This window comes from Erpetoichthys calabaricus, chromosome 17 (genome assembly GCF_900747795.2).
Source record: "Erpetoichthys calabaricus chromosome 17, fErpCal1.3, whole genome shotgun sequence".
In the NCBI taxonomy this organism is placed as follows: Eukaryota; Metazoa; Chordata; class Cladistia; order Polypteriformes; family Polypteridae; genus Erpetoichthys; species Erpetoichthys calabaricus.
Genome location: NC_041410.2, coordinates 100,752,496 through 100,868,191, shown reverse-complemented (window position 1 = coordinate 100,868,191; position 115,696 = coordinate 100,752,496). Strand labels below are relative to the sequence as shown.

Here is a 115,696-nt window from a genome sequence, read left to right as displayed (position 1 = left end):
TTTGAAACGCCACTTTGAAGTCTCTGGGAAGTGGCAATGTTGATATCAGGGACATATGTCACTTTGGGCACACAAGATGCTCCCCACACATCGCCCCCAGCAGATAGAAAGAGGGTGCATTGCTACTCTGAGAAGCAACAAGGTGAAAATGAATGGCTGCTTCGCCAGTTTTGAATTTGTCAGTTCTAGTGGTAGGTAACCAGTAATCACCCAGATTATGTAAACCCTTGCTGTTGCTAACATGGCGATGTGGCACGTGTGACCACTGCTAGTGGTTCGTTCAAACGTCAGTGGGCTCCTCTCAATGATGCCCAATTTGCTAACATTGTGACTACTGCAGTTACTTCATCTTCCACTGGATGGCAGCAGCGTGTTCCAGTTAATCCTAAAATAACATGGAGTCTTTAAGCTGGCTCGGAGAAGTTAAAAAAGCCAGAAATTCCGGGACCTCTGCTGAATTGAGACTTTGGATCGAAATGTGTTTCCTGGCAACAGGCAAAATGAAACCAGATCACAGGGCCGTGTGTCACACAGAGAGAAATCAGGAATCTTCACCAAAGAAATGCACCAGAAAAACTCCATTAAGTAATTCTGACTTTCAAATCACCAGGCATCCAAACTCTGAAGTGTCTGCTTTCCTCCTAAGGGTCACGTAGAGCCAGAGCCTGCAGCATTGGCCATAAGGAAGGACAGCTGGCCATAGAAGGGCGTACACACACTCACGCAGTATACAACAAACTAAGGAAGAACAGGCAGAATCTGGCAGTTGAACCCATGTTCTGTGGGCTGGACAGCACTAGTGTTAATCAAAATGCCAGCCTGCTTCTATGACACTTCCCCCTGGTCTCTTTAAATATGTCACCTTCCTCGACCATTCATTCTAAGATCTGCTCTGCACCCTCCTCTTCACCCAGCCAGCATTGACCTTCCCGATTTCCAGGGACTTCTGGCCTCAGGGTGGTGGACCAAAGCCTTGGTTAAAGTACCTCTGCGAGTCGCAGAGTAATAATGAAATGAGGAGTAAGTGAGCCCAAACCTACCATGCAAGGACTATGCCATAGAGGACCCAACACTGTTAGGAGTCTCCCAGACCTCACGTCATACTTGATCCACTGGCTGTCACGTTGTGCCCAAATGTTCTCATCTGCCTCACTCTGCTCTCTGGTAAGCCATACTGGCCATAATACAACTCACTCCTGTGTCCTCCTCCTCTTTCTTCAAACCCCAATGTCTATCAACTGTCCTATCCTCTCAAAAAAAGAGGAATGCATCCCAGCTGGCACGCACCCATTTTCCAGAAGACTTCTAAGCCTCATTCTCTGACTCCACCCCAGTAGGGGATTCACACTTTGAACTGGTAGGCTTTGGTGAAAATACAGGATGGTAGTGAGTGTAAATGTAGCCTTTCCCATTTGTACAGACGTAGGGCATATGATGCACTGTAGGTGTTTAACATGGCTCTGCAGACAAAGCTTATGAAATAACATGCTACACATCACTTGATTCTTAGGTAATGGGCAAAAGAGTTAATAAGCCCTCGTTCCAAGCGGCTGACTTACAGGGGCACAGAGTTATTCAACAATGTTTCATGCAAAAAAGAGATAATATGTGCAAAGGAACTGGCACTCAGTGCAATTGCCACCTGCTGTGCCACTGATGCCTGCTCTCCGTGACAGGTAGTCTGTCCCCCTGGTAATGAAGTCTGCCAATGCATTGTCGACCCTAAGCAACCTGAGAAGTAATTGACACTGCAGTTGTGCAAGTCATGAGCTACACAGAACAAATCCTTCAGCTAAAGCCATGAACTGCCCTGACCTCTCACCTCCCTGGAATTTGCTTCTTTTCTTATCATTCATGGAGCCCTGGCACTCAGCTAGTTCCCACCTGCAGCATGGCAGCTGCTTTCACTTGCCTGCTGATTTGAAATTTTGGCGTACTGGAACTGTCCTCATGAAGCTGCTTGCTTTACTCTGTCACACCTGAAGCTTGCTTGTTATCCACCTGCTTCATCTTTGCTCGTTGAGTTTTGGATGTCGAAGATCATTTTTATAGTGAAAGCTCTCTGTGTCCAGGTGGCTCAGTGGTTTGCACTTTCTCTTTGTGTTACTCCTAAAGACGTTGAGAGTTGCACCGTGTTAGCCATAGATTGATACAGGGGAAAGTAGGGAGAATGGACACCTTTTATTGGCTAACTAATGAGATTACAAACGCAAGCTTTCGAGGCAGCTAAGGCCCCTTCATCAGGCGAGGTGTAACTCTCGAAAGCTTGCATTTGTCATCTATTTAGTACGCCAATAAAAGGTGTCATTTCACACTGCTTTCTCCTAAAGAAGTTGAAATGAATCATTATGTGGGGATCAGTGTGCAATACAATGGACAGGTTTGATATCCAAGGTTAGCTATTTTTTAATCATTTTGCAATGGAATAAAGCTCAGGCAGCAAACCTACCCCATTACAAAAGGGGGGCTTTCTGTAGCGCTCATGCGGTGTGACCTAAACAATCCTCCAGCCCAATTACACAGAACACCTCAGCCAACCCCTAACGAAATGTAACCCTGCTACAATTCAAAGAATATTGTACCTTCACGTTTCCAGGGATCAAATGCCATTAGTGTCACTAAGTGCCCTACGCTGTCTACTTCGCTCACAAAAGGACAGCTAAGTCCTGAACCATTCATTTCATCTGCCGAGGCTCAAGGTGTAGAAAGTATGCGGTCCTCGAGATCGGCGAACTTCTCCAAATGTACGAAATTGCACGAAGTGCATGTGCCCTGTGGGTTCAATGAAAAGGAGCCGCAGGAGCTCTCTAGGAATGAGCGATCCCTCAGCAGCGTCCTAGGCGGTCAGCACTAGGACCAAGCGGAGCTGACAAGGCTCGTGTTTCTCCGTGAAGCCAAACGTAGCGATCAGGAGGAGAACAGAGACTTTAGGCATCGAGGCTGTCCTTACAATGACATATTTACAACATGCCTCTCCAGGAAGGGTCCAGTTACACTGAAGGACTGGGCGAGCGAGCGCCGCGAGAGGAGGCGAAGCAGCCAAGTGAGGCCAGCGAATCAGGATTGTGCGGATGTCGTGGGACAAAGAGAGCGGGCGTTTGTGAGCATCGCGCGTGAGTGTGGCAAAAAAGCGATCGAGTGTGCAAGAAAGTAAGCGTGTGTGTGGAACGGAGTAAGTGATCGAGTTGCAAAAGAAAGGTGGGCAATCTAGTGAAAACTTTAATGAGAGCTAAAGTGAGTTTGGAACGAAGTTTGTGCGGGGCTGGCGGATTATCCGAGAAAGTGCGCACTCATGTGTAAACAAGTAAGCGAGCGTGTGCGTGACTGGCTGCGTGAGATTGTGGCTGCCTGAGGTAGCTGGGTCGCTGGTCCACGGGAATTCGGCACAGTGTTCGTTACCGCAGCTCCGAGGCTATCACCTGAGCCCACGAAGATGGGCACGAGTAACCCAGCCTGGACTCTGCGCTTGCTGCTTGGACTATGCTGGATTTTACTTTGTAAGGCTCAAGGAGAGGCGTCGGATAACAATCGGAGACAAATGATCCGCTGGGAGAACAACGGCCGGGTGTACAGCCTCTTAAACAGCGGTCCCGAGTACCTGCCCGCGGGGCAGGAACAGCAGGGCAGAACTCCCTGGGTGATCCTTGCTGACTCCGCTTCTCGGAGGACACCGGGAAACACGCGCAGGCAGGCACCTTCTTCCCCCAGAGAAACCGTTCGCGGGCAAACTCGACATCCTTTTGGGTTCGGCCAGGTTCCGGATAACTGGAGACAAGGAGCGGCGGAGGACAGCAGCAGCATCAGTTCAAACCGATTTCAGCCGTCTTCGTCTGGCCGAGCGCGACAAGGCTGGTCATCGTCGTCGTTTTCTTCTTCATCTTCACTGTACCCGCCTGTCAACGTGCCATCGTACCCACAGTACCCTTTACCGCGGCAGCCTCAGTATAATTTTCCTTACAATTCCAATCCTTTCCCTCTTCCGGAACAGGATGAAAGCTACTATGACCCTTATTCCACAGGGAACGGCTATCGCGCAGGTGAAGCTTTCTTTGGAGGGGAGGACCGCGCCAGACAATCCTTTGGGCATCGGAGCGAGCAACAGCCCTACTATCCGGCTCCTGTCCGACCTTATGTGCCAAATTCACCGGCAGAGTTGCCTCCAGAGCCGCAAGCGCCGATTTCCGACGCCCTGGACCACAGGTACACGCACAACCTGTACAACGTGGATACGGCTCGAAGGGCCGAAGCGAGCTCCGCTACTGCTCGAAGTCCGCCCCACCGGCCCTCCTCGGGAGCTGATGTACCTCAGGTTCCGCCCGCACGACGCCCGGACCTCCCTGCAGCGGGAGCGGAGGAGTGGTCGCCTGCGCAGCCCAGGAGCGGCAGTGTCGGGAACGTGTACAGGAGTGAGCAGAGAGGTGAGCACAGCCTGGCTGAAATGTTTTGATTGCATTTGCAGTAAAAGGAAGCTTTAATAGTCGAGTTGACCAGAATGGCTAAAGGGGGAAAGATGACCGAGCCAGGTGGCACGGTGGTGCAGTGGCCCGGGCTGCTCCTGTAAGGGTTAGCATGGCAGTTCTGGTCATGATCCTCCCACCATGGCCCTTTATGTTTGTGTGTGTTTGATTTATTACTATTATTTTTTATGTGTGGTGTGAGGGATTGGAATCTCGGCAAAGGATGGATCCTGTCTTGTGTTCACTAATAACAGATCAGTTCTTTCACACATGTTGATCCAGTAATAGAATAAACAGATTCGGGAAATGGAAGAATGGATTTGTGCTGACCAGTTTGAGATCAGTCATACAGTTAGTATTATCCCTTTCTATTTCCCATTGGACCCAACTAGGCACTGCCTATTGAAATACAGCAGAAATGCCCATTTGACAGGGATCAATGAGAACGGATGATGCTCATTCTGTCTTTAATGCTAAATCCATCCACCCATTTCTGACGTCAGCCTTACTTAAGGAAAGGGGCGTCCAAAGCCGTTCCTGGTAGTATTGCACAAAGGCGAGAACCTACACTGGAATAATGCCAGTCCAATGCAGGGCATCTACACCGACATAGCTGACCAGCTTTCACTCATTTATAGTAAATCTACATGTAGACTGAAATGGTGGCCCATTATACGGGGGTCAATAAAAAGTAACAGGGGTCACTTTTTTGTCAAATAGCCTGTACACCACTGAAATGATGTTGGTTATTTATCTGACTTCACAGTATTCATGAAGGAAGGCTGTTGAGACCTTTCAGGCAGCTGTGTGAGGTCCGCTGAAGTGGATATGGCACAGAGAGCAACTCAAGGGAGAGCAGTGTCCACATAACCATTAATGTAACTTCTCGGCCGCCTTCTGTCCAGCATCCTTAACAGTCTTAAAATATTCACCTATTGACTCTTTTTAATGTGCCCAGTTTAGTTGAATTTGGTTTACATACCCTTAGCCATTAGCATGGCGGTGTGATCTGCTGGCCCACAGTCACGTCCTTGAGAAAGTGGCCTTTCCATAAAAGCCTGTCATGGTGAAGTGACAGGTGCCATGTTCAGTTCCTTCACAGCCCTCTTCATGAAGTACAGGCCCAGTTGGTTACTAAATTGTGCAACCCCAGAGAAAATAATTTTCTAGTCAGGCAGAGCAGGCAAAGTCACAGTCCTGACGCCTCAGGTCACTCTGCAACTTGGGAAGTGTGTGCCAAAATCCACAACAGGAAAATCTGAAGCCACTTGATTCCAAGGCTTCCAGTATCTCAGATGTAACAATCCATGGCCTGGGGTGGAGGCACAAAACGAAACAAAATGGAGTAGGGTCTCTAACAGCTTGTAATAAATAGCAGCACAGAAACCGTTGCAGTAACAGTCAGCAGCTCTAATCGGGGTCACTCGACTAAAGCACTGAGTCTTCTACTCAGAGACCCATGGGACGGACCTTTTTACAGCCTCCCACCTGTGTTTTATTTTTCCATGGATTCATCTGGAGATCAAAATGACGGTGTGCATTGGTACCTTCTGATTAGTAAGTAGAGCCTTGGCCATTAAAAGCTTACGTGCAAGACGGAGGATTTGGAAATTAGCCTTAAGCTTACATGGAAGCCGGTAGAAGGACTCAAGGTCAAGGGTTATGAAGCTTGACTTTCTCATTCTTGCTTTAACTGAATGCTATAAATGAAATGATCTGAGTAGCCTGAGGGAGTCTATTCCACTAGAACCATGGCAAGTCCTCTCTGCATTCTTCATAGTATTGCACCAGAATGTTTTAACTGGAAAGAAGTAGGCTTTATATGAACCTATGTTGTGCAAAACTCATGCTTAGGTCTACGTCATTCCTACTAATCAATACGGTTTCTGTTTTTCTGCTTTCAAACACAAGTCACTCACCCAGTCTTGTGAATTACTCACACAAAAGACAAGACATTGTTTGGTCTGAAGGAAAGTTACTTCCAAATGTCCCACACTGGCAAGGGAGCATAAGCGTTGTTTGTAATAACATCTCTAGGCGGCATTTAAAGTGAGAACAGCAATGATCCAAGTGTGGACACAAAACAGTTAAGCAGAAATGGCGAGCAGCTAGCAGACGTTCGCATCCTTCACATGGTTATCATTTGATGGTATCAGGAATATTTTACTACTGTGTGGCAGGGTATGGCCAAATTCCCCAAACAGAAACGGTTCATTAAACACTAACAGGTGACGAATGGGCCCTTGTCACATTCTCCAGGTCATTCATAGAGTGCCTTTCAGAAAACACTCAGCTCTGGCATTGTCTGCTCTCGGGTTCTTGGCTGCTCACACCCTGAACCTCATGCCAGACACTTTGGTTAGCAGTGGAATTTTCACATCTGCTGGGCAAATGAACACAATGAGCACCTTAGGTATGGCCCTGTAAGCTTAATCATGTCCTAATTCTTAACTCTGCTGACCGTCTTGGTGTCCACATTATAGCCTGCTTGCTCCATTGGCAAACATTGAGCTCCTCAGAGTCATCGTTATTTATTTAAAGTGATGTCTCTGTTCACCAGGTGCCACTATTTGAACTTTTCAACTTGCACAATGTTGTTCTGAACATCTCCAACAAAGTGCCAGTGCACAGTCTGGCCAAGATCAGCAGTAGACAACATGCCAAGCTAGGCTGGCATTAGAGGGCTCTCAAGACTTTTAGAGAATGGCAGATGGGAGCGAAATTAAGCTAAGAGTTAGACAGGGCTTCAGTTAGGGAGACAGAGTTGCCATATGTGGAAGACTCAGCCACTGTCATCATAAATTGCGCTTAAACCTGACTTTGACCTCAATACTGGATGAAAAGCTTCAGCATACATGATGAGGGGTGAGGAACTAAATCAGTCCAGTATGGTATCTGCTGTTTATGGTGCGCAGTCAAGGTGCTAGACATGGCTCGTGAGTTTTTAATTTGGGTTCAAACTGCAAGTTCTCTGCCTTCCGTCCAGGAATGCAGGTGATGGACGCAGTATTATGTCAATTCAGAAATTCCCTTTGGCTTTGTGTGTAAGCTGACTGCTTCTCTTTACAGGCCTGCCAGACCTGACGCCTGACCCAAACTACGTGCAGGCCTCCACCTACATCCAACGAGCCCATCTGTACTCTCTTCGCTGTGCCTCTGAGGAGAAATGTCTCGCCAGGTATGAGGCGCTTGAAATCCTGCTTGTAAGCACATGTCTCGGCCTGCTTGGATTCCACAGAGAAATAGTGGGTTATGGGTGCTGGCGCCATTTCCACATGATGTTGAAGAGAAGAATGTGTGTGCTCTGCACTGCCAGCACTCAACTCCATTCTTGTTTTATTCTACAGCTCTGCCTACGGGCCTGACGTCTCTGATTACGACATCAGGATTCTCCTCCGTTTCCCCCAGAGGGTCAAGAACCAAGGAGGTGCTGACTTCCTGCCCAACAGGCCGCACCACGCTTGGGAATGGCACAGCTGTCATCAGTAAGTGTTTCGGTCATATGGGGGCAACCTGCAAGTGTGGCTCCGCCTCTCACTTAGAAACCTTGCTATGTGCCATGGGTACAAGTCAGCCATCAAGCCCGCACTTGCCTGTCTTGTCTACCCAGCAGCTGTAGAGGTGACGTATTCGTGTTTGCACTTGTCCGCCATCCTCAGGCTTGTTTGTCTCCCGCTGTGACTGCACTCTGAGTGCACAAGGAGGCTGCAGTCTTCTTCCATATTTAGCTCTCCTCCTCCTCCTCCTTTCCCTTGTTATGCTTGAATTGAACCAAATTTTCTTCTATGCTCCACCTGTGAATTACACGCCTCCCTATCGGATTTGACGCTCAGTGAGATCTTGGCCTCTTTGACTGCTGTTTTCCAGCATTTTGAAAATTCACTCAGTTCGAATGAAAGTGAAAGCAATCGATGCTGCCATGGTACACCAGCCTCTAACACTAACCCTGTCTGGTCGTAGTCAGTTTATGGGCCTGTTTGAGACCCGCGGCTTAGTGAGGCTTAGTGCGGTGCGTGGCACATGATGTCGGGCTCAGCGTGCTGCTTCAGTACCTTTGAGCCCAGGGCTCTATTGTTAGTCCTGTGAATAGCCCACCTCTGATGATGTTTCCAGTGATGACTGCTCAGCCCCAGCTTCCCCCTACTGGCCACACTGGGAAATGCAAGAATCCCCTTTGACGGCCTTGAGGCAGTTAGTGGCTCTTGTTAAATATTCATCTAGTGGGGGCGCCAGGTTTGCTTCAGTGATAGGAATTTCCAGACTGAAAGATGCCTTGTTATTTACTAGTTATGCGATTAACATGTTCTTCACAGCCACCGTGCCAACATGTTTGTCCCACTATCTGTCCCAGTTGTGTCCACATGAGCATCAAGCTCCTGTTTGAGTGTCCATTTAATGGGGGCTAGCATCAGACGAAAAGAAGAACCCTGAAGGGGAAGCCATACACAATTAGGAGTTGCCAATTAAGCGATCATGTGTTTGGAATGACATAAGTAGAACATACGGTTAAAAACCAGACTGCTAATTGAACCCAGATCCCAATGCTGGCTTAGTGCTGTGCCAGTGTTTAGTGTAAGTGTCCCAACAGTGTCACTGACTGGTACAGAACGTGTGAGGCACCCTAAGCCTTTTGTTACAAATGTGACAATGACTGTACCTTGCGTCTGAACTCCTGCCCTGTTTCATTTCACTGGATAATCTGCGTCACGTGGTCATGTTATTGTGAAAGAAGGACTAATGGCTGTCCCAAGGCACAAAGTGGCAAGTGGCACAAAAGGACACTCTGGTGGGGTGTGTGGAGTAAGCTCGAGGAGGATTACAGTGTCAGAGAAGAGGATCGGGACTGGGAAGGGTTACTTTTCCCAAGGCTGCCACAGCTATAGCAGAGGCCTTGTTCTTCTTCCTCTAACTGTATTCCTTTGCTCCTTCCCTACTTTCTTATTACCAGCCTACTCCCAACATGCTGCCTCCTCAGCTCCGTCAATGCCATGTTTAGGAGCTGTGGGGATTCCCAGAGGAATGTCATACCTATTGGTGTAAATGACCAGTTGGCATTCAAGTTGCTGTTGATTAACTACTTGGTTTGCACAAAATGCCATTAAACATGAGCTCTTTCTTTGTGCAAATAAAAGCAAACCAGACACAGTGGTAATTGCAGATGTCCAAATCCACTTTGGCTACAAACATACCACTCCGGTGGATCTGGTTATTATTTCTTTTCTATTACGGCGAGGTGAAAGGTCACATCTCTTCACATTGTGGACAAATCAGGTGCCCATTTTGATGGGGCCTTCACATGAAATCTCCCACTGGGAAGCTTGTATTTCCCTTTTGTACAAACACAGCATAACGCTGTCACCATGTCATCCCACTTTGCCCTGCTCTCCTCCAGCTGGCTGAGAAAGCCACCATCCACTGTGTTCCTTGGTCTGAGTGTCAGTCGGACCCATTAAGTCTGGTGTCCTGCATCATCGCACACCACACTGGTTACCTTTGTATGGTTGGTGGTCTCTTCTTTTCGCTTGTCCTCTTTGACCAGCATGGCCTCCTACTTCATGTGTCCAGCTCTGTAATGAAGGTCAGTGCCATGGATCAGCATACCATCTGGCTGAGTTATCATAGCACTGCTGGGTGATGTCCGCTTGTTTATTTTTGCGCAGTGTTCACCCCATTTGGACAAAGCAAATAACCTTTACTTAACATGGTGCCATTTCTATTTTAGAATTAGGGCTGAGGCAGGATAAATTGGCATCCCTGTGGAACGCAATGCCACCCTGTATCCTCTTTGATACCATCAGCCATCTGGAAGCCTGGTGTGACAGTGGCTGTCACATCTCAGCTTCTTTTAGGAGTTTATGACCATGACCAGGGTCCCGCTTATTTTCTTTAGGTCTTTCTTTCTATATGTGAGTGACCACTACATTTCTCTTTCCGGTCTCTATGGATGAACATTAGGTACGAATGTGGCTTGCCAGGGTGACCCTGCTTGTTGTTCTCTACTTATACCTATATGGCTTTACTCTTCTTTGTTCGAAGTGGCATCTTGTACTTTAACTCAAAAACGATTTTGTGTTGCTGGTCATTGTGAAGTGAATGTTGGTTTATTCTTCAGAACAGTGACATTGCTGTTACAGTGTTGTGAAGGAGGAAGGTGCGCGTCACAAGCAGAGTGAAGGCTCGGGTGTTAATGACAAGTCTCTACCTGGAGGGATGTTGGTTTAACTCAGCAGGCCCAGCCATCAATTCATGTCTAGGACACGGGGAGAATGCTACTTTAGCGCAAAAGGAAGTGACACAGGACCAATGTGCCTTGGAAGACTGGCAGCCTGTCACCCAGAGGCCAGAGCTCACTGTTCTGGCCTGGAATTTAAGGGAAAGCTCAGAACAGGGAAGTCATTTAGCAGAGGCTCCTCTATGGCGGGCCACCAGCAGCTGCTCAAACATTGCTTGAGTGCTTGGAAGCCAAAGGTCAATAATCAGCAGGGCCGGGAACGATAAATGCCCTGCAAAGAAAGGAAAGGCTTGTGCCCTGGAGAAAGTGAGTAATGTCACACACTGTAAAACACAGAGCACAGGTGTCCATTTACCTTCTCAGACTGAGGCCCTTCAAGTGAATGGCGCTGTGGCCTGTGAGCTCAGCTCTTGTGCTTCAGCTCAGTTCTCCTCCTAAGCACAGCAATGCAGGAAATCAGCCTAACGCCCATAATGGTCAACTAGCATACCAGAGCTCTTAGGAAATCCAGAGCGGAAATCCTGTTTGGATTTGCGATAAACTAACAATGCCATGGAGAAATGTCTGTTCCAAATGTGAAAATATGTATGAGCTCAGTGCCGAGGGCATTAATGGGAAACAGCAGGCTGCCCTTTTGAAACCTTCTCGGGAAGAAGTAGCTCTGATTTCAAACAAGCATACAGGTATGGCGACAGAGCATGAGAATGCAGTGCCTTGTAGCCCCCATGTGTTGTGGGCATGGGTACTGGCACTGGAGCACTGGTTCACCCAGCATTTGTCTCTAAAGGCATAGCTTTCCAGCGAGAGAGAGCAGCACCAATTAAAGGACAAAAATAGGGAGCGCCAATTCAGAATGAAAATGTGATCATTTTGGAATGTGCAGGGGCAGTAGCTCAGGCCCCCACAGCAGTGAAAAGAAGGAACTGGCCTTTCATTTCAAGGAGGCGTCATCTGCTCATAGAGTCACAAAATCTTGAAGGTGTCTTCCACTAGGCCTGAAATCATGTGCAAAAAACGTCAAGTGATTTTGGCTGAGGGGAGTACCCCATACCCGGCCACCCAGTCACAAAGACTTTGATGTGCTCATCTTCTAGGGACTCCAGCTGCCCCTATCTGCTGATGTGCCTTACTCTTCTCCTCTATTGTGAGCTGGTCCTGTCTGAATATTTTTGCATGGGTTTATGTGTTGATGTATATCGTCTGCATGTGTCCAATGAGTAGCTATTAGGGCAGACACACAGAAGGGCTGGCCACCTTTGGCCTTCCTCCTGCTTCCTGTTTATTTGGTTTCTTCATCTTCAGACCATAAGTTAATCAAACTGCCTTATAATTCTAACACTAATTGTTCTGATGCATTTGAAGAGAGTGCTAAAGTATTCCTGTGTAACTTTCCAAAAGCCATGCTACACTTACACATGAAGCCAACAGATGCTGTTCTACAAGGTCCCTACACAATTATTTCTTTACTGTAATGTTTATTGAACACACTGTCTAGAGGTGTGAGGAGATGTTTCAAGATGGGTGTGCTGCTGACACAAAGTAAACTTCAGTCAGTCAGTCATTGTCCAACCCGCTATATCCTAACACAGGATCACGGGGGTCTGCTGGAACACAGGGTGCAAGGCAGGAACAAATCCTGGGCAGGGCGCCAGCCCACCGCATGGCACACACACTCACACACCAAGCTGTGACTTCATAAGTTTCTATTTGTGACATATTTTGTTGTAGTAAAACATTGAGACCTCTAGAGGGCACTCAACCAAAACACAAGATCTTTCACTAAGATTTCAATCCCAGGCATAAGAGAAGCTTTTATGAAAACAGGTTTAGTGTGATAGCCCAAATAGATTATAATGCTAAGTAGAGGAAAAAGATTTGGAAGGGCAGTTGCCTAACCTGGGTGAACCAAGAAAACAGCCATTACACTGATGACCCTGAATTTCTGCCTTCTACTAGTGTTCAGTAGTGGGCTTCATAAAGGCACAGTCCTTGAGTTGAAGTTACGCTTTAGAGAATCCTGCGTCCTGATGACCAGAGCAGAGCTCTTCTTTATGACAAACGATACACTTCATGTCGAGCTTTGAAAGATGGAAATAAACGACTCCCTTTCAGAATTTGTTCTTTAATACCTGGCCCGGTCACATGCCCAGAAGTCTTCATCTGCTTTGTGGTTTTGGCCTGATAGGTTTGATCTCTTTTGGTTTTCTTTGGTGTTTGTCCATCTGGTAATGCTTCAGGACCGTCCAGAGGAGAGCAGCTGTCTTTTACTCACACAAATGCCTCGATGCCTTGTTTCACATAAAGCACCTGTAAATGTTTCATTTTGCTATAACTAAACGTGAAGCATTTCTTTATGTGTTTGAATACTTCAAATATGCTGAATCAAGAGTACATGTCAGGGCATGAGATTGCCACGTTAAGGCAAGAAGCAGAACAAGAAATCTCTAGGGCACATCCAATCTTTGTGACCAGGACATGCCACCCCAGACACCTGAGTCCTTGTGATGGATTTGCTGACATGCTGCTTTTATTAAAGCCTGACAGAATGATAAAAACACAGGGCAGATAAACATGGCAGGTGCTCTCGATGTTACCGATACTGACCGTGCAGTTGTCGCTGGCCCCAGGATCTGTAAATAGGCAGCCAAAATGATCAGAAATTGTTTGTAAGGATCTCTCCTGCACATAAAAAGATGTCTGAAAGAGTAAATAGTCTAGGAGAGGGAATTCAATTATTCTCGCCCAGAAGCTGAATGTGGCCAATCAGCATGGAAACTGTGGAGGTGTCTGTGCTGAATGGATTTAGCCTGAAAGAACGATGATTACTTGTGCTCCTTACTGAGAATTGTGCTCCGTTTTATTTTATGAGTCACAGCAGATTTTTAACATATCAGAATGTCAGCAAAACACTTTTGAACCTCAGTATATCATAGAATTGGCAGCTTCAAAGCAGATCCTTGTAAAGAAAGCAGAATATTTATGCCATTTAGTCAGCAGGACCTTTAAAGGACATTGCAACAGCACACATGAATAAATGGCTGACCTTTATTATACAGCATCATTCAATTGCCATCACCACTTCATTTAAGCACATTTCAGTTTAAGTGACCTGCTCAGAGTGAAACAGTAGATCAGAAGATGGCACTGGACTCTTCTTAGCCATTATACTGATCATAAGAGTCAAAATTGAGGTGTCACCTTCACATCTGCAGAGGCTTTACCTTGGCTAGTACCTCTTTGCAAGGACTGAGAAAGTTACTCCATGAAGAGGTGAGACATTTGGAGAGATAAAGAAGGACTGGCGCTGATAAACATCAAGTGTGGATTGGTGAAGGCTCAGGTAGGTGGCCTATGGTTAGGCCAGGGTGTCAGCCTAGCAGAATAGTGAAGCTCTAAGAGAAGAAAGGAACACTGACAGAGGACAAAGATGCTTTGGAAGGGTCCCAGTTACACCAATGACCAGACAATGCAGTGGAACGCCACGGTCTGCTTATCTTGGAGAGTTCATTATTGCTGTCAGAGATGGCATCTATCGTTACTCACCCTGTGCCAGACGCAGCCTGCAGATTGTGAGCCGAGCAGAGACTTGACAGGAAGGTTGTGTTGAACTGCAGGAGGTCGAGATTAGTTGAGGGGTCCTGATCAGTGATGTCTGCCTGCCCTGACCCAGTATTGTCACTTATTAATTTTTAAAACGAGACCTTCTTAAAATATCATCTTCCACCAAAAAAAGTGAAAAGCAGAACATCAGCATTAGGGTGATGCACCTCTGCAATATGCTGACAGTTCTGCCGGTCTTCTTCTCTTTCATGCCCACAGGCACTACCACAGCATGGATGGGTTCAGCCACTATGACCTGCTGGATGCCAACACTGGGCGCAAAGTGGCTGAGGGGCACAAGGCCAGCTTCTGCCTGGAAGACACAACCTGTGACTTTGGCCATCTAAAGCGTTATGCCTGCACATCCCACACTCAGGTAACAAGGATTTTTTTCAATGGGCCAAAGAGTGTCCCGTTGCCTAAAGTACATCCATCTTTAGAAAGCCTAATGAGAACAGTGCATGGAAACTGATGAGCTGGCCGCCTAGTGCCTTGCAGCTTTTCTGCTGTGTAAAAGACAGACGTGAAGCTGGCTGATAGCAAGGGAAGGCTGCACTGTTCCTACCACTCGCCTGCGATTGTGCCTGTGCCAGCGTTCACCATATTCTCCCTCTTGGCTCTGTTTTAGTTCACTCATGGAAATGTGCCATCCTTTGTAAGAGTGGACAGCCTATGCTGCTTCCTTTGTTTTGGGCACCTGAAACACAGTTCTTGATGTGCTCATAAGGTGATTTCTAAAAGTACGAGTAATGGTTTTCCTCTCTTTAAGGGTTTAAGTCCAGGATGTTACGATACTTACAATGCAGACATTGACTGCCAGTGGATTGACATCACAGATGTACCACCAGGAAACTATATACTCAAGGTATAGCGCTGCCCTCGGGTTGCCTTTCTCTTTCATTCTTGTCCTCTCAAGTTCTGTACATTCCCAGAATTTCTGGGACTTTTGTGTGATTCAGCAGGTTTAAAACTCACTGCAGTCCTCCTCATTTTGGATTGAGTGTTAGCTGCGCTTTTGTTCAGTCCTCTATCTTTGTGGTATGTGCTCCTCTTCCTCAAGAAGTGATGGAAGTGAAGTGGCCAGCTCTCTTTGGCTCAGCTCCCAGCACTGCCTGCATCACTTCAAGGGGTGGGGAGGGACAGGAATTGCTGTTACCTGCCTTCTGTTTGTCTTCCTCCAGATACAAGTGAATCCCAAGTACTCTGTGATGGAGTCAGACTTCACCAACAACGTGGTGCGCTGCAACATCCATTACAATGGGCGCTTTGTTTCCACTACAAACTGCAGGATCTCCCAGTAAGCGGAGGCTTTATATTCAGTTTAGCTTCAGTGCGGGGATGTCTGCCTGTTTGTACACGAAGCACCGTGTCCACAGATTAGATTATCTCTCGTCGAGTACCTCTAAGTAATCACCTTTTTTCTTTTTTTCTTTATTTCTTTGTTTCTTTGTTTCTCTGAGGTCCTAGTCGCATGGCTGACTGAACCATCTGCTGCTGTAGGTTGCTCTTTTGTAGGACTCAACACACACGTAATGCACGTCTCACTGGGTCAGCAGCAGTGACCAGCTGGTACTTTGCCCTCGGCTTCATCGGGACAGCAGTGAGACAGCACTTCTTATAAAGGCCGAGAGAAATTCGGGGATCCAGTTAGAGACTAGACATCTGCTTGAAGCATCCATCATCAAGCATGAGTGTGTGAGTGCCTAACCATTAGCTGTAAAAACATTGAACTTGACTTTCTGCTCAATAAATTGTAGCCTGTAGAGTTTGCATGAGTGCTGGTGGCTTGGCTGAACTCTTCCACCTGTGAAAATCACCACTGCTGGAGGAAGAGCAGCCCACTGCTCTTTTTCTGGTATCTTGAGGTTGTGCATTTTCCAGACATCAGTGTGTCTACCAATGATTTTTTTTTTTCCTAAACTGGTCCCACTCTATTCACTGGAACTGCTGTTCTGAAAGTAGTTGTGAAGGGACATGAAAGTTATGGAATTAAAGTAGGCAGAAAACTAATCAGCGATAACAAAAATAAGGAGATCCACTCATCCATGTTTCCATTTATGGACCATTTGTATTCCAGTGTAGAGTCGGGAGGAGTTGAATTTTCTCCTCAAGTATCAGGTGGGAGATGAGTGCCAATCCCGGACAGGATGCCAGTTCATTTTCAGCGAATACATACACAATGTCAATTTAGCATCGTCATTCAATGGACACTCTTATGAATAAGGGGTGCAATTTGGAACCAAAAGGGGTTCTTCCTAGGGGTTCCCATTTTTAGTTCCCAAAAGAACCATCTGTATAAAGATTCCTAAAAGAACCCTTAATTATTTAGATTAATAACAGGCTCCATAATGAACTATGAACAGATATTAAAAGATTTGTGAAATGCCAGTGAGTTCTTGATTTTAATGGGACTCTTACTGTCCCACAGGCTCAGTTCAGGTTTTCTCAGTCTCTTGCTTCTTGCTAGGTCACCTACTGCACATTAAAGATTTCTGCTTGCCCTCATCTTAGGAACCTTTTCAAAGCCCAAAGAACCAGCGTCATACGCAAAGTACCCGTCACAGAATGAAACACTTCTTTGTCAAGCAGTAAAGTGCCGTTAAAGAAACCATTGTTTTTAAGAGTGTAGCAGGAACGTGTCTGAACAGTGAGAGAGAACCAATGAAAACTCACATGGAAATGGGTGGACAGCGAACTGCACACATTGGCTGTGTGGAAGCAGCATTTGGCCATCTGATCTAATAATGATTTCAATTTATCGCGAGCAATGACCAAAAAAAGGGGTGGCAGAGTGTTACAATCACAGCTCTGCTTCTTTGAGAGCAGTTGCTCCCTTCGTGGAGTTTGCATGTTCTCTCTGTGTCCATATGGGTTTCCTTCCACAGTCGAGAGACCTGTCGCTTCTGTGAATTGATGCTGTGAAAGTGGCCATTGTGTGTTGACTGTGCGACGGACCAGCGCCACTCTCCAGGTGGCTGATGATTGCTGGGAGAGGATCCTGGTGCCCTAGATAAGAGGCCTTGGAAATGATTGGATGGACAAAGAAATGTCCGAGAGCCTCCGTCCGGCTGACATCACAGCTCTGCAGCAGCATTTGACCCGTGAAAGGCATTTAATAAAATAAAGCAGACTGGGAGGCAATTGATTTTTTATTTGAATTTTTTTTTAACTCGCTTTTAAGTTATTTTGGATAAATGAGGTGGAGAGGATTGGTGAGTTTGTTAGGCTGAAAGGTCAGTTCTCACCAATATAGTTTTAAAGTTTTTTTGGGGGATCATTCATTTATATTCTTACTTTCTGTGGTGTTAGGTTTGCTTAGGTGGAGTTGGGGGTAAGGAGCTCAGAATACTTGTGAGTCACACATTATTTCTTTACAAATAATAAGTACATAATAAGCATAAAGGCGGCACGGTGGCACAGTGGGTAGCGCTTCTGCCTCACAGTTAGGAGACCCGTCTGGGTTTGCTTCCCGTGTCCTCCCTGCGTGGAGTTTGCATGTTCTTCCCGTGTCTGCGTGGGTTTCCTCCCACAGTCCAGAGACATGCAGGTTAGGTGCATTGGCGATCCTAAATGGTCCCTGGTGTGTGCTTGGTGTGTGTGTGTGTGTGTGTGTGTCCTGCGGTGGGCTGACACCCTGCCCGGGGTTTGTTTCCTGCCTTGCGCCCTGTGTTGGCTGGAATTGGCTCCAGCGACCCCCGTGACCCTGTAGTTAGGATATAGCGGGTTGGATAATGGATGGATAGATAGATAATAAGCATATAAATCCATCAGTTACAACACAGGGCACTTGACACCATCACTCCATTTCCCAGACCTGCCTACCCAGAAAATGTTGGCAATACCAGACAAGGACAGAAGGGCACGGCAGTCCATCAGCGGGCACCCTTCTGCATGGTCTTTCCACGATGATTGGCCAGCTCTGCAGACATACGAAAGAAAGAAAAAAGTGGTTTTAGCAAAGTAAATTACGGGTTGGAAGGAATTTCAGACCCAGAAGAATTTAGAAAGGTACAGGCAGGGGGGAATGAATTTCACAAAAATGAAGGAACTCGACTGGATCAAAAGCCTCCAGGAGCAGGACTGCGTCTTCTTACCTGCTGAATCACGACAGACTCTGTCGGACTGCTAGCTTCCTGGGTGGCCCGTGACGATTCTGTATCACAAACTGGGGCGCCAGTATAACGTGCAGTCATGCAATAATTACACATTTACAGGCACGTCTGCTAGGTCAGATCTGTACTTACTCCAATTCAGCAAAATGATTCAGAATTAATTTTAAATAATAATTAAAGTGAAGGTAAAATACATCAAAGATTGTGGAAAAACATAAGAGCAAGCAGCCCAGTGAAACTCAACATGGTAGAGGTAGACCAGGGCACACAGTGCAGAAGCAGTGCATGCCTGCTGGGCACACATGGATCAGTGGAGGTGCCAGGCATTTGCAGTTCCTCTGAAGGACTTTGTCACTGCCATTTGTTATGTCTCAAGACCCTCAACTGCACTAAGAACAAGAGCGCCCTCTTGAGACAGGTGAGGGTATTGCTGCCTGTTCTAATCGCTTTAATCTTTTAATGACACCCTAGTATTTAAAGCCATTGGGTCACTCTGCCATGAAGAGGAACTGTCCTGCTAAAGTCAACAGTGGGAACAATCAGGTATAGATCAGGCTGTCCAGCTACTGGCACTTTTAGGGGCAACTCTCTTACTGAAAGGACAGGGGGTACATCTGCCAGTGTTCCTGAAACAGGAAATGAAGTGATATCTGGCCTGCCTTTTGTTTTTTATTCGAGCGCTCATCTGTATTGCTCTCCATGTTTCTTTGGTGTAGTTAACAGTTTCATTTTGCCACAGACATCTGTCACGAGAATCTACAGGTTAAGCAACCTTAGACAAAGGGGTGCTAAGTCAAGAGGCACTACACAGAGGACCAGGGTCAAAGTGACAACCTTAAAGTTACAGGGAGGAGGCAAGAAAAGAAACCCCTGCAAGGAAATAAAGGGGCCAGTCTGGACACCCAGGAGCCGTGCCCACATTTTAATGGGGGCCGCAGGGGCCCTTGTGTTATGAGCAGCTGAGGCTGCTAATGGCCGCATACTGAGTGGAGTGGAGAGCAACAAACAGGCTAGGCAAGGATGAGAAGTGGAGGATGAGCAGACTCTGGCGTGCATCTAATAGGGTCCCAGGACATGTCTACCCTATGGATGGACACCATTATTTATTTTCTTTATTCCTCTTTCCCTTTTATTGATATCAACTGAATATCCTCACTTTGTGTCTGGATTCAATTTGAGGCTCAGTGTGTAGATGGCACACTTCTTTGTAGGCCACCCCATATGGTCACTTCCCGGCCAGATGTACAGTACATCATAGTGTTTCTGATGGTCACCATATGGTGAAAAATTCAGTTCCTCAGCACTAAGCCATGACCTTGACTTCTCCACTGTGTTCGCATGAAGCAACACTTTGGCACAGTCGACAACACTTTAACATTTAGCGCCTCAAACTTGACCTTGTTCACTCTCCAGTCTTCAGAGGTGTCTGGCCATCCACCCTCCAATTCACATTTGTAAGTTTCAGAACTTGTGTGGAACCAAAGCCCACTTCAGCAGCACTGGACACAACACAAGAGCAAAAACCGGGATGGGTGGCCCATCATTTACAGACACACATGGCTGAACAATCTGGAGTTGTACCAGCAAGAAACCCACAGGGACATGAAGGAAAACATGTAGATGCCACCCTGATTGTCACCAGGCTGGCATTAAAACCCAGTCCTTTGGAGCTGTAAAGGAGCAATGCCAATCACTGTGCCCGCTGGGCTACTCTGCACAACTATTATCTCAAAATGTGTCACTCATTCCACTCCTTTAAGAAGTGTGAAGTGCGCTGTGGCCGATGCAGCCAGCCCCCCACTTCAAGGAATTTTATTTCTTTGGATGAAATCTACAACAGAGACGTGATGAAGGCAGATATGATCAAACCTAAATTCAGGCAATTAAATTCTGCATTCATAAGACAATTCAGCAGAAAACTAACAAAGGATTTGCTCAAACAGTCACAGCGCCAAGGACGTGGATGGCACACTCGCCTCCACAAGAGCGGTTCGGATTGCAATGGTCGATGCTGATGTTTTTAAGCGCTAGAACCCAGGTGGCCTTAGTGGTTTATAGTCCAATGTCCTTGCCACAATGCCACCCTGCCTGCCACTGCCAACTGGCCCAAGTGCCTTTGAACTCATTTCAATTTCTGCCCTCTGTGCAGGGAGAGGATTTTTTCCATGACCTTCTTTTGTGTATTTTTGTTTTCCTACAAACATGTCATGAGTTCTCTTCTTCTTCTTCTTTCAGCTGCTCCCATTAGGGGTCACCACAGCGGATCATCTCCTTCCATATCTTCCTGTCCTTGTCATCTTGCTCTGTCACACCCATCACCTGCATGTCCTCTCTCACCACATCCATAAACCTCCTCTTAGGCCTTCCTCTTTTCCTCTTCCCTGGCAGCTCTATCCTTAGCATCCTTCTCCCAATATACCCCTCATCTCTCCTCTTCACATGTCCAAACATAACTCAATCTCGCCTCTCTGACTTTGTCTCCCACCCGCCCCACCTGAGCTGACCCTCTAATGTCCTCATTTCTACTCCTGTCACACCCAGTCTTACCATCTTTAACTCTGCCACCTCCAGCTCTGTCTCCTGCTTTCTGGTCACGAGTTCTCTTGATTGCAACAAAATGATTTAGCCTGGCGGTAAGAGGAAAGTCCACTAAAGTACAAGCCACTTATTTGCCAGTCATTAGATTCAACCAGGTGGGCAAACGGAACCAGCCACCAGGCTCCGACGCAAAGAGCTGCCTTACATTTCATAGGTTAGAAGACGCCTTGGTCGTCATGTGCTTGGAGATGAGATGGAGAAGCTGTGCTGGAACACACAAGTGACAAGTGGAGGTAGCGGGTCACAATGACGGCACAGTGTTCTTGTGTTTTGCATTGCTCTTTACAGAGTGGTCTTTACTTCATTAGTCTGCCTTTTTTGTTCAGCTAAAGCTGTGAGAGCTGAACTGAGCATAAATAACAAAGCCGAACAGGTGGCACGAGTACAAGGAGAGGGCATCGAGCTAGTGCGACATGTCCCGCCGGCTACCATCGGATGGCAGTAGAGTCCTAAGCGCTCGGCCATTTGCGCCTCGTCTCGCTGCCACTTTAAGAAGCGCTCGGAGGGTCGGGGCTGCCCGCGCGGACACGTGCCAGGATGACCTACTTGCGAGCACTCCGGCGGCAATGCGCAGCCCGCTATCTCGTCCCTCTGCAGTCGCGTTACGCGCGGGGTGACGGACGACCCCAGCAGGCAAGCAGCTCACGTCTTCGGTAAAGAGAGACGAATGAAGCTGTGAAACAGAGCACTCCACTCTGCGGCACGGCGCGTGCTGTATTTCATTTGACGCACAGGCTACATGACGGCTCGAATCCCAGGCACATGGTTGGGTTGTCTCCCACCTTCCCCAAAGACGCACTGCTTGGCGACTCCAGAGCGCAGGCTGATGTATGAGCAGAGCGGCGTGTTATCGAAGCGGGTTCCTGCGTTGCACCGGATACGGTTTTGAGAAGGTTGTGTTATTTGGGAAAAGTGTCCGCGTGTGCCCCTGGCTCGCTAACCTGCCCAAGAGATGCTAACACTCCTGCAGTGTTGGCGTTACTGTAAACGTGGCCGATGCCTTTGTCCAGGGCGACTTAGAACACCTGGATACGCCGGAATTGCTGACGCACAGCCGGAGCAAAGGTGGGTCAACTGGCTTGTTCAGACCCTTTCGGCGGGTCAGCCCCGTGGTTTGCAGCCATGACACCTGCACAGCACTTGAGGGACTGGGGTCCTCAAGAGGCCAAGACTGAATACTAAGACAGGAGGCGAGCCGGTTTGAGAGTTCGTCTGGTCACGCGATTTCTCAAGTGACCAATGTGATCAAAGAGGCTTGATCTGACTTTCATTTAGGAAGAAGCAGGGGTCAAAGGGACCCCACTCGTCTTGTAACTGAAAAATCCCGCCCCCTCCATTTTGGGCAGTGAAACAGTGGCAATAATCTGATAAACGACCCTGCCCGCCATTTCACGCGACATACAATGTGCCGACTGCATTTAAACGCTACAGGTCAGGTTAGGTCAAGTTGGGGAGCATGCATCAGTACACCACACGATGAAACAGCGCGGCATCCTGGTTGGCAACAACCCAGGTGGACACGCGGTCCAGTGCCACCCTACGGAAATGTCCATCTGTCTGCCACAGACGTGGGCGTCCCCTTGGCCTGGTCCAGCCGCTCGTGTCCTCAACAATGAGCCACATCACCCTCGGGGAATCGCGCCAGAAGCGGGAATAAAAATGGCGGCTTTCGAACTTCTCCAACAACTCTTTATAAAGATTTCTTAACATCCGTGTATCACTTAAGGATGCACAGAATTACCGAAGACGTCAGTCAGTCATTGTCCAACCCACTATATTCTAACTACAGGGTCACAGGGGTTTGCTGGAGGCAATCCCAGCCAGCACAGGGCACAAAGCAGGAAACAAAGCCCGGGCAGGGCGCCAGCCCCCCACAGGGCACACACACCAAGCACACACTAGGGACAATTTAGGACCGCCAATGCACCTAACCTGCATGTCTTTGGACTATGGGAGGAAACCCACGCAGACACGGGGAGAACATGCAAACTCCACGCAGGGAGGACCCGGGAAGCGAACCCAGACGGGTCTCCTTACTGCGAGGCAGCAGCGCTACCTACTGCGCCACCGTGCCATCCTATCTAAGCTGTTATTTTCGTTTTGTGTAGGTGTTGTTTGTTAGGTGGATTGAGCTGCTCAGTTGCAACAATTCGAGGTCTAGCACGTTCACCTTTTGTTACCATTTATTCATATGTTGTCGTTAGGATCGATGAATCTACTAAGGTATAGCTAAATCAAACCATGTTACCTGTTACTAAATTGCAGGTATTGATAGAAAGAGGAAATGTCTATTCTTAAATAATGACTGGTTTTAATAGCGAATATTCATTGTAACTTCACCGTTTATTGGGAGTGAAAGTCAACGTCTAGTTTCGCTAGGGGAGTTGTAACTACTTCTCTCATTTGAAATGTCAGGCGCACCCATTGGATTTTTCCCTTTTGCCCGTTGAGAAATGCGAATGGCACTTCCTTTTTCGATTAGACATACTTTTCTGGAGTGAATATCTTTGGTTGTCTCTCAAGAACGCATGGATACTTGAATATTAATGAGTGCAGTCTTCAGCTATTCTTGTGTTTCAAAGCACAGTCACTGCTTGAATTCACAAAAATTCGTAGGTCTGGTTTTGTTTCAATAAATTCATTAATATCTCAATGCTCAAAGGCATAATTATTATCATATTTAAAATAAATCCTTGCAACAGAAGACAACCATCACAGGTTAATGTACAAGCAGACACTGCGGAGGTTACGGAGAGCAGCGCACGGCCGCTAACCTCTCGGCGACACCAACGTAGAGCGCAGTGTGGCCCCCTAGTGGCAGAGGCTTTGCACAGTTAGGCACAAGACCGATGATTCAACCCGCACCACCGACCGCCTGCCTGCCTGCCTGGGTGAGTCACCAGACCCGTCAGCGCTCACAATGAAGAAGTACAAAATAACAGCTGCGGGTGAGCATATCGTTATGAAACTAAACAAAGTGGCCCGACCCCTGAGCTCAGGTTTAACTTTGGACTGAAACGCTAGTAGTTTGAAAGGTCCCCAGCCTGCAGTGTGGCACCCACTGACTGAGGACTTTCTCTATTCAAAGATGTTTCCCAGCGCAGTTTTTTAATGTACTTATGCTAACTGAGCTCATCACAGACTTGTCACCAGGCACCAAGGGTCCAAGTCAATGACATGACACACTTACTGATACAAGACCACCTTACAACCAGAATTGACCTAACCTACACGTCCAACCTCCACCCAGAGGAGTTGAAAGTGGGACCCTATAACTGTGAGGCAGAAGCCCTGCACATCATATTAAGGTGTAATCTTCTGTTTCAGCTTTTTAGAGCACCCCTCAAATTAGATCGACTCGGAGTGCTTGATATTCAATGCACTTCACGTGTCCATCCATTCCATGCGTGCTCGGTTTTTGAAGTTTTATGGGCGCTGAAGGCTCCACATGGCAGTCATACCAGTAAACAACAAATTGGGGTGAGAGGGAGTTGAAGATGCTTAAAAAAATTCAGGATGGGACAAGGGTGTGTTAGTTAGGACATGGCCTCTCAGTTTAATCGGACAGATTTATCTGTGTATGTCAGGTGTAAATGAACACTTCTTGTCCTCTGCCAGCCCCCACATAATAATAAGTTTAATAACTTTATTTATAGAGCACTTTTCATACATAAAATTAAGCTCAAAGTGCTTTACAAGTTAAATACAAAATCATCAGGGTTATGGTGTGAGGAACCTTCTCAAAATTGGCTGATGTTAAGAGTGGCATTCATATAGAAATGATTGGGATAGAAATATAAATAATAAGTTGGTTAAGATTGCAGATGATACCGAGATAGGTGGACTGGCAGATAATCAAGAATCCATTGAATCCTCACAGATAGACTTGGACAGCAGAGAGACTTGGGCAGATTTGTGGTAGATGAAACTTAATGTCAGTAAATGTAAAGATTACAGTAAAAATTAGATGTTTGAAAACACCGTAGGAGCTCTGAAAATCAATGGTCCACCTAATGAGAAGGATTTAGGAGTTGCTGTGGACTCAACACCATCAGTTGCTAGACGGTGCTCAGAAGCCATCAAGAAGGCTAACAGAATGTCAGGTTATATAGCGCCTTGATGTGTGGAGTACAAGTCACAGGAGGTTCTGCTTTATAACACACTGGTGAGACCTCATCTGGAGATCTGTGTACAGTTTGGGTCTCCAGGCCAAGAAAAGGACATAGCAGGAGTAGAGAAGGTCCAGAGAAGAGCGATTAGGCTGATTATGGGGGTCTACAGGGGATGAGTGATGAGGAAAGATTAAAAGAGCTGAGCCTTTACAGTTAAAGGAAAAGAAGATGAAGAGGAGACCTGACTGAAGCGTGTTAAATTATGAAGGGAATTAGTGCCGTGGATCGAGACTTTTATTTTAAAATAGACAGACAGACAGAGACAGACAGACAGACAGACAGACAGACAGACAGACAGACAGACAGATAGATAGATAGATAGATAGATAGATAGATAGATAGATAGATAGATAGATACTTTATTAATCAAGGGGAAATTCACAATGAGTTCATCAAGAACACAGGAGCACGGAAACGTTTTAATTTCACACAAACATTAGTGAAAAGTCAAGCACAATGACCCCTTTGATTGGCTAACTAAAAAGATTACAATATGCAAGCTTTCGAGGCAACTCAGGCCCCTTCTTCAGGCAAGCTAGCCAATCAAAGGTGTCATTTTGGTTGACTTTTCACTACATTCATAATGGCTAACATGGTACAACATGCACACCCTAGTACTACAGACACACAAGACACCGAAATGAACCGCTACTACATGGAATTGAAGACCCGGTGGAAGAAACTGGCACAAATGGGCAGAGACATCTTCTTCTTCTTAAGGAAATGCAAAAAGGAAAATCTTATCCTGAAAGGCATCATGATAACACAAACATTAGAAAAGTTTGTCAACACACAGCAAACTACAGACACATGGAATAAGTGACCATGTAGTGTGGTGGACAGGAGGACTTTAGGGACCTTCAAAAGTCGCCGTGATGTTATCTTGGAGGAGTTAAGTGGACATGACTGGCGAGCTTAGGTGGGCTGAATGGCCAGCTCTCGTCCATTTGGCTCTAATATTCGAATGGACGGATTTTCATTCCAGTCAACGGCCGCACTTAAGTGTCATTATTCATTGAAATACGTTTGCTGCTGTTTGCCACTTTCTGCCCTTTTTGTGTTAATCCAGAACATTTGAAACGTGATTTTGTTACTTGCTAAGATAAGCAACTTTCGTTTTTTGCAAATGTGCACCTCATTATTTCTAAAATCAACTCAAAGAGAGCGTAGTTAAGGGCGTCGAGCCGTTTTGAACTGAAACCCGCTGGCACGGGAGTGAAGTCGAGGCTTCGTCGCCTCAGGAGTGTTTTTCGACATGCAGCCCTGGCCCTTTCGGTGCCACCCACACCAACGACCCGGCTTTTTCCATTCGATGCGCCCGTCGCTGCGTGTGGGGTGGGCGGTGCCTCACTCTGTGACTGCCCCTCACACCCCCGGGCGATCTGACAATCCTTCCCGGCAGTCCCCGAAAGCGCGGGTGCACCTGAGCCGCCGAGCCGACACACACTAGGATGAGAAGCGCAGATGCCCGCCCGGCTCGACACACGTGAGATGACGGAGGAGGCGCTGCGCATCTCGCCCTCGTCTGGACGCGGCCGCCGCCTTTGATGCGCGTTTGTGAAGCCTTTCTCGCGCTGAGCCGGTGCGATGTAATGGGAGCAGTGGGATTGCCGCCGCCGCCGCCTCAGCAGCAGGAAGGACGCGGGGGGATGGGAAACTGCTAGCCGTCAAACCAGCCAGCCAGCCATCCGGGGGTCTCCGTCACCGGCCACCATGTAGGCAGCCGCGGGGCCGGCGGCGTGCGTTGTGGAGTTGGCGTGCGGCGGGATCTGCAGCGAGGCTCTCGGCACTCTCTCTGTCTTTTCGGCACGGGAGGGACTCGCCGGCTGCCTTGCATGCGGATGTGTGGCCCGCCGACGGACTGACGCCTCTTTCGTGTGCTTCATCTTCTTCTCCTTTTCTTCTTCTTCTTCTTCATCCTTTCGGACTGCGGGGCTTGTGGAGCAGCGCGAGCGACGGGCCAGGGGTTCCTTGATGCCATGGTTTTCTGAATCGGCCTTACGAGCTCTAAAATGTGGAGGTCTCCCTGCGCAACCGGGGCTCCTGTTTGGATGAGAAATGGACCCCTGGACACCCCGCTGGACTGTCCGCGTCGCCTTGTGAAGGATGTCCCTGAGCAGCGCGCAGGCCCAGGACTGCAGTGAGATCCCCAGCCAGAGAGAGCAAATCCGGAGCCGCATGAAAATGGTGATCGAGCAGCTGGAGGGGATCCTCGTGGAGCTCAAGGAGGTGGCCAGGGAGCTCCGAGAGGTGGGTGTCGGGGGCGCCGGTGTGTGTCGGGGCTCGCGGGCCGAGCAGTCAGTCAAGGTGAAATTGGGGCGAGGGAGGGAGCCAGCGCGCTTCAAGGTGACAGCTCCTCCGCTTTTCTTGGGTGCTTTTTGTTTTCTTCTTTTTTTTTTTGTTGTTTTTGATTTGCCCAGCAGGGCCCGAGAACGGGACGCGGTCCTTTAGATGCCATTGGGGTCTCCGAGTTTCTGCGCTGACGGCCCGCTCGGGCTCCGTGCCGCTTCCTCCACAGCCTGACACGTACAAGGCGGTGGCGACCACCCGCTGCACCCCACCGTAGTCAGAGCGTGAGGGGCCGTACGCACTGCTGATGTCTGACGAGCCTAAAAGTGCAGGGCCTCTCAGAAGCTGGGGACACGGGAGTGTAGCGCCTGAAGTCAAATGGGGTGAAGGGTCAAGCGGAGCCAGCCAGCAATGCCCTGTCCCCTGTCATTATGAAGGGACAACCAAGCAGCAGAGTCGAGTGAAGCCCCTGGGACGAAAGAGTGCCTTTGTCATGTTAGGTGACACTTTGGCATCAAGAACAAATCATGGAAAGTGGCCGCTGGTGACAGTGCTAGTGGCGTTTGTGGGAAAGCCCTCCTAGTTGATGGATTGCACTTTGACCCCAAGCGGTGATGTCGCCGTGTGCTGAGCAGGGCGCAGAGCGAGGCGTTGATTTGGATCGTTTAAGGTGCTCATTGTTCAGAGATGCCATTAATGGTGTGCCTTTCTTTGGGATGTTCTTTACTAAGCCTGGCAAGGCAAGCTGATGTTATCATTATTGCTGTTTTCTTCTTTTTCCTTCTCACCTGATGATCTTTGGATTTCCATCCTGGCCCTTCAGAGAAACTCCATCAGCCATCAATGTCCCATCGTAATGTTTGCTGGGCAACTCTGGGTTTTGTCAGCACGGCTCATTCAGAGCAAATTATGAACACGCTTTGAGCAGGAAGGTCCTTCACCCGCGTGCCCAGTGTGTATGGTGGCATAGTGCGGAGCTGCACGAGGTCCTTTGACTCTTGAGCAGATGCTCTGCAGAACGTCCCTAAGTTAGGGTTTGGGCTTCTCCATCATCATCATCATCACAGCTGGAAAGTGGCTATGCCTTGGCGTTGTCTGCAGCCTGGCCTGGTTCTTCCTCCTCTGTCTGTGAGCCCGAGGGACCCCAGCTGGCTACATCCTCGTCGATTTTAGAAGGGTCCCATGTTTTGATACCCTGGGAATGAAGCAGAGTGCGATTGCATTGAGCGAATGTTGTCTCTTTGTGACAAGTGTGACCCATGGTTTCCTTTTTGCCTAGTCTGGACGTTTTATCAACATTTTATGAAAGGTTTGCTCCATTTAAGTCCTCTAAAAAGTAACTTTTAACAAGGAACTCCCGTGGATGTAAATATGAGAGAATGCACAGACCACAGAGCCCAGGTCCGGTGTAAATAGGAAAGGTCTTGAGGCGCAGCACTTCACACCCTTGGCACGCACCTTGCTGGACAGCCGTGAAAGTGGACTCACTGCATGACACAGAAGGCTCCCTTGATTCCCATAGAAGTTCTTTCGCATGACCGCTTGCAGCCTCCGACTGGACCACACAACCCTGTAGCCAAAGGGGTCCAAGGGAGCTGAGGGCAGCACCCATGGACACTGCAGATGTGGTGCCCAATTCCCTGAATTTATGGTGGCTCCCATTACAGGCGTCCCAAAATGTGAAAGAGGTTTGACAACTCTGTGTTAAAATAACTGGAGCAGATACTGCTGGAGTGGAGAAGGCACGCATGGTCATTGTTTTTTAAGTGAGTACATAAATGAGCTGGACACTGGCTAAGGGCAGATGTCACACATAGAGTTGGGCGAGTGCCGTGAAAGCCTGGCAGTAGGCACAAATAAGGGCACCTCAAAAACCTGCAAGGTCAATGTGAAACAAAAAGTTCTGCTGGCCCAAATGGCCCCAGCTGGTCAGAAATGCCGTAATCAGGCCAGGAGAACAGCAGCGTCTCAGCTTTGCTCACTCCGGTCTATTTTGTCTCTTGATTTGCTCTGCAGTGCATCTAAAAAAGCTGTGCCCAAGATATTTCAATTTAGATTTGGAGAGTGTAGTCCAAACAAATTTAGAACTTTCTTTGCCAGTCCAATTAAAGTTTAAATGAATGCCAAGTCAATAATTCAGATGCCTCAGTTAGCCATGGCAAGGAAATCCTGTCTGTGTCGTCGCTAATTTAGCAGCCACCAGGTGGTCTCCCATTTATTAAAGATATGGAGTCCAATGGAGAGCCAACATTTAGGCAGAGAAGCTCTTCTCTGCTGCCCCAAAGATAATCTTCAGCTGTGCCAGCCAACTTTAACCCACGCAGCACGGAGATATCTATGGAAGGGTTGTGACTGCTGGAAGTCTCCATATTGTTAACGTGTTTAGACCTTTGGAGCTTGAATCTGCCAGCCACACACAATTGTAGTCGGATTAGAAACTTTGCTCTGTCTACCCATGAGGTGACCCTGGGCAGGGTGAATGGAGATTCAGGCAGCATCTCCACAGTTAAACCAATAAATCTCCAGGAGTCTGCCATAAATGATCTTTTGGAGCTCTCAATTCAAATGCCAGGATGGGAATGGAACTGCAAACTACTCAGACGTTCAGTATGTGCCAGTCACTCCAGAATTGAACTGTGTTGATGAGTAAAATGCAGCCAAGGCAGAGCAACTTCAGCAAGCAGCCGCATTGCCAGGCCACATGCTCTAGGTATCTTTAAACTCACTCCTAACGCCTTAACAGCAACATTTAGAGCCATGGAGTGAAAATAAAGAACGTTTAAGAATAATAAAGCAAAACAAAGAGCTTCTGTATATGAGCCATACCAGGCAAATCTCTGCAGTGCTGACCCAATGGCTCATGAGAGCGGCAGGTAACAATGAGATTAGGAAAGGCAACAGTCGGTGGAAAACAGGAAAGATGACAACAGAGAATCTGCAGTATTTTTGCAATAGAAGAACCATGAAGGCGTACTGTTGGGGGGGCATTCAAACATACAATCAGGGAAAGTTTTCATGTAAAAAAGTCACCAACCTCAGAGGATGTAGAGAGGGATTTGAAAATTGTGGATGGAAGAGTGCGGCTGGGAAGTCAAATAAGTGGCTGGGACACCCCCCCCCCCCCATTTACAGTATCTAAGGGGGCTAAAAGAGGTCAGTGAGACGGGTAAGGCCTCGTGCACTGAGGACATTCCTGGAGACTGCAGGCCGCTAAACGTTATCCTGTTATTACAAAGGGAGATCGGGCCGATCCGAAAGTTTAATAAGGAGAATAACAGACCGCATGGGCCTTGTGGGACTAATGCGGTGGAAGTTTAGGACAAAGCAACAAACAAACTCAACAAGAGAAGTTACTAGGAGATTTTTTTTTACTGTGGATTAGATTATCTTTTGATGATGACTGACATGAGAGACAAGTCATTAAATGAACAGACGTGGGAACTGAAGGTGCAGTGTATACATGGAGGGGATGGAAAACTGGCTTAAAAACAGGAGAGGGAGTTATGGATTTGGAGCGTATGAAAATGAGGCGACGCTCAAGCTGGTGTCCTGCAAAGGCCAGTGGTGGGTGACACGAGTCTGACGACGATGCCAAACTGGATCAGTGGAGGACAATGTAGACTAGACCACCTGGATTGAATACAAGAATTGTGTGGCAGACAAAATGGAAGTTAAATGTGAGATTCAGATGAGGGATCTGAGATTTGAAACTTCATCTTATGAGAAGGACCTGGCAGTTGTAGCAAACTCGTCATCTGGGCAGGAGACAGAAGCCATTAAGAAGGTAGTAACATGTTAGGCTTTAGAGTGCCCTGATGTGTAGAGTACAAGCCAAGCGAGGTGATCCTCTGGTGAATGACTGGAAGGAAGGAAGGAGCCGAACCTTCACTGTTTGAGCAAACAAGATGAAGAGATGACAGGACTGAAAGGAACACCTTACAGCTCTTACTTCGACAAGAAGACCAGAACGCAGGTGGAACTTGTTAAGGGAAAATGTCATACACATGTTGGGGACACACAAAGGACTGAAGACACGTCATCTGGTGGACAGCAGCACTTTGGGGGTCTTCCAGTCTCGACTTGGTTATGTTAGAAAATGAGTGAATAGAACCGGCAAACGTGTTGGGCTGACTGGTCTGTTCTTGTCTACATTGTTCTGATGTTTTCCTGTTGGAATTGCAGATGGCATGAAGGTGTAAATCAGTGGTGACCACCCATGCCACACTACTGGCATGAAGACTCGTTCTGATCAAGTGCGACAATCCCAGACCACCCCCTGTAACTCAGTGGGAATGCGGCGCTCAGGACTGTGTCGAGTCGGAGTAAATGCCATTCTTGTCACAAGAACTTCTCAATGACACTCGGCAGTAGACGTGCTGGGCCTGTGCTGAGGCTTCTCGTTTGATCTGACTTTAGATGAGGCTGTCTTTGTCAAGTGTGACTTTCATGGTGCGTCCCTGGGGTGGCTCTTGTACGTGCCACCTTGTGTTCATGTGGGTAACTGGGTTGTGTTTGTTGTTAAGCTCTGCTCTCTTCAATGAAAGGAGGACTCAAATACACAAATGCTAAGTTTGTGCCCCCCTCCATTGCTGCCATTGTCAGTGATGCTCAGGAGCGCCCCCTTTTGTCCTGTTCTCTATGAGTCACGTAAGGACCCAGGCCCCCGAATTAATGGGGAGAATGGCCCTTTGCATGGCTTGGCTTGTGCCCATTCTGTTTTTCTGCTTACGGGCATATCTTGCTCATGTTGCCATTCCTGTTCTTCTGCTCCAGCTTCCTCCTACGTCCACAGGTGTGGGCCTCCATCTTATTGTCCTGGTGGTGTCAGTCAGCCCTGTTGCAGGTAGCTGGCATTCCATGAAGGTTTTGTTCCTGCCCACCATAGTCCATTGAACGAGTAAACTGGTGCAGTTAAGGTGTGAGGACAGTGGCTGTCCAAGGATTACAAAGGGCAAAGTCAAGAAGCCTGTCCTGCTGGCAGGAGGCTTGCCAGCAAGAGGTGGCCAATTTAATTTCAGCCATTGCTGAGTCATTTTATTTGATAGATGGAAGCAGACCGAGGAGTTCAATTCCATGGCAGTCCAATTTTGAGAACCCACATAACTTGGTTTGAGTCTGCAGACTCCAAGTCTACATATACCAGGTGCTGTTTGTTTGCTTGATGTTATGTGGGAGGTGTGGCGGCACAGTGGGTAGAGCAGTGTCCTTCACCACTCCAGAGCCCTTGGTCAACGTCCCAGCCCTGTCCCCCTCTGTCTGGATTTTCTCCAAAACTGCGCCCCGTCCCACTAAGTGTCTGCCGTGGAACGGCCATCTTGTCCAGAGTCGATTCCTGACCTGTGCTCGATGCTGCTGGGGTACGTACATCTCATCCTGAGGTGGATTAGGTGGCAGTGATGGGCGCTCAACTATTGGGCAAGTGAGGAAAAAAATATTGGCTGTTGTATAAGGAGAATGTCCTGGGATGTGGTGGTGGAGAGTACCATGTCACTTGCGGGCTTCATCACGTGTTTGTTTCAAGGTGTGAGTACAGTGGAGACCCCTGGCTCACTCCGTCATGGCTCTTGCTGAGTGTTAACATGTTCTCCTTGGAGTGGACAAGTGGCATGACAGTGAAAGAAACTGGCATCACCCACACACCATAGAGTAGTGACCAGGAAGGCCCTGGCTGGGCAGAGGGGCACTCACTTGCCTTCTCCTGCTGACCCCAGTGGTTTTTGAGTCATTCGGTCCAGACTAGAATTTGGCAGCTTGGCACACAGTAGTCAGCAGGCCTTTGCTTTTCCAGACTTTGTTTCCTTTCCGCTGGCACCATATGAGCCTCCAGAGGTTTAACACGGCTCTTGATAATTAGAGATGCCCACCATGTCATGAGCTCTTGAGAGCCCAAGGGCTACTTGTGCCATGTGCTCATTTATCCAGCCAACTCAGTGTAGCCTGGCAGCACTGTGTGAGCCACCGGAGGCTCAAAGTGCCAGGAGGTGCCTCATGGCATTTGAAGTGAAGGAGCCATACCAGCCTAGCAGGAGAGCCATAAAGTGGCCCCATCAAAACTGGTTGCATTTTATTCGACTGGTGTGGGATGTGCGCCAGTAGCTCTGATCTTGATACCAGCCACGTAGATATTGTAGGTCTCAAGGGGTAATGGGCGGGATTGTGTCCCAGGGCAGCTGTGCTTACTGCTGACCAGTCAGCTTTGGGCTTTAGTTACCACCCCTTTGGACGGTTAGTCGGCATTGTTGATTTAGATTTGCCCAAACCACTACAGAGGGCCCAAGGCTCATCAAAACTATTGGGCGAGACCCCAAGATACACCGATTTGCCCCCTTTACAAACGCAGCCTGCAGTGAGGAGCACTCTATACAAGTCGCCTAATGGCCTACTGCTGCGTGTGCGAGGAGAGCCGAGTCTCTGATGTTAGCATCTTGTTGTCTTCCCACTCACTGGTGCACAATATGCTGGCGTGACGGGAGCTGGGGGGACATCATCCGTGTGCGCAGTCTGACTCTCGGCCATGAATCACCCCACTCGTCCCGCCTCAGCGCTCAACTAATTGCTTTGAGTTCTCCAGAGGAATGGAGGAAAAAATCCGCTTTGCTCTGACGCTTTTGCCGCGCTGCATGCGGTCAGATGCTCGGCACGCCACGGTCTCCGTCTCCTAATGAATATTTATTCACATGAGGCATAAATGGAGCTGTGCAGCGCTTTAATGAGGCGCTTGTGACACGTCGCTGCCGAAGCTGGCGCACTGGGGCCAGGGGCACCTCGCAGTACTCCAGGTGGAGGCCAAGAAGTTCAGGCAAGAATGGATGTGAGAACCGAGCCGGGAGTTGAGCGAGGAGACATTGGGCAGGCACAGTCCCGGGGCAAAAGCAAAAACGACAAAACATTGAAATGCCAACCCCAAGACACAGAGACACAAGCAGAAAAATCCCACTAGAACACAGACCACCAATCACCGAGTTTGGAAGGGTTTCATCAACACATGTTGTGACGTCAGTGTCACGGGGTGGCAGCGGGTGCCATTGCCAACAACAGAATGACTGCAAACAAGTCCAAATGGCAGCACCTGTGCTCGAAAACGATACACAAAATGGCAGTGCGACTGCATGCAAAATAAAAACGTGCAAATCTATCGAGTGACCCAAAACTCGCAAACAAGGCAGCAAAGGAGCATAAAACGTCCAAAAACTGGAACAAGAAAGCCCCTTTGTTGTGTCGCTGGGGCATGGCAGGCACCCCTTGCTGGTGTTGGCCATTTCTTGGTAGATCTCTTAAGAGGGTATACAGAGACGCTGGTGACAGTCACCCATCATGTTCTGGGGACAGGAGTGGCACTCTGAGCTTTATTCTGAACTCAAAGAAAAGCGGCAACAGCACAGCATGCAGGAACTTTGCTTGTTTCTGTGCCACCCCAGCTTTGTCATTGTCCCTCCGTCAAGCCCACGGTGCTCCATCCCAGTGGCTGCCAGTGATAAAACTTAAAATGGACGCCGTTTTAGGGTTTTCATTTAGGTCAGCTGTGTCTGTTCTGAGATTTGTGTGCCAAGGATGTCACCAACTCCGTGTCTCAGGTTCTTGCCCTGTGAAGGACGTTTTTCCCAAATGACTTCTCCTTCTGAGAAAGCCATTAACCTGCAGCCCAGCACGTGACGTTTTCCGGCTCGTTTGGTAAACAGGTGGTCTCTGCCAGGCTTCTCTGAATAGCCTTCTTTTCTTTTTTCTTTCTCTCCCTCAGGTGGTCGGACAGATTGACAAGCTGACATCGGACTTTGATTTTGACCTCGAGCCAGATGACTGGACGGTGGCCACAGCAAGCAGCACGTCGAGCAGCGAGAGGGGGCTCGGTGACACCTTTTCAAGGCTGGACTTCCTCACGCCTGACATCCTCTCTGACAGCTGGGAATTCTGCAGCTTCCTAGAGACGCCGGCAGTGATGGCCGCAACCCCTGAGCAGCCCACCTACGAGCAGATGAACGGTAGGGTAGTCCCTAATGGACCTGTGGCGGTCACGCCCGACTCTTCGAGCGAGGAGGCCGTCGGCTCGACTCACACTCACAAAAGCTCATCCAGGACCTCTGGTACGCGGGAGCGAGTGCGCTTTAGTGACAAAGTCCTCTACCACGCCCTGTGTTGTGATGACGATGAGGAGGGGGCGGCTGATGAGGGCGGGCGGTCTCCAGAGGTGGACAGTGACCAAAGCCAGAACGCTCCGTCGGCCAACCCCCTGAACTGTCCGGGTGCTTTGTCTCCGGTCCTGACGGCAGCCAAAAGGGGGCCCAGCACGGGACCCCGGAAGAAAGTGCTCCGCAACAGCAGCACGCAGACCGTCTCGGACAAAAGCACGCAGACTCTGCTGCCCTACGTCCCGGCCAAGCCCAAGGCCAAGGAGCCGAACTGACGAGAGCGACAGCGAGCTGGACGAGTGGAGAGGGGACGTGGCGTGTAGCTAATAAATGGGAAATGGCTTGACTACCTAACATCATTCTGAGGCTCAGGGAATTCAGAAATACTCAAATAATTTTACTCGTGTGAGTGAGTGAGTGTGTGTGTGTGTGTGTGTGTGTGTGTGTGTGTGCGCGTGCGCATGCGTATCCACGTGGGGGCGCCGTCCTTCACGGCAGCACTGGTGAGGCGCTTACCCTCAGAATGGCGTCCTGAAGCCGGTGACAAGTGGTCTGCAGAAATGTGCCGCTGGAGCCTTCGCCCATCACACATTCCTGGACGGTCCTGTTTCCCAGTGGGCAGGCTCCGCACCTTTGCCCATTCTACGCCTGTCTGATTCCGGGATTTGCCTAATTTGATGTGACGTTTGTCTGGGGAGCAGAGTGCTTGCTGGCGAATGCTGGGAAACGAGAAGCACATAAAGCCACATTCCTGGGGCCTGGTGAGCCCAAATCTAGCAGAGCTTCTTACGGAGCGCGTGCCGCCTCTCGGGCACACTGCCGTCCTCCATGTCGATCCAGAATGTGCTGGTGTCGCCTCCCATGTGGCAGCGTGGTGGACGCTATCTTTTCTGTTTGCACGTTTTCTTTCCATTCCTTCACAGGGTGCTTCCATATTGAGTTCCTTCACATAAGCAGTTAATGGGCTGCGTGGAGAGCGGTGGGCCACACACTGGTGGGCAGCTCGTGTCTATTTTCAATAAAAGTTCTTTTCCGTCTCCTGTGCCGCCTGCTCATTGCTCGCTGTCTGCGCCTCGGTGTGCCGTGGCAAGGCTCTTGTGTGGGGATTCTTTGCCACCCTGCTGCCATACTGCCCAGTCACTCGGCCGGCGTTATCATTTCAAGGCAGACAGTGGAACACATTCAGACTGAGCGCTTGGCAGCCTTAAACACGCTTTGGTCTTCATTTAAACAGTTTCCATGGGTGAACTGGACAAAAAAATTGTGACTTTGCAAAAATGTATTGAGTGAAAATGAACAGATGTGCTATTTCCGTCTGTGGTCGAAGTGAGTCCATCCCAGCTCAATCATCTAGCTCGAATAGCTGGTATTGCCCCCTCAAGTAGGCATTTCCTACAATTGTTTAACAGTCTCCGACATCGACTGGCAGAAGGTTCTTCGTCTCCTCCATGCAGAATTCCTGGTCTGTGAGATGTCTGAGGGTCGCCTTTTGTGCATAAATCGCCCACAGCACCTCGATGGCATTCAGACTCGGGCTTTGACTTGGCCTTTTCAGCAATTCCTTGCTTGATGTTGTGGTATGTGATGGGTCCTTGTCATAATGCAAGGTCCAGCAGATGGTCTCCATTATCCTGAAGCACCTTCTGGTACGATGAAGAATTCCTCGAAGAAGCTGAGCTGCCCAGGCCTTCATACAGCAAGGCAGCCTGAAACCACAACATTCAGTTTCTGTCAAGGTGGGGTTTTGGATTTTATTTGCCAAACATCTTCTGGTGCTGTGGCACCATCATCTGCTCATCTGCACACGGCTCCAGAGGCCCTGGTCTTTGCCCAAGTGTTCACGGACAATCTTTAACCCTAACCCTGATTGGCTTTCTGGTTTCCTCTTGGTGCACCTCCCATTTAGGCCTCATTCTAATGGTAGACTGGGGGGTCCCGTGATGAAAGCCTGGGCCTCTTTAAGTCTTCTTCCAGCATCTTGTGTTCTGCACTTGGGCTGAACTTGCCGGCAATTGTTTGAAATCTCCTCAGTTTGTAGAAGATCTTTTGGAAAGTGGAATGGTTGAATTCCAAATGTTTGCAGATGCTCTTGCATCCTTTCCTGAGTCCTGGGCCTCCAGAGTCGCCTTTCTCAAGGCCTCGGCGTCCTTTCAGTCTCGGTGTGGTGGTAACACACACTTCGTCAAGAAGCAGCAAAGCAGACTCCGTGTCTGAGCTTCACATTGGAGCACTGGCTCAGACGAGGTCGTCTCTAATGATCTTCCAGCCATTTGCGCCTGATTCGAAGTTGCGGTTGTAATAAACGGAGGGTTGCGCTTACTTTCTCGACATGAAAAGCCTGTGTTTAGGTGGATTGAAATTGTACGGTGGAGTACAAAATGCAGATGTGGCCAGATGTGTGTTCAATTCCATCACCTTCATATTTATGGACTGACTGCTCAAAGGAAGATCAAATCTTGATATCTCCACATACATTAAAAAAGAACAAACATTTCAGGGGGTGCACTTACTTTTTTTTCACTTGATTGTATTCTTATACCTCAGAGGTTGGGTCCTGTGACTCTTTAGCCTGCTACGCTCTCTGCCAGTCATTATGTAGCGCCTTTCATGACTGGCACCAGCAGAAGAGGATTTTAATTTGGTGATGACGATGACCTCGTGGGGGAGCCCATCATAGAAAGGTGGCTTTGTCTGATTGGACCGTTCAGCTTTTAATGTCAAGTAGGTACAGAACGCGTGGGTGGGCGAGAAGGAAATTACACCATGCCAGTCTGCAGCCAGTGACCCTGAGGTAGAAACCATCAGCCCTAATCACTGAGCCACCCTGCCCGTTGCTTCTTGTAAACTGTGCCCCGTGCATTTGCCCCTTCCCTTTTATAGCGTCATTTCCACAGGGCCATGCAGCGATGCCAATGATGAGGCTTCATTTGATTTTACTTCATTGTTTTTTTTTTTTTTTTTTTTGTCACTGGTCATAACTGGGGACGTCACCAGGATCACAAAATTCTGTCGCATTCTCTCAAAAGTGTGGGGCACCCAGGCTAGTAGGTGTGTGAGTGTAACTTGAAACCCGCTCAGGGCCTCACGATGGCACAGAATCAAATCTGGGTACCCTTTCTCCGGGTATCCTCAGGGCTTCAGGTCAGTTGGTGGCTGTGAATTGGCACAATGCGATGGACTGACAGGCTGGGTAATTCTGAGTTGAATTAAGGGGGTTTCGATAATGGAGGTCTGTACCCTGAGCCTGCCATCTCGATGCACCTCACTCAGTCATGGCTGGTAACGTCTACCACGTCCACTGCTCAGAGCTGAGCTCTGCAAAAGGCAGCTGCTGTGAAATAAGTACATGGAAAGGCGCTTGGACCGTCGATAAATGGGCATCAGATGAGGGGTCACTTGGTGGGATTATATAAGAGCCACCTTTAGCGCAAGTGCCATGAAAACTGTAGGACATTGGACTTTGATTGAGGGGAAGTGAAATCAAGTGTGGAGGAAAGTGGGCGAGCTGGGAGCCATCAGGGCCACAGCCCGTCACATGTGCCTATGATGCCACACCTCATCGAGATGTTCATATGAGGCCCCCTGACACCAGACTGGCACGGAGTTCACTTACTAAATACTCACGGACCTCAAAATCATATGAAGGCTGCAACTCCACCGTGCAGGGTGCCATAAAGTGCCACAGGACATCCGTGGGTAGTCAGCCGTGAATCCAAAATGCCAGCCGTCCACTTCCAAAGCAGGCTGACGACTGTCCGGGCTCAGGGGATGCTTTCTGAGGTATCACGGGGCCTCCTGTAAGGGCTGTGCACTGCCACGCCGTCCCATGCCACTCCTCTGCTGTGCCCTCACCAGAGTGTGCCACTTTTCATGTCCTCCCACCCCAGAACCCACCAAAAACAAAGCAGCCATGTTCTGGCAGTAGAAAAGCATTTATTATAAGAGTCCCAGAAAGTGCAAGGTGAGCAGAGCGTCGTCCTGTGCCACCTGGAAAGTGAGCAGAGAGACAGCGGTGAAGCCCTTTGCACCCGCACGCAGCCACACACTTGTATGCCACACGCACCCGCACGGGCACACTTGTGACTTTCGTCTTCCCATCAAGAGTTTAAAGGCTTCATGGCTGTGGAAGAAGCACAAGAGACACGACGCTTCATAAGTGTCACTGCCATATTGCAGCCAGCTCGTCATGTGGCAGGCAGGACACTGCTCAGGTGACCCCGTGACACACTCTTTATGTGTCACTGGCTATCTGCCACAGTGAAAAAGTCCAAGAGCAGGCAGGGAAGAGACTTGTGGGGTCTCAATGCCGCTTACCTGTTTTGGTCTCGTCCTCCTCCACTTCTTGTGCCTCTTCTGCTGCTGAAACACAAGCAAATGGTGAGGGTGTTAGCTGGCCTGCCCACACTCTGGGGTCCGCTTTGTTTCATTTTGTGCCCTTCACAGTGACCCAGATGAAGCAAGCTGCCTGATCAGGTGGCTTACCTGGGGGTCCCTCCTTACAGCTTTCTGCAATTTTCTTCCGGCACACATATGCCAAAGCGATGAGGAGCCCCACGAGGCAGACTGCCAGGCTGATCGTTACCCACAACGCCACTGGAGGGAAGGTCACTTGCGGCCCTGGCAAAGAAGAAAGAGGCATTAACAGTAAGGCCTTCAGCAGCGCCCAGTGCCATGGACACTCAGTGGCCCCTGTCCCACTTTAGCAGCACCCCGGGGGGCTCACCTGTGATATTGAAGGAGGAGTGCGTCTCCTCGCCGAGGGCCTCGTTCTTCACCCGACAGGTGTAACTGCTGTTGGCCTCCACACTGACCCGCAGGACGCTGTGCACCATGAACAGACCCTTCTCGTTGGCCACTTGAGAGGTGCTGCTTAATGTCGTCAGGTTGTTGCCCCGTCCGTCGAGCCACAGCACGACCGCTTCAGGGTACCCGCCGTGAGACAGACAGGTCATGGTCACCTCGTCCCCTGGCCGCAGGTTGGAGGCCGGCTTCGCCATGATGTGTGGCTTGGAGTAGGACGCTGGAAAGAGAGGAGAGGTCTTTGAAATCTTTCACCCCAGAGCTCAGTCCTCACCTGGCGCAGATGGTGCTGCCACACTCTGTCACCAAGTGTAGATGGCACACAGATGAGGAGGCTTGCTGAAGCTGCTGCCTTCAGATTCAACTCCCCGCCTGCACGGACTTTGCAGTTTCCTTTCCATCATACAGACATGAAGGTTGGGATGCTCTGCAGTGGCCTGGCGTTTCATCTCAGTTGCCACCTACTTTCTTCCCAACCAGCCTTTACTGGAAACTTAGAAGTCAGAATAAAGATGGCGAGACATTTGCGTCACAGCCGTTGTGTCGTGGCAGCAGCTCATAGTCGCTATCCGACTCTGCAGAATGGCTCCTCAGAAGGCTTAGTGCTAACATTTTAACCCGAGCTTCTCCAGCCAATCAATGCCCCTTTACCAGGCTCATAAATCCCTCATCGTGCCGTAGGGCTGCCATGCACAAACAACAAAACCAGTGGACAGGAAAGCGAAACACGATGTCACAGAGCGGTGCCTTTGTGTTCTGAACTCCGTTTTCTATTTTGTCCCAGCCCTGCAGATAAAAATGTCCTACACGCCAAGCGGTGAACATCTCAAAGCCCCTCTGCCCTTGACACCTGCGCCTACAAACTGGCATCTGCGGAGGCTCTTGCACCTCACCAAGGCCCGTCGTCTGGCAACTTACCTCCCACGAGCAGCTGGAGGCTGGCAGAGCCGTAGTCCTCGTAGCTGGCAAAGCAGGTGAAGACGCCTTCGTCTTCTATCTGGACGTTCTGCAGCAGTAGTGACACATCTCCTGTGCTCATTCTACCTGGGAAGAGCTGCGTACGGCCCACAAAGCTCTCTGACTGGCTTCCCAGGTCATCCTGTCCCAGTACAAATCTGTGGACAATCTTCTTGGTGTCTGCCAGTTGCCAGATGATGCTGAGATCTGAGATGTTGACAGCACTGGAGGCTGAGAATGAGCAGTTGAGTACCACATCCTTGCCATACTGTGCCACCAGGGCCCCATCTGGAACCTTAATATCCAGGACAGCTTGAAAAAAAAGACAGGAGAGGTTGGCACATGAGTGGGCAAGGCAGAGGGAGCAGGGCCACATGTACAGCCTTCAGAAGGGTAGGTCAGCTGAGAATAAAGCAGCATTTCATATGCGAAAGCTGGGCAGAGGTGGGCAAAGGTTTTACGGAGACACTCTGCAGCTCTCAGAAGGATGAGATGCCCACTCTGCTCATGGCACACGAGTCGGCAGCACCACAATTTGCAGTCACACCTGGGAATTTCATTTCCAGGATCCGACTGTCACACCCTACATGTGACACCCAGCGCCCAACCAGTTCATCTGTGCCATGTCACTTACCTGCCACTTGGGAGGCATAAAGTACCCAAGCCACAAAGAAGAAAAGGCACATCTCAAGGCTCCCGTTGCACAGCATGGCACCTGGGTGTCCTGTTCTGGAAGTGAAGAAGAGAGAGTCAGATATGTCAGGCAGGAATGCAAGCAGATGGTGCCACGTGGCATTTAGCTGATTGGCATCGAAGCTTGTGACAGAGGGCAAGACATGCATTTGGCAGCAAGGGAAGGCTGGGCTGCCTAAGTCGGCAGATTAGCGTATGAGCTGACCAATCAGGGCATCAATTAATTTTTTGACATGCTTTGTAACGATTCACATTTTCATCTGATTCAGTGTATTTTGGGGCAGCTCTAACAAGATGAGTGCCACCAGCCTGCCAGTGGGCATCAGCCAAGGCCTGTAGCTGAAGAGGGCGAGAGGGGCCTTGTGCCACCTCTAGCATTTGTGTCTGTCTTCTGCACAGGTCCTCGGACATTTAACTGATCTTCTTCATTAAGTCTAATTAGGGCTTTTTGGTGCACTCATTATAATTAAATTGGTCACTCAGAGTGACAGAGAGAGAAAAATGACCACAATAGGCAAAAAGCCCCCCAGATGTATTCTCAAGTACCCAATAAAGCACCTTTCACATACAGTAAAAGGTGCAAAAGACAGTAAATTAATTAAGAGGATGCTTTCTCTTTGAACGATCTGATTTTGAAATCAGCAGATGTTGACAGGAGACAAAGGAGCTGACTGAGCCGCTGCAGCGCACATGAAGCACATCCACAAGGGGGCAGTGTAGAACCCAACCTGAACTGCCACAACCTAACCATCTCAGATGCAGTGGGGCCCAGAACCTTTGACACAAAGTACTAACTAAACCTGGAAGGGGTGCCAATTCATGCATAGACATCTCACACACACACACACAACCATAAGGCCAATTTGGAATTGTCAATACATTTAACTGGCACATCTTCATGACTGTCGAAGGAAAACACATGGGCACGGGGGAAATTGGGAACACTGCACAGAGATGTCCGTTCACAGCTGGTAGTGCCCTTCTTCAAATGTTATTTGGCACTTCAGGCTCACAGCCTTCAAAGCAGTGAGTGCCCTCATGCTTCACACAGTTCACACATGCCCGTCAGCCTGTGCCAAGCCATTCAGTCATGACAGCCTATGCTGTTACTTGGCTTAACGTGGATTTGCACGTAAATTCGATTCATGTGCTCCTTGGAGCGCAAGTTCAGCTACCCCGCCATACATGTCTTGCGCATGTGCAGACGTGGCCCCCAAGTTGCGCTTGCGGGTTTTTTCGAAGCAGCTAAGAATTCTCCCGTTATTCCTCTCATTATTAGCGCTGTAATGAAGTCACGTCCGTACCAAAGACATGAGTACAGGGCGTTTATTCAAACAAAACACGAAAGGATACTCGAAGAAGCGCGGCTCCCTTAAAACTGCATACTTTCATTTACGGGGACCTTTGACGATTTCGTGGAGCTTCACCGCTCTTTGATCTTTTCCCAAACCCAAAGCTTTGGTCATCATAAACACCGTTTGCGCATGTGTACAAGCGCCGCCCTGCCTTCCTCGCGCATGCCCGTCGCCTTCTCTCCGCGGGATTCTCCTAAGCGCCTCGCGTTTGTGCCAAGCGGTCAGGATCTCCCGAAAACGCTTTGCGGATTCCAGCGCTCGGCTGACATGGCATGAAGATCTCACCGCTTACCAACCGGAGACCCGCGGTCCCAGGCCGCCCCACCACCCAAATAAACGGGGCGCTGTACTTACTCCGCCCGGCCGATCAGAAACGCGAGGAGGCGCCGACGCTCTCAAGCCATCCGCCCGCTCTGTCCCCTCCAATGCCGCCCTCGTGTGCCGCTGCTCTTTGTCCGTGTGACGTCACTGAGGGGGTGCAGAAGACGCTCCCCTCCGAAAAGAGCGCCCTGCCCAAATCATTCAGCTCTTTTAACCCTTTAGGTGCCTGGAGGGCGGGCCGGCATACTCCAGGGGGGTCTTTGCAGGCTGCGCTGCGGTGTCCACGCACCAGAGGTGACCGAGTTGGGGGTGGGCGCCTGGGGCAGCAGATTTTTGTCGCAGCGGACGAACTCAATTTCACTAAGCAGGCTGTTATTCCCAATTGTCCACTTTTTACATTTTTGTGAATACATAGGCTACATTAATTACAGGACGGCTAATCTTTGTTGGCATGTAGATATGTGCGCTACGAGTGGAGATTTGGACGAGCTTTTTTATCTCGGCTTTTGAGAATTTGCTCTTTTTTATTTTTCTGGTTATTTACCTGTAATTTTCCAATGGACACTCAAGTATAGGCGACGAAGCTGCGACCATCCTTTAGCGCCCAGTGCCGTTTGCACCGGCGTCTGCTCCTTTTGTCAAATTTTGGATTGAATTATAACGGTGAATTAAAAATGGAGTAAGTAGAGACAAACCACTGGGCGCATATCTTCCTAAAAAATAAGTTTTTGTGAATGCCGAGAACGAGAAGAGAAATAAGGCGAGTGAATTAAACACATGAGAAGGGGAAACTGCCTGAAGAAAAAGGCGTCGCCAATGTGGTCCGTCAGGACTGGTCGCCACCCTTCACCCGGTCGCTCTGATTGGTGACTTCTAGCGACCCCACTGCCCCCAACCTGCAACATCTCTGCCAGTCCGGTCTATAGGGTACTTTAAAATGCCCATTAAGAGCAAATGTCTGTATAAGGGGTTAAGGTTTCACCAGCCGGTCGTCCTTTACGAGTCCAAAGACGACCTCATGAGAGACATAAATGTCACTGGGGTGAGGGGGACACCCCGATGGCCAGCCACGCTTGAGTAAAGTGTGTAGGAACAAAGTGGAAGACGAATGACCGATCAACCCAGCCCACCTGGGACGCCGGTGCACACCCTTATCCTGCCATCTGCCAGCCCCGTGACTGAGCTTCAAAGGCGGCCATCCTGCCGGCGGCACAGTGCTTACCCAGCAGGGCACTGCCTGTGTCTGACCGCAGCTTCCTGCCCGGCTCGGTCCGGCGCTCATTCCGAGTCTGCGCCGTCTGAAGGGAAGGGAAGGGCGGACAGTATGGGGGGGGGGGGGGGGGGGTTTGCTGGGGGGATGATCGGGACCACTGGAGAAGGCGTGCGGGCGTCTCCGAAAACGCTGACACTTTGTCCTTTAGATGTAAGGTGCTATGGCGGGGCGTTTGCATGTTGCGCAGTCGGGGGGCTCCGACTCTGATCTCATTGCTTGACAAATGTAATCAGCTGATTTATATGCGCTGTCTGCATTGGGAGTGCCCTGATGGATGAGCAAATGTTCCACACGATTTATTCAAATGTGAGGGTCTACTTCAGCAGGCTGCAAGCCATTTATTACTTCAGGGCGACACGTTCCCCTTTGTCCCTGTTTCAAAATCTCCGCCGTGCTTGTGCTCCCTGCCTGTCACGAGAAAGCCTGCGTGCTCAGATTAGCAGCTACAGCCGCTCGGATGCGTTTGATTCGATGCGCAGTTTGCCGTTTGTTTGCTCCGTTTTAGTCTCACGTGAGTCTGCCGCTTCCGCCGCCTGCTGCCTGCTGCCCGGAACGCGGGGCTTTCCGAATGACTCAGTAGCCGAAGGAGGTGACTCGGCTGCGGGCTGAGACTTGCTGACGTCACCGGCGAGATTGACGGGAGACTCCGCCTTCCTGCGTCACGCGCGCGATCGGTGACCTTGGGGCTCAGCTGCCTCCTCGGTGGATACGCAGTACCCCCTGGTGAGCGCTGCCGGTACTGCATCCCCAACCATCGGCCCTCCTTGGACTGGCGTTTCAAAGGGCCAGCTTGATGTCTGAGCCTGGGAGGGCATCATCGGCCGAGGACTGAGTGCCATCCTCAAGTGTTTGGATTGTTTACCACGGTTTCATCGAAACGAGCTTATGCCACGTGTAGGGCACTGGGTGCGAGTTGGTCACAGGACGTGCTCGCCCAAAGCCTGCTGCGGGGACACCTCTGGAATTTGAACTCAGGTTTTTCAGACTGTGAGGCACAAGCCGCTGTGCCGCTCCCTCGTTTCCAAACCAAGAAATAGAAAAAGAGGAGACCCGAAATGGCAGTTCTTGGCACAGTTCTGTAGATAGATAGATAGATAGATAGATAGATAGATAGATAGATAGATAGATAGATAGATAGATAGATAGATAGATAGATACTTTATTAATCCCAAGGGGAAATTCACAAATAAAAAAGAGAAAAATCAAAGTAGAAAAATAAAGTCGTACACGGAGCTGCTGAAAAGGCTGCCACTCTCGGCGGCGCCTGAGTCATAATACAGACTCTTCATCTTCAAATCACTCTTGAAGAAATGGCTGAGGCCAGAGGGCAAAGGACACAAGAAGAAGCCATTTGTGATGTTTAACGCTAGGCAGCCACTCAAGCCCTGCTCACGTCACACTGCGGAGACAACTGCCTGGAGGTTAAAATTGACAACCTATGTGCCAATGTACCCAAGCCTACCTGGGCATCCTCAAGCATGCCAGTCTATGACAGAGCACGCCAAATCACAAATAAAAGTCTCACATGTCAATGGTGACAGATGACGACTGGGCCAACACTTGAACTCAGTCCCCTGGGCTCCCTGTTGTTAGAGCTGTAAACGTCTGCTGATGTGAAGAAAGCTGTGCTGTGCTTTCTCTGTTTGTGCCAGGGACTTTCAGATGTATGTTGCACCATGTGTTGTCTGATAAAGAAATAACACTGTGCCCACGCCAAGAACCTGGTATTGGCATTTCAACGAGTGCGTTGTGGTGGCTTAATGTTGGTCCACTGGTGGCAGCTCTGAGGACAAGCAGCAGAGGCACCAGAACAAGGAGCCAGGGTCCGTCCTGAGACGTCACACGGAGACGGCGACTGGACTCGGAGTTCATCTCAGGTCCCTGCAGCTGTGCAGTAAGGCTTGTCTGATTGGCATGGCCTTTTTGGGCTTATTGACTCTTAGGAGTAACGTTAAGAATTCAATCAAACCTGTGGTACCTCGGTTGGTCTTTGGCAAGTGTCAAGTTGTGCCTGTGCCACATCACCTTTTTCAGGGGTCTGACTGTCAAACTGGTCCTGGCATCCCCCAAAGTTGGTCTGCAAATTACATAACATGCCACGATATTGTCCACACTGCTTAATCTGGTTTAGGGAGGCAGGGACAAAGCCTGTCCTGACAGCACTGGCACAAGTCCACACTGCCACCACCTTAGAGTCACCAATGAACTTTATCCACACAACGTTTGAGGTTATGGCAGGAAAACAAGAGTAGTAGATGCCACACAGACAACTGGGCACAGGAGTAAAGCAGAGGACGCTCTGTCCGCAAGGCAGCACAAGCCACTGTGCCACCCACTATGAAAAGCAGAACCTGAGTGCCCACTCCTGTTTTCTGGGTAGCACCTTCTTTGACACCAGTGTTGTTTCTTTGTGTCCTCTTTATTAGAATTGTTGTAGTTTGGTGTGTCAAAGCTGTCCATTGCGTCAGACGCTGAATTTCACTTCCACATCCTTCTCCTTGTCAGTCTTAGTCCTTCGACTCACTTCAACTCCACATGTCATCAAAGTCGTGAGGTTACAGTATCTCCTACCGCCATCTGTTCTTTCATTGCAATGGAGACTTCAGCCATGATGGCTTACAAGGTTCCAGTTTTGTCTCAATCGCCTGGTGTATCCTCTTGGTGGTCAGGTGGGAGAGCAGTGGTGGTCTCCCTGGTGTTCTTCTATTCAGTGCATGTCCTTAGTTCCTGTTGTTCTCTTCTTTATGACTCTTGGGCACTGAACAGTACACTGTTCCCAGACGACCAGAATTGCTGAATGTCCTCCATTTGTCTGCTGTCCACATAACCATCAATTGTTGAAGGTCAAAGTTGTTACAACAAAGTGTGGAACTCTGCCAGTCTTTGTAGGATTTTGGGTGGGGTTTTTGCTGAAGGGTAAAGCACATTTAGGGAGGTGTCTCATACCTGTGAGGGCCTCTTCACCCACCTTCAGATCTTACTTGGCACTTTGGTGTTTCAGGACACATCTCTCTGGACCGTGACCAGGATACCAGCCTATGGTGGCCCTCCCTCAGTGACACACACCTCATCTTTTCATTTCTGGCCCTTGGATTTTGTTTGCTCCGTCCCTCATGCTGTCGTCCTTTACTGGTCAGCCACTTGCGCCTCCTGGCCACCACACAACATACCAGATTGCTGATTGATTTCAGGTACCATTCAATTCAGTCTTTACCTCATACACGGAGACAGGCTGAAGAGTTCTGGAACTCCACACTTGGCAGCACACTCATTCATCCATCCACCCACATAGCTTGATCTTGGGTCAAAGGATGCCAAACCCACGTGTGCAGCAACATGTTGTCTTTTTGCTTGACTTTGTTTAGGAGGTGTGTTGGCACAGAGAGTGGAGCAGTGGCCTCAAAAAATCAAGAGACCTGGATGTGAACTCCAGCCCAGTCCATCTCGGTGTGGAGTCTGCGTGTTGTCCCTGCGTCCTCATTAAGCTTTCAGCGGCTCTCCAAGTTTGTCTCCCTCGTTCCAAAGACTCCCAGCGGCTCTCCCAGTTTGTCTGCCTCGTCCCAAAGACTCCCAGCGGCTCTCCCAGTTTGTCTGCCTCGTCCCAAAGACTCCCAGTGGCTCTCCCAGTTTGTCTGCCTCGTCCCAAAGACTCCCAGCGGCTCTCCCAGTTTGTCTGCCTCGTTCCAAAGACTCCCAGCGGCTCTCCCAGTTTGTTGCAGGAGGCCTGCTTTGCGATGAATGAAGTGCAGATGGAAGTGTAACTGCTGTGTGAAGAGTTGGTGGCCGCCATTTCTCCCCAGTGCTATGGTGACTGACTCTGCTCTCCTGCAAACCAGAACTGGATGAGTGGACTGAATTGTAAAGCGTAAGTTAATGAGGGCAAAGCTGTGTGAGAAATATTGTATATAATAATAACAAGGAAGGCGCTACATTAAAAGCGTCTGATATAAGTGAGTGGAAGTCCTTCGGTAGCCCCTGTCCACACTCAGAATGGGATGTGCAGTCCTGTCCAGTCCAGGCCTGGTTACTCCAGTGGCACCCCAAGACATATGCAGGGGAGGTGAGTGGGTAACTAACAGAAACGACGGACAAGTAGAATTGGCGAGGGGGCAGGGTCTCTCCCAGCAGCACTGGGCACAAGGCAGCAAACAGCCCCGGACAGGAGGTCAGTGTCGATGACAGACATGTCATCTTGTGATATTATTAGGATTATTTTTGTGTCATTCTTTCCCTGGATGTTTTCTGCATTGCTTTGCTGTTGTACCACACTGACCACCATTGACTTTTCTTATGTTTTTCTCTCCACTCTTTATTAAAACATGAGATTACTTTTTTTTTTGGTCACCGCTGCAAAGTACACAATTAACATATAAACAAATAGGACTGTTGGTTGGAGTTTTCCTTTGAGGAACAAGGGAGACACAAGGAGTGGACAGACAAGCCACATGGGGCAGAGGTGCAGTGCGGGGTCACCCTCACCTTTGTCATGCAGGCCAGTGCTTGAAGTGACACAAGAAAGCCCTTTGACGTCAGCTACGTGATCCAATCAAAGAGACAAACTGAAGATCATTGGCACCATGATGCTGTGACTCCATCCCCATCTCGGGTCTCATTCTTCATTGACTGTTTGCTTTCTGAGTCTGTATAAATCATTTCATTCATTCTGTTGTTTGTTTTATTCTGTTTTTATTTTATTTTGTTTTATTCTGTTTAATTAAAGGGTTGCCTGTGTAGTTGTATCAAGTGCTTGGGGCTCAGTCACGCCCCTTGTGTCCACATGTTGTCATCGTTCTTCATTTTATGTGGCACCATCCACAGCTCACACCACTACAAGCTGCTTTACAGCATCAGATATGACGAGCAGAAGAAATGAGAGCAGGAATGAAGGAATGGTGTGTGGCACACCGAGATTTCTATGCCCTTGGTACACACGGCGTCTAAATCATTAGAAGCACAACCTTGGACAGATGAAATCTGAGGATATAAATAAAGAATTAGTCACAGGAAGGGGCACGTTTACATCTAAATACAATGATTTGAAAGTACAGCTTATGACAATGACCCAGCAGTAATAATGGACTGGTCACCATGTCCACCAAGCAGGCTGATGGGATGTTAGGTTATATAGCGCCTTCATGTTTCATGAGCGGAGTACAAGTCATGGCAGCTTATGGATTTAAAACGCACTGGGGAGGCCTCACAATGAGGGCCGTGCGCAGGTCTGCCCTTTATCTATTACAAAAAAGACAAGAGAGAAAACCTAAAGGAAAGCAAAGAGGCTGACTCTGAAGTACGGACAGTGAACTACGAGGAAAGACTGAAGCAGTTGAACATTTTGGATCTTGAGAGGATGATACGTGTTTAAAATTACAGAAGATCCAAAGTGAGGTCTTGAAGAAGCACATGGGGACACGGATAGAAGGGCAGATTTTGCACAACTGTTATAAAGTTTTTCTTCACACAGACAACCAGGGAAACGGTAAATAACTGACTGCGTAAAGTGTTGGACGGCAGGATTTTGCGGATCTTCCAAGCTCAGCTCACTGGCATGTTGGAGAAACTCGAATGCCAGGCTTGTTTCGCTGAATGCTCTGCTCCAAACTTCTAAAGTGTCTTCATGACAAAGGGCTCCGTAGGTCAGGCAGAGGTAGATTTGTCCAGATTGGAAAGTGAATGCCCACCAGTGCTCGGTCTGCTCTTAAGATCCACCGGGATCCCAACCCGTCTTCGATGGTCCGCTTTTTCAGCAATGGCCCCGAAGCCTTACCCTCTCCTGCCCACCTAGCAATACGACGGCAACGTCACTGCAATCGATGACACAATGTCATTCATCATCTCCGTAGCAGTAGAGTGTTGTACCGTTTTAGCCGTAGATTGATACGGGAGAAAGCAGGGTGAAATGACACCTTTAATTGGCTAACTAAATCGATTACAAATGCAAGCTCTCGAGGGTTACGCCATGCCTGATGATGGGGCTTCGAAAGCTTGCGTTTGTAATTGACCAATAAAAGGCGTCATTTCACCCGTCTCCGTAACACGGTGGCGCCAGTCATTCTTCTTTTCTTCAGGATACCAGACCGAGCCGCGTGCTCGCGCAGCGCGTGTCCAACGAGCCCAAGCGCGCTCTTCTATCTTCTCGCGAGGTCGCTTACAGTTGCGCGGAGCCAAGCGGGAGGCGGTCGTCGGTGTCGCTGGGGTTTCCTGTTTGTGGTCGGTAAGGCGGAGGGAGTGTGGCGGGATCTCGCTGAAGACGTACTCCTTTGCGACGACGGGTGGCCGTGCTCTCCTTGTCCCGAGCCGTGAAGGATGCCTGGGTCAGACCTGCTGGCGGTAGTTCTTTTGGGGGTGTGCCTTCTGCAGACTGCCGGTGCCCAGAACGGTAAGAGAATCGACGGGTTCGAGTCCGAGAGGCACGAATGTGCGGAGCCTGGGCGTCTAATCCTTGTGCGCCTGCGCGGATCTGCGGGACCGGGGTACGTAGGTGCAGACCATCCGCATCGTCGGTGTGCACTTTGTTAGAAGTGGAGTCGGCATTGCGGGGCGTAACGCACGGGCCTTTCACGGTTGACCGTGGACGAGTGTTCCCGTTGTCTGATAAAGAACGTGAGAGTAAGCAGCAGTAGCGGCTTTCGTGTTGTTCATTCCCGATTAACGTCGAGTGACCATGTCGGGGGAAAAAAAAAAAAAGTCCTTCATGTTTTCCCACCAAGCACAGGTCTTCGCCACGGTGCACCCGTCTTTCACCGATTAGCAATGTCTTCGGGAACTAGGAAGTTCAAATATGTCAGGATGGATAATAATCGGATTTCCGTCTTTCTGCAGAAGCACTGCATCGGCTGCGGTAGTTTTTTAGGTACTCGCGGTCCGGACACACGGATCTGCATTCGAGCATTCTCCGGAGGAGCCCTTTGCCAAATTACTGTACAACCACTGTTTACCGTACCTGCGTGGAAAGCGTTGGCCCCGTCCGAACAGGAGCTCAGGTTTGAGTTGCTTTTGCTGCCAGGACAGCATCTGCTCAATGTCACCTAAAGGGCAGGTCCAGAACAGCAGGGAACGGGCGCTGACACTGTTTCGTATTCTCACCGTTGTCTGCAAATGTTCACATTCATTTATTTTAGCTTACCGAGGGGCAAATGGTCTGATTGAAGACCGTTTGTAACTTCACCTGCAGAACGCGCATATTTACCCGCGGTATTTATTGGAACATCTGAATAAAAAAGTCACAAAACGGGACCGGTTCGGCGATTTGTTCGTTTACACCTATAATCGGTCTTGTCCTGGCCTGTCGATTGAAACGAAAAGCCTGCACAGCCCCACACCTCAGCAACCTTCCAAGTTGGGACTCCAAGATGTCCAAGTCATCTGAAGTCACTTGGTTGTAGTTTTGGTCTTGGTGGTTGTGAAAGAAATGAAAGGCCTTGATGGCGTCACTACTATTTGTCATTAAATGGCTGGCTCCTTTCAGGGTTTTATCACAGTCTGTGCACCAAATCAGTCCTCACCACCTTGGTCGTGATGTTTCTTGTTAATGAGTTTTGTGTGCTCCTCGCTTGTCTGACCGTCTGTTTACTGTGAGATCTTTCCACACTCACTGAACGTGAGCTACAGTATTCCACATGACTGCAGGTAAAACTGTAGGGAATGTGGCAGACCTGCCTGACCGTCCATGCATCTTCAGGTGAGGCCAGTAAGTCCCATAAACTGCCTTCACACTTCCCACAAGATCTCTCTGCACTGCCGCCCTTTTACACGGACTTGTCGCCTTACCCTGGAGGTGCTCCGGTTCACTCCTGGGGGTCCCGTGTCGCTGCAGGTTTTCTTCCCAGTTTCGACTTTGAATTTTTCTGCTGCCTCAGTTAAACTCACTGGTAGTTCCCAGTTGCTACATTTTTATTTATCTGTGCTAGATGGGCAAGAGTTTATTCTTGTTTTTTCATATTTTATTGATTTTTTAATATTCTGATGTAATTAAGTTATTAATAAGATCAAACTGGGTAGCTACTGCCCTTTAGCATGCCATGTCATTTGTCCCCTGTGTCTGCACTGCTCGTCATTCATTGTCAGTATTTATATACAGTACAATTAAGAAAGCAAATGCCACAGAGAAACAGAATTTAGAAGAAAATGGCAATTAAAATCTGTGGCAAAAACTAGTTTTGAAAATGTATTCTAAATGTTAATCTCAGAGTCCTGCACAAAGAGGAAAAGGTTGGTTAATTAAATCAATGGAATGTTTAAAAAATTGGTTTGACCAACCGTGAAACCAACTGGAAGAAAATCTGCAGCCTTTAGGGGGCTCCAGGACTTGACCCCGACATTCAGACCCTCAATTCATGCGCTTTGAACGGCGTTACGGGACCAGAACAGATCTGTGGGGCAAATGAAAGGAGATTTGTGTCAAACAAGGCAGGGTTTTCTGCCCAACCTACCAGTCCTGTTACTGGGCTCATGATAAAGGACTGGAAGGTGGTGCCACTTGGGCACACGTGCTGTATGGGCAAGTGGTGAGTGCCGCCATCCAACCTGTCAGGAGCTGCAGGGCACAAGCACTCAAGGGTTTGGGAAATATTGTCTGATATTCTTAGCAGCCAAGCCCAGGCCCCCGGGCAGCTGCCTTTGGAAGGCTGAATGCTCTTAACTGCCCCAAGCGCCCTTTCAATATGGTTTACTTTCTGTCACATCTGCTTTATTTCAAAAGCCATCTGTATGAATTCAGCAGCGTTCTGCTTGTCTGGACTTTGGGGGTCCATCAGTAAAGCTCATGTGGTCATCGACATTACAAACTCACAACTGCTGCCATTTCTCAGTGGCGACTCTGCGCTGGTGTCCTACACGTAGTGGCGTTTGTGACCAGATCCCAAATTAACATGACCTTTAGCTTTTGTATGAGCCGTTCTTAATATTTCAGTATCCGATACAGAATTTCACGGGCAATGCTGGACTCTGCAGGTAGCTGAAATGTGCCCTCCTCACCCTGTGATTTTATGGGATTTCGGTTCTTTGGGGCCTTACTTGTGTTTGTCATGTTTATTAATGTTTATGTATTAAATAAAGTTTGCTATGCTTCAGTATCTATTATTTTACATTTTGTTCTTTCTGTTTTATTGGAAACTGCTGATTCACAGAATTAGGCAAAGAGTAAGACATAAAATGAAATTACCAGGTGGTGACCGTGACCTGTTGATCCCATCGTTACTTTAAACGGCTGATTAAAGAAAATGTACCTGCGCTGCTGCAACAACTGATGAACTGCTGCTGATTATTCGTCACTTTTGGCTTTGTGTGCTGGCAGATAAATACGTAATGTGGAACACTGGCGTCAGGTTTGTGTTTCTGAATGTGACGTGAACAAGTGACGATCTTGTTTCTGCCATGAAGTGCTTGTGGACTGTGAGTGTTGAAGACTGTCAAGAGGCCGATAACAGGTAGCCAGTAGCTTGCCCCGGTGCCAGCCTAACCCTAACGCGGTGGTTGTTGTCCAGTGGTAAGGAATGAGGCACCTCGACAGTGCAGCGGTGAACCCTAGCCCTTAAAGTTCAGGCGACCGAGAATGCATTCAGGAAGAAACCGTAAGATAAATATGTTGTGTGTGCGTGCTAGCTGCTAATTGCCATGGTCGCTGTATGCTAAAGCAACCGTCCATTGTTGTCTTCATCAAGAGTTTTGAAAAGTAAAGTTATTCAAGTTTCATTTTGAATCAAGTGTAAAGCTGGCCTCCTAAAGACTGTACGGGTCAAATGCCATACTTGTTTATTTTGTCTTGAGCTCCCGTTGGTGCAGTGGTGGTTGGCAGGGGCACGCACTCCCTCAATGTGTATGTAGGGCTACCGATTGTCGTAAGCTTCTCCCTTGTTCAGTCACTGCTTTCCCTGCTGAGCACCTCCATGATTCTTTCTCCTTGAGGGTTCCAGCCCAGCGCTTGCTGTGTCATCACATCGGGTTCACATCTGAGGAGTCGGACTTCTGTTTGCTTGGTCAGTTGCCAGAGACCCTCTCCTGGATATAATGACCTGACTGTGGATTTGTCATAAACCTTTGTGCTTTCTGACTACATGTGTGTGACCTGCCAAGTCCAACAAGTGTATAAGAACACTGATTTGTACGTTGGTGTTGTCAGAAGCTCCAAATTTCAAGGAGCTCAAGACTTGGCGTGCCTTATGTGTCAGTACATGAAAGTGTATGTTGAAGGTGCCTCCATTTTCTGTAAGTGTGTACTTGTGCTGTCCACACGTCTGTCTGGCTGACTGCTGCTCAGTTTAAAAGATGGAGTTGGTCATTAGCTGTTTGTGCTTCTTTGATTTTGCACAGTCTGGCATGCTTGGCATAGCCATATGAAATATTCCGCTTTTATCGAGCATCCTGAAAGTTTTGTGAGAGAAAGCAAATGTCATTGGCGCATTCGAGATGGTCTAATCAGCAAGTCCGTCTCCCCTGGAGTCCCTGTTTATATGGCTTGCTTTATAGCGTCTACGGCAAGCAAGCAGCAGAAGTGGTGAAAGTCGAGACCCCGTGTTCGCTGGCACAGAATCATTGACATCACCCGTGGGGATCGTGCGGCTGATGGAGTTTTGCTTTTTCTTTATAATCCTAAATAGCTTTTGGGGGGTTGTTATTTCTCTTTACTTTTTTTTTTACTTCAGTTATTTGATATTACAGCATAAATGTGAACAAAGCCCCAAGATGGTTTTATACTACGCCCAAACACAAGGCTGTCTTGCTCTCGGTTCATTTCTTGGACGTAGTTCGGCCCACCATAAGCACTTGTCTTCAGTGTGCTTGCACTTTCTTTGTGCGCCTTAACGTTGTCGTAAGCATAAACTGTAGGTACCACATTGACATTACCGTAAATCGTTTGCCGTGTGGGTCCGTCTTTCCATTTTGAAAGTTGCATTCACATTCCTTGCATGTGTGTGGCATATGGGACATTAGTGGCCGTGTCACAGCAATTCATGCACATGGCCAGCCTTGGTGTGCAGCGTGAGACAAGGACATCCAGCACCCTGAAAATTGCTAAAACTCATGGCAAGAATCGCCTGTTTTTAAAGACGATGTCCGCCAAAGTCAATTATTAGTAACATACGAAACCAAGCATTTGTGGTCATATGCCCTGAAAACCTCAATGAAAATGTCAGCGGTGTGAGTGAGTGCAGCAGTAAGCCTGTCTGTCCTGACACCGCACACACCGAGGTGACACTTCTGTAAATAAGGGATCACGACTTCCAAAGATGTCTGACGACTGGACTACACAGTCATGGAGTCTCCTCACCTGGCGGCCTGTAGGTGCCTGCTGGCTGCTGTTCACAGCTCCCCTCGGGTCACCGGTCGTCATTACTTTTATGTTAGCAGCCTGCCAGACAACTGAGCTCCCGGTGACGTTGCCCTGTTTGTGAAGCTCCATCGGATCTCGTTTCAGGTCTCGCCTCTTTCCTTCCATTTAAATCCTCCTGCATAACACTTTGAACTGATGAAAAAGACAATGGCGCCAGAGACCACTCGAAGGTGACGTTGCTTGCATTGTATTTTATACTGAACTCTTAGCGCCCCTGTGAGTGGTGCTGCACAAAATGTCTACTGCTTCTCATTTTGTGTCACACATCAGCCAGACTTTGCCCCTTGTCAAGTGTAATGTGGTCTTCATCTCACTTCTTCTGTCCAAGAGGCACCAAGGCTCTGTAAGCAACAAAGGGAAGGTATGACGGGGCCGTGGAGTGCTATACTTGATGAATAATGTTGAATTTTTGATGATCTTTAGAAACAATTATACTCCACATGTTCTGATGAACATTAAAACTGATGAAGGCCACATCTTGTACCTCGGGACCGTTGACAGCAGGCTGGCAGAATGCATCACTGCCTGGTATGGAAGTGGCTCAAAAAGGACCAGGCGGCGCTGCAAAGAGTTGTGTGCTCGGTTCAAAACATCATGGAGATGTCTTTAACATCCGTACAGGGCCGTCTGTATTCAAAAAGGGGCAAGGTAGCCAGGACCGTGAAGGACTCCTCCGACGCTTTCTACAGCCAACATTTAGTAGTTAAGATCTGGCAGGCGCCTGCAGAATAAATGGGGAGAAAGAAGGGCAATTAAAATTCCCCAAACAGTTGTCTTGTCAGGCATGCTTCAAAACTGTAAAAATAGTCAATCCATTATTCATATTTAACTATTTTGTAATAATTATGCATCTAATATTTGTGTCTTACAGTTACTTGAGTGTTCTATCTGTGCCTTTTAAAATGTATTTTTGATGTTTACTTTTCACTTGCACAGCCTGAGCTGAACATCACTGTATACCCCGTGTGTGAAATCTAAATCGTAATGGTCTCCAGAACCATCCATGCAGGCCCCAGAGGAGTTAACTCATGGCCAGATACATAGCTGTGTTCTTTACAATAAAAGCCCCGTCCTGATGTCTGCAGTGCTTCGTGTCCCCGCTCCAGTCTTTGAGTTCTGCTCTGGTTGTATGTGTGGACGGACTGCAGTCATATTGTCCACGATGTATCGACCTGCTGTGCCGCAGCGCCATCCCTCGCCACAGGTCTAGACCAGCAGTTTGGTAATTAATGTTTATGGGTTGTCACAAATAAAATTGATTGACACTACAACCACTTGAAACCCTGACCTTAACTTCCATGCTATAACCGCTGGCATGGACCAGCGGTGACGTATGCTGCTCTGGCTCTGCACTTGGATGCTATTGCATTCTCCCATGGCACTCCCTGCTTACCCTGGCACCTCAGACGTGTCTGTTGGGTCACCTGGCCTGCTGGGTGTGTGACTAAGACTTTTTATCTGATGCTGTGTAAACAAGTGGGGGGTCCTGGCAGCTCGCACATAAAAGTAGTGGGTCTCCCAAAATGGACAAAGGTTCCAGTAAACGGGTGGTTTTCCTCCGCATGTGCCAGCCTTCCTCGCTCCAGCCAGGACTTGCACCAAAATGGCCTAATACCAAGGAAGCTCGTTTCCTGTCTGATTTCGCAATGCGGATCAGCTGAGGCAATTTTCTTGTAGACTTGTCATTTCCAGGTTTTGCAGAAGTAACAGCCTAAGCAAAACTTGAACCTTTGGTTTGATTGGATTGTATAAATCACGCTGATGTGGATCCTTCTTTATACCCGTGTCGCTGAGCTCCTTTCTTTTAGATCTGTTTGGGATATATTCTTTACAATATGGAGGTTCTGTATTATTTATCTCTGCCTTATTATTATGAGGCAAAGGTGCCATAAATATGTGAAGAGAAATACACACTGCTGAAATGTGACCAGCAAAACAATACAAATGCGTTACGGAACCTTAACTGCACTTCTGCTGTGGGGCGCGTCGTCAGTTCTCTTCATCCCCTAAAAATCCATCTGAGAAAACTGCTGATGGGAGTTGAGCTGCCAACGTAGAACTTTCTGCTCTGTCCAGACTCTCAAACGAAGCGGTACCAGCGACATGGCAGTGACACACTTGTGCCTTAGGAGGTTACCTGATGCCATTGTACATGTGGATCTGACCTTGTGTTCGTGCTGATATGGCCGGCCTACTGAGCCCAAGTCACCCAAGTCACATGCCAGAACAGCAGAGATTCAGTTTGGTTTTGAATGCACCTAATCTAACGGTAAATGTACAATGGCCATGGTTTAGGTTTTGTGTGCTGGTCACGTGTCTGTATAAAAGAGTAGCAGGCCCTAAAGGGAACTGGGGGGGTTGTTTTGGGCAGTAGGCCTGGGTCCTGCTTTTTGCTTGAGAGGTGCCCAGCAGAGGCTGCGACTTTTCCGTTTTCCTCACTTTTTTCGACAGCTGGTCAGATTCCAGTGGTGAGATTAAGAGGACTTTACGTTGGCACATCATTTTGAGCTGTAAGCCATGGCACCTCTTTCTGTTGTGCTCTTTTGTGTTCCTTGACATGTTTGCTGTGAGGTCACGGCCCTCACTGTTAGTTGTCTGGATATTGTCTTGAATTAAAGCTCACCATTCACGGACTGCTGACGTGCCCTCCAAGTGCGGCAGCACGTCTGGTTCCACGTAGCCCTTGGGGTTCTAAACGCTGTGGTGGCCGTGACTTCTCATTCGTTCAGGTCAGCAATGGTGATGTACAGTACATCTCACCACATAATGAAGTAGCAGCAGCAGCAGCCTGCCATGGACATTGGCTGAACCTTAAAACCCTTGTGTGAAAACATTGACTGACTACTTGATTTAAGCCAGCGGGTTTCAAATTAGGCACTTTTGTTCTGTTGCAGTGCAGAACAGCCTGAGCACACAAATTTCCTTCTGATTAAAAACTTTGATTTCAAGACGTCTCCACCATATACAGTATGACCACTAATACAGTCTTGGACATTTTGCTGATGGTGTTAAAAAACAAGGTTAACCAAGATAAGTATGTGTTCTTCTATCCAGCAAATTACAGTCTTTATTACGTTCGGAGTACATTTTAGTGCTTTATGAACTCAAAGGATCATTTATTAACTGTCTTTTCTTTGTCTCCTGTTAATCATTTCTGTGTGCTTTTTATGAGGATGACTCGTCCCCAGGTGAGCTTTTAGATTGCTGTTGAAGACCTTCGCTTCAAACCCCATGCCTGCCATCTCTCTGCAGTTTCCTCCCAAACAAGTGCCGAATACCTTTTGATCAGCAGATATTTTTTGGTCTTGTACCTAATGCTGCCAGGTTGAGCTCAGCCCTTCCACCACTGGCTTAAGTGTGTCTGAGATGCATATCCCCAAATACTGATATTTGTCACCTGTGTTTAGTAGTTTGGTTTCGCACTTCATTCCACACCATTGCACATGGCCAAAGGAGGCCTCTTTGACGCATTTGAATGCCAACGGGTTTCAGCCGCCGTCCATTCTTCGGCCAGCTCTTGTGGCCCTGCACTTCCCAGGACAGACGTGGAGACGTCGAAGTGCTCGCGTATGAAGAGACTGTTGTCCGCCGAGAGAAGCCGTACATGAGCCTGACTCCCCTTTTGCTGTGTAGAATTCACAACTGTCATGTTTTGGAGCTGGGCAGAGATTCTTAGGTTTGTTGTTGTATTTTATTTATCGCTGAGCTTGTTGCTGAATACAATTTAAGACTAAATTACTGTATGAAAAATGCTTTTGAATGCCTAGAACATTTATTTTTCCTTAACGTAACAAGTCTTTTGCAAGTGTATTATTAGAAAGGCAAAAGAACTAACGATGAACATAAAATGCTGAAGATTTAGGGAAGGCGTCAAACTCAGGAAGGCACACACACCTCTTGTAGTAAATGGCCTTCTGCTATGCCACAAAGGGCACCTTTTTCTGATAATCTTCCTCAAAGATGACCCGCTCTGCCTCCTGTTTGTCTGGATTGACCTACTGACTCCAAGAAAAGCAAAGAAGCTTAAAGAATTACAGACTTTTTACAGCAAGGCTTGTTTCAGATGGCAGCTGATAGCCTGAAGATTTGTAATATTTGCTGCACTTGTTTGTTTTTCCCAGGACTCCTGATCTTCTTCTAGGCATCTCTCAAGAGCTCCTGTCTCATTTGCGCCATTTTGCCTTTGGTGATGTTGGCGGCGTTCAGAGAGCTCCATTCAGACTGCTACTGATTTCTATTTTCATGTCATGTTGAACTTGACCATAGGTGGCTTTCTTAGCTTTGAGTGTTGGAGGAGTTTTTTTTTTTTTTTTTTTACTGAATTTGCGACTTTATATTTAAAAAATCTGTAAACCTTCATCACTATTCTGCAAGTCAAACTTGAGAGCTGCCAATGGTGGTGGCTTGTTTCACTGACTTGGGGTAGATGGCAGCTGTTCATAAGAATCAACGGCTTGAAGCTCTCGGTGGCCCATCTTGTTAATGAGGTGGGCCTTTGCTTGCACCGTGCAGCCGAGTGACGCGAGAGCCGTGTTGTCAAAGCCCAGGGGAGTAATCAGAGCCGCGTCTCACTGGTGCTTTCAGCTGAGCTCCTTTTCCCTTCTGTCGTGTGTGGCTGAAGCACATGACTTTACAACAACAACAACATTTATTTATATAGCACATTTTCATACAAAAAGTAGCTCAAAGTGCTTTACATAATGAAGAAAAGAAGAATAAAAGACAAATAAGAAATTAAAATAAGACAACCTTAGTTAACATAAGAAGGAGTAAGGTCCGATGGCCAGGGTGGACAGAAAAAACAAAAAAAAACTCCAGAAGGCTGGAGAAAAAAATAAAATCTGTAGGGGTTCCAGGCCACGAGACCGCCCAGTCCCCTCTGGGCATTCTACCTAACATAAATGAAATAGTCCTCTTTGTAGTTAGGGTTCTCACGGAGTCACTTGATGCTGATGGTTATACAGACTTCTGGCTTTTAATCCATCCATCATTGTTGGAACATCATGGTGCTTTGGGTAGATGGTGGTGGCACAAGCCACCACCAATAGGACACCGGAAAAGGAAACAGAAGAGAGAGTAGGGGTTAGTACAGATTTTGAATGGTTATTATAATGAATTGGATATACAGAGTGTCAGGATTAAATTACAGTGAAGTTATGAGAAGGCCATGTTAAAGTAATGTGTTTTCAGTAGTTTTTTAAAGTGCTCCACTGTATTAGCCTGGCGAATTCCTACTGGCAGGCTATTCCAGATTTTAGGTGCATAACAGCAGAAGGCCGCCTCACCACTTCTTTTAAGTTTTGCTCTTGGAATTCTAAGGAGACACTCAGTTGAGGATCTGAGGTTGCGATTTGGAATATAAGGTGTCAGACATTCCGATATATAAGACGGGGCGAGATTATTTAAAGCTTTAAAAACCATAAGCAGAATTTTAAAGTCAATTCTGAATGACACAGGTAACCAGTGTAGTGACATCAAAACTGGAGAAATGTGTTCGGATTTTCTTTTCCTGGTAAGGATTCTAGCAGCTGCATTCTGCACTAACTGCAAACGATTGATGTCTTTTTTGGGTAGTCCTGAGAGGAGTGCATTACAGTAATCTAGTCGACTAAAGACAAACGCATGAACTAATTTCTCTGCATCTTTCGATGATATAAGAGGTCTAACTTTTGCTATGTTCCTTAGGTGAAAAAATGCTGTCCTAGTGATTTTATTAATATGCGATTTAAAATTCAGATTACAATCAACGGTTACCCCTAAGCTTTTTACCTCCGATTTGACTTTTAATCCTAATGCATCCAGTTTATTTCTAATAGCCTCACTGTATCCATTATTGCCAATCACTAAGATTTCGGTTTTTTCTTTATTTAATTTGAGAAAGTTACTATTCATCCATTCTGAGATACAGGTTAGACATTGTGTTAGCGAATCAAGAGATTTAGGGTCATCAGGTGCTATTGATACATACAGCTGTGTGTCATCAGCATAGCTGTGGTAGCTCACGTTATGTCCCGAGATAATCTGACCTAATGGAAGCATGTAGATTGAGAAGAGCAGCGGACCCAGGATAGAGCCTTGTGGAACACCATATAGAATATCATGTGTCTTTGAGTTATAATTACCACAACTAACAAAGAATTTTCTCCCTGCCAGGTAGGATTCAAACCAGTTTAAGACACTGCCAGAGAGGCCCACCCATTGACTAAGGCGATTCTTAAGAATATTATGATCAATAGTGTCAAATGCGGCACTCAAATCTAAGAGGATGAGAACAGATAAATGGCCTCTGTCTGCATTTACCCGCTTTAGCATTAGCATGACATGTCCGCAGTCGGTTACATCTGTAAGTGCAATGGGTTTGATGAAGAAATGCAGGGAGATGTCTGTAAGAGTTTGGATTAGTGGTCAGATGTGAAATAAAATGAAAATCGAGACAAGCCGGGCACACATCCGGCTACGGCGGGCACTGCTCAGTAGCTGTTGTTTAAGGTGTTGGTGAAATGTTATGCTGTTGCTTTGATGGCAGATGTCATGTGACTTGTCTTACTTGAGCGTTGACCACTTTGCTGCTTGACATCCACGAGTATGCAGGTGGCAGAGTGTCCTGCGGCCGCTTTCTCTCACATTTCCATTTTGGATAATAGTGTTCAGCAGCACTCGGCTGTCAGACATCATCTCAGATGTGCCAGTTGGCTTTCCTACCTGCTCTTTAAGCTCACGCTGATGAAACGGAAGCGTTATCTCCATCGTTTTTAACTTATAACAATCTTGCATAGGCTTTCGAGACTGCGAGTGCAGCTGCCTCCGTCAAACGTAACTCTTGTGCATTTTCACCTATCAGGAAATTCCATTATTCTGCAAGTAAGGACTGTTGAGTCGCATGCCAGTTAGGATGTTTGTTACTTCATTGTCTACAAGTGTGTTACTACTGGCCTGCTCCGGGCACACCTCCCACAGGTTTACTTTGTGAAGTTTTTGATGTCCTCTCCTCCACTGTCATTATGATGGACTTTGTAGAACCTCAAAGGTGGGTTGTGTGCTCTGCAGTGCCTTTAATGTCACTTGTGTGTTCATGCATGTTAGTGCTATTTGGTTTATCGCTTTCATGCTAAAGCAGCACAGTTTTACTTTTGTGCACCGGCTCTCCCTGTACTTATGAAGTGTGCACAACAAATTTTAAATTTGATGCCAAGAATGCCTGGGCCAAACTACCAATGGCTGAGAACCTTAGGTAGGGCCTCGGGTTTAACACAATTTGAGAGGACTTAGGAGAAAGAGGGTTCTGTATCGATGGGTGTGTGGACCTCTGCGATTTAATTGACATGTCTGTACATATCCCATTTATTCACTTGAAACTGGGTGGGATTCTGCATAAAGCTATGGTGTGTGCCCGTGCTGTTGGTGGGAGGATGTTCCATCAGTGACGGTCTGCAGGACATTGTGACGTTGAGTTCATGTGACCTGAATGCTGTCTGTTAACTAGCTGTTTATCTTCTCAATGAGAGGATTCTTAATAAATGTAAATGTCTCCTTTTATGTCTGTCCAACAGAAATGACTGGCTTAGTCGTGTATCTGAACATTCTTTGTGGCTGTTGTGTTTGTGTAATGTTCCTCCAAATGTTAACATAAGTGCTTGTTGTTATTTCTGGTTTTTATGGATTACTGCTTATGGCTTTACATGATTTTAGCCCATCATCACTTCTGTATGCGGTGGGCTGGTGCCCTGCCTGGGGTTTGTTTCCTGCCTTGTGCCCTGTGTTGGCTGGGATTGGCTCCAGCAGACCCCCATGACCCTGTAGTTAGGATATAGTGGGTTGGATAATGGACAGATCACTTCTGTAAGGGTGCATTAGCACATTTTTATGATATATGTATAATGAAAAGGCTTTCGAAAAGTGTAATGTGGCCTTCAAGAGGTGCATCTCTTACTCACTGATGGCAGAGCTCGCCTGTCCTGTCTGTTCACTGGCTGTTTTATAATTGAATTTATCAATAGACCGGAATCTGGTCTGAGAGTACACAACGGCCTGTGTCAGTACGCTGTCCATGCACAATGCTGGTTGTCAACACATGTACTCTAGGAGCCAACATTCATGTTATGATGCCAACTTGGAGCTACATCGTATTTGCAGGTGGGCCATCTCTGAATCTTGAGCTGCTTTATGTCTGTTTGGTCCGAAGTTTAGAGCTTGGTGTAGCTGCCAACATTCAACTGCTGCTGGGTTAGCAAAACATCCAATGCAAAGGGAGAGAACATTCTGTAACAGATGTGCGCACAGACAGACATGGGCACAAGGTTCCTTTCAAGTGGCATTTCACTTTTAAGCTTGTAATACTCTTTGCGTTTCTTTGTTACGACTTCACCACGTGACCACAAGTGAACTTCTACCCTGCCATGTGCAAGCCAACTGAAGCTCCTTTACTGTAACATTAGAAGTGCAGCAAAGCGACTGGGGCGTTTAATTTCCATTAGCATGTAGGGGTAATCTTTATTAAATTCTACTATGAATGTAATGTTAACGTGAACTTTCTCAGAATGCCTGTTAACTCTTTCCGATTGTCTTTGCAGTCTGTTGCTTCCACCAATTTGTAGCCTTTTTCACTTCCACATGCAGGAGGAATGCACTACCACACTACTGTTTTTAAACGTGAAATAAGTCAAACAAAATCTATGAAATAAGTCAAGAGTCCTTTTTAGGGTTTAAATAATGAAGGGGACTCCTGTTAATACCAGGATAGTAAATCAAAAAGGCAGATTTTACTCGTACCGTAGTGTAGAAAACAGGGCTGTCAAGTTCTTGGGTGACCTGTTAAGTTGTCGGGGGGGCTGCGGAGATTTAAATCGCTTAGTCTTGTTTTAGAAAGTTGGCGTCTGTAGAAATGCCTACTTGTGGATATTTTCTAGTGATTTTATTATTGATGACACACTTGGAGTCGGTTTGTAGCACTGCAAGCACTTCACACGCATACAGAAACGTCAAGAAGAGGCTGATTATGCATACTTTGTAATGATGCAGCATTTAAAATAGGCCACAGTTTTGCCAAATTAAAGCAAAAGCACCTTAAGTAGGATTAAAAAAGAAGCAAAACGAAAGTTTGCGATTGCCTCTGTTTTGGTGGTGTTATTTGGATTTGGTAGATGATCGTAAGAACCACACGCTGGTGCCACTTGTCTCCTCAATTCCCCCCACTTTTCATTTTATAATTTCTCATCAAGTTTTGCCGTTTGCCGTCTTTAGTGTTTCTGAACTTTGTGCAGTGCAGGTAGCATTACTCATAAAATATTAACGAGTCCATTATCCGCCCTTCTCATTTCACTGTTTAGAATGCTGATGTTTGTGACTTTGTGTGTGTGTGTGTGTGTGTGTGTGTGTAATATATATATGTTCAAGGCACTAACATAAAAAAGTAGCAGTGTATTTCATCAAGAGGACAACATGCATGCTGGTCTTTCTCTTTCCAAGCTTGTCTCCTGGGAGATGCATTTCAATGTAGAAAAGTGCTATGGGGGGTAAAAGAAACGTCCATTATAAGTACAAGATTGAAGTCACTGAGCTTCAGCAAGACGCCTCTGAAAAGGATTTAGTGGTTTATGTTGACCCAACATTTTCATTGTCTAAACAATATGCAGAAGCCATTAAAAAGGCAAATGGAATGTAAGGTTATATCATAAAAACTGTTGACTATATATCAAGAGACATTACACCCAGACTATATAATGCCCAAGTGACGCCACATCTGGAGTACTGTCTGCCATTTGGGTCACCATCTGTTTAAAAAAAAAAAAAAAAAAAAAAAAAAAACAACCAGGTGCATCATGGGACTTAAGGACATGTCCTACTGTGACAGACTCGGAGAAGAGGAGACTTCGTGGGGACCTCGTCCCGGTCTGCAAAGTCCCCAAAGGCGTTGATAAAGCAGATCCAGCAGACTTGTGCTTCTGTCCGAAATTCATTAATTAGTGGAAACATCAGTGGAAAAGAAGGGGAAGAGCAGTTAGGCCTGAAGGCAGGAGACACTTCTGTATGCAAAACATTGTGGGAATCTGCAACAAACTCCTGAGACATGGAGTTGAAGAAGAAACGTTGAGAACCTTTAAGAAGAATCTGGAAGAGATCATTGGGACATCTTGGTTAGGGTCTCCTCTTGTTTGTTAAATTTCTTATATTCTTGTGACTAAAGCATTTCCAAAAGGGACAGGAGTGGACCAGATATGAGATTATTACTTGTCAGCTGTTCTCTTTTGTGTGGTCCTTACTTCTCTCCTTCTTAAGAAGTTCTTCCAAAATGAAAATGTGCAGCCTCTGAGTGACATTACTGTTCGTAAGAAGTTCAAGGACGACATGAGTTACAACTTCGTCTGACTATGGCTTGTGCAAAAAGAGGAAAAAAACCCCCAGAAACTTGAACATGCAACTGAAGAAAAACACAAATTGGTTTTCTCTAAAGTTGTGCTTTGCCGTGAACATCAGCAAAAGCCAAGGTCAGTGACTAGGAAAGGCAAGACTGGGTCAATGGCAGGAATGTTGGGATCCTGTGCAGTTGTATGTGGCACAATCAAGACCACGGCGCTCCAGTGAACTCCTAATAGTAGAAACTACAAATACCACGTACAGAAAAGTGCCGAGTCAGTTACACAATACTCCAGATACACCCGATTACACGTTAAGCACTATAACTGAGGCCCACTGTCTTTGGGAATTTGCCAGGCAAAGCCGAGTAACGCAGGTGGGTACACATGCCAGGCTGAAGCCGAGTCCATCCGCACAGTCGTCAGGCAGTGGGGTCACAGCGGCATGCAGCCTAAAATGAAAAGCCCACCACTGTTGTGTTGCGGTGTGGGTTCTGAGCAGCTCGGAGGCTCCAGAGCAAGCCAAACATTTGGTGATCAAGTGGGCCCGATGCAGTAATCTGTGTAATGAATCAGGCAGGCTGACGGTGCAGTCCTCAGGCCCCTCATCGAGTACGTGTGCTAAAAGAAGGCAGCCTGTCGCACTTGTGCCTGCTAACATTTCTTCTCATGCTAAGTGGACTCGTTTATTCTGACCTAAAGCTGTGCCCATCGGATGCTTCTTCACTTCCAGCCTTGTTCAGTGTGTACACACAGACTGACCACTCCAGGCCAAACGGAGACTCGGTGGGTGCGGCTTACTGTCTGCTCAGTTCTATGGGCTTGAATGAGGCCTCATTTTTCGAGTGAGTGGTCCAGCTAGTGGGAGGCAAGTGTGACCTGCTCTGGCTTGCAGCTTGAGAAGTTGTGGGGGATTTAAGCAGGAGTGTCAAGAGGAGCCGTTAATCCCACAAGGCTGTTCTTGAGTCACAACTTACTTTTATTTTGTATGGCACCCTTCAGTGAGACAACCCTGGGTTAAGGTACAAGTCCAGATTCTACTAACGACTAAAGACCGAACCGGTAGACATGGAAATACAGATTTGTTAAAACACCGAGACGACAAGGTAGAAACTGATGACACATCAATGGGAACCAACAGTGTCCGGCCATGGACCTGCTTAACGGTCATCTGTGCTGGCCTGGCGTTCCACCTAAGAAGCGGTTCAGAATTCATGTGTAATTGTAAACACTGTGATACAGCTGATTGGATAGAACGACAACAAGCCAACATGCAAGGAATTTCTTATTTTGGATGAGCGAAGCGCACGCCTGGAGTGCTGCCATCCCACTCATTCAAAAAACAGCTCCTTTGTGAGCTGTTAATAGCGTTGGGTGACTTTGTGGTTATTTCAAGCTGTGGTCCGAGTTTACTCATTGCCCGCCTTTCGCTTTTCTGTATGTTAGCTCCTAGATAAATGGCAAACAAGAGTCCATGTCCTCGTGTCTGCACCTCTGCAGCAAATGTGTCACTTGTTACCTGAGGTGGCACAAAGGTGCAGCCTACTTGAATTGCATCAAAACAAGTGGAAGCGGGTCAGCTGATACCCTGCGGCCATTACATATGACTGAGGCGGAAAGAGCAAAGCAAGCACAGGTGACCTCCAACAAAAGAAGAAAGGGTGGAGAGCTGGCATCAGTGAGCCCCTGCATCAGTACGCTGCACCCTCTATCATCTGCCAGTTGAAGCCTCTGCTAGCAGTGCCGCATGATGTTATTGTACATTATTAAACAATGGGCTTGAGTGGACAGGACAAAGATGACATGCTCAGGACCATTGGAGTTGACTCGCGTAAGATTTAAAAGAAAATGTAGGGGTCTTTAGGGAGTGTGGACCACCACTTTTTCAGGTAGCTGGGTGGGTGTTTCCCTGGTCCCCGTTTGGTCCATTGTTAATCATTATGCCACTCAGACATAACGTTACAAAACAAGAACACAATTTCTGGTTTTGTTCACTTTACATTTCCATGCAAGTTTTATTCCAAGTTAGCAAGCCACTAATTCATAACGGTGACCATTCTAGATGATTTGTGGTGGGTTGGCAAGGCTTGGCTAATGCAGCTTTCAAGGGTGGGCTGGGTGGGTTCAATAACTAACCTTCCATGCTGCAGTGCCTCACGGGTTCAGCTGCGTTTGTCGGAGAAAACGGACCTGGCAGGCAGTGTCCTGGTGGGTGGCATTGCCTTCCAAAAAGAGCTTCCATGCCACCGAGTCTTGATTTTTGCATTTAGAGTTGAAAGTGAACATCAGCCATCTTGTACTTCCTTTATAATATATAATTTTGCCACCGGATGGGGCCTGCGCCATATCTGCCTTTACACAACCATTAAGTCAGTGACATACTGTTCATATTTGGTGCTTTTAAGGGACAGGCGGGTGGGCTGCACTCCTCTGTGTACTGCAAATTAAGTAATGGTTATGATGTCAATCAGTTTGTTTTAAAATTGGTTAACTAAGTGGCTAGGTGATGTCGTTTCTGTTAGAGGGACATTAATGTTTATCATGGTGTGCCTGAACCAGAAGAATGAGACACCCCAGTGTGAAAGACCCCATCTCAGAAAATATTCAGCTTATTAAACGGAAAATGACACGGCTGTATGCAGAGCACAGGTGGAGCAGCAAGATGGGAAAAAGCAAGGAAAGATGAGGACCACCCTGGAGCCCCCTCTCTAACCACAAGCAGGCACACAAATGGGTACGATGAAGAGGAGGAAACCAGGCATCCCACATTTACTTAGGGTTACATATTATACAAAAAATTATTTGAGGCCGTTATGAATATATGTATGTCTATAAATGCCTCAGAGATGAAGCACACTCAACTTGTAAGAGGGTGCCATGGACATGGGCACCACAGCAACATTATAGGGTAGAGGCAGGGCCCACAGAAAGCCCCAAATATGAATGAGTCAGGGGCACCAGTGCAAGTGTGTGCCGGGGCAGTCCTATTTGGACCCAAATATATGGGAATCTGACTACGTCTGGACTACCGCCATGCCCCGTGCCACAATGCAGGGCTGTCCACACTGACCACACTTGCACGTCACCTGCTTTTCATGGGCCTCTCCTGTGTGTGAAATGGACGGGGCATAATGCAGGGTGGGAAGCAGGCTTTTCCAGTAATGGCTGCTCCTTTGAGATCTGTGGAAGTGGTTGAGCACCATTCGTCCAGTGAGATGGGGAAGCCATTTGGTGATGGTTGGGCTACTCTCCTTCTCACAGCTGATGGTGACTGTGGCGTCTGGAGGCCGATGTGAAGCTGATGGTTGGGTCCTCCATACACACAAACTGACCATCAAAGGGGGAGCAGAGAAGTGTGCCCTTCACTCTTTGTGTTGAGCCTACGGGGGGCTTCAGGAATTTAAAGCTGTCCTGATGGTACCGTTGGTGACTGGTCAGACTCTGTGGTCACTGATCCATTTCTGTTCTGCTTTGAGTCTAAAACGTGCCATTCATTGTCCGTCCATCCATCCATTATCCAACTCGCTGAATCAGAACACAGGATCGCGGGGGTCTGCTGGAGCCAAACACAGGGCACAAGGCAGGAACCAATCCCAGGCAGGGCGGCAACCCACCGCAGGACACACACCAAGCACACACTAGGGCCAATTTAGAATCGCCAATGCACCTAACCTGCATGTCTTTGGATGGTGGGAGGAAACCGGAATACCCAGAGGAAACCCACGCAGACACGGGGAGAACATGCAAACTCCACGCAGGGAGGACCCGGGAAGCGAACCCGGGTCTCCTAACTGCGAGGCAGCAGCGCCACCGTGCCGCCCTTCATTGTCAGTCTCTCTCTCTGCAAATCTTTGTGTTTCGTAACACACTAAATCATCCTATTCACCAGTGACTTGTACCCAGGACTTTATGCCGCCAACAAGACTTTGGTATTCACAAGTCCGTCGACGCAAGAGCGTACTTCTTATGCCCATGACTTTGTTAAGATAGAACTTCTACTGGGCTTGAAAACCAAAGTGCTCCGCTTGTTGTTCTTGTGTAGCCTCGGTGCTCTGTATGGAAACAATTAGCAAGACGAGGGCTGTGTAGCCCAATATCAGAACAAATGTTTTTGAAATATAAAATGTTCACCCCTCAGCTACTGAACACAGACGGGCCCTTTGGCCTAAGACAGCTCCCAGTACTATTTCCTCAAGTCAAGTTTTAAAAACTCCAAAATCCCCCGTTTGCCACTCTTCTCGGTCACTCATCCCACATGTCTGTGATTCTCTGTGAAGAAAGACCTTCTAATGGTTCTGCAAAATCTAAATCTGTGTCCCTGTTTTCTAGGTGCTAATTTAGGACACTGGACTTCCACTAGTGCTGTTGTGTCTTTTTATCTTCTTTTAATACGAGATCAAAACTGCACACACCCTCGTCCTCTATCCTTGTTCTGGGGTTTCGTGTTCCTCAGCAGAGAGAGTGTTTTATTTGTGTGTGTGTGTTTAAAATGTCTTGAGCCATTTTGAGTACAGCTTTGGCTTCATTTAAACTGTTTAGCAGTGCATTCTGGGAAGAGACGCAAGGCTGACCGAAATGCAGGCCATGCAATTGCATAACTTTCTTGCTGAAACTTTGAGTTGTGCACCCTGGCTGTTTATTCAGAGGGAAAATGATTTGAAAAAAGGTAAAGGCACATTTGTAACATTAGCTCGAGTGACTGCACACGCTGCTAAAAGGAGCCCCTTCTAGTCTGGCAGCTTAAACAATAATAGTAATAATTGTGTACATTTATATAGCGCTTTTCTCACTACCCAAATGCTCTCCACACAGGGAGGACCCGGGACGCGAACCCACAGTCTCCTTACTGCAAGGCAGCAGCACTGCCACTGTGCCACCTGTGAGGCTCCAAGTCGTCTTTTCAGGGTGGCGCTTCCTTTGATGAAACAACTTCTACAGTGATGTAATGCCATCCCACTTGTGGCTGTGACAAGTTCCACGTTAAGCAGACAGGGACTTGTTCAGTCAGTTGGGAGCAGGTGAAGGCAACTTAAAGGTGGTCTTTTTATTTAACCCCAGTGACTCTTGGTGTGGGTGTAGCCACAGAAAAGAGTGTCTCGGGTGACCTCCTGCCAGCTAGGAGGCGCTGCACTGGCGCCAGAGATGTTCTCTGAGCTTTTCTGCCATTCAGTTTCCTTCTCAGCTCACAGTTGCCAGGTCTGGTTTGAAGATGGACCACATCGGGTAGGTTATGTGATTTTGGCGGCGCTCTTGAATTGAGACCTTCTTTTTTTTTTTTTTTCTTTTTTAAAAAGTGTTTTTTTCGAGTTGCTCCTCCACCCCCCTGGCTACTGCCCCTAGTGCACTGTGCCACTTTCTTCATTTCCTCACTATCCATCAGCCTACACCTGCTGGCCCTTTCTTTATACCTTGCAGACGATTCCTGAGCTTGTCGCTTGTTTGAAGTGGACCTTTGTTTTATGTCCCAAGTCTCACTGTCCGGCCTAGGGGGCCGTGTGCCTTTGTCAAGTTGAGCCACTTGCCTGTTCAAGTATAGCTTTGCCGACTGTTTGAAGAGGATGCAGCGGTCCCGAGTCGGTTTGCTTTCAGCTTCCTGCCCATTCAGGTAAATGCGCTGTGCGTGTGGATGGAGGGGTGGGTGGGTGCGGGTGGGTGCGGGGCTTACTGCATAACTTGGCCTGTGTACTTGATGCCTCTCTCTCTCTTTTTCTCTGAGTGTTCACTCCATATCACTCTATTGTTTCTCTAGTTTTTTTTCTTTCTGCTTATTTCTGAGGTGCAGTCTATTCTTTTCTCTTCAATTTATCCCTGCATTCTCTCCCTTGCCTCCACCCCCTAACCCACCCCACCCCTAACCCTGCCTGTCCCCCTCCAAACCACTTTTCCTCTCCAGCTGGGTTTGTGAAGTCGCCCATGTCTGAGACAAAGCTCACGGGAGACACCTTTGAGCTGTACTGCGATGTTGTCGGGAACCCCACGCCGGAGATCCAGTGGTGGTATGCCGAAGTCAACAGGGCCGACTCTTTCAAACAGCTTTGGGATGGTGCCAGGAAGCGCCGGGTCTCCATGAACACGGCGTATGGTGCCAACGGAGTGAGTGTGCTCCGAATTACCCGGCTCACCCTGGAGGACTCGGGGACATACGAATGCAGGGCAAGCAACGATCCCCGGCGCAACGACCTTCGCCAGAACCCGGCCATCACCTGGATCCGAGCACAGGCCACCATTACAGTACTACAGAGTGAGTCCTGAACCCTACAGTATCTGTACTGTAGTAGATAGCTGGTGAAAAGCAACCCTTCCCCTGGACAAACCGAAACAAAGCACCAACCCTTGTTCTTTTTGTGTCATTCCTAGTCTTTCCATCCCCTACAAAACCCAACTTGAAAGTGACTGTAGTGAGTTTACAGCGTACAGAGCAAGTAGAAAACGGGCACCGAGTGCCAAGTCGCTTGTACCCTCTGTTTCTGATGAGCACAAACCCAGCCCCACCCCTACCCTGCCCCTTTTACCAGTTAACTCTCCCGCCCCCAGTCTCCGTCTTGGCTGTTCTGTAGCTTCTCGTTTCTTGTGTTGTCATTGTTTGTGCTTTTGTGCCGCTGTGTGCGTTTCATTCTAACCTTTTTCCCCCACCGTTTCTTCACCCCTTTTTTGTTTTTGTTTTTTTTCTTTTTATCTAAAGTTGTTTATGCTGTGGTGGGTCACTTAGTTTGACTCTTCCTAAAGAGTTAGCACTACATTCTAGAGGAGCAGGAGCCCAAGACCCCTTGTTAAGATGTGTACGGTGTCACTAACCTCACTTGCCGTTTGCCTCGTCTCCTGTCCGATGAGAACTTTACCCACAGGACTTTGTGTTTTGTGTTCTGCCGCTGTGGTAGATAATCAAGACTTTGTTTCAGGTACTGAAGTGGGTAACCTTAGTGCCTTCTTGATATTCATCATTTATTGCTGGATCACGTCAATCGTGTGTGTGTGTGTGTGTGTGTCGGACCCATACAACGTATTGACACTGTCATCTTTCCACACACAACTTCATACTACTTGGAAGCACAAAGTTTTCACCTTTTACAACATACAGCTCATATTTTTTTGTTTGTTTATCGACGTATTTGTGTGCTTTAAAGAGCATCACCTTTCACCTGCACATCACAGCCAAAGTACAGTAAATCTGGAATCTGTAGGCCCTGGGAGCGAGGTGCCAGTGGCTATGTGAGCCAGCCAACAGGAAGGCCAAGCACCTGGCCGAGGACAGTCAGTGAGGGGACCTGAAAGGAGTTGGGCAGCGATTTGGAACTCCCAATGGAGTCCGAAGTCCCCTTGTGTTGTATCTTTGGACTTCTCAATCCAATGAGCTATCCCATGATGTTTCATTTCTAACAGACACTTTCATCTGGGGGGACTTTATTTGCCTAGAAGCAGGAACATTCTGGTCTGGTAGGCACGGGAGTTCAATTGATGACATTGGCGTGGTCTCGTAGGCAGTAGGTCTCGTCATTGTGTGGGACATTGCACGATGCCTGTTTTGGATGGTTGTCCTTCATTGCCTTCTTTTTATTTGTTTCTGTTAGTGTTAATTTACGTACTTTAGCGGAATTGGCAGCACTTCATCACTGTTAATGAAACTTCTATTTCAGCTTTCCAGTGTATCAGACTGAGGTCAAGGTTGTGGACTTGATTTACACAGCCATTGTGAAGCTATGTTGATGTGTGGCCTACCCGTCTATTCCCTTTCCTTTTTTAAAGTCCATTCTAAAAATATTCTCAATGGATGTGTGGTCGTTTTACAAAGCAAACAGATTCCAAATGTTTTATTCTCAGCTAGTCATACATGTCTCCTTTGTGCGTCTTTGACATGCATTGTTGTGTGCCAGTCTATTTGTGTATCTTGAATTTTGTAAGTGTATATAATCACAGACCTGTAGGACTAGTGCAGAATATCAGATAGCACTAATTACAGAGCCTCTGCATGTGCATTGGGGCTCATTTACAGCAACATAAATGCATTGATGGTTCCCTTTCCGTGATCCTGTCACCTGCAGATTTTCCTTGCAGCTCCTTGCCCAGAAGCCAGTCAGTTACTTTCCCAAATGTGTCCTTGGGGCAGAGAGCTTCATCAGCCCGCTTGCTCACGCCTACTCCCTGCCTTTTAGATTGCAAATACACAGAATTGGTCCTTCCCAGGGAGATTTGGGGCCATCAACCAGATAACAGAAGGGACATGGAAACTGAACTGGGCTCTCCTAATGCTTCTGATCCAGAGACTCTGTTGTCGCTTGTGTGAAGCGGCCATTTGTCGGCATAAGCAAGCTAAGCAACTGCTTATGGTATCCCATCCTGAACAGAGAAGAAGGGTGGGGGCCACAAAATGGGCATACTGCTTTGGGACCCCCAAAGGGACTAGAAACAGCCCTGCTTGTATGTGTGCATCACAAATCCATGCCAGGCTTCTTGGTGAACTGTAGCAGTCTGTTTGTAGCTTTGCCACAATTTCAGCACATATGCGTGTTTTTTTTAAGCCTCCAAAGGCCTTGTGGGTTTTGTGACGTTGACAAAATAGAGCGGCGATGCTAACCTTTGTTTCCTTGAAAAGTGGCCTTGCTGCCCAGTGGCAGCGGGTCCTGTACACTCCAACACGGTTAGACATGTAGAAAGTTTCTTATCCTTAAATGACTGAGACAGGAGTTGTTAGCAGGCCAGTACAGAAAGCTCCAGTGTTTAAGGAAAATGATTTCAGGTGAGTAAAACTGTCTTCCTGTAGCCGTGTTTCTTTCTTAATAGTTTATTTGCTAGAATTTGCTGTAAGCCATCCACCTGAACATGTCAACTGAAAGCTGCCTTAGATGCCATTTAAAATCCCATTCAACTTCGATTCCACTTCACAGTGTGTACCGACTGCTTTTCGTCAAGACGTTCCTCCACATATGCGACACAGTGGTGTCCATCCAGGCATCCAATGTCAACTCTCAGTTCTTCCCAAAGGGTACCTTGACATTTTTTGGTGATGCCTGCCGTGTTATGATACGTCTGTGCTGCGTGTTCACTAGGAAGGCCGCCCTGCTCATCATTGCCTGGTCTATCGGTTGATGGTTTGGTGCTTGACGGCTGCATTTCATCACTCATTTCACGAAAGCCATTCGGTTTTACAGTTGAAACATGAAAGCTGCCTTTATTAGCCACAAAGTGTACGCTTAGTGAAGCTGCGGTTGGCATTTGCCAATCAAAGGCTAGGTGCAGGTCAGCAGAAAGGAAGTCCTCAAAGAGTACCATGTAAACGTGGCTGCACATCTGCCATTTGTCTACAGCAGATTAAGGGTTACAGACAAAAGGGGGATTAGGGTGCCTGCAGCCCCTTGAAAGTTCCTCCTGACAATGCATACTTTCTCAAGCCTACTTAATCTCATTTCCAGTGGAGGAAGATGGGGGGCTAAAGCCAGACCCAGGAGCACAGGATACAAAATGAGAAGCAAGTCTAGGAAGGACAGCCGTCTGTGGCAATGCACATGCGCCCACCATCAGTTCAGAACTGCCACGATATGCGTGTCTTTGGGGAGGACAGACACAGTTCCAGCCATTTTGTCCTGCCTGCTGTGACTTGTCTTCTCCCTCCTGTTACTATCAGGTGGCTGTGCAGCTTCTCTGGAGCCATGTTGTGGGCCACAGATGTATGTTACCAGCTTGCATCTGCAGCCAGTGTCCGCGATTATTGTGTATTGTAGGTGCCTAGCAGAATGCCAGTTTTTGGCAACGCCGGCAGGTTAACTGCTTCCTTTAGCTGATTGGCCGCCATATTTTTCCAAGTTTCTCACACACACCTTGTGACCGTCGTACTACATATGTGTTTGTGTATGCAGGCACCGTGATAAAAGTGTCTTGGAGTCATCCTGTGCAATGTATGGGAATTTAGTATCTGATGTGATAGCCATAAAGTCACGTTGACCACAGCGTGTGGGCAGCAATGTTACTTGTACAGAGAGAAGAGCTGGCTCCTCTGAAGCCCACACAAGTCCAGAAATGGCAGCAAGCCCGGAGGCACAGGAAGGCCAGTGGTGCCTCACATTGCCAGTCCTGCTAACCTCCATTTACTTGCAGCTCTTTTAAACTGCTTTCCCTTCACACAGGGCCTCTGCCTTCTCTGGCGCAGGTGATTGGGCGCGCGGCACTGCAGAGGAAGCTGCTGGGAATGTTAATTGAGTCTGCCTGTGGCCTCCTTACAGGTTCCTGCGTTTGCCGTGTCCTGCTGTTCTCCAGTGCCTTTCTTCCAGGTGATTCTTCATGGTACACAAGGGCATTTTCTAGCAGCAAGGTTTACCTGCCTCTTTAGAATTGTTGTTGACTGGTGTGAGCTGTAACCATGGCCTTCCCAGTAGTCACAAAACAAACACAAAGATGGGGCATCAAGGGAAGGACCATCTGTGCCAATGCCTGTGGCTTGTTGGGAAAGGGAAGACGTCAGCATTTGTGTGCCTCTCTGTCAGCTGCCGACATCAGGTTTGCAGAGCTTTTTCCATTAGGAGCCGTCCCATCCGCTGGAGAGATTTTCAGCCTTAGCAGTGTGTCATGGGACCACCTCCTAGAAAGTTCTCTTGTGACTTTAGTGCTGGTGGCCACATAGCCTCGTGCCTCCCGAACACCACAGCCTAGCCCAGCATTCCATCGGTTCAAGCAGTGGCCGCTAGTGAAGTTTGCATGGCTCTGGATTGGCGTCATTTCAGCTGTGCCGATCTCTTCCTCTCCTCTAATACCAACTTTGTTTTTAATATTTTTTAACTAACTTTCTGCCATCCTACAGCTCTCAGCACTTGGGTGCCAAAGCCAGCCGCTTGTCTGTCTTGTTTGCAGTGTCTTCAAGGTCGCAGGTTGTGTCCACGTGGAATGCAGCCTGGGTGACGTCTGTGTGCCCTTTGGTGGCCAGGCAAGTGAAATGAGGAAATGCTGACTAGTGGCCTACGCACAGGCATTGTCCATACTTACTCTACAAGTGCCTTAACATGCGTCCAGTGGGGTTGCTCCCCATTGATGATGCTTTTTGTAAAGCTCTGGTCTTAGTGTACTGGTGTTTTACTCGTGGAGTTTGCGCCAGTTGCTTTCACCCACAATTTATTTGCTATGGGTTCAAATCCATAGGCCGCTAACAGGTAAGTTCAGCGACTCTTGCTTTGTCGTAGTGCTACGTGTTTGTGTTTCTGCGTCTGCCCGTGAAGTGAGCTACAAGGACCCGCTCTGAATTTGTCTTGTCTTTGATGTCATTAAGTTTGACTTGTCTGTATTTCAGAACCCCAGATCAATGGCACCCGAGAGGTGATTCTCCAGACCAATGACACCAGTCCAGTCACGCTTCAGTGCAACCTGACAGATGACAACAGCTCCTTTTCTCAGAGCTACTGGATGAAGAATGGGGAAGAGATTCCGGGTACTCGTCAAAACAACAAGAGCACAGAGTACAAGTGAGCATCATCCTCCTGTCATGTTGTGCAGTAGTTGCCATCAGGCCTGTGGCTTAAATGAACTGGAAACTAAAGGCTTGGAGTGAAGTCAGGGATTCATCAGGCAGCAGGGCAAATCTGTATTCATGCAGGGTTGCTGCGCGCAACAATATGTAAGTGGATCGGCTGTGATGTGCTCCAAACTGGGGGGCTCCTACTAAAATTGGGAGTTTAGCGTCCTCTGCAGACCCATCTATGTGCTGACAGTCACAAACTGGGAACGAGCCGGGTAATGCCAAATAAAAGAGACTGACCTGAAGGCCACAATGGCAGAAGCTTTGTTGTAGTGCAGATTACTCGCAAGCGATGGGCTGCTGCCTCCATTTATGTTCCTCAGTGACGAGGCATCTTTTTTCCTTTCTCTTACACAGGATTTCCAAACCAAGAGCAGATGAATCAGGACAGTATCAGTGTGTGTTCAGCTTTAGCAACCGGCCATCCGCAAACCTCACCATTGAGGTGAAAGGTAATGCCTTGTTGAAATCCCGTGTTAATGCCGCTGGGTGCCACAAGTGGAGAGTGCTCCGCACTATTGCTTTTGTTGAATTTATAACATTGACTGTCCAACAAGCAATCAAACACTTCTTCAATGCTGAAAAGTAAATTACAAGAAGTCCGTTACCATAGGCACACAGGAGAGAGCCATGCTGGGCAAATCCTCTTTGAAATTCTCCCCATGACGTGACTGGCAGCAGGTGGGAGAGCAGAGTCTCATTTTTGCCCGCCACCAAGCTGCTCCCCTTATTAATGTGAAATGCCGCTCTCTGCAAGCTTAATTAGCCATCGGAAGCTGAAGCCTTCCAATTAAAATGACAGTGTGAATTTTGCTCATTCAGCCGGAGAGTCAGCCAGCAGAAGTTGTCACTCTGGTTTCTGTAGGAGACTGACATCCAAAGGTGGCTGTCTCCATAGCAGCTGGTCCAGTGCACTGATGCCAAGTCAGTGTTGCCCACTTTGGCTTGCCTTTCTCTGTTGTGGTGCTAAACAACTGGACTGGATTTGTGGCCCACTTGTGGTTACAGAGACGTAGTGCAACGTGTGGCATCACTATAGTGTCAATCAGAATGCCTTATCAAGTCACTTGCTGAAATCTGCTTGGTGGGTTTAGGTTTAAACACTAAAAAGGCAGTTCTCATTATTTTTTTTAATAGGAAAAATGTACATATGTTCTAAACTGAAGTCAATTTCATTTAAACTTTACTCTAAATCTAAATTCATACTGTATACCACTGTAGAAGATTACTTATTAATTAAGCCAACTACTGATTTAAAATAGTCCTGAAACTGCAACTTAGTGTTTTGCTCTTATGCCATGAAGGTTATCGTATAGATAACAGACTTGAGTAATGATGCAGAAAGGAACACCACAAACTTCATACAATAAGTGAAGCATCTGAACCTACCATTAGCAGTGGTGCCAGTGTGCCAATGAGGTCAGCGTCATGGGCAGTTTAAAACGATTCACAGGTTCAGAGAAAACTGAAAATTTAGAAGAAGAATAAAATGCAAATAAGATCAAATACTGGAATACACAAATTACTCACGGCTGGAAAGTAACCAATAAGCACAATACCTTCCTACGCTGGCTTATGGGAGTATTCCAAAATGATTTGGTACTTTTTCTTAGTTTATTTTTCTATTATTTCTGGACCACATAACATCTTCAAATCAGTAGGTTGCTAGTTCTTTATTGATCCCTGAAGAAATTCACTTGCTCCAGAGCATGAAAATATTATTAAGTGTACTATTATTATTTGCATGACATAAAACTATACACACTGCATACAAGTAACAAAGAAATATCCTCCATATGCCAGTGTGCCTGGCATACCTGGCTATGAGGAAGATTGGGACGATGGGTAGTGTCTCTATAGTGCCTTCTGCATCACTGTAACAGTGCTCCAGGACAATGCATCATGGAAAGCATGGGCAGCATTAGTCTTGATGCCCGCTGATTTTGCCATCATCCTCTTTTCTGCCATTTCCTCGAGTAAGTTTTGGATGAGTCCTGTCAATTTGTTCAGACACCTGGTTTTAGAGCCCCTACTGTCCACACCATGAAACTGTACACTGGCCAACATGAATTGGTCCAAAATCTCCAGCAGCTTGTTAAAAGGCCCAATCCCCTCATCCCCCCTCGTGCTACCCACTTTTTTAGGTATTTTTATTCTCTCAGAAGAAATTGTATTTGCAGCAGCCAGTATAATGCCGAGGGTACTGTTACAGTGATAAAGACAATAATAATTCCGGAGACAGTATAGGACAGCCAGTTGTATAATCAATACACACACCCACAAGATTTCTTCAAAAGCTCTTTTGATGAGATTGAGCTATTGAGCCCAACAAGCTTGCCAATCCTATTTACCTTGTTCTTCCACCATAAGATGTCGAAAATAAATGGTCCTCAAAGTCCTACAGTCCACCACACTACTTGATCAATTATTCCATGCATCTGTGGTTCTTGATGTGAAGAAAATATTTCTAACATACAAATACGAATAAAGAAATCTTAACAGTCCTCAATAAGAATTCAGCAGGATCCCTACAACTACTAGAATTGGTAGCAGCCTGATTTCTAACTTGGACCCCCAATAATCTGAGTCTATACCACCACTCCTACCATCTCTCTGCATTTGCAGGAACTGATAGCAGCAGCTCCCTGCATGCCACAATTCCAACACTAAACTCCTTTGTCTTGGTCATGTTTCATTCCATCCAGTTCTTCCATCACCACAAGACCATTCCTTCAATACTCTCTGCTCACATTTGCCTCTGTGAAGTGAGGCATCACGAGATGCTGCTTATCAAGTTCACATCCAGGGATTTTGAGTGCTGTTGTCAGTTTGCCCCTATGCTCCTATTCCTTGAGACAAACTTCATTAATACTGCATTACCTGAAATGACACAGCATCTGGTGTTACCTCTCTGATCACAGCAAGTTGATGGTCTTTTGCCATCAGATCACACTGTATCTCTGTGCCAGAGGTCCACTGCACACAAGACACACGACACCTGTGTATACTTAGTGCAGAAGTAGGAAGAGAAATGCGAGGGACTTGCACAGAACTGACACTCCCAAATTCCACATATACTGAGAAACAGGAGTCACATTTGCTTGTGCCTTATCTCCTGTCAGTTTCAACATCTGCAGCCAGACATGCATGCACTGCTCTGCATCCAATTAATGTAACTTGCTGGGGTCCACACTTCACCAAAGACCACTCCTACCTTAAGTCTAAGAAATTAAGAAATGTGAGCTCGCATAACTGCACTCCACTGAATGTTTTATAACCAAGGCCTGCCCTTTCCTGTTGTATATTCACTGTCCATATTCCACCACTGCCTGCTCTGCAAGGCACCTTGTCACATGCTCTTCACATAAACATTTGGAAACAAGAAGCCGACTGTGGGCTCACCTGATTTTAGCAGTGTCGACACTCAGTGGGCTTTACTGGCTGGTCTAGAACACTAAACAAGAAACCAAGTGACACAGAAGTGTAACCCTGCCACATTCGGGTGATGCAGCCATATCAACTACTATTAAGCAGCTTCTGTCCCGTAGTCCGACCAGTTATAAGCAGGCAGTGCATGAAGAGGCTACATTCAACCAAAAACGTTTTCGGTGGCAATGTCTTGGGAAGGTCTTTATTAGATACATGCTGAAAAGACAAATGGACTGAGGGTGTCCTCCTGGGCCACTGGCACATTTTAAACTCTGCCTTCAGATAGTTTGCCCACTGTTGATGGGCTACACTACTGCCGAGTAAGCCTGTGCTCAGCTACACAGATGACTTTTTAGCAGATTGTGTTTCTGCATGGTGTTTTGTCTGTTAACTGTATGCATTACAGTCTGAGTCTCAATGAGTCAACACAGCTGAAAATAAATGTAAGATATTGTGACCAAGTAAAGCAATTGAGGCCAATGCAGCAGACAACACCTGCTTTACTGCTAAATTGGCCAAGCCAAATGGATTTAATGATACGGAAACATCACATGGAGACTTGTTCATCATGTCTCCTTTTCTCATGTATGCTAGCTAATATCAATGGATTGACTTCAAATAAAAGTAATGCACTCCCTCTTCAGAGGTCTTCACATAAAATGTGATAAAAACACTGCTTATAACTGCCTTGCTGCAATGGCATATCCCCTCTCCTTTCCAAATACATAAATAACATCTAACAATCTTGGCCTGCTTGCTGCTTTCCTCTCACATAAATAACTTGTGACCACTGCACAGGAATGCCTGATCACCCTTACGGGCTTCTCGTCAGCTTTGTTCAGCATCTCCAATTACAAATTTCAACCCTAGAATGGCACCTAAATTCATTTAGATTGTTACGGTTTGTTTTTTCCTTTTTGATACCATGTGGTTCATGCATATAATTATGTCACAACTATTACAGGTGGTGCTGGAGGCTCATGTTGGGGTTCTTGGACCCAGTGGGGAGGCGCAGCAGCGATGTGTCATTGACTTTGACAGATGGCCTCCCTGCGATGGGTTCAGATTCATTTTTTTCCATCCTCATTCTTACTTTTTTTTCACAAGGCACCTAAACTAATCAACGGTTCTGCTGACTTGAAGAGTTTATTTGTCATTTGCGGCCCTTCATTGGTGTTTTGGCTCTAAATACTTCATTCATTACCATTGTTTATTTGAGAGTTAAGCTCCCAAACGTATTTTCATTCCATGCTACAGCTTCAGAGAGTGCTCTGTTGGATGTATTTTCAGTCACAGTACCCACAAATGAAAATGATTAGAAAGTAGGCAGTACCCTCCACTACGACTGGCATGAAATAGCTCATATAAGCCAGACAGGGCCCACACTAGGCATCAGATCATTTGAGACTGCATTAAACTGGTGATTACATCAACTTTGAGGAATCTGGGCACAGTGCCTTCATCCTTTGAGTTGTCAGATTGATTCTTTCTTTCTTTTTCTTTCTTGCTTACCAAAAAAGAGAATAGGAGTATGGAGTAGCAACTAAGGTCTCATGTTTGTTAAACATTCCCCTGTGCCCCATTTGCTGCTTGCACACTACACTTCCTGGGTCAAGTGTACAGTGTAGCCCCACAAAATGTCTTTTATTTTTTTTTAAATTTATTTCTTCCAAGAGTTTCTTGCATTTGAGTGTCATCTCCTACCTAAACTTATAGAAATGTCTGTCTAGTGGTCTAAGAGGGTTGATTGGGTTCCGCGCGGAATTTTATCGTTTGTCGAGTGTCAGCCTGTCGAAACCTGTTCTGCTGTGTAGAGGGATTATTCAAGTGGTTGCATGTTTTTGTTCAGATGTTTTGCTCCCTCTCTTCCTTCAGAACGAACACGAGAAGCAAACGAACTGAGTGCGCAGCCGGCGCTAGCGGCGAAGCTCCCGACTCCGTGCGTGCGTGACTTTCGAGTGATGATTTTTTACAACTTTTCTGATGGTTTAATCCGCTCGGTGGAACGCACCATGTTTGCCTGATCTTGTACCATGTGACTTTTGGCTCTTCCCGAAGGTGACAGAACCCCTGCGAGGCCACAACTTCGAAACTCGAGAGGAACTGATTGCAGCTGTCAAAGAACAGCTGGACAACCTCCCAAAGACAGCCTTTCGCGAGTGTTTTGCGGCGTGGGTCAGAAGAGCCCAAAAGTGCATTGATGTTGGCAGTGAATACTTGGAAAAAGTTTAAAAAGGATCGAAGTACATGGAAAAAAATAGAAAAAAATCCTTGGCTACTTATTTCGAGTGATTCCGCGCGGAACCCAGACAACCCTTGTATAACAGAAATCCTTCAGCATTGTGATGTTTTAGGACTTTTTTGCATGTACTACTTGCACCTGCTTACAGCATCTCTAAAGCATTAAGATCTGAGCCATTTGTGTTTTTGAACCATTCTTTGGTGGATTTGCTGTAGTGTTTTGGGTCATTGTTTTGTTGAAAGGTCCACGTTACAGTACACCTTCAGTCTCTTGACAGACCTTCATGTACTTTATGGCTGACAATATAATGACAGGCTGGCCAGCCACAGAGGCAGAATAGGAGTTTTTGGTTTTCGACACAGATGACAGCAGATGTTGTGGCCAAAGTGCTCTACCTGTGTCTCATCCTCCCAGACTTGTGCAGTCTCTTGACACTTACTGCGGCAAGGCTTGCCTGTAAATGCCTTGGTGCTATCTGTCCTGTCCAGGCCATTGTGTTTTCAGGGTGGCATGAGTTGTAGATGAGTGATTACAATACTAATGAAGGACGCTATATTTTAGATTCACAACAGATATGTCAGAGAGTGCAAATGCAGCAGAGTACAGCCAACCGAACTCTGCTTGATATAACAATGCCGGCATTAATGATGTTGCTTGACAAGCACAAAGACAAGCAGAGATACTACTGCAATGATATACTGTATTTATCGATTAAACATGAATATGGTAGCTCACACATATAAGAAGCCCAACACACGGGATTGAATAGACTGTTCAATGCAGTAAGATATCATAAAATAAAGGGAAAACTAACCTTTCAAAGTGAATACCTAAAACGCACAGTCAGCTGACTCATTAGCTCGTAAACACTTCAGTGTTTCATAACGTAACAGTACAACTGCACAAGACTGATGCTTGATATTGCAAACTCATAGCCATACATTGCAAAGGCAGATGCTAAAGCCCCAAAATCGCAAGCCGGAGAGTTTGATATGTCTGAAAAGTGAATCTCTACAAAAGTTATGTTATCGAAATAGATAGAAATGATGGTGTTCTGAGAAAAGCACATGCTGACAAATGTCCTCAGTAATGTGTTAACATTTAAGGTACACTTGAACCCACTTTGTACTAATTTCTCTGTTACGTATACAGTATACTACTCCTATAAACATAGTTTCAATTGTGATATATAAACGTCTTGTGAATTTAGATTTTAAAACAGAATTATTTCCTATAAAAATTAATAATAAAAATGAAAAAAACAAAATGCGGCCATTCAAAATATGTAACACAACAGAAAACACCAAACTACATAGTTGAAATAAGTGTACAGTAGGCAGAGTCCCCTGCAAAAAGTCAAAATGTGACACCCATCATAAACCCGACATATCTTGAATTGGCCATCTCCAGCACTTAGGGGAAGCAGGTACAAAACATAAGGTTAATAATAATAACATTTTAACATGCAGGAATTGTCATTTCTCTGAGTCAATGAAATTACTGCTTTTTTTCCCTCACAGTGACTGTCCGTGGTTGAAAAAGCAAGTCACTAAATATCCTGCTGGAAGGGAGATCTGCATGTATTTTGGCAAACAAGAACAAAATACATGGCAGAAAAGGCAGGCGATAACTTGAATGTGACTACATTTGGCACAACGCATTTGTTGGAGTGCTTTAAGCATGTCACCTAAAATTGCAGTGCATTGCTTTCCAGGAAAACTGTCCTATTTTACATTTCTTGCCAAACAGAATTTTGATTTGGTTTACTTTTATTAAAACACATGCATTAAAAATGTACATGCATACATAAAAATGTGCTTTAAGAACTTATTTTGTAGTGGGCAAACATGTCTGGATGGGGTCCCATGACACCAACTATGAATGGTAGGCAAGCATTAACTCCCCCCCTCCCCCCCCAAAAAATTGAATTTCTGTGGATGTAAATACTACAAATAAGTGCAAAATAGGATTCCTCATTGTTACTCTTTAAAATGAGATCATCTATCACAGTTATCAAATATCCAATAGTCCAAAAATGTTAAAAAGGACAAACCTTTTCATTAAGGGTATTTGTATTTTTTGTACCACTGTGCAAAACATTTAAATAAGAATTCACTGGGTAGCTTTCAGCCCAATGTCTGTTTCCACCATTTGTCAGCTCCAGCTACTCGACTTACTTCTGATTGTCATACCTGTCATAATTAAGCACACTTTTACTTACGGCATTCGACCTCCATTGTGTTATTATAGAATAACATGGTAATATTAACTTGTATAGGAATTGTAATAAAAAAGTTTGAATTTTCCAGATCTTGATTATTTGTTGTTTATTTTAAACTAGGCATGTTACCCAGGTAATTGTATACATTTTAAAATGTCTAATATCTCTTGCCCTACATTTTACCTTGTGTGCCCGAGCATCTCTTGACCTCCTTGAGTGCGTTGCTATAAAGCCAGCTTCTCAGGCTCTTGTTATTTTATGGCACTTCGCTCACCTTGTGTCTATTCTTACACCTCCTGTCTTTGAAGGCGACTCTGAGTGCCTCCTATGCCTTTACTCCTCCTTTCTGTGTCTCACACTCCCTCCTTTGATCGCTTCACTATAGCTATACTGGCCAATTGGATTGCTTGGATGGACCAGACACACACACACACACACCTCTTAGATCGCTGTTGATATTTAAGCCATTACATGCTTGTGATTTTCATAGGTAGAACAGGGCTGCTTCTCTATATTGTTTAGTGCCTGTGTACTTTTTTTGTTGTCATTATCTGGATACAAATAAAAATACTAGAGCTACAGAAAAAATGTGAAATGAAAGGTAGATCTCGGTACACAGACATCTATCAAAAACATACATTTCATTCTATTTTTCTAGATGCACAATGAGAGTTGGAACATACCAGTTAATTAAAGCTAAGTATTTGCCATTTAACAATGAGAAGACACAGGTGCAGATGACAAGAGCAGAAACTTCATTGTCATTTCTGCTTCAGCGATCACAAGTAACCCATCCATCCATCCATTTTCCAACCCGCTGAATCCGAACACAGGGTCACAGGGGTCTGCTGGAGCCAATCCCAGCCAACACAGGGTACAAGGCAGGGAACCAATCCTGGGCAGGGTACCAACCCACCGCAGGACACACACAAACACACCCACACACCAAGCACACACTAGGGCCAATTTAGAATCGCCAATCCACCTAACCTGCATGTCTTTGGACTGTGGGAGGAAACCCACGCAGACACGGGGAGAACATGCAAACTCCACGCAGGGAGGACCCGGGAAGCGAACCCAGGTCCCCAGATCTCCCAACTGCGAGGCAGCAGCGCTACCCACTGCGCCACCGTGCCGCCCATCACAAGTAACCAATTAAAAAAAAAAAAAAAGACTTTAAAGAAGTGAAAGTCAAATCTTTAAAAAAAACACATCAGTATAGTTACTTTTGTCTGCAAAATTACTTTCAAATTGTAATCAATCCTTTTGTGCATTTCTAAACTGACACAATAAAGGATAAAACTGGTAAATAATAGCGTATTAGATTAATATGGGAGTGAAATTAATGTCAGGTAATGGTTGGAACAAAAGCTTACATGTTACCCTGGCTACTCGCCTCACTACATCTTTAGTGATGGTAACTCAACTGTTCTGCGCTCTTCCACAAGGCCTTGGCATGCTTAGACTGAGACAGTCATGAACGCAGAATTAGGCCCATCTGATGAATGCTGTAGCTTTGTTACCCTGCAGTAGCCATACGAGAAAGTTCAGTTTGCTTTTGGAATTCAGAAGTGCTCACGTGTGGGTTCCTTTGGATCCCTGAGCTAGACAGGAACAGCATGATAGCTTGTGATTTGGGGGTCATATTTGCAATTAAATATAACTTCTTTGGCCTTCGTTATGTTTGATATGCCAAGCTACGACATCTCCCAGGATGCAGTTTGGCACAAGATGACAATATTACAAAACAGAACTTGTAGCTTGCCAATTATTGTGTGCTTTTTCTTGCAGCTGCCCCAGACATCACTGGGCATAAGCGGAGTGAGAACTTAAACGAAGGTCAAACAGCTCTGATGTACTGTAAATCTGTAGGTTACCCTCACCCCTCGTGGCAATGGAAAAAATTGAATAATGGCGCTCCCATGGTTAGTATTGCTTTGCTTTTCTTCTTTCATTTTGGCTTAGTTCACTAATGTTGTTGAGTAATTCAGTTCACTTTCTTGAGACCACAAAGCCCAGTTAAGTAGATTATTTTTGGTGGGCCTGCAGCATTAACCGTACCTTTTATAGATCCAATAAAGCCTCCTCAAGCACAGGACCATCATTTAGTGAAAAAATTTTGATAGGGACACGGGGGGTCCTCTAGACAGGAGTCATTGCCAGAAAAACAAAAAAAAAAAACCTAAATGAATGTGGCCCCAAAGTGTTTATGTAGCCCACGGCTGCTGTGTTTTCTGCCTTCTCTCACCATTTTAACGGCATTCAGACTACAGTGTTTGCTGAACCCACTGTCATCTTCTCTTTGAGAATTGAGACTATTTTGGGGAGACTTCTACATTCTGCTACCACAGCCTTCTGAGCAGACATGGTTGATGATTTTGGCCTTAGCACATGAAACCCACTCAGTGTGAGAATTTTAGTCCCACCTTTACTAGCAGATGGGGCAGTACTTGCTTTTCTTAAACCAAACAAAGTGTTAAACAGTTATCCTTTCTTCCTTAAAGGAAATCCCGAACATCACCGGACGCTGCTTCATTGAAAGCAAAGACAACTACACAGAACTGAAGATAATAAATCTACAGATCGACGAGGACCCTGGAGTGTATCAGTGCAATGCTTTGAACAGTATTGGTGAAAAGAGCATGACGACCATCCTCCGAGTGCGTAGCCACCTGGCCCCTCTCTGGCCCTTCCTCGGAGTGCTTGCTGAAATCATCATTTTGGTCATTATCATCGTGATCTATGAGAAGCGCAAGAAGCCAGATGAGGTTCCTGACGGTAAGTTTCTCTGATAATCCTCTGGCAAGTTTCCCATGGGTAGTACTTCCACTAATCGATGTAACGGGCATGAAGAGCTCTGGTGATCATTTTGCAGTCAGGTGAGCTCCTCCGAGGCAACAAGTGTTGCAACCGCAGTGATACTCGCATGCCTAATGGAGGTTCTACAACCTCCTCAAATGTACAGAAGACGGCACTAAAACAGTCCTTGGACTGAGGAGACATGATAAGTTTGTGCTTCACAGCTCCAGCCTTCTCAGTTTAGTCTGCATGTTTCCAAATAAGCAAACATAAAGTATTAAAGCAGAGTTTTGGCTGCTGTCTCAAATGGCAGTTTGAGTTTGGTAAGTATATCAAGTACAGAGGGTAATATGGAGTCCATAGCTGGCAACACTTTGTGTACTTTTGTCTGTATGCATGTTTCTATTTGTGTTCATCACGAATAGTGTGTATGATTCCCCATTAAAATGTGTCATTATCCATTTGTAACTGGGTGGGAGTATGTGTGAGCCCTTTTAGGCAAGTCTGCCAACACCCACTGTGCGTGTGTGGGTACATTTGTGGCTATCTCTGTGAGAGCTTGAGGGAAAGAGTGTGCATGTGTACGTGTTTGTGCACACTGACATTTGTATGGCCCTTCAGGCAGTAGCCTAGCTGCTTGCTCATTTCTAACACTATCAGCAGTGAATCAAACATAATATCTCCACTTTAGGCCAGGAAGCACGGTGTCATTCGAGGTAAGTAAGATGCACAATAAAGAAGGTCTCTGGTTTTCCATCTTGTGTTAGTAGGTGACCAGCAGCCGTCTGAACTTCTTTTCAGGTTTATGGGCATGCAGTGTGTCAGCCACAGGTTCAGACCTTTTACATCTGAATGCCTGACGGCTGAAGTCATGGTGCATTTCTGTGCCTATGGGCTAAGATGGCCAAGTAGGAATTGGCATGGCAGTGGCCGTCGTTGATGCTTGTCGGTTTCTGTGACTTGTTTCTTTTTCCCCCCCTAAATTGCATCCTAACCTAAAACTTGGCGGTAAGTGAGAGATCGGCATGCCTCCTGTCAGCTTGCGTCTCTTTACAGTCCATCAGCTCATGATGTCAGCACACTCTCTCCTTTTCATCCACAGCCAGTTGTTGACATGACATTTGAGCGCTCTTGTCTTCCTCTCGTTTTCTCTGGAGTGTGATGCTGTGCTGGGGATTGTAAGGGAGCTCGTAGCCACGCAAGCTTGAGGCTCCCTCGTGGCAGGCCATCTGCCCCACTGCTGAGCCTCCACTCACCCCGCTTTGCTGCCACACTTTCAGGCTTGGACTCTTGCTTGGCTGCAAGGGGTCTTTGACTGAAACGTGGGCACTTTAACCTTTGTGCAACCCTGGCCGAGGTTAAAGTAGGTCCCAGGGTGTTTTACCTTTACATCTATGCGTGTTTCTATCTCGCTCACTCTGACATATTTTCACCGGTTTGCTCTTGCTCTCGTTTGCCTCCTGCTTTGTTCCCCCTCCCAGTCACTTTTACATGTACTGGCAGTGACTTCACCTCTCTGTGGCCTCAAGTACAGGTGGAGTAATGGCCCAATCATTACTCCTGCTCACCACCCTGTACATACATCCCTGCTCTGTGCCCTCCAGCTCTTGTGGAATATTGCTTTGTCTTCAGCGCTGACCTGTAAAAAAGATTTAAATGAATTAATTAAAAAAAAAAAAAAAAGAAAAAAAAAAAAAAAAAAGTTGAAATGTATCCAAGGAGCCAGTGACAATTGCAATAGATGGCTGTTAGCAGTATTCCACACCCTTTGAGCACATGAAGTCGGGAGGAAGATACACAGAGCACATAACCTATTGACACATGTTGTAAATGTGCTATTGAATTGCATTCTTGTTTACCATGTTGAATAGTCTATGTTGTTTTCTCTCTCACCCCCTAACTTTATCTTTTTCTCCCACCTGCACCCCCCACCCCAAAAACCCGGCCTACTACTGGGATGCCTGGTGCAGATGATGAGCCAGCTGGACCAATGTAAGTGAATTTTTGAATTTTTCCCTTTTTTTCCATTTTCACACACTTGTTTTATTGCCCAACTGACTGCTTTTAGACCTTCAACTCAAACATGACTCAAACTTTAAAGTGCTTAATGCTGAGAGCAATGATCCAAAAATGTTCTACGTTTAGTCCTGCATTTCAAATTTGATAAAAATGCATGTAAAATAAATTAGCATAGCGTTTGCATTTTTACAAAATTAAAAAGTTGACTGCAATCTGAATGAAGCCTACAATGACAAAAATATCTACAACCCAGATTTGCAGTGGCGTCTGAAGCTGTCCATCTGCCACTGAGGTATGTAGTTCGAAACTACTGCATCCACTGACATAAGTGACATTTTTTTTGTAGCATATGAATATATTTGTAAAATGAGGCTGACTACGTGTGTACTGGACCTCATCTCCCACACACTTATTAAATCTTGCCTTCATGCCATAATCCCAACTGTTACAACAATAATAGATACATCTCTTGACACCAGTGCCAGCTACTTTTAAAATCGTTTGTGTAATCTCTTGATGTCTTGATGCTGACAATCTTAACAATTTTCAGCCATGTCTCAATCAATCAATCAAAATTTATTTATAAAGCACATTTAAAAACAAAAGATGTTGTACCAAAGTGCTGCACAAAGAAACAAGTAAGGCTACTATCAAACAACCAGTTTAATAAAACAGTTAAAACTATTGAACAGCGATCCTCCCCCTCGCGACAACCTCACCCACCATAAAAAGCAGAGGGAAAAACTGGACTTTTAACCGAGTCTTAAAAACCTCAATAGAAGGAGAAGAGCTTATATGGAGCAACAGATCGTTCCAAAATCTTGGGGCAATAACTGAAAAAGCCCCGTCACCCTTAAACTTTAGCCATGATCTAGGAACTGCAAGGAGTAATTGAGCAAAAACTCTTGTTCCCCAGAGGGGATGAAGGACATTGCAGGTGTATTTAGAGGCAATGCCACGCAAGGCCTTGCGAACAAACAATAAAACTTTGAAGTCTATCCAAAATCTCACCGGCAACCAATGGAGGGAGGCCAATACAGGTGAGATATGCTTTCTTTTACTAGTGCTGGTCAGAAGTCTATCTGCTGCGTTCTGTACTGACTGAAGATAAATGATCTCGGTTTTATTTTCATTTAGTTGGAGGAAATTTTGTGGTATCCAGAGTTTAATGTCATCAATACACTCCGTCAGCTTATTTACAGATGAAACAATGTCAGGGCTAACTTTAACATAAAGCTGGGTATCTCAGCATAAGTGGTAATCGATTCCATGTTTTTAAGGTAAGGGCCCCAGAGGGAGCAAGTATAAGGTAAATAATAGCGGGGCCAGAATACAGCCTTGTGGTACGCCTTGAGTGAGTAGAGCTGACTGGGAGATGTTATCACCCTATGTTTACTGACATAGGTCTACCATTTAAGTAGGATGCAAACCCATTTCAGTGCACATCCTTGAATACCAACTTCATACTCAAGCTGATTTAATAGAACCCTACTCTCACTTGCCTTTTCTGTCAAAAGTTCTTGAGCATGTTGTAGCCTCCCAACTCAGCAATTGGTTAACTTCTAATACTATGATGGAACCCTTTTGGTCTGGTTTCAGAGCACAGCTGTGAAACTACTCTGCTTCAGGTAACCAATGAGTGGTTTATGGCAGCAGACTCTGGACAAAACAGCATGTTAATTTTGTTATATCTCAGTGCAGCATTTGACACTGTCAGACATGACATTCTATTGTACAGAATGGAGAACATGCTGGGTATCTCTGGCACTGTCCCCTAGTGGGTGACAAGAGTTTGTTAATTTTGGAAACAGCAGATTCAGCTCTGCAGCAGTCACATAAGGGGTTCCTCGGGGCTCTGTCCTGAGCCATCTGCTCTTCTGCATCTATATGCTTCCCCTTGGCCATATCATTCGTAGCTATGGACTGGGTTATCATTTTTATGCAGATGATACTCAACTCTATTTCAATGTTAAAAGTGAAAGATCATCAGGGCTGATCAACATGGCTCAGTAAAAACCTGGATGGAGCAGAACTCTTTAAAATTAAATTGCAACAAAATTGATCTCTTGCAAATTCCCACTAAAGTGCAACTTAAGAAAATGAGCTTCTTCTCGGTCACTCTTGACGATGATCTCATCAGACCTTCTTCTAATGCAAGGAGTCTTGGTGTCATTTTTGATTCCTCCCTTTCTTATTCCAACCACATAAACCACAATAAGAAACTTTCTTACTTTCTCCTCTGAAACATATTCCGTGTTCGCTTATTCCTTTTCTCTTCTAATGTTGAGAAACTTGTCCATGCTTTTATCACTTCCCGCAATGATTACTGTAACTCCCTACCGGTAGGTGCCACTTTAACCTTGTATCACAGCACCAGTTGATTCAAAACTCTACTGCAAGAGTCCTGACACAGACCAGTAACAGCAAGCATGTAACATCCATCCTGCTTTGCCTTCACTGGCGCCCTGTGTCTTCCAGGACCGAGCATAAAATTCTATTAACCTACAAAGCATTACCGTATATATACTCGTATATTCTTGTGTATAAGTCAATCATAAAATCAGACCCTGACTTACACGCCCATTCAAAAATGAGACAATTTTTTTTTCTTCTCATCTTCTTGCTTCCTCCAATCTCACACCAGTTTCTCAAGTTTTGTTGCAGCAGCGCAGTTACCAATTTCTTTCGCCACTTCAACAACTTTTAATTTAAAACCAGCTTCATATTTTCTTTTGATAAAATGTTCCATCATAGATAAGGGATGCTCTTATGATAAAGGTGTATGACGGTGTGAGATACACAAAACAGTGCAAATGTCGCTTTGGAATTGTTCGGGTATTACCGTGTGGTCACGTAGACACAATACTTAGGGGGAAAAAAAAAAAAGGCAGTGTGCTCCGTGGGGACTCTCCGGTGGGTGTTAGCATATCGTAATCTCTTGGACCAATAGTGTGAGTTTTCCGCATACGACTTATACAACCGACATTATAAAATACCAGAAATTGTACAGTAAAATCAAGTCCTGACTTATCTGTGGGAGAACTTAAACATGAGTATGTACGGTAAATGGCCTCACACCGGACTACATCAGTGACCTTCTCCATCACTATGCTTCTGTTTGCCCACTATGGTCTTGAGATTCTGGCATTCTTGTTGTGCCCCACACTAACCTGCACTCTATGGGTGACAAGGCCTTCTCCCGGACTTTGGAACAACCTCCCTACATTAATTAGATCAACTGACTTAATTCATTCTTTTAAAAAACAACTTCAAACTGATCTCTTCAGTTTAACCCAACATTCTGCCCCCTCTTTCAGTCTTCAGCTCTCTGTCCAGATGCTCAGTATAATTTGTGTGTGTGTTATATCACAAATGTTATTTGCTAGGTTTTTCATTTAGTATTTTACTCTGTTTTTTGTCTTTTATTACGTTTAATGCTTTGTGTATCCTGTATCTGCCTGTTTTAGTGTTCTATTCCCGGAAACATTTGTATCCAATGTTACATAAACCTGCTGTTTCTTTCTGAGACTCTGAAGTGCCTTGAGGATGGGAAAGGTGCTATATGAATAAAATGTATTATTATTATTCTTACTCAGCTTTACAGGCTTGACTAATGTCTATTTCAAAACAACTTACATTCAAAACCCCTAATCAGTATTTTCTGATCCAAATTTCTGGTTGTATATTTTAAAAGCAAACAGTTCCTCTACAGCTCTGCAGTTCATGCTTTCCAGCAGTTTGCAACACTGGTGAAAGTAGTGCTCAGTCTGATGATGCCATATTGAAAAGTTGTTCCCATCAATCTGTACTGTCCCATAAAATGTCTTGTTTTTAAGATATGTATTTACATCAAGTAGAATCAAATGTTTTCAGTGTGTAATTGTATTCAATGGCAGCATTCTATTGTTCAGACATACCTTTTTTTTTTTTTTTTTTTTTAAAAAAAAAAAAAGCACCCTACATATTCACAAATAAATATAAAGAATTATTTTCTTATATATCTTAATTTTTGATATAGAAAAAAATTAATTGGTGCTTTTAAGCATAAAGACCATATACTGTATACTAATATTCTTGAAGATGACATGGTGTTTGCTGAATACAATACAACCATTCAACAGTTCAAACAAATTAAAGCCACAGTTGCACCAACTTACTATTAACACTATGTTTTTACCACATTGCATTTTTGACATGATCAGAGCTGTTTCTCCCCCTCCCTGTCTCATGACTAAGCTTTCACACTCTCAGCAGCACTCTATGGAGGACACCTACCAGGCTGTTATTTTTGAAATTGAAACAGGAAAGTACAAGTAGACTGCTTGAACTGCAAGTCAGTAATTACACTTCAGAGGAAAATGTTGAATTTAGTAATTAAAGCTGGAATTTTGCCAAGCTATGAAACTTAAAAAAAATAAATACAATCGACATTGAATGATTTCACAGCTTTGTCCTGTAATAATATTTTCTACCCTTTCAGATTGTGAGCTAAAATTAGATGAGTGAGTTATTTTTCCCCACCCGCAAGAAGAAATGTATTATGCTCAAACAAAAACTTTACAAAACTTTGCTTTTAGGCTCCAAGACAGCTTCTCGGAAAGTCTCTAGATATGTCCTCTGCTTTCTACAGGAACTTATCCTTTCTGTGTTACATTCATCAGACTAGCATGTTTTGATTGTTCATTCTTCTTTGTTAACATACAGACGGGTTTATCTATGTGTTTTTCTCTTTCAGGAAAACCAACTCCACCAACAACCATAAGGATAAGAATCTGCGCCAGAGGAACACCAATTAGTGGGCTTTAGGCATGGTAGGTAAACTGCTGGGGTGAGCAAGCAGTGAGGCTTGCATTGAACTCAGTGAAAAACAACCTTGGGCTTTTTTTTTTTTTTTTTAAGCATGGGAATAAGGCACAAAGAAGCCATAAATGCTTATAGGGGTTGATTACATGTAATTGCAAAACAGCAGTAGTTTTCTACGCAGAACATGAGGATATCAGTAGCTTGTACTGCTTGTTTCACAAGTCAGAACACACTTAGGATATGGCAGAGGCTTTTCTTGAAATATGGTGGCCAGACAGCCAACAAAAAGAAAGTACACAACATAGAAATACAAGGATTCAAAATTGATATGTCCCTTCAGCTTTGACATTTTCTTTAAATCATGGAATAGTATACATATAAGTTGTATATCTAAACATTTGTATTCCTACCACAGGCACTTAAACGAAGGATAAAAGAATGCAAGCACATCATAGCACTGGATTGTGAGGCACGCTTTCTATCTAAAGAAACCAACAAAGAACAAACTAGCTGGCTTATGAATGCCTTACATGGTCTCAAGTAAACCTGCAAGAAGTGCCGATTCTTTTTGATGACCTTATGCAGGATATTATGCTTTGTGTGCTTCTGTTATTTCTGGGACACTATTCTGTTTTATTTGTATATTCTGACACTGCATGCAATACTAGCGCCTCCTGTACAATGCGGAAATATGATACTCCTCTTATTTTCCAGTGGTTCTACATCCAAAAGGAGATTGTTTGTACTTAATTTTATTGAAACTTGAACTTGCAAGTCCTGATCGCTGACCTCCATTCATATAGGCATCCAGCAGTACATCCACACAGTGCTGGAGCTGCTCCTTTCCACTCAAGGGCTTGATCTGTCTAGAAGTCTCTTGCAAATAAATTAAAGTGTAAAATAAGAATTTAAATAAACTACAGTCTTCTGAGGAACACAATGCAGCTGTTTAGTGCATTTCTCTGTATATAGTTCTTTTTCATAGCAGATTTTGAAACAATTGTCTGTTGTCTTGTCACAATGATGTGCTAAAAATCTGGTCTCTGATTCTTCTTGTAAATTTGATTTTATAATATACATTCCTTTTATTTTGTCACATTTCGTGTACTGTATAGCATGGCAATATCCTATGCAATATTTACTAATGAGTACTATTTTTAATCTTTTCCAAATGTTCTTGTCTTGTTCTCAATTTAAAGCTTTAATGTTGTGAACTGCTGCCATTGTAAAGCACTGCTATTGATGCATGAACATTCTGATTCTTTGTGTGTTGCAGTGAAGTTGGGACCAGCGGGGGCTGGGCTCAGGCTGCTTTATGCCACGTGGAACTAATAATTTTTGAAAATAAAAATCTCCACAGAAGTACTTTTTTTTTTTTTTTCTTTGCCTGTTTTTTTTAAGTTACTTGTTCCAAGTACACACAAGTCATTTTCTTTGAGAACCTAACATGTAAATGAATATGCCAAATTAGGAGATATACTAGAGACATTGAGCAAAATTAAATGGGTGGGAATGAATATCAATAGGGTTATACATCACCTGCACACCTCTGTGCATTTTGCCGTAAATGTCCACTATCTGCCCTTGAAAACATTTTACATTCTGCTGAGGACATCTTACAACAAAAAGCTGAAGCAGAGTCAGTCGTGTACTATTTTCTGCAATTCACTTTCTACCTGCTCCACGAATGCTGGGAAGCGGTGGTCCAATAGACACAGACGAAGGAAAGCCCCTAGGTCTTCTGCTTGCAGTGTGGAATGCTGGTAGGCCAATGGAAGTGACAATTTCACCCCTTCTAGGAAAGACTTCAAAACAGAAAAGCTGATTAGCTGGTTGTGCAGCACCAAGACAACAGCATCAATCTGTGTTACATAGCATCCTTCACACAGTTCACTATCTCAAGACATTTTTACAATGCAAACAACCATTCAATTCAAAGTTTCAAGCATGTTGTTATCGAACAAGGAGCAAGTAAGCAACTCTTTCTATGTGCTGCCACCAACAATCCAACTGGCTTACAAATAAGATTGTCACAATACCAAAATTTCAAACTTTGATAATGATTCTAAACATTGAAATCAATACAGTGGAACCTTGGTTCATGACCATAATTCGTTCCAAAACTCTGGTCGTGAACCGAAGCAATTTCCCCCATAGGATTGTATGTAAATACAATTAATCCGTTCCAGACCATACGAACTGTATGTAAATATATATATTTTTTAAGTTTTTAAGCACAAATATAGTTAAACCATAGAATGCACAGCGTAATAGTAAACTAAATGTAAAAACATTGAATAACACTGAGAAAACCTTGAACAACAGAGAAAACTAACACTTAGTTAAACCATAGAATGCACAGCGTAATAGTAAACTAAATGTAAAAACATTGAATAACACTGAGAAAACCTTGAACAACAGAGAAAACTAACACTGCAATAGTTTGCGCTATAGTGCTACCAACCGCTGGCTAAAAACATTTTTTTTAAAATGAGTTTTAAGCACAGGGAAAAAAATGAACATTTGAAAAAATCCGTAATTTAACAAACCACCAAGAAAAGTAACATTGCAACAATGCACGCTACGAACCGATCGCTGTAACAGAAGTGAAAACAAAATCAAGCCCAGTGCATTCTTTAACTGCCTTCCTACCTTATGTGTCCAGCTCTCTCTCTCGCGCGGCCTGTGTGTGTCGCGCTCTTGCTCGCTGCACAGGAAATGCACAGGGAGAGACTGAACATGTACAAACCGAAAGGGAAACTGGCTTGTTCGTATACCGAGTGTGTGGTCTTGAACCGAGGGAAAAGTTTGGCACAAACGGATTTGTATGTGTACCAAGACGTTCGTGAACCGAGGTTCCACTGTACTATTTTCAATACCCAAAACAGTATATCGTGTAACTCAATAAAAAAAAAAAATCAATTTAAATAAATTGCAATTCTGTGTCATTAAAAGCTTTACATTAATGAAAATAGTGAGAAGTCAAGCAAAATGACACCTTTTATTGGCTAACTAAGAAGATTACAATTACATTCTGCCTGAACAAGGGGCCCGAGTTGCCTCCAAAGCTGGCATATTGTAATCTTTTTAGTTCACCAATAACAGGTGTCATTTTGCTTGACTTCTCACTACATTCATAATGGCTAACATGGTATAACACCCTAGTACTACATTAATGAAAACAAATAGAATTTGTAATAATTAAAATGTACATACTGTAAGCAGTGCAATCATTTGTAAATGCTAAGAGTAAAGTTCTGTACACAATAACAGGTAAAGAAGTTTAAATCCAGTGAACAGGTTTTCAGCATTGATGAAAAAAAATACTGTCTCTGAGGTAGTACAATGAAATGTTACAAATGCCATTAAATCTTAACTGAATAAGTATTGCAATCTTCTGTAAAGGTTGGGAGCATGCACTGATCTTACAGCGTGTTGCACCCACCACACCACAAACCTCCCAGATTGGGACCAAAGTGCAGCCATCCAATGGATGACACCTGAGCACCACACTTGACAATTGGAGGTTGGTGGCAGGATTGGTACTCCAGCCACCTTAAAAAACCTCAGTTTTCATTGTAAGTTGGGGAACCTGCTTGCAGGACAATCTTTTGTGAACAATTGTCCTGAAAAGTAACATAAACAGAACACAAACACATTTAAAGGCTTTGCATAAATTCAAATGGTGCACATTGCATTTCTGTTTAAATAAACTATGATGTCCTTGTAATCTCCACCTTTTTTGCAAGAAACGCTAGCATGTCAACATTCACTACCGTAAGGCTACTGCATGCTTCTGTTGGGCTGCAAATGGGCATTGACATACTAAGTACAAATTCTGAAACTCTTTGTATTGACTAGCATGTTGGTTCTTTAAATGTCCATCCATTACGTTAACCAGCTTTTTCACCACAGGCTCACTAAATGGAACTTTATCCTGGAGGTTGGACAGAAGGAAGCAACCAAGTATGGGGCACCAGTTAATTAAAGGCATACTCACACACATACAGCATATCACTCAAAAGACAGAGAAAGAGAAGGCAAAGGCTCCAGTGAGAACCTGGAGGTGTAAACATTACCTATGTGATGTACTTAAATGAAATGCAGCTACCAAAACTGGCAGCTAGGGACTTCTACCAATACTGACAGATTGAGAGACATTTGCAAACTTCCACATTTTAATCCCTCCTTTTTCATAATATCAGAGTGTCACAGATGCTTTAAGAATAGGCCACCAAAGTGGGGAAAAAAAAATCCGGAACATGGTTCAATCGGACACAGACCACTCGGACTCAGATCTCTCTGAAAGATGACCAACAGTCAGTTACACAACTGCTGGATGTAATAACTGCCCATAACCTTTCACAGATGGTTATGGCACAGAAATGACTCAAAAAGGTTTCTCTGCCATCAATGAAATACAAGGCAGTCTCACTGCAGTGGTTTAAAGAATAATAAAAAAAAAGAGTAGACAATAAAGGACTGGAAAACATCTTCGGATTTGAAAGAATACTGGTTTGTGCCAATTTGTGCTAAGGGAAGGATAAAAAATATATAAAAAGTATAGTTTGGTGATATAGTACAATGAGCAACTTTCTGTTAGGGGTACACCCTTAATATTGTGGCAACTCAGTACAGAGTACCAAGTTATTTTAAAATGCAAATCCTTGCATTTGTGAAGTACTGTACAACAGGAGAGGCAAGTCTGAGAGAGACAGAGAGAGTGCATGTCTGGTATTGCAAAAGAAACCCCTTTGTAGTTAATAGCCTCTTTGGCCACTGGACCGAAGGGTTTCGCCTTTAGTGCAATGGCAGAGAAAGTGGCTATGTAGTCCAGCAGCACAAGTTTGAGCTCCAACCTGTCAGGGAGGGCGACAGGCTAAAAGAAGGGCATATCACTTGAGGATTCCCGAGCAGAGATGTAAATATGAGCATAGTGTCCAAACTCCACACCATGACTGGGCCACTGAGTTAACCCAAATGCCTGTGGAGGCTGTAATTCCAAAATATTGGAAAGCACAGTGTTAAACAACTGCCACCCTAATCTGCAGTTCAACATGAATCCACTTTCACCCAAGTATTTTGATTTTTAAAACGTGCTAATATTAGCTAAACACACAGATTTTTCTAAAGCCAATATGAACTATTCCACTCGTAGGGTTTCAGTAGCAATGTGTGCTTATAGGCATCAGTGCACAAGTACAGCATGCGGTGACACCATTCAGCTTGATATTTGGGTAAGACAGTAACACAAAGCATATGATGTAGCAAGACAAGTACTGGTCATGAGAATAGAATCTTGACCTTTTCCTGTGATTTTCTAAAATGTATTATGCATTATATTTTTGGCATTCTTTTTTGCTAATATAGAACCATAAACAATTGTTTTGCTCTCTTTTGTTAATAGTTTTATATCAAGCTCAAGCTGATAAAAACTAGGCACATATTTTTAGAAAACCACAGTATATTATTTGTAAAAAGGACTGATATGTAAAAATAAAGCATTTCATTGCACTGACTGTGGAAACAACTTTGTTCAGTTTCTTACAAAGGAGGAATACAAGTCTCAAGTAATTAATAAGTATAACGGAGTGATTCACATTACGTAATTGTTACAATGCCTTGTGATGGACTAGCACCCTATCCAGGGATTGTTCCTGCCTTGCACTGAATACTTGCTGGTATAGGCTCCAGGGTCCCCAAGACCTTGCTCTGAATAAGTTTTGGAAGATGGATGGATGGATAATCGTTACTATGTTCTACAAATGGATGAGTACGGAGAGCAAAGATTTACCATTTTCTTCACTCCTGGGGCCTCATTTATAAAACTTTGTGTGGATTCAATCATGAAAATATGTACACGCCAAAAAACAGGAAAATGCATACACCAAATTTTTTTATAAAATTGATTTATAAAACCTGCCATCTGCACATTTCTACGCAATTTACCCTTTATAACTCACAATCACCTTGTAAATGTGTGTATGTGAACATGCCTCAAATGGCTCCTGAAACATCCATATATAGAGTGTGCTAATCAACTTCATACATATGTATTAACAATACTGCAGAACTGCACAGGCTGGCAGAGCATCCTCCTGACACATCAAGACACTGACACCTGCATTGAAGAGTATCTGGTTGCACTTCGCAACTGAGAATGCAAGATCATGCATGGCATTATAGCACCTTTCTTTTGCATTCTGGGGGTCAAAGAAATGTACAAGGTGTAGGTAGCCATGATCATCTAGAACATGTAATGACATGATTTATGTTACAATGAACAGAATAGGCCCTATGAAAAACTGTGGGTTCAGCTAGTTAACTTTCGAATAAGCCTGCCACCATGTACCGTACCATCACATTTGTCAAAGCTATTTTGTCTCAAAATAAATTAATCAAAGGTTGACTCAGGACACTGAGCTATGATGTTTGCCAGTTTCATCTTGGCATTACACATGATTTGTGTGTTAATAGAATGTCAGTGCTCATTTAACAAAAGCACCTTCATTCTCACTAGATGCCCATATTGCAATATAATTGCAATAAATTGCTCTGAATCATTTGGAGAACCAAACACTGCTGCAAATTTCTTTTTTATGTTGGCAACACCCACACCACACAAAAACTGAAAGTAGTGCCTCTCTGTTAGGTTGATGGCTTCCACCACAGCAAACATGACGGAGTGAAGCTTGGCTGAGGTATTCCTGACCTGTCGCCAGTTCCCTGAGAAGTGACAACAGGTAGCCAATATAAACTGATGAATAACTAAACATTCTTCACTGTAAATACACAGCACTGGCCCACTTAAGAGGAAACTAAAATAGAGCTCACTTCTGAGGTGTAATATGTTTGTCATGTCAAAGCACATTATAAGAATAGCTTGGTGACATGAATTATTAAGTGTGCAAATTGTCATTTAGATGGTTTCGCTGGATTTCCCTGCTTGAGGAAGGGTTTCGTAATTTCCCAATTTCTCTGAAAAATCATACACAAATGGGGCAAAATTGCCATAAACATACACATGTTCCCCTGTCCAGTTTTCTTTTCTAAATCCTGACGTTTGCGTGGGAAGTTACATACACTCATTTTGAGCCTCTTTTTATGTGTACACAACATTTAAAAATGAAGTTCCAGGTCAATATCCAAGTCAAGCTTGGTTTCTTCATTAGTGTTTATCAAAGGCAAAGTTGTGCTACGGTTAGTCCTGGCAGCAGCAAGGTAAACAGATATGGGTTAAAAACACCAAATTAAACACATGTTTAGAAACAGAAGAAACAATACTAAAATACTCTGTTTGCATCCCACTAGGCTGTCTGACAGATGATCGGAAACATCCCTTTAAATTCTATTGCATCTTTAATTCTAAAATCTGCTGGCTAAAGCCTGACAACAAATAATTACAACAAAAAATAGAAGTTATACCTGTGCCAGACACCGAATGGGCAGCCTTCCCTGCAGGTCCTTTTCCTCTGATCCAGTTATAACCTCTTCAGCATTTTGCATCTGCTGGAAACAAGTGTGTGCATATTGCCAAACAGAAAAGAATGTGGCAGGAGGTTTGTCAGCAGCAAAGTTTCTCACCTTGGTGTTAACACCCATATCCATATATTGTTGCAACCTGAAGCAAACATCCCTGCTGAACTCCACAGCCTCCTGAAGATTAGCTCCATCAAGCTGTACGCGAAACATGCGACGCTCATTCTATGAACAGATTTTAAAAAATAAAAACACTCACTAGCAGCAAAAACAAACAGCTTATCATTCCAATTTCCAGGCAAAAAATACACTCAGAAGGATGGAAGGTTTCAAGGAAAAGGTCAATGAAGTCAGAAAAGTCAAAACAAATGCATGTTGCTGACAGTTCAAAAGATCTATGTGCAGTTTTGAGAATGAGGAGCGATCAGCAGTGAAAAGTGAACATAAATCCACTTCTCAATCTTCAGCTCTGTTCATGCTGTATTTGTGCACCAAGGTGACAAATTAATTGAGTGAAGAGAGGAGACAATCTGCGTACCTTAATTTTCACAGAGAACAGGAGATGGTCAGACTTTGGCATCACTTTCAGGAAGCAAGGAGCATCAATCAGTGAAAATCCTTCCTGCAACATAAAACAGAAACTATTACACAAGCTAAGCAGCAGATGGAGCCAGAGCTTCAAAAGGTGTAGCCTGGCATAAAGAAGAGCATGTTATATCAAACTCATACTGTTAACACAAAAAGGTATCACACCCATCCCAAGTATCAATGTTAAAAACAAAAGACAGCAGCATTTTCCATTACTCTATTATGTCTTTATCGAAGCAGCCTTTTGAAGAAAACATGTATGAACACTACTCTGTATTTTTTTTCATGTGTAAGAAGTGCCTCTATTCTCAAAGCAAAGCTCTACCCAAATATCCTGCTATAGATTAAAACAAACATGGTTTTGTTCCATAAATGCTAAGTAAATGTTGCTGTTACTGCAAGCAACATGCATCAGTACATCTTGGCAAGTCACTAAGCATCTCACACCTCATTATTCTCAGCATTCACAATTTGGATCAATAGAGTGCCTGGGTTTTAGCTATTACTCTTTTATTTCTGAAGATAGAAAGTCTTCTTTAAGCATAGATTTGTACAAGAAGTGCATCTATCAGAGCCACAGGGGTGAAGGGAATTTAAATTGATATGATAAGCAAGCACAGCAAGGTTGCAGCAGGAGACAATGTAATGTTAGATGGGGAGAGGTACTTTAATCTAGCCCATTGCCTGTTTGCTGCTACTCGTCACCTTTCAAAGTACAGAAAGCTCTAATCATGTGACTATTGCAATACACTCCCATTAACAATGTTGGTTTAAATGGACAGGTGTAAAACTGGGTTTGTGCAAATGGCTCCTCGGCACCAACATGAGCTATACAGTATGATCTCTACCACTACTCCTCTAGATCTATATATACAGGGGTTAGTAAGGACAGACACCTCTGCTACACATTTCATCCTGGTTAAGAAGAGTACAAGATGAGTAGATTACAACTCAAGACAGTGCAGGGGAAACCACAAAACTTTAGACTTTTGCTTAATGAGGCATTGTGTGGAGAGCACAGTAATGACATTCCCCACACAAGACAATATATATAAATAAAGACTAAAAAAAAGAGCAACATCTAAAGAACCTAATGGATGGAAGATATGACAGATGTTTCAATAACAGTATAAAGTTGGACACATCTACATGAGGGGCAGGTGTATTTCTTACGCAAATAAGCTGTTACATGAAGACAGACATTACGCTATTTGAAATTCATACTTTTTAACTTGTAGGATTACTACAACTAAAGCAACTGCATCTTAAAGCTCTCAGGAAGCTCACCAATAGAGTATGTCCCTGACATACAAGGAAATGCCCAGACTGGACTATAGTTAGTGATAGTGCTCCAAGGTCATCACTTGATTCAATCATCTGAAAAAAAGACAAAAAAAAAATTGTCAAGTAGGCAAGGGAACTGTAAAGAGCAACTTTTTAACACATTTTCATGGTGAAACAGTCCAAGTCTGCACATCACCCAGCTCCCAACAGGTCTAGAATTGTAATGACCAATTATTTCTGTTTTCTTGCAATAGCCGTGATTCAAAACTCTACAACTAGGAAGCAGAATTCAGAGAGAACTTATGAAGTCTAAAACAAAGTGTTTAATACGGTTTTCAAAAAAATTTGAATTAACAAAATCCATAAACTTAAGAGTTAGCTCTATACTCTATCATAATTACATAACCTAACCTCTTGTTGGCCTGTACTTTTTCCATATTTTATTTTTTATTAAACACTTTAGTATAGGTACTGCAAAAATTATTCATTTACTCTTATGTAACAAGACCTTAACAAAGGTCATAATCCACATTAATTTGATAAAATCTAAAGCTGGCACAGTGCAAGCAAGTGTGGTGGCTGACTACACTTCCTCACAGGCTAAAATGCTATCCAGAGTTATTAAGATGCCTTTACCCAAAGCTGCCAGGATGGGCTCCAGCTCAAGACAACCTCGAAATATGTATGTTCGGATAGTAGATGGATGGAGGACATTTATACTTATACGACAATATAAATATTTTTAATAATTTTCATTGTTTTTTATTATCTGTGTAAATCTGTGTTCAGTTTATGAAGATATCTTACTGTTCTATTTTTGCAGTCTGGCAAAATAAAAAAGCTTATTTCTCCTTTCAAAGGATTAGCACACAAGCCTTCTAAATTGCAAATTAATTTCATTTGAAATCAGTCTAAATATATGAAAATATGCACATATTAACTGTATGAAAGTTAATGGATTTGCAAATATACTCCCATCATACTTACTTTAATGACTTTGAATTTTGTTATTAGAGAAAAAGATCTTGTCACTCCAAGACATAAACTTACGGAAGCCAAACTTTAAATGAGTTCTCAGGGCTCCAGCCTGATGCTGCTTGTTAGGGACACCGAAGTTGTGCAGATTCACTTGGATGCTATCAGAAGGTTACTATGACCAACCGCACAAGCGGGACTCTTTACCCTCTTGTACCCCTTCTCTAGAATTCTCTCTTAAGCTCTTTTAAGGTCAGCAGTAACATAGTTGTTTGTAGATTCTGAAGTTTGCTGAAGTTTGTTAGTTATTGAAACAGAATAGCATCTTCCTACAGCACCAGACAGGGTAAACACTTTCATTCACTCACCTATAGACTTTAAAGCCTATCCTCTGTAACCATGATAGCATCCATTTTTAAATGATTACATTGATAATGAATGTATTAGCAAAATCAGTGAATCACTGACACATTTTTTTCATGATGAGACGAATTAACTTTCAAATGCAACAACAATAATGGAATTACAGTCTAGTGAATCCACAGCAGGGCAGGAATAACAATGAAATGTTTTTGGAACGCCAAGATGGCACACTGTTTTGGTATGTCTGGATTACTACTGACACTTTATAGTACAGCCAAGTTACATTTTGCTCTAAAAGACTGAATCATTAACTATGCCATGCTAATTAAAAAGTCTGCAGATGCATCTGTTTACTAAGCACACAAAGACAGCAACAATTGCAATACAACTGCCCCATCAATGTCATTAATATGTTACAATGAAACCTTAGTTTTGTTTTCTATATTATAAATACAACATACTTCCAATTAAACATTTTTATAATTTCTCTGTATTTCTCTTACAAAAATATTAGAATTAGCTGCTCCCATTGTGTTAAAAGTCACCAATTAAAATTACAATGGCATACTGGAATGGTATTTTAAAAAATAATGACATATACAGTACTGTCCAGCATGTTAAGATGCATCATTTTGCTGATCATTACATCTTGCCTGAAGAAGGGGCCTGAGTTGCCTCGAAAGCTTGCATATTGTAATCTTTTTAGTTAGCCAATAAAAGGTGTCATTTTGCTTGGCTTTTCTCTACATTCATAATGGCTAACACGGTACAACACCCTAGTACTGTAGAAAGTGATAAAACACTTCTGCCCTTGCGCACAAAACACTTTTAACCAATCAGCACATTCTAAACATCCAACGTGACAGTGTGAAGTTTCACTGCTTGTGACTTTTTACAAATGCTTAATTTCATTGTTTGAGTATTTTTTGTTAATCATTGTATTCTACCAGTTCTGGCCTACTGTTCTGCCTGCTTGTCGGCATCGCCACGATTTGGGAATCACACCTGCTGCAAGAAAAGCAGGTCTGCATTTTCAAAGAGATATGTGCTAACATTTTTTATGCGGCACTATTTAGGACTTGACTCATTGTTCACAGTACACACACCCTATAATGAAACACTGCACGCTAAAACTCAAACTCAGTGCACTGAAACATATCGTATACTGAAATACGAGGAGGGGACCCAAAAATAACCGGAATTTTGTTGTTGTTAGGTTGGTACTTGTAATACGTGGTTGGGCCGCTAGGGCGATCTAGTTACACTCCTCACAAGTCAGTCTGCCAAGTGCCATCAGTCTGAAAGGTTGTGCTTGTGTTCAGTGAATTTTTTTGTAAAAGTAGTTTTGTGCAAGCGTCGTTTTTTTTACGATGGCCGATTATCGTGAGCAACGCGCGGCAGTGAAATTTTGTTTTCTTCTTGAAAAAAGTGTTGCAGAAACTATTGTTATTGAAACGGTATGACAACCCTGAACTACCCACCCTACTCACCGGATTTAGCTCCGTGTGATTTCTTTTTGTTCCCTCGGATGAAAAAAGACTTGAAAGGAAGGCGTTTTGCTGACATCGAAGAGGTAAAACAAGAAACGACCAGAGCATTAATGGGCATTACTTCAGACGAATTTAAAAAATGTTTCAAACAATGGAACAAACGGTTAGATAAGTGTATTTCTGCCAATGGAGAGTACTTTGAAGGAGACTAATTGTAGTTTGTACAGAAAATTAAATTAAACACGTTTTAAAAATATTTCCGGTTATTTTTGGGTCCCCCCTTGTACATACACCCAATAAGCATATTCACTGGACATCACTGGACGTTTATTGAATTTACTGTAAATGACTTGTGATGTGCTTAAGATGTCTTAACCTGCAGGAACTGACAATCAAGTAAGCAATACACTTTTGAATTTGAATTTGTGTAATGTGCTTTAAGTTTTTTTTTCAGAAAGTCATCTTGAGAGTAGTGTATTGTACTCATGAAAATTATTGATGTTCTGACCAACACCTCATAATCTTTTTTCCTTATCTTTTAGCAGATCGGCTTGATGACATTTTCATGATATTCTTTGCTAAGTGCATCTGAAGAGGTTTTTGCTTAAGCTTGTGCCTCCTGCTTGTCTTTTGTTGCACAGTTAAAATGTATGTTTAAACATATCCTTCTCAGTCTTTGAATTACTACATTCATTTTCTTTATGTTATGGTATTTTTAAAGCACATCATCTGTGTTCACGGCTTATGAGAAAATGTAAAGTTTTGTGAAACGCTTATAATAGACATTGTGCATTTCACCAAAACCTTTAAAAGAAATCTCCTTTTTTGGATGAATAACAGTTTTTAGCTTTAGTTTAGAATATGTTATGTTTCAACATACAGTGGAATTAATAAACTTGCAAAACTTTACATTGCCTGCATTTTCAATTGGATTTTGGATAAAAAAAGGAGATATATTATATATTACTAACATGGAAATGCAGAATTTTCTGAAGACATTTGCATCAGCAGTATAGAGCTAACTGAACTCTTTGAGTGAAGAAAACATTCCACAATTGTTAATGTACCACTGGTGCAAACAACAGGCAACAAGTCAATGGATAGACTCATAGTACATAAGAATTAGAAATGAATGCCCAATGGATTCCAGACACTGTTGTGGATATAGCATCTCTCCATGGAACTTCAAAAAAATGACTTATATTAAACAGAAACTGCCCGATTTTCCTCATCTCGTACCCTCCATCATGCTGGAAAAAATATTGCTCAATTTCGAGGAATTAGACACCATTTCCGCATTATATAAAATTTTATTAGAGTCCCTTCCTTTCAAAGATCCAAGAGGACATTGGGAAAAAGATCTCTTAATTAATATATCAGAAAAGAAGTGGAGAGTAGCACTGCAGAGAATTCACTCGAGCTCCATATGCGCAAAGCATAGAATTATTCAACTAAAAATTATATATCGAGCTCATCTGTCTCGCTTAAAACTGTCCAAAATGTTTCCAGGGCAAGATCCAACCTGCGAACGCTGCAACCAAGCTCCTGCCTCACTGGGTCACATGTTTTGGGCCTGCACCAAACTAAGATCATTTTGACCCAAACTTTTTAAGTGCCTTTCAGACAGCCTTGGTATCACAATCCCTCCTAACCCAACAGCTGTGTTCAGTGTTCTTCCAGATGGACTTGAAGTGGAGAAGGACAAGCAAACTGTGACTGCATTCACTACACTTTTGGCACGCAGACTTACTTTGTTAAATTGGAAGAATCCTAACTCTCCTCTGATAAGTCAGTGGGAAACCGATGTTTTATATTATTTGTTATTTGATTATTGTTGTGTTCTGTGTACTATTGTTCTGTTCTGTGTACTGCATTGTATTGTATTGACCCCCTTCTTTTGACACCCACTGCACGCCCAACCTACCTGGAAAGGGGTCTCTCTTTGAATTGCCTTTCCCAAGGTTTTTTTTGGGAGTTTTTCCTTGTCTTCTTAGAGAGTCAAGGCTGGGGGGCTGTCAAGAGTCAGGGCCTGTTAAAGCCCATTGCGGCACTTCCTGTGCTGTGTGATTTTGAGCTATACAAAAATAAACTGTATTGTATATTATTTGAAATTGGAAAAAATCTAATTCTCTGTTAGAGGATTTGTACAGATTTTTTTCAAAACCTGGCAGGATCTAATCAATAATATTTTAGAATAAGAAGAAATAATTATTTCCGCATTTCTTTATTTATATATTTTCCTTTTTTTTTTTTTTTTGTTTATTTTTGCCCTATTAAAAAGCCCTAAGCAATCTCCTTTGGCCATGCTCTCCTTCTCATGGGTGGGGGTTGATTTGTCTTCAATTCTTTTTTGTATTAATTGATCTATTTGTATGGAATGATTACAATAAAATTAATAAATAAAATTTAAAAAAAAATACTTATAATACACATGCATGAGCTTAACTGATAAATCTAAATGACACAGCATAAATGACCAAAAACTTAAGTTGGGAAAATTAATTTTAAAATAATTCATTTTCATTTATCATTTAGTTTTAGAAATTCAAAAAAAAATCCTAACTTATAAAAAAAATCTGCCAAACTGTTAAGTAATATGATTGCTTTTAAAGACCTCTGCACTGAAAAACAGTGAGAGCTCACTATAATCAGTTGAATTAATATTGATGTGTCATTTACTATTTCAAGCAAAGCAGGACACAAAGAACCGACAGAAGTTAGTAATTAATAATAAAAATATACATATATATAATATATACATATATTAAATTTTTATACCCTCCCAGTCCCCCCAATTGCCCAAGGTGTCATAACACAACCCTGTAAACTTCTATTAAAAGAATTTCATATGACGCAGATATACTTGGAGGGCCATACAGCTTCCACTTGTCCAACTGTCAGGCCACAATCCTCACCGACGTCCTGTCAACTTAAGTATCCAAGTCTGGGTTACATAAATGGTCATCCTTTACATTATACTCATCGCCATCTCTAGGTCTTGAGCAGCTTTCTCTTAATGCTATAAATTATACTTTGGGGTACCTATACAAAACTCCATCCTACTGGATTTCTATATGAATTCTATAACATTAAGGCAAACCACTTTAGTGTACTTCAATGTACTTTTTTAATTTTTTTTTTTTTACGAATAACACTCTTAACTGAATTCTACTGTCCGTCACCCTGCACTTTATAAAGTTCTCGCTCCATAGACACGACGCACATGCCTCCCTAAAACACCACTGCCAATCGATTTCAAACGTAACCTGTCCCACATCCGTTTCAAATGGGATTCAGTGTCTCATAAACCTGCGCTATCTACCCGACATGAAAATTTACGTATCACGTTAAAGCTGCTGATCCTTCCAGTCTTACGTGGACCGAGACGTTGCGGAGACCACCGCCGGAGGAGCCCTGCAGCAATCACCCCGTCATGTGCGCCATCTCCACGTCAAGCGACGAATGTACAGGCATGTCTAAGAAGCCACTTAGCACTTTTGTCCGCCTTCCCAACTCTTTCTTTTTTAAGGACAATCATTATAAATTGTACGCATCATACGTGCACTGTCAACTTTATAACACGTCTGTTGGCAAACCCTGTGCTACAAGACAGCCATTCAACACCAGTGAAACGTACTGAATGGATCCAATGAATTGATACCAGCGACGCTATTGTCTGCTGTGTGTATATTAACAACGGGCAAAGAAATGACAAATAAAAAGTACACGTAGCCAAGCTACGTCCCCACCTTCCACGACTTCTCTCCTGCCTGCCCAGGTAGCCAGCGTCCGTAGCTCTTCAGTCGCCAACACTGGCTTGCCAAAGGCAGCTCCGCCACAATGCCACCCTCCGCCATCACGCCCGCTCAAAACGCGCGGAAGACGCTCGCCTCATCCACTTACTTCGCGCGCCTTTTCTTTTGGCACTAAAAGGCGGGTTGATGTCACACGCGTGCGCACATGGGCGGGCTGCAGTGCGACTGCGTAGTTGGTCAGAGGCGCACTGAGTCGGGCGATGGCGGGCGCTGATGGGGCTCCTGTTCAGAAAATTGACTTTGATTTAATGGAGAACTATTTTGGTGTTGTGTGCATGGACCGCGAATCACCCACAAGCAATACGATCGTGCGGTGTTGCTGTGATTATATGGAGCAATGCATTCATGCGAAAGTTAGCACAACATGGCAGCACTCCTATTCTCATTCTCAAACCTTAATAGTCCACTCAAGTAGTGTCGTAATAGCGCTGGACCAACTCACACGATTAAAATACTGCTGATAATAAAAGTTTTCATATTTGCTGTGGTGAACAGCGTTTTGTAATATGTCCGTTTAATATTTCTGTATTTTTTCGTCTTCAGGGTAAATACCTTCTTGAATCAAACAGTTCCATAGTGCCTTCTGTGTTTCATTTTGAAGCCAAAGCATCCATAGTGGCGTCTCTGCTGCTTTCTGTGGATTAAACACACACAAGAATATGAACTCAAGGCATCAAAATGACAAAGCATCACATTGTCCTACGTTATGGCAGCACATGTGTTTGGCAACCTGCAGCACTTCAAATGAGATGACTACGAGACGACGAGATGAGATGCCTGTCAAAACTGAGCAAGTTCATGGTAACAAGAAAGTGTTCACAGAATAATTCTGAAGGAATTCCTCCACAGAAATATACAGCCCTCGTCAAGTTTTGATACCTTCACTCTGGGCTGCTTGTCAAGTGTACTTCTTACATCGCTAAAGTTGATTTCTGGAAGTGATATTGTGTTTCCGTCTCAACAACTGCATGAAATGTGTATGTCATTCAAATGTGCAGTTGTGTTACAACATGTGAAAGCATAGCTGTGACTGACTGATTGCTTTTTTCATGTTGGACAGGTGGCACAGCTGGCACATTGAGGTTTGTGCAATGAGCTCCCCTTCTTTTCCTCTTAGGCATGCCATGGTGACTTCATTATGCTGCTTAGTGATAGGGCCTGTCTGGTTTGGGCAACCCCTGTGTGAGTGACACTCCAAGTTTAAGAAGTCATTGAGGGTCCCCAGCTCTGAGGGTCATTGTAACTTTCATCTGTAACCGTTATACGCAACAACTCCGAGGCCTGCCACACTACACCATGCTTATATTATAGTGCATGCAAAGCTACCTGCAACATGCCAACTTTATGTACGCATGGGTCAGCTCTTTTGTGTTTCTGTTCCTGTACTTATGCGCATACTGAGTCAACATTTGTGAAATGAATATGCTGTGTTCAAGCATGAACCTTAACAAAGGTGTCCTGTGCCTTGTGGAGCCTCAAGGATGTTTCTTGAGCGCCTCTCTGTACATTTCGGCTTGTCTTATCTTCCCCAGTCACCTGCCTCGGAGTCACACCTGACAGCACAATCGTACATCTGCAACAAACGCAATGTCTTCCTACGAAGTGAAAAACGTTTCTTGAGACCAACTTTTCTTCTGACTGGTTTTTTTGCAATTCCTGGTGAGCTCATCACCTCTAAACCCCATATGAAATGTAGAATTGTGTTCAAAACGCTCAAAGTGACTTACAAAGCTATTCACTTTAAAGCTCAAGATTATTTGGCACTGTTGCTTGCTGCCATGCTCTTGAAATCCTCGGACACCAGCAAACATACCATTCTGAGGACTCGTCGGTCGCTCATGTTGCATCCCTGTTCTCTGGAACTTTCTTCTTGGGCTCTGTCTGTGACGCTCCATCAGCAGCTCCATTCAAGGCACCTAGTAACGCTGTTGTTCATTGTAATCGGCTACACCTGTAATTTGATTGTCTTCATCTGAATCTTTTGCCCCATTCGCATCAATCTTGATTCGGTCTCATTATCGTCTCAATGCTCAGCAATCACAATGTTCCATGAAAAACTAGGAGTGTATTTGGTGGTGGGGGGGGCACACAGTCCCTGAACAGTCGGTTCTTACATATCACATCAGAGCCTTCACCCAATACCACACGCAAACAGCAGAGGACAAAATACTCAACAAGTGGACTGAGCTTGGCTTCTAATGCTAATGTAACGGAACAACACGTCACTAACAGTTGCTGAGGTCCTGGCTCTCCATCCACGACCAGAGAAAAGGTCAGATGGCCAGAAAGCTTAGTGACTCCCAACATGACAGCAACCAGATATTTCTCTTGTCATCTTAGTGGAATATCTTTTACAAGAATGTACCAAAATGAATCAGGACATCCCTTTAGCTCTGACTCTGCTTTACAGTGGGCCTGTGTTTACGTTCCAAAAATGTTGTGTCTTGCGGCCCACATAGTGTAGAATATGCTAAAATAAATGAAATAAAGACAAGCTAAATGTGTGTAAAGATGTAAATATAACAAAAGAGAAAACAGGCGAGGGCCTATCGTTCATGCTAGTGTCCTTAATGGGGCTTGACCAAACTTCTTATTGGGAGAGGGCAAAAGTGAGAAACACGAAATGGTTAAACTTTTAAATATCACTTCTTCAGCGCATGTCTATCTTTTCCTTATCACGAGTCAAGCCTCAGACAGGGAGTGCCTGCCACCCCACACTCTCAAGTAACTCTGCTCAGAGATTTTGTCTGGTAAGGAAGGCAGAGGTTTCCAGGTCAGGTAGCTCTGCTCAGGTGGGGCGACATGCAACGCGATGATTTGCACTTGCATAGAAGAATCTGTCTGGACTCTGTACACATCATATGGCATCTTTCATATCCAACTCTCGGTCACCAATTGTGACACCAACCAGTGGTGACGCGTTGCATGTTGATTAGCACATGGAAGTCAGAGTGTGGCAATAAAGAATCCAAAACGATATTCTTGTTTCTCGTGGCACTGAAGTGCTGATGACGTGTTGCATGTTTGGTCGAGCATCCAACTAACAATTTGACTGTACTGTGTGTGTGTGTGACATTAATGACCCTACAAACCTGTAATACAGTGGTGGTAGGAATGTTGCAAAAATGCCATTCCCTAAATATTTCAAGAAATGTCTGAGGCCTACAACAGCAAAAAGTTTTGAGTCCTAAAAAAGTCATAAAAACAGAAGGTGGAACCGCCAAACCCCTGGCCCAAAATGACAAAGCTTTTCTTAGGAACTGTTTTCCTTATGGAGAATTCATTTTTTCTTATTACTTTTCAACTTTCATTTGTTTTATAGAAGTTCACATTTTTTGTGACTTTATCACACTGTTAGTTTGTTTTTTATGGGTGCAGCATTTTGAGAATTGTTTGCTAAGGGCCGCTGTGCTCATTGCTGTCATGGGACAGCTGGAAGTGAACGACACGTGACGTCCGCCATTGTGACAGTATAAAGGCCAGTGTGGTGCACTTAGAGGTTGTCCAAGATTGTGGAGACATTTCTAAAAGAATCTTTGTTTCATTTCTAAATGCTGGTTTCTGAATTTGGCTTTGGGAATTTAACTTGGAGTTTTGCTTCACATTCTTGGATGGACGCTCGATCTTGGTCTGCTTGGTTGTGACTCACATTCTGTTTCTTTTCCTGGCCACTTTGTTTCTGACTACCCATTGCTACCCTTGGCAGTAAAGATTTCATTTAAATTTATTTAGACATTTCTTACTTTAAAAAGATAGAGAAATAAATAAATAAATAAACAAATCAAAGGAATGCATAAACGGCTTGGTAATAAAAAACGACAAATACAAAACATTTTCCTAAAAGATCATTAGTCCACAATCTAAAACTACCCAACACTTAATATAAAGCTAAAGAAACAAAAGAGACTTTCGACTCACCTCTCATATTTTTCCTGTCTGCTGTTTGTGAGTTCAGTCCAGCGCTGAGTGCAGGGTTGACTCTGAAGTTCCAAACGGCATTTCTCCCATCATGTAATTAAATTG

General features: G+C 45.3%; 5 protein-coding genes across 8 annotated transcripts; 3 read left to right on the top strand and 2 right to left on the bottom strand.

The window, feature by feature from the left end:
• The first annotated feature begins 2,921 nt into the window (after positions 1–2,921).
• loxl1 (lysyl oxidase-like 1) lies at positions 2,922–16,052 on the top strand. Its single transcript, XM_028822624.2, has 7 exons — positions 2,922–4,418; positions 7,527–7,635; positions 7,805–7,942; positions 14,509–14,665; positions 15,059–15,154; positions 15,471–15,586; positions 15,750–16,052. The coding sequence occupies exons 1-7, from the start codon at positions 3,434–3,436 to the stop codon at positions 15,754–15,756; spliced, it is 1,608 nt and encodes a 535-aa protein (XP_028678457.1). The 5' UTR covers positions 2,922–3,433; the 3' UTR covers positions 15,757–16,052.
• Positions 16,053–26,542: 10,490 nt separating this feature from the next.
• On the top strand, positions 26,543–37,054 carry insyn1 (inhibitory synaptic factor 1). Its single transcript, XM_028823414.2, has 2 exons — positions 26,543–27,421; positions 35,199–37,054. Exons 1-2 carry the CDS (start codon positions 27,278–27,280, stop codon positions 35,859–35,861), a joined length of 807 nt encoding a protein of 268 aa, XP_028679247.1. The 5' UTR covers positions 26,543–27,277; the 3' UTR covers positions 35,862–37,054.
• Positions 37,055–39,499: 2,445 nt separating this feature from the next.
• cd276 (CD276 molecule) lies at positions 39,500–43,908 on the bottom strand. 3 transcript variants are annotated; one of them, XM_051920384.1, is made up of 7 exons: positions 43,746–43,908; positions 41,978–42,072; positions 41,305–41,655; positions 40,310–40,606; positions 40,069–40,203; positions 39,901–39,945; positions 39,500–39,706 (listed from the first exon to the last, which is right to left on the bottom strand). In XM_051920384.1, exons 2-7 carry the CDS (start codon positions 42,051–42,053, stop codon positions 39,684–39,686), a joined length of 927 nt encoding a protein of 308 aa, XP_051776344.1. In that variant the 5' UTR covers positions 42,054–42,072; positions 43,746–43,908; the 3' UTR covers positions 39,500–39,683. The 3 variants fall into 3 exon arrangements, with proteins under 3 accessions (XP_051776344.1, XP_051776346.1, XP_051776345.1); XM_051920386.1 differs by having other exon boundaries at positions 39,901–39,942; XM_051920385.1 differs by lacking the exon at positions 43,746–43,908 and adding an exon at positions 43,423–43,441.
• Positions 43,909–51,133: 7,225 nt separating this feature from the next.
• Positions 51,134–97,044, top strand: nptnb (neuroplastin b). 2 transcript variants are annotated; one of them, XM_051920197.1, is made up of 9 exons: positions 51,134–51,364; positions 72,563–72,910; positions 77,942–78,113; positions 78,524–78,618; positions 87,850–87,983; positions 88,563–88,836; positions 90,828–90,849; positions 95,612–95,687; positions 96,095–97,044. In XM_051920197.1, exons 1-8 carry the CDS (start codon positions 51,292–51,294, stop codon positions 95,670–95,672), a joined length of 1,179 nt encoding a protein of 392 aa, XP_051776157.1. In that variant the 5' UTR covers positions 51,134–51,291; the 3' UTR covers positions 95,673–95,687; positions 96,095–97,044. The 2 variants fall into 2 exon arrangements, with proteins under 2 accessions (XP_051776157.1, XP_028679173.1); XM_028823340.2 differs by lacking the exon at positions 72,563–72,910 and having other exon boundaries at positions 51,138–51,364.
• A 143-nt stretch (positions 97,045–97,187) lies between these two features.
• Positions 97,188–111,773, bottom strand: rec114 (REC114 meiotic recombination protein). The gene is made up of 6 exons (XM_028823341.2): positions 111,608–111,773; positions 105,034–105,123; positions 103,697–103,780; positions 103,264–103,383; positions 103,105–103,185; positions 97,188–97,484 (listed from the first exon to the last, which is right to left on the bottom strand). Exons 1-6 carry the CDS (start codon positions 111,713–111,715, stop codon positions 97,320–97,322), a joined length of 648 nt encoding a protein of 215 aa, XP_028679174.1. The 5' UTR covers positions 111,716–111,773; the 3' UTR covers positions 97,188–97,319.
• Positions 111,774–115,696: the final 3,923 nt, after the last annotated feature.

Excerpts from the sequence above, each read along its gene's own strand:
- loxl1 (XM_028822624.2), top strand. The coding sequence starts at position 3,434 with ATGGGCACGAGTAACCCAGCCTGGACTCTGCGCTTGCTGCTTGGACTA. Across the intron at positions 7,636-7,804 it reads GAGGAGAAATGTCTCGCCAG|CTCTGCCTACGGGCCTGACG; the intron begins GTATGAGGCGCT and ends TTTATTCTACAG. Across the intron at positions 14,666-15,058 it reads CCTGCACATCCCACACTCAG|GGTTTAAGTCCAGGATGTTA; the intron begins GTAACAAGGATT and ends CCTCTCTTTAAG.
- insyn1 (XM_028823414.2), top strand. The coding sequence starts at position 27,278 with ATGTCCCTGAGCAGCGCGCAGGCCCAGGACTGCAGTGAGATCCCCAGC. Across the intron at positions 27,422-35,198 it reads TGGCCAGGGAGCTCCGAGAG|GTGGTCGGACAGATTGACAA; the intron begins GTGGGTGTCGGG and ends TCTCTCCCTCAG.
- cd276 (XM_051920384.1), bottom strand. The coding sequence starts at position 42,053 with ATGCTGTGCAACGGGAGCCTTGAGATGTGCCTTTTCTTCTTTGTGGCT. Across the intron at positions 41,656-41,977 it reads TTATGCCTCCCAAGTGGCAG|CTGTCCTGGATATTAAGGTT; the intron begins GTAAGTGACATG and ends TTTTTTTTCAAG. Across the intron at positions 40,204-40,309 it reads CTCCTCCTTCAATATCACAG|GGCCGCAAGTGACCTTCCCT; the intron begins GTGAGCCCCCCG and ends CTTCTTTGCCAG.
- nptnb (XM_051920197.1), top strand. The coding sequence starts at position 51,292 with ATGCCTGGGTCAGACCTGCTGGCGGTAGTTCTTTTGGGGGTGTGCCTT. Across the intron at positions 51,365-72,562 it reads GACTGCCGGTGCCCAGAACG|CTGGGTTTGTGAAGTCGCCC; the intron begins GTAAGAGAATCG and ends TTTCCTCTCCAG. Across the intron at positions 90,850-95,611 it reads GATGAGCCAGCTGGACCAAT|GAAAACCAACTCCACCAACA; the intron begins GTAAGTGAATTT and ends TTTCTCTTTCAG.
- rec114 (XM_028823341.2), bottom strand. The coding sequence starts at position 111,715 with ATGGCGGAGGGTGGCATTGTGGCGGAGCTGCCTTTGGCAAGCCAGTGT. Across the intron at positions 103,186-103,263 it reads ATATGGGTGTTAACACCAAG|ATGCAAAATGCTGAAGAGGT; the intron begins GTGAGAAACTTT and ends TGTTTCCAGCAG. Across the intron at positions 97,485-103,104 it reads CCATTCGGTGTCTGGCACAG|TCTTTCCTAGAAGGGGTGAA; the intron begins GTATAACTTCTA and ends TCTGTTTTGAAG.